We start from the raw sequence: 144,179 nt of genomic DNA, 5'->3' as shown, positions 1-144,179 counted from the left end.
CTCTCTATTTCTCTCCCTCCCACAGTCTCTCTCTTCCTCGCTCTCTGTCTTTCTCCCACTTTTTCTTTCAGTTTTCTTTCCATTTGCTTATTTAATTACAAATAGCAATGATCTATTTACTCTGTCACTCATTTTACATGCATGAATATGATATTAATCAGTTTACTTCATTCAAGGGCTTTTGTGCCTCAATTCCAAGGCCACATTGCATACAGAGAAGCAACTTATTCATTTGAATCCTGCATTCTCCTGTCTGTCTTTCACAATGTTCTATTGGTGTATTCATGTTCAGGTGTCATGCACCATGTCCTATCAAGCATTCTTAACGGGCATTAGATACTGTACATGAAGTTAGATTAGCAGTCAAGCACTACCTGGAAGAGATGGGATTGAACTGATTCGATAAGACACATACATATTCATTTCAAAAGGAATGGATTCCTGCAAATCTCCATGTAAGTTACATTATCCTAAAGAAGGAGAAGATCAGTACTGCCTTCATCCTTCACTGCTGTGTAGACTGTACCTTCTCTTTGCATTTACTATTATTATTATTTATAAGGTGTTAGTGTTGATGGCGGGTTCTCATTGTTAAGATACAGGCAAAAGCACTCAAAACATGCTACACACACACACGCACACACACACACACACGCGCGCAGCTAGAGACAGGTTCATTATCCCTTCATGTATTCATTCTCAGGGTTTGAATTGAGCGGTCATTCTATTCCTCTGAATCTCTCAATGTGCTGTTCATTTCTTCCCCATTGTTAAATGGTACTTAAGAGCGGGGACTTATGGGACCCGGAGAGCAGCAGACATTTTAATACGTAGCATCTGTTTAGTCATTCAGAATAACCCCCAGCTAAAAACAATGTTTGTCTTAAAAATCAATATGGTTCTTCCATGTTTGGGGTCTTTGGCTCTATACCTATGCCGGTTTTGCCCACAAAGGCTGGAAAGACGCACAATAATAAAATCCCTCTGGCACATGCTTGGAAAATACGGATATCCATTGAAACCAGTGATTAAGACAATCAATCGCAAATTGAGCAGCTGTTGATTCATAATGTACTTGCTCTATGAGGACCAGCAAAAATATGCTGATGAGATGGGATTGGCCACCACTGATTTCATTACAATTCTATTGCATAAAAACACATTTGGCATTATCTCCCTTTTTTGTCATGCAATGTCACTGTTGTAGGTTAAAAAAACCATGGGGGAACTGACATACAGTTCGATACATAATGGTGTAGCTATAGGAACCCATATAATAATTCACATGTTTTTTCCTTAGCAAGAACAGTGTATTTCATGAATTAGAATTATGAATTAAAGAATCAGTGTGCTCGGTCTAAAAACTACAGTTCGGTTGCTGAATCCTCATAGAGCATCATAGAAAATAAAACATGAACAAAAACTGTGAATTAAACATGAAAGCATTGCTTTAGAAAGCAGCATTAACAGACAGGACTGGTTGTGCTCATGCACTCAGTGAAGACTATTCTACACAGCATCCCCACAATATGCTCCTCAAACAGACCCATGTCTCCCAAGTGATCTGGATCTGCCCTCCCAGGGTGCAGCACATCCATACGGGTCATTTCTTGGGGTTCTTTATGGCACCATAGAGGTGCAACCAAGTCATTTATAGAATCATTTTTGGAACCTGTTTCATTAAAAGATGATATTTGGAATCTTCTCATCAAAGAGGTGCTATTTGGAATCTTATTCCATGCAACGCCCCTGTTTAAAGTTGGGATGTCACATGAACATGAGCACAGATGTACTACAATTAGAATCAAGCAAAAAACAATATCACAGGTGTATTGGTTAGTAAGACATTGCAACATAAAGAACCGAAATTCACAATTCCCCATAATTCCCCAGCACACTTGCTTGTACATTGCTCCCTCCTGTTGCACGGGAATTGTGGGCAATTGTGAATTTCCATTCTTTGTTTTGCATTATCTCACAAACCGATGTACCAGTGATGTTGGTTATTGTATGATTCTAACTGTATTACATCTTTGACCATGCTTTGTTGGAGTGGTTGGTCTGGCACCCATTGGTTTGAAGTGTATATACCATTCACCTTTGAGGTATTGTGAAGTTTTTAACTTTGAGATATGTTGTGGTGTGCCAATGTGGAATTGCTACTCGTTAAATATAAACATCTACAAAACAGAACCATTAAAGGTTCCTTAGACTTTAAAATAGAACCATCTAAGGATCTTTAGACATAACAATGGGTTCTATAACATGACCCGTACAGTAAATGGCACCATACATGGTTCTATTCAGAAGTATTTAAGGAACCCCTTCTTTCATAAGAACCATTTAAAATGGCTCAATATAGAACTGTTAGGGGTGCCATATACGTATCAAAGCATATCACCTTTTTTTGTTCCATATAGAACTCTTAGTTCAGGGAGGATGGGGCGAAACTGTCTCTGGTAACAAACAGTAGACATACCACAGAAATATAGCAATACTATGTTCTTATAATACTGTGTGACAGACACCTAGTTTTGCACTCTAGCACATATTGGTTTGCATTAAAGTAGAACATGCTCTCTCCATTGTAGATTGTTTTATCCTGTATTTATGTTTAAGTGGATCTGCTTTCCATTTTCACTTCCATCTTTTACTTACCTTTGAAAAGTAGGGCATGTAAAAGTATGCTAGTTTGTAGCAGATATGTCAAGGGGTTTGAATAGTTTATGCAACAACAGGCACATTTTTTGTCATATCACTGAAATCTCTAGGCCATGAGGCTAGGCCAACCCCATGTGAAACTTTATAACAAAATAACAGTGCTGTGTGAAACCCATGTCCCCTCTTTCCCTGACTTTTCCTAAATCAGTGTTTTTAACATAATAGCGTTGTTACAATTTCAAAATCACACATGGGAGCATTTTCATGACTTTATCTCCAAGTCACGTCCTGAAGCGTGATTAACACCTGCCTCCAAAAGCGCAAGGTCCCTTTGCGCTGCCTCACCATAGCTTTATGAGATGCAATTACTAGATAAAGTAGGCTTTATGTTTCATGTGTCAATCATTTGAATGTACTTTACAGAATGCTTTTGTTTTAGTTATTCTATCTAAAACAGAAAAGCATTTATCATGGAAACAAGTGTTTGATGTCTGCTACCATATGTACTTCCAATACAGACATTGAGTCTGTATTGTAAGTACATATGGCGGCAGACATCAAACGCTCAAACAAGAAGTCTGCCAGGAACGATTAATTCCAGATGTTTGTTTACCTGTTTCCAGGGGGCTATTATTTATCGGTGGCCCAGTGTGTATTACGTAAATGCTGAAAAGATACAGTGAATACATTTTCAATCTGTTCTGACGAGGTGAATATTTCAACAGCTGAAAACTTTTACAAAACAACACCACACGTAAGACGAAGAACAGAAAAAAGGGAGTCATTCCACAATTCTCAAATGTCACAAAGGATGTCCCTGATCCGGCATTTGATACCAGTTAGGCATGTGAAGCTCTCACATGATTTAGGAGTTCGTTGAAAATGCCATGGTGGTGTTGACAGACAGTTTCCCCCAGTGGCCACTACTCTGTCCCCCTACTCTCACTGCCACAGCCTCACTGTCTATCATCACATGATGTCTGGTGCCGTCCTGTCACCACTGTCCTTAGAGGTAACCCAAACGGAGGGTCTACTTTGTAGCTCAGTTGACAGTGACGCAGTCTTGTGAATTAGACTCCTTTAAGAATTTCAATATCGCAACACTCACATGCTGAGTGGGTAATGGTGTTGAGTTGGAATGTTTTATGGTTAATATTTTGAATGGTTTCAAGTGTGCTTGATTTAGCTTGCTTTGCATGTTGCTCTTCTGAGAGTGTATGATGTCTTTCATTGTGCCTAACCAATTAATCTGGCACACCTCCAGTTTTTTATAATTTAAACAATTTTAAAAACTTTTGTCCAGGTCTGATGACGACAACAACTGTGTTTTTGTTTTTGCATGACATCCATATATTCACAAGAATACTACCTATAATGTTCATGATTTGGATGTACAGTAAAATATTCAAATCTACCAGTTAATAGGGTTAATAGTTCATTTTGGGCACAACAAGCAATGTTGGTAATTTGTTGTTGTCCACCTAAATATAATAATAACGACTGTACTCTATCAACTACTGTATGTCACAAGATAGTAAGTCTTCCAGTGAGATAGAAAGTTGTCCAAAAGAGATAAAGATAAAGGCAAAATGTGAGAAAATAGCATGATATGCAATGCATTGTTGTTTACTAAATCTGTTGAATAATTATTGTTCAAGGTACAACATAAATCATGCTTGTAGTAGTTGGGTATTTTTTGCTCTGTTCAGCACTATTTGCTTGAGAAAAACTAGATATAAACTGCACGTTCTGGTCCACACATGTTGCTGACAACATGAGGATTTACCATGTACTCTATTGGTCATACTCACCATCTCTTCCCCACTCTGCTCAGATCCTGCACATCAAGATAAAGCTATCACCACTGAACGATTGCATTGTCATTGCAAACCTCCCCCACTGACAAATAATCATGTCTCAGACAACTTCCTGAGCCCTGGTTGTCCATGGAAAACACCTGCACCCTTTAATAAACACAGTTTGTTCAGTCATTAGTAAGCCAAGGACCTTTTTGTACCTTATCTCCCCTCACACTGAACTGCCCATAGATTACTGGCAGAGAATGAACAAATATGTAATCTAGCCTGTCTGGTCTTGGTCCATAGCACACATCTCCAGCTCACTTAATCATCCATTATGATCCAATGACAGTGGGGCCCTCTCATCTGGCTCCCACACTCCACAAGACAACCCCTTGGTGTCAACGAATGCAGCCTGTGTCTCCCAGCTTTGGGCAGGTATGCCTGACCCACTGGCCCCATGAAATATGCATGATACAAGACAACTGAACTGGGGTGACGGGGTGACGGGGGGGGGGCTGCAGACGTGGGGCAAAGTGCCTTGTCAGGGATGTCATACCCCATCAGCAATTACACCGGTGCTCCGATGACCTTGCCATACTTCAGACCGCTGTCTGCGAAGCCACACAAGAAACCTGAAGCAAGAGGTTGCTACTCAACCTGTACACGGCTAGGCTCTAAAACTAAACGTTGCAGTTTGTCCAGTCAATCTCTGAATACAATCTAATGATTATGTCCTGGGCATTTGAATTGAAAGATACCATGTAGAGTAGTGGTGTATGAGTACATTGTCAATCAAAATATATTTGATAATGTTCAAACATACACTGACTTTTTCTATGTTTTACGGAAAATAACATGATATTTATGTCCGCAGCTTAAATACCTCCAACTGCTGTAGATATTTAACATGCAGCTGAGGTGTGGATCCTTTAATTAAACTCCATCTCACGGATGATCATTTAACCTTGAGACAATGCAGTGTGGACAGGATGGTCAATACTGACACAGGTAAACATTCGCAGATCAATTTCAATGAAGGATCTCCAATTACTGTTTAGGACAACTAGCTGGTGCATGGAGATACATTAATTATCACTATAAAAGTCTGGAAAGTGTAAACTCAATTGCAACATCAATTTGGCTGGGTCTAAAACAGCTTTGATTGCATAATAACTGCATACAATGAAAGCCCAAGCAAAAAAAAAAAAAAAAAAGAGTTCAAATATACTTAAGTATATTAAAGGATACTAAGATGACCCATCTTAAATTGTCTGTCTCAATAATGTCAGTTAACAGGAAAGTGCCCATTCTGATTCTCGCTTCCTCTTTTTCTGAAAAGAAAACACACAAGGCGCAATACAACATGTTGTTCCTTGCCCAATGCAAACTTGTTCTACTCGCTAACCCTAACCCAGCTGTCTGGACATCTATTGGACAAACACTGCATCATACTCAGGTTAACTAACCTCTGTCAACCAATCTATAATAGCAACATTTCAAGTGGCCCCTCTGATTTACTGCAGCTACAGTTACACCCCAGCATTTCCCTCATCTCTGGTGAGTCAGTCTCCATCCAAAGGGCCAATGTTGACTTGCTCAAAGAGAACAAAATATCATATGTTGATCCATTGGAAATTATATATATATATATATATATATTTTTTTTTTTTTTTTTTTTACCAGACCCTGTGGAAACCACTGACCCAAAAGACACAGATTGGATTTGACACTTACAAGTCCTTGAGCCAATCAAACTCACAGTTTGAATATTTATCGTGCGAGGCTGTAGGATCATACACACAAGAAGTAAAGGAGAAACCGATATTCCATCATATCTGTCATCGCTTCTCCTTGGGCCTCACTCATGCACTTTTCATTGCCTTTTGAGGTGAAGGAAATGATGGAAGCCTGCAATTTCCCAGCATGACAAATCAGCCTATAAATCATAATCCCTTAAATCACACTAACAGGCCAATCAGCTCTCATTAATGTGGAAATGTGGGAGTAGGACTGTGATGTAACACTGCTCCTCCTTGGTTACAAAGATCACAGAACTGAAGCATGGGTGACTGCCCTTAAATCCCGAATCACATCTAATCGCCATTCAGAGTACTCTGTATCCATCCAATGAGTGAAACCATACAGCCATTATGGAAATAAAACAAATCAGAATGAATTCTACATTATTATTTGTCTGGATGACGACATTTCAATTTGTGCATTCATTTCACGTCTCATCTCAGATTCATGTCAGTAAACATTCCTATTAGCCCTTCCTCACGTCGTTCTGTAATGTTTTTGAGTTCAGTGTGTGTGTGTGTGCGTGTGCGTGTGTGCGTGCGTGTGTTTCACTGACCTCTGCAATGGAGGTCTCTGAGATAACAACCCACACCACATACCTTTGATAGTTAGCTGCAGGCAGATCGTTTTGATAGTAATCTCATCTTGGAGTGAACAAAACTAGATGAGTTACCTATATTGTGCACCCTATTTTGAATGTGCCATAGCCCAACAACAATTGTGCCTCCAAGTAAGAAGTGGACTCAAGCAGAGGGCTACTTTTATGGCTAATTTGATTGCAGTAGTTACATAAAGAAAACGAGGCACAGCATTGACGGTTCAGTCTGAAGTGGACCCACGTCCATCTGCTTTATTGCTCCTGTGCCAGCATTCCATTTGCAAGTAAATTGGGGAAAACTTAATTAAAGGGCTTATCCCTGGCTGTCCCATCAGCCTGGAGATTTGGGCTGCCTTGGGGCAGAGACGGGGCCGATGTGGGGGAGATGATCGGCCGCGAGGGGTGAGGAGCAAGGAGCGGAGAGGGATTAACAAAGTATAATCAAGGACCTGTACACGCACCACATCACACACAGACTCACACACACTCTTGTTCAAATTAACTAAAACATCTTTTACAGCAAAGATGCAAAAATAGAAGCATTGGTTAGGGCTGTAGTGAAACTTCTGTTGGCCTTTTCTTTGCTCTGTGAAAGTTTATTTTGTTTTGCCAATTTAAAGGCCCACTAAAGTGACTTTGTTTCCCATACAGTACCTTCTCTCCCTATATGCAGATTGTGTGCTGTGCGTAAGGCATTTGAGCAAATGTGTTGGTTGTCTCTCAGAAACATACATTTGAGCAAATTCCCTATATATATATATATAGCGCATAGTCTGCATATAGGGAGAGAAGGTACTGTATGGAAAACAAAGTCACTTTAGTGGGCCTTTAAACTGGCAAAACAAAATAAACTTTCACAGACATCTGCCTCTTTTAAAAAACAACTTAACTTTTCTTTAGGCTTGCTTTTAATAAGCCATCCCTTTATCCTATAATTTGTATTTATTCATGTCAATTTATATTTTATAGGCCTACACAGTTTCCTATTATTCCTATGATGTATTTTTATTATTGCCATTTAATATTATTTATGTATAAATAACACTGTTTGCATGGTGGGTGGGTTTGAGGTGGGCTGGAGTTATGGTAGTGTTGGGAGGCCATAACATTTTTTGCTTAGGGCCCCATAACAGGTTGAGCCAACACTGTTTCCGTATAAAATAATTTCTGGGTAAACATTAGCTTACCGACTTTAATTGTTTACAATTTAAATGGTAAAAACAAACAAATAAACAAAAAGGCTTTTGTGCTTACCACAGTTATTCAAGCCAGCAGACTGACAGGACTGACTGGGCATGTGGCGCAGAGTGTAGCGTTGCTGGCTTGAACCCTGCTATCGAGTAATAAAGAACGGCATGTGTAATAATTTCACTTGTCATCAACAAAAGCAAGGGTGGGGGCATGCACATTATCAATCTTTTTTTTTCTCTCAATAGGCCTATAAATAAATACAAAATAAACAGAATACAAAATAAGGGGAGGTATGTCCACCCTACTTTGTAAAAAGACATAGACCGTGTACAAAAATTTGAACATTTCTCAAAGAGCTATCTTCTCAAGAGAAGCTATGATGATCCTTCTGGGTGACGTAGAAGAAAACAAAGCTCTTTTATTTTCTAAGGCCAAAGGTAGTCTGTCCAACTCAGCCAGAAAAAGATAAGTGGGCAGAAATAGCAAGCAGGATGAGTGCTTCCAGTGCCCATCCTAGAAGAGGACGTTGGAAAAGAAAATGTTCATAATTTTGCAAGCCAATCGAAGAAAAAGATGTGCAGAGCAGGAAAGGGCCAAAACTGGTGGAGGACCATCAACAGCCTCTGACCCCTGAGGAGGAACATCTTTGGCCATGCTGGGTCCACAGCACCTACATGTCATCACAACAGCACCTACATGGCATTCGCATAATATCTCACTCATTAATGAATGATCTCCTTGTGAAAAGTAGCCTGCATACAAAAACGTAACCTGGCGGACTGTAGGCCTCAAATGCCTCTCTATCAAGAGGAGCCACCTGTTTCTCCCTGTATACACAATAGGCTACCACTTATTTCACTAACATTCTTAATTTGGCAGTTGTGTAGCAGCCTGCTTGTATGTTTTAGGCAGAGTTGCAAGGATAAATACTAAAATGGAGAAGACATTTGATTCACTTGCATGGTGTTTGGCAGAATAGCTAATCAAGACTGAGGATATAGAGTAAGACTGAGACCTTATAATCAAGAACAACAGCATATGAGATTTGAAGTGACATAGGTTACTTTGATTGATAAGCCTCATAGTATTGCCACTGGATTTTGTATAAGCTGTGCTACCCTTCAGTTTGTATACTTAGTTGCATGCTATCCCATAACCATAACTTAAAATAATGAAGACCATGATAGGTTATGCTATTCAGTCACAAATGTAACATCCTGAAGCCCATCGGCCTTCTTTCTTTGAACTGCAGTGAACTGACGGCCAGAGTCACTGGGTTCCATGGCAACATGCCATGTCCCCCTAAACCTCAATGAGACTTCATGGATAAAAAGGACTATTGAATATTGAATATTTTAAAAAGCATAAATCCTCATGCATTTCTAAATGAAGTGTACTTTTAGTATACATAATATATGCCAATGGCCCATTATTAACACCCTTCTATTACTAAATACTAAAATGTGCCAGAAAATATCTGTTAATGCTACTTATAGTGTATTCGGAATATGATAGTGGCATGTTATTAGCACACTTCTATTATACTACAGTGCCCTGTGTAAGTAATGGGACAGTGAATACATTTTTTCTTCTTTTGGCTCTATACTCCAAAAATTGTATTTGAAATCAAACAATTACTATGAGGTTAAAGTACAGATTCACTTGCTTTTATTTGATGGTATTTGTGTACATATTGGTTTCACCATTTATAAATGACAACACTTTTTATATAGGTGTTTCTGGTTAGTCAGGTGTGTTCTGTCACATCATTTGTACAGGCATAAGAGAGCTATCACTGTCTAGTATTGATTCTAGGCTTTGTGTTTGCCTTTGGAGTCTGCAAATTGGTGTCTGTCAACATGAGGACCAAAGAGATGTCTATGAAAGGCAAGCAAGCCATTATGAGGCTGAAATAGCGGATACAATCAATCAGAAACATAGCCAAAACACACGCAAGTTGCAGGTTATATGCCCACAGCAAGTGGTAGAAGCCCAGAAATGTCCTGTATATTTTAGAAAAGCAAATTCAAGGGCATGGTCTTGGCAGGTGCACGCATAGCATCATAGGTAATGATTCAGCATGGTTATTTAGTGAAATTTTCAAGGGGGAAATGCTACATAGTACACCTTTAAATTGAACATCAAGGTTTGTTTACAAGGTTTGTGCACAAGTGGGAAGGAATCGGGGGAAACAAAGTGGAAGAGAATGTTTTTAATGACTTCTGTGTCCGTATTGCATTTACACTTGGTCCAGATGGGGACACAATGCGAGCTTGTCCACCTCTGGAGGTGGTTTCACAGATCAGATCACAAATCGATTTCGATGTCTTTTTTCTATGTACACCTGTCTTTACATGTGGACACAATCAGGATGCAGACAGTATCTGGATACAGGACACATTTTAATGTATTTATAATGGTGTAAATGGAGTCTTTCTTACTGTTGTATTCTGAACAGTTTGCTACATTTTACCACACGTCTCTTAATGGTCAGTTTCATGTCTCTATGATCTGTTATTTGTCACTGTGTGCACTGCTAGTGCTGGTTAAAATGAGAGGGAGGTAAAATCTAAATTATATTATTAGCTTATTTCAATAAGTTGTACTACCTAGAGCAAGCATCTTATTGAACTATTACATGAACAAGACACTGAAGCCTTTTAACACCCCTGTCAAAAACAGAGGATTGAGGGAGAGTACTGTAGACAAAGCTGTTTGGAAATAACATTTTAAAAAAATATTTTGGGTGATGCCAATATTTTTTTAAATCAAAACCCCACACGTAAAAGTAATGCAAATACCTATTTGAATTGACAAAACATAGGATTGGATACTGGATATGTGAGGTGGAAGAAAAAAAGTTTACATATTACAGTTGACACAATCATGAATATTATAAACCACTACAATTTGACAAGCCTACTATTCCCCAGTTTTTTGTGCTCTACCCAGGCTTATCTTTTCGATGTAGTCCTCTGAATCGATTCAATCTGAATTCTCACAGTGAGCTCTCTTAACAGGCCTTGGGACAGATGGATATTGATGGTAATATCCTTGCATTCTTCAGCAGTGAATCGCCTAATTTCCTCAGAGAGATACCACTGCTTTTTCCTCATCTAATCCTTTTGAAACGATCAGCTCTGGCATTTCACTCACTGGGGGCAGTTTTTCCTCTGCGGAGTTTTTGCTCTGTCGCATCACTGTCTGAGAACCTTTGGATCTTCACATGACCTGATCCCTCAGTGAGGTGGAAGTGATGGTTCTTTGTGATCGTCACCGCTTGCCTGAAGTAAGTGCTGAGGTACTTTGTCCAGTCATAGGTTGGAACAATGACCTTGTTGTTCTCTGTTCCGCACACGTGGGCTATGTTGACATGACTGTTCAACAGTGCTGACAATGTCACTGATACCACCTTTGTCCGCTTTTGTTTTTCTAAACAGGCATTTCACCAGGCCAAAGCACCAGTCACAGCTGAACTTTGTGTCTCCAGTCAGGAGGAAAGAAAGTGTGATGGTCTTGTGCCTTCCTCTTAGGAGTCGCCACATCGAGTACCACATCATGCAGGAGTTTTTATTTTGACCGCAGCAGTTGTCAGCATGCAAATGTACATGTGATTCTCCCGCTCCATGTTTCTCAAAGGGGAAGTAAAGCGTGGGTACATGTTCCTTTCCCTGTCTGACAGTGCTCTCCTCAAGCAGAAAGTTCACCTGTTTTGGGACAGCTTCACATGCTACCCCAAAGTAGTCACACTTCTGAGGACACTTTAACAATCTCATCTGCCCTATGTTTTTTTCCCCTCCAGGGAGTTTTTCCTATGTATTACTTATATTGATTGTATTGTTCTTGTTGTAAAGCACTCCGAAAACATTTATTTTGTTAAAAGCGCTATACAAATACGTTGTATGTATATATGTAATTGATTGATTGATTGATTGACATATATAGGTCCAGGCTGAAGGGATCAGAGGAGAAATGCACTTGCTGAGCAAAATCGAAACTGTATGCAACTTGCCATCAAAGCTGCAGGTGGGATGAGGCCTGATGTGTGTCTGATGTGAGCATTTCTTCTTTGGCAGCTCTACATACCTCCTGGTAGAGTGACCACTCCATTGTGGCTCTATCCAAGTGCTACTCCACCTCCTGCACAGCAGCACTCTTCTCTGCATCTGGGAGGTTTGCAGAACGGGCTAATTTGATCACCCATGACTGGCAATACCAGCAAAGATCTGTGGCAGGACACATGGTTGACACAAATGGCACTAACTGCTGCCATAGTTTGTGAAATGTTCTCAGAGAGACTTTTCCAGTACCAGAAACATTCACAGCTATACAGTGCTGCTTGTACAATACACCTTCCTTGCAGTGTCAAATTCCATGCAGTGTCAGTGTGCTGTGCTTTGTGCTCTGTCTGGTTTCATTTTATTTTTGTTGTTGTGGTAGCAGAGAGGTGCATGGATCGTTTGGACAACATTGCAATGTGCAGTTCTTCCTGTGACATGCTCAAGAACTGCAGGCGGACATCCAGGAGCTCATCCTTTGAAAATCTTGTGTGACAAGATTTCCATCATTCAGCTGACAGGAACAATGCCAGTCTGCTTCAGTGCTGCCCAACTCTCAATGGCCAGGAGGAACAATCCCATCTGCCAGGTTCTCAATGGTTGGATCTGTGCAAATAAAAATATCAGGTCAGGTTTCTGTCTGTTAGAATAACAGTATGAACATCTCAATGATTGTATTCATTTACAATACATACATGAATAAAAACAAGCATAACATAACTGCATTTGGTCGCATGACACAAAAATAAATCAATTAATTCATATATACAGGCTATACACACATCTCTTTATGTAAATTAATGCTTAATAAAGTCACTGTCAGTGATTTCTGAATACAACATAAACAATGGACCAAATGCATTTTAACATGCAAATACCACTTGATTTCAATTACATATCTGTTGTTGATCTTTGGTACATACATACTTGGTACTATGGAAACCAAAACATAAGCAATGGAGTTATAGGTCCTTATTGCTTTGGTTATGATGAGATATTTAGGTGTCTTATTCATCATACTCAAGGGGAAGGCCTACATATCATAATTTAAAAATACTGAAAAAAATTGCTTATTGACATTCCTTTGATTGTTCTTGGAAACGTATAAGTGAGTCCATTATACATTTAATGATGTGGCAAGAATGAAATATTTTTGCTTCTTTTAAAACTGATAAGCCAACTCAAAAAGTCCACTGTAACTACCTTGTTTTTCATCATCCTCATTCAAGATGATGCTTAAGTTGTCAGTTTCTTCACCTGAGATAGTCTCTTCACCTGAGATAGTCTCTTCACCTGAGGAACTCAAACAAGGTTTTTTGAGGAGCAGGAGGTATGTCACTCTCACTGCCTCTGGATACATCTCTGGTATAGTAATTTGGTCCATTTGTAAAGTTGTGAATTAATCCACGAGAAACATTTCCGATATTAATGCTATGCAAATCATTAAAACAATGACCTACGTGTCTGTCTCTGGAAGCTGCCATCCTAAATGGCAGCTGTCAGTCTGTTAGCTGTGTTGATGCTGATGAGAGAGCAGGTAGGGGAGGGGGGCCTTGTGCTTGGTTTTGATAACAGGCTGACATGATGACAGGTCTCCATTTTCGAACACGCTGTCAAATTCAACAGACGAATGATAAACCTGAATATTTCTTATGTATTTTGATTGTTATCCATGTCGTTTGGTTCAAATATATACTAAATAAGCAATCAGGATTGCCAGTAGGACTGTATAGGTGAAATTCAGCTGAATGAAATGGATTACATTACTTGTCAAAACAGGAAATAGCACTTTTCTGTAAAATTATAACCTGTTAGTCTCACGTAGCCATACTGTCAAATCATGTTGTTCTCACGCCTCCTTTGGAGGTCTCCTTCAATGTAGCAGGTTCAGAGGAAGCTTCTTCCCTGCGGCTGTCACCCTACTGAACTCCAACTCTGCACCTAGGTGACAACCTATTGATTACTGAACACTGTTGATTAATGATCTGTTCAGCCTTCATTAAATGATGAATCATTTTAAGATAACTCAATTGATTTAATATGAAATTATCTAACTAAATATTATATATTATAATAAAACACCTTCAAATCATAAATCATTAAGCCAAAGAAAAGCAGTCACAGTTTGTACTGAATACTTGATGAATTCAGATGGCGGCATATTGTTTTGAGTGTGCCGATTATATTCAATATGAGATGTAAATGTTTGCTGAGGACTAAACTAGTGTACATTAGCATCTCGCCTTTGAGTGTTTGGCTCCTGTTCCCTCCCTCCTTATCTCTCACTCTGTTTCTACTGTACTCTCACTCTTTCAGTACGGCCTCTCTTTTTTTCCATTTCACACTCTATGAACTAAAAAGGTTATATGTATTGATACATACACTGTAAGGCACCTGTACAAATTCTATATAGAACCATTTTTTCTTATTAAAGAACCATAGAGGGTTCCTCTTAAGCCGGACGGGCCAATAATTTGTTTTTATGCTTTAATTTGATTATTCATTTGATTATTGTTTACTTTATGTCCTTGTCATGTGTAGTATATTACCTATCAAATGGCATCCTGCTTTTGCATTTGATCATCATATTTATAAGTTTAGTTTGGGTCTGGTTTTTAGGCAAATAGGGCTTAAGAGGTTAAATGGTTCTAAATAGAACAATGTATGGTGCCATTCAGAAATCATGGTATAGAACCTTTTTAATGTCTAAAGATGGTTCTATTTGATAGTCTAAAGTAGTAGACTAGCTTCAGGAAGAGTCCATGCAATATCACATTGGCAAACCACAACATATCTCACAGTTAAAACCTTCACAATACCTCAAAGATGAATACCCTTACATGTTAATCATTATTGTCAGAAGTGGAGGGCTGCACCTATAGACTTGCACACATTTCACACCAATGGGTTCCAGACCAACCACCCCAACAAAACACATGCATGAACATGACCACAGATAATACAGTTAGATACAGTTAGAATAAAATAACGCAACACAAACAATGGAAATTCACAATTATCCACAATTCCCTACCAGGAGGGAGCAATGTAGTTTTCTGGGAAACTGAGAGGTTTAGTTCTTTATGTTGTAATATCTCACGAACCAATGTACCTGTAATGTAGGTTCTTGTTTGATTCTAACTGTGCTCATGTTCATGTGATATCCCAACTTCAAACAGAAGCATTGCGTGGAATGACATATGCAAAAAGCTTCCAAACAGAACTTCCTTAATAACCACTGTGTCTCTGTTTTCTTCAGCTCCAAGAGACGTCACCCCAAGAAGGCAAGACTCTCACAAAGTCTTCTCACAGTACCGAGGTTCCATCCACGCACGGATGGCTGTTCTCGACATCTCGTTCTGCGAGCTCTGCGTTCTGCTGGATACTGTGGTGCTCGAGCAGAGGTCAGGTATTTGTATGGCGTCCTTGCTGCAGGACACCTCATAGAGGGCAATCACTACAGCCCTCCTCTTGAGATGTCCCCCTAGACTCTACCTCCATCGCTGAGCCTGACTTAAGCCCCAGCTTGATGAGAGCTCGCGGGGAGTTTAATGAAGAGGAAAACAACGTGTTTCGCGAACGTGTAATTGGAATCACGGTGGATTAAGTACACCATGGTTAGTGTAGTAAAGCATAGTAAGTAAGGTATTGTTATTTTGTATATTGTCATTTAACTTGACTTGATCATTCTTGACAGCAAAGGACATAGCTAAAATGAATGAAATAGGTTCATTTGTCCATGGCATGGTGTAGTCTATTTCTACATGACTATTCCCACTGGTTAGACACACTGCCGAGTCTGGGTTAGGGGACACAACGATGGATGATTGTACTTGCTATTGTGGTAGTTTTCCCCAGAAGCGTGACACACATCAACCACAGATGTTGAGGGCGTATCAGGTTTTTTCCTTCTCTGTGGGAGGTTAGATGAAATGGCACACTTGCTGCGTCCCTTCATTGGGATGGGTGATGGGCGGAGCTATCTCTCGCAAGCATCACCAGCCTGTACCAGGTGTTATCGAATAGTGGTCTTCAGTGAAAGGTACACAAGAGTGTGTCTCCCGTAGTGAGGGGTCGAACCGAGTCAACTGAAAGAGAACCCCTAAGAACCTTTTTCACGCTCCCTCTTTCCCTTCCCTCCTCTGTCTATGACTCCATAATTGTTCATCCCTTTATACTGCCAGCTCTCTTTCTGCATCTGTCTGTCTTCTCATGTTTGTTTTCCACTTCTCTCACAGCCATCTCTTTTCTCTCTACCCCCTCCACTCCTCCACTCCTCCTCTCCTCCTCTCCATCTCGTTTACACAGCACTGTAATTCCTAGCTATTTGTGCTGCCTCTCCACCAATCAATCATCGCTTGTTTCCATGTGTGTGAGAGGAATGAACAACCATCCCTTGAGAGACTCAGAGAGAGACTCAGTTTCTACCTCAGTCACACAGCTCGTACGACTGTCCTCCTCCTCTCATTGGTATTCTCACTCTCAGCTCCCGTACAGAACATCAAAACAGAAACCTAAGGTTTCAGATGCAAGAACATTATTACCCTAAAATAAAAAATCTGTTCGGACCCTGCTAAATGTATCACTAGTACATACAACATGTTGACCAGAGGGAGAAATGACAATGCATGTTTCTCTGCCCCTTGGTGGATATAGAGACCCATGGTAATACAGACAGATGCAGAGCTTCCACTCTGACTGATATGAGGAGCTGGAGATCACTGGTTGAACTGATTCACTGCACCAAACCCCTGTTAGACCTCAAGCCTGCACTGGCGCTGCCCCTGACATGCTGATTTGCTCTCTGCGTCAACTCGACTGGGCACTTAGGTCATGTGAGAGATAGGTCATTTGTAGGTGAAGCGAAGACACAGCTTGACACAACATACTTATTTATTTACTGCATGAGGCTGGGGTGGCTTAGAAATGATAAGTGTGTGTTTGTGTGTGTGTGCTTGTGTGTGTGTGTGCGTGTGTGCATGTGTGCATGTGTGGGGGAAGGATAATTCTGTACCTTGTAGGAGTTGATGAGTATACACTCTTAGAAAAAAAGGTTCTTAGCTTCTTTATGGCACCATTGAGGTGCAACAAAGTCATTTATAGAACCATTTCAACAAGGCTGTGCTTTTTGGAACCTGTTTCACCAAAAACTAGTTATTTATTATTTGGAACCTTCTCATCAATGAGGTGCTATTTGGAACCTTTTTGCATATCTCATTCCACACAATGGCAGTTTGAAGTTGGGATGTCACATGAACATGAGCACAGATGTAATACAATTAGGATCAAACAAGAACCAACATCACAGGTACGCGAAGATGATGATTATGATGTGCTATTCACTGACCAAGTATCGATTGATGGGCATTATAATGGTCTACGGTATACTTCTAATGTATTAGTAATTGGCATATTGGCAACACTGTTGATTAGAAGAATAAATTCCATAGTCCACCCCTCCAGTACATACATTTATCCACCCCATAACATGGCTGTGCTCTGGTTGCTAGCGGTTTGAGTTTCATGTCTGTGTCCCCTGCTCAGTCCAGCCCAGCTGCTCCCGAGGCCAGGGGGGTGCGTGCTTCTTTGTGACCATCATGAGATGAAGGGCTTGCCATTTGGCAGTGAAGGGGCTCTAATCGCTTTGCACACACTCAGGGCTCTACCTGATGCTGAAAGCCCTCCACCCCTCCCCCACCTCGCTGCAGGGAGTGGTGCTGCATCTTATCAGGTCCCCCTCTCCCTACATGCTCACCACCTGGGGGCTTGTTCACTAAAACGCACCAGCGCACGCTCCGCTCCACTTTGATCTTGTTGCCAGCTTTACACTTTAACAAGGCTCCCATTTGCTCTCTGGCCGTGAAAAGGGCACCGGTCTCAACAGACTTGTTAGCAGAGGGCTAGCTGAAGCTAGCTGCTTGAGCATGGAAACCACCAAATCCCTCCACATTTGTGTGCGAGCACTCGGCAGACTCAAGCCAAGTTGTGATTTAATTTGCATAATTGTTCTCCCTGTATTAAACACCTATGTTTAACCAGTGTGGCGTAAAATCCAAATACCTTAGAGGGACCATTTTGTTTGTTACATGTTTAATGTTGGATTTGCTGTGCTGTGGCCCTCATGCAATGTTTCCGTAGGATACTGTTCGCTTCATATGAAATATTCAGAAGTGTAGACTAAGTCTTGTTTTAATTATTTGTTTGTGCCCCGTGTTTGGGTTTGGCGGGGGTTGGGGCCTGGCTTTCTTCAAAATAATTGTGTTCTTAAATCTAAATGGTGTGCTAGGGAGAAAGTCAACCTTATGTTGAAACAATTCTCTCTTTTCTCCCTGTTTTTCTATTTCAAAATGAGTGTCTTCCTCCCTGCTTGTGAGTGTGAACGACTGCATATCTGTTTGTTTGCAGGAGTGTGAGCATGTATGTGTGCATTTAAGCATGTCCTTGTAGGCTCATGCTAGTATGTATTTTTCCTTTTTTTCTTTTTCATGTTTTTTCAGGCTCCTTTATTTGATCTTCAAGGACAGAGTGAAAAGGGGGATTCTACAGTAGAATTTGATAAAAAAAAATTGCCCACACAGTTTGGCAAAGGTATTTTCTTTTAACTGACTGTGATAAAGGAATGCTATCTTTCTGGTTTCAGAGTGACTCATAGTACATGTTCCTGTGCAGAACCATAGGAATTCAAGCGAGCATTGCTGCAGTATGAAAGCGTTGTTTGTGTTTTGTTTGCTCAGATATTTATGTTGTCAGAAACTGACTGATTTATTTGACACAGTGTCCTCTTTAATTCATGAATATAATTACAGTACCTAGCACAACATGTTGGGAAGGTGAAGTGATGGGTGAACATGTTGTGCCCCAAGTGGTGAGGCAGAGAAATGCAGCTAGAGTTCAATAGGGAAGTGTTTGAATGGTTAGAAAGTTGGAGATGGTGGACATAACAAAAGGTTAGCGGTTCAAACCAACGCATGGTTTTTGTTTTTTAACCTTACCCAAATCACTAAACCGTTTTCAGACTTCTTGTTTAAACTGAACCGTTTTCAGACTTCTTGCCTGAATGTTTTCTAACCTTTGAAAATGCTCACTGAGATTGTGAAACATTCACATAGAGCCTAATATTGGAGTTTGATCTAGGCCATGCTACTGCGCCAATAACCCCCAATGAAAGCAGTATGCCGTAGGAAAATCTGATAACTCTGCGCAAATGACCCCTTGGCATTTTACAAACGCTTGATGTTGCTACAAAAAAACATGCTACTTGTTTATATGACCAATGGACCCTCGGCAGCAACATTATGATTATGTGCAGGAATAACTAGTGCTTGTGTTGCTTTACTGAAATTCAGCATTACCTATCTGTATGTTTAGTATCTGATTTGCTTAAATTATACATTTTGCAGTATCTTCTGTTTACCCCCTTGGAACAGCAAAACCACCCCCTAACATTTTCTCATGGGGCCACAACAAAACAATTGGATTAGGATCAAACACTGTTGGAATGCCAAAAAACATTTGGCTATGAGATTGTGCTGCAATTTCACATTGATAGAACTTCAAGATGCAAAAGTCTCATTCAATTTAATTCTCAGATGTAAAGCAGTGATGCTGCCTCTGGCAGCTCAATGTCTGTCAAAATATTTTCGATTTAACTTCCAGAAATGTGATCCACAGAACTCCAACTTATTCAACCACTAATTCATCCACTGACATTTCAATCCAACTGAACCCAGTCATGCAGTGTACCGACTCACGATTTTTGTTTTTTTGGACTAAAATTATGCAAATACTGCAGTATTGAGTAATGGTTCAGTCATCATAAGATCAACATCTAGTCACTCAAAAATCCTCAAAAACGACATAATGCTAGACTGTTTCAGAACTGTGTGGACTCTTCAGAGGAATATTCTGGTTTATGTGCACATGGCAACTTCATTTGTGATTCATTAATGGTGAGTATAGCCTCAAGGGGCCCTCACCCTCAATTTGTCTTGTTAAACAAGCCTAATAACGTTTTGAGATTCTAATAATGGTGTATTAGAAAAATACCTCATTCTCCATCTTTAAACATAATCTTACTCTCCCAAAAAACAACACAATTTTATACACATGCATGCGTGCGCGCACACACACACCTGGAGCCCCTAGTCTGAATCAATAATGGAGATTTAATTAAAGCTGTGGGATCATACCTTGGCACCGTTATCACCAGGAAGTCAAGCAGGCCTCTGTCTGGAATGAGAATGTGGACGTTCCCTTCCCTCTCACATCACCCCCCTCCCTTTATAGTGCTTTAGTGGGCCACAGCAAACAGATACATGTTCCTCATATACAATACAACACAGAGGCCAGCTCTGTGGATGTGAATTACAGGGCGAGAACAGTGTGTAATTGAAATTCTGTGAAGAGATAGGAAAGCCTGGCTAAAACAAAATGGAGTGAAATTGAGAAATGATATCAGAGTCTAAAACAAAAGAAATTTAATGAAGACATGCTGTCAGAGATACAGGAACCAGCTGTGCAAAGAACAGCTATGCTATATGTTATAGATGTAGTAGTATATTGCTATGTGTACAGTGGTACGTCATTTGTGACATGCTGTCATGTTGCTGCTGGCTCATGTGCCAAAAGTGATTGCCACTCAGGAATGAATTGTTTTTTTAGTTTTTTTTAAAAATTAAATTGAATTAAATTGAACATGAACCATTTGTCCTCTGGAAGATGACAGCTGATGCTTGGGGCTATATATGTTAGCAGTGATGATATAGATTTCTGGGCCCATATCCAGGAAACATATCCGAGAAGGAGTGCTGTAGGATCAGTTTTGCCATAAAGAAAAATATGATATGGACTGATGAGGACCTGATCCTAGATATGCACTCTACTCTAGGCTTTGTGAACACAGGCCCTTGAGCCACTTGATAATATTTACATCTTGAATGGTTAAGAAATCCCAAAGCATACAGTAGGTCTGAAACACTGGAATGTGAAGTGGGCCTGCAATAGACATCATTCCAATGACCCCTGTTTTGCAACTCGCTTTGTTACATTTTTTGTCTTCCATCAACATTTTCCAGGTGGGACATTTTTCTTATTCCCGACACGGCTCTCTTCACCTCTTTCACATGGACTATAGGCCTCCTCCTGGTGCAGCCACTTTAATCCTCTCCCAGATTCTTCCACAAGTCGCAGGGTCATTTTTTTACTGGTGTCCTGTGCATTCACTGTACACAAGAAAACTGCTGATGGGAGCCAAATCCTGAGACTGTCTCGAGACCGCTGCTCCAAAATTGCATCTCCTGCAACTACCGTCTTTGAAACGAGACACTAATTGCTACACTTTAATAGCTCTCCAAGGACTCTTGGGCCTCACCTTCACATTATAATCTCCAGGGGCGATGATATTTCCAAATGATTGCCGTAATGGAGGCACAAGGGTTCTTTTGCTGACTAGCATATATTCAAACAATTTGAGGGGATGTGTGGTGGCCACCATGCTAATACGAAATTAGAATTCATGCTCTGGATTTGTTGTGCACATCCTCAGCGCAATGGTGATGGAATGCACACAAAGGGGTCAATTGAAAAAAGACTATAGAGATACCCAGATGAGAAACAGGAGGGAGCACGGGTGAGTTTGTCTAGAGGCTTATCAAACACAATCAGGAATGCATTATGTCATAATAAACCATGGCGGGCGAAGGGTGATCAGTACCATCTATAGAATGGTAAATAAATACCTTTCTCCATGGCTCTATAATACCTATTCCCTGGCTTTATTTAGCTGCTTTCCCATGCAGTCTCGCTCCTCTCATTCCACAGTGGGATAATACGACATTTTTATTAGACAAGCATCCTTCTCAGAGCTGCGCCTCAACCATGCTAATGTGGGTCATGTTCAATTATTCCTTGTGAAGAACAAGGTGATGCAGTTCACTACATGCGTGTCCTGTTGTATAGTGCACATGATTGTCAATGTGCATATCTTGGAAATGCAGGAGCCTACATCATGTAAAATACATGATCCTGTTTTGACTCAGCGAATAAATGCTGGTTATGCATGAATAAGAAGACACTAGAAGCACTTGTGTTGTCTCCATGGCTATCTGACCTAAAGAATTTCATCCCCAAGGACAGCATCATCTTTCCCTCAACCTCATAGTCATTGCACATTGGAGTGCATAACCCAACTCCTAATGCTATTCAACATGATCCTTCAAGAAAACATTATGCTTTCTAAAAATGTCAGGAATTGAGCTGTGCCTAGTACCCGTTATATTCATGTGATTTCACCCGGTGGCTGTCTAATGAAATACACATGTACTGCAGATCGACATGAACATGTCATTGTTTCATGTTGACAGTATCTTTTAAGATCAATGTCGCAACTGTTGTTGAGAAGATGGATAGTTCACACCCACACCGTAAGGGGAAACTAACATAAAATGTATGCTTCTGTTTGCATGTGTGAATGGTGCTATCATATTCCTTGTTGTTGTTATGCAGTGCTTCTCTCAGACCTTAAACATTATTTGTAAAATGGTTGACGCTGTATCGCAATGTTTATTGTTTATATGTGATTACTGTAGATATTAGGGATTAATATCTCAATTAATTAATGACGACACACAGGAAATTACAACATTTTTCCCCAACGTCGGCACTAATGCAATTCCACAAAACACACAACATGCACAGCATCAAATTAGCAAAAGAGATAATAGCACATTATCCAAACAGATTTTTCGCATGAAAGCCTTTAGCCTACCATATTTACTTCACACAAAGTCGCCATTCAAAGCACATGCATAGTTGACACTGCCAGGCTGCCCACATGACCCAAATGCAATTATTTGTCATTGTGAATCTTCAGTCACAAATGTGATAGACCTATGCACAATGCACCACACAGGAATCTCTGCCACAGACAGTCTGTCTGTCTGCTAACAATTCAGAATAGAGGCATGAGAGGGGAACTTATATCTTCTCCTGTCCTACAGCCTTTTCCTATCAGTCCCAAATCCCACAGAAACCCAAAATCCTGACACTGTATCGCACAAAAATGATTAACTTTCTTCTGTAAACCACAAGTTGCATTATCAAAGCACGCCTATTCATATCGAAACACCACTAGAACATTTTCCCCGCTTCTCTGTGCTGTCTCGTACTTGCTGCCCATATGAGAGCTTATGAGAGAATGCGTGATGACTATAACAAAGGGTATGAGAGCAGATATGGATATTTTTAAATCAGAGTTGGTCCTCGTTAAGATACCTTGATATGTAAACAATTTCCAGTCCTTGTCTCCCTGTTATTCTGAGCTTATCTGCTACCTGTGTGATCATCTTCTCCATTATATCAAACACTGTGTGAGAGCTATTCTGTCATTCGTTGAAGGAGAGAATTCTCTCTAGGCAGCAAGCTCAGCAACTTTGGTATTTTCTATTGTGTTTGACTGCCGTTACAAGGTTAAAATGGCTCGACAACACTACTCAGAGTGTGCTCTGTGCGTCCTGATATGCTCTGTGTCGAGATAGCCTACTGCTAACACGCACTAAATTAACTGAGGAACATGATGATGCCCGGAGTTAATGAAATGACTGGATGAATTTCTCAATTCACAACAATGTGATTGGTGATCAAAGATAGTTACTGTATTATTACTAAATATCCATTTAATTTGCTCTGAAATGTTTACATAGTGGAGCAGCCAAGTCAATATGGTGGCGCAGGACATTTGTATATTATTTGGGGAGAACCCTGCCATAATAGTGACCATTCTTTGAGTTTAAACCCTATAAATGAACACTTACAATGTTTGTGGTATTTCCTGGGACTCTCCGAATAAATATGAACTATTGCCGGTGTTGATTGGTAGATCAATATGAATCCCTAGTAGATATGAAGAGCACATGATTTTGACAAAGGCATTTTGTGTATTTCCTGACACTTCGATAAACACTGAATCATTGCAATTATCAGTTGGAAGTTCTTTATGAATTCTCTGGTGGTTTTAAATGTGTTACTCATGCCATTTTACTTGAATATGAATTGTGTACTATGGCTTTTTTCTATCTTCATATTTCTTGCCAAAATTCTTTTCACTGATGGTTTGAGCAAAGGACCAGATTTTTCACATAAGGTGGCACATATGCTAATGCCTTCCCCTGACAATTTACCCTTACATTAACCATTCAGTGTTAATGCCTAATACTGCCTAACCGCCACACAATTCAAGGTTAATAAACATTAACTTATTACTTATTTTACGCAAATTCACATAACCCTCACGTAGCTTAGACGAGGCGCAGACAGTCCAAATTACTTTAATTATTCTACTATATATTAATATACACATATTACATAATATACACATATATTAATTATACTATATATTAATATAGTAAGAAATCTGCCTGTTCTGAATATTGGGTTGGATATGCCCCCCCCCCATCCCTGTGCCAATTTGCCTATGAGTAGTTATAAGATTATGCGGCTCTTGTACAGTATTTCAGAATTTCTTGAGTAACAACATTGCATCAACTTGTCTTTACATGATCATTTAGTAATTGCTTTGTTTTACTTCACTTTTTTTTTAATGACGCAATTTATTGCAACGTAAATACAAATCAGTTAGTTAATTACTATGTACCATCAATCTATGTTAATATATGTTGTTACTGGAGTAATGCATCATTGCTCACGTGCATGAGAGCAACTTGATGTCACTGAGGAACACACCACTGTGGATACCAGGCACACTGAATGAGTGTTTTGCTGTTCCAGTATATCCATTCCTACTAACACTGTGTTGTGTGAGTCGCGTCCGCATCCATCTCACAACCTCTCTCAGAAAAATGTTTTGAGCCATCACCTGTTTGTTCCCTGTAAGAGAATAAACTCTCTATCTTCTCTCTCGCTGTCCATCCCTGTTGACCTAGATTCAATCGAGCCGCAGTCCTCTGCAGTCCCATCCTCCTCCGAGGGTAGTCACAGACACACATTGTATACATGATTTATTTATCACATGGATAATTAATGACTGGATGGACCTTATCACCACCTGGGGTACGCACTGCACTTCAGATCAGAGGTCTCCATTCAGTCGCTCTGAGGTTTTTCTGCATTTGTGAACATATTAAGCACAACCAAAACTATCTTGACATTTGTAATGGTCACATTACATATTTCGCTTTTTTTCTTGGTGTGAATAACACATTAAATAACGTTTGTGGCTTAAAGGGGCAATCTGGGATTGCCACATACATGTTTTGACTTTTAAATGTATGATATATAGCCATTGAATATAACTTGTGCTTCATGAGCTTAGTTCAATTATATTAGAACCCAAAAATATAGGGTTGTTTTATTCTAGTGTTTGTAAACAACACAATTTTAAACAAACACTGTATAGCTTTAAAACATGGTTAAACTATTTTGATCCCATGGACGTTCAGTCCTTGCATCCTTTAGATCAGTCTATGAATTTGAGAGTGGTTACATTTCTCCAGCCCAATCCCTCAGCTGTTTACCAAAAAAAGTGACGGGGAGACTGCTTTGTTGTTCTTTGAATCCCAGATTGCCCCTTTAACATTGAATCATTGCATAAAAGCATTATCTTACACTATGGGTATGATGTGCAATATAATAGCTGTTTTAGAATGTTTGTGCAGAATGTATGCATTGAAGACTGAGCAGTTCAGATCAAAATGACCAGATGACAGAAGATTCTTGCACCTGTGACAGAATATTGTTTATGTCACCTGTCACTCAAAAAGTTTTTAATTAAGATTTGACCAAATTACTCTTGGAGATGAGACATTTTAAAACTGGGTAGTTAATATAAATAAAACTGCCTCAATGGTACCTAAATTCACATGTTTGAAATGTCATGCTTGAATCATCTCAAAGTCATTTAAATCATCATTGTAAATTCATCGCCTGAGAAACATAGTCTTTGGTCTATTGTAGACTTCTGCAAGAACGAGTGATTATTCCCCAGTGGAAAAAAGGTTATCTGTTACTTATTCAGTCATGAAATTAAATGGAAATAAGCCGGCAATTTAGTGAGTTATTTAGCAATGACATGGGGAAAAGTCCAGTTTTTGTGACTAAGTCAGTAATAAAACAGGAAAGAAGAGTCCCTTTTTACATGAGACATTTTTCATACTAGCTCTGCTCAGGTCAAGTCAAGGACATTATCATCTATGACATATGTAAAAGATAATAGCATTTTTATTACTCCTCATAATCCTCACCTCACAGGTCTATACGTGTAACACCCTTAAGATGAAGATGCCACTAAAAGAGTGATCACTGACTAAAGTCAACATATCCTTTTTTTCTGAAGGCTGAGGGATGGAGTTGTTAGAGGACTGAAGGAAATGTCCAGTTAAGAAAATTGGACCACTAAAAAGCACACCAGCCTGAGGCTACAGTCCACCTACAAGAGGGAAAGGGATGAAACCTTGGCAGGTGAGAGCCTCTGGGCTCAGTGCAGGACAGCCAGGCCACCCATATCAGATCAGCAGGTTTTGGCAGAAGTGGGAATCCCTGTGGCGGGCAGCATGTCTGCCAGCACAGAGGAGGAGGCTATGCTTGCATAGGTGTGATATACAGTGTGCTGACAGGGTTCTGTCCACATTGTTTTAAGATTCTTCTTGTGTAAACCCTGTCATGAGTCCATGGGTACCACCTAAGTCCTCATTACTTGAGTCTGTAGGTGTCCACCGAAGCCTCTGTCATCCCTGCCAGAGAAAGGATCAGGTACGGCAGGTGGTCAGCTGTCGGAGTCCAAGAGTAGCCAACATAACAAGCAAACAATGAAAGGAAATGGAACAAAGGGAAATGTGCAGCTTTACTTTTGCAGTTTGAAGTACAGGGGTTGTGCGTTGTGAATAGTAGCATTGAGACAAAGTTTATCTAGTAACATCAAAGGGCCATGTTTAGATAATGCATGGAGAATATTAAGTTTGACAGCTAGGAATGGCATTACTATTTCTTGTGCATTTCAATCTTCTAAAATCTTCACCCCCATCAATCTTCTAAAACCCCGTAAGCGGAAGAAAACATGACATGACCACAAAAAAATATTTGATTATAACTTGTATCAGTCACCATGCATTGGCTAAATGGGATTAAAGTCAATCACATACTGTATCAGGAGCAGATAATCTTTCTTTTAAAATCATTTCAAATATCTAGCTCAGGGATATTAGCAGTTTTACAACTGATTACATGCTGCTGTAAACTGGGGCAGATCGACACTGCCAGGGTGCTCCCTCTATTCAATTAAATACTAATCAATGGAAATTATTTGAGACAGCAGAACATTGTTGCTTGCTGTAGAATTGAGATACCATTCAATTCTTTTTTCATGTCTGTACCATTGCATTTGTTGGACCCACCTGGCTGATATCTTTCGTGGCAAAACCATTGATGTTATATAAATACTTAACTGGAAGCGAACTGCTGACCACCCAATGGATTCCTAAATTCCCGGATGTTACTGTTCAATTTCAGTAGAGATACAGTAATACAGTAACTTTTTACATTTACTATATTTTTTAACTACCTCACATCAGTCAGACAGCAACATACCAAAGACGGTAGACCTAGTTGAACCAACTACACTGCTAGACCATACAGCAGAGGAACCATCAATGAAAAGCAGTTAGCCTGACCCGGAGCAGGTTAGAGATTCAGGATAACCTGGCTTTAGGGTGAGCCAACTTCGTAACATGGGTTATCCTGAGTTTGGAGCAAAATTTGGCTGGCTAACTCCTTTAGCTCCAGTAAATTACTGTTAATGTACATCAAAACGTTATACAGTGTGTCTATGCAAAAAATGTACATATAGAAGTACATATAGAAACCAAAATCGCAGTTCAAAACAGTCTTATTTGGCCAGATGGATTGCAAAGTTTAACATAGGTTTCAATGGAGAAACATGCTTTTTGGCACCAGCCACTGCAGTGTCCTGCATTTCTTCTCATGGACACAGGGTATAGCCAGCTTCAAAGTCTCTCTACAGCCATTTTGCAAGGACTGTGTTTTAGCTACTTTCATTCTGTCCTATTCTTGATAAGCAAGCATATAGCTTTGTAGCTAGCTTCACAAGCATTGGCACTGCACATTTGACCACATTTATTTTTACAATATGTAGGCTACAGTTACACCAATTATGTCCGTCAATATGTTATATTAAGCTCTTTAAAATGCAACGTGATATTCTAATTATTATTTAGTTCTGACTAAACACAACCAGTGCATTATCTTTTGCATGGTAGTGGTCTCATTCAACGATTACACCCTCAAAGGTCTCCAGACCTCACTCTGGGTACTTTGGTTAGTAATGAGGGCCTTGGACTTACAGTAAAGTGTTAACACCATCTAAACGAGAACCTGCATGGACCGTCAATTAATAAAACATGATGGCTGAACACATTGAAGTTATTTCTGGTGGCACGTTGCAAAATCTGTGCATAATTTCACCTGACCCAATCCTGATTAATCTTTCATATACTGTAGGTAAATGGAACGTATCCTCGCTCCACATCCTGTTAGTAGGAGGACTGCAGTGTGCATTTTCTTTACTCTGCAAATCTGTTGGATCTGATAACGAGTAATAGAGCATTCACATTAGTAATTGAGGTTCACCTTCAGGGAAAATACATCCAATAAAATATTGAGACATTGCAGCATACTGTACAAGTTCAGAGCCTCATAAATAATGACAGCCTTTTCTCCTTAATTGCCCTGGATCTGTTGCATAAATCTGATGGTGTAATCAAACCTTTTTAAAACCTTTTTATAGCCAGCATGGAGGTATTTTATGATAATCTGTTTGTTTTACTGTTGTGTTGCGGTTGCACCTGCAATTTGCGGAAATTAGGCCATGTTTTACCAAGTTCATTCTGTGTTGTTGGCTGACAGCAACAACATCCACACCATGAAAGGAAGTTTAACTTACTCGAGCAGATGTGGAATATGCCAGGGAAGGATAGTGGAGGTAGAAATCGGAGGACAGTCTCATTGTCATGCATGGAATGAAATGAGGAATGGCATCAAATACACGTGAGCCCATCCTCAGATTTTTACCTCCACCAGCCTCCACTGGAGTATTCAGTACTTGTATGAAATTGTCCTTCCAGCCATCTAACATGTCTGTGTGATTTCAGAGCTGTAGGTCCATACCACGGCCAAGTCTTTGAGGAGTTGTGATTCCAGACTTGTGGCGGAATCGAGAAAAATAACATTGAAGCACATGCAGAGGCGAGGAACTTTAGAGATTAATAAAATGATAACACATTTTTTTTCTTCAACTGATTGCCACCAAATATCTGATTTGGCCCTTGTTGCCTTATTTTAATTCCTTTTAAAAGTTATTTTAACAGTTGTTTTGTTGACCTCACCTCATAGAGTCATTTGTCCCATGTACAACATAGGTATTGTCACAAATGACATTATCTATGTTACAGTGCACACTTTGTCCTTGTTTATCAATATGAAGTTGGTCTATGGTGATGCATTGATAGGCCACAGCCAGATCACATTGGCTTGGAATGACAGGGAATGAGCCTACCCTCATATCCTCAACAAGCTGTGATCTCTGTGAATTTGACAGAACATTGCTTCTCCTCACATATCAGGCAGTGTATTAAGTAAAGAGTACAGCAGAACTGTCATGATCAGTAAACTATCTCACACAGAGACACCATGCAGTCTTTCATCCTTCCCACCTCCTGCCTACCCTACTGTTTCCTTTCATGGCTCATGAAATTGAGATTCTGTTTTTCACATGAATGCAAAATGTACACCGCCAAATTGGCTTGCTTAATAATTCAACATTCATATGAAGAAGGGAATCTGAATGTGTTTGTGTGAGAAAAGCTGTTTGGATAAGGATGTAATGGGCCCTAAAAAGCCTTTTCGCACTTGCGAAGTCAATTTGCAGAATGAGAAGTAGTAGTAATGTAATTAACTGCACTGGATTGGCCAGACCATGACCTGAATTAGTCTCAAGTCAAAAACAATGGGTCTGAGAGGCTTAAACAGAGCTACTGGCTAATGTTTGCAGCAGTAGGCTACAGGGTTCTATCTCTAAACATTCAATACACAGCCCTTCTCTAGCAATACCAATAAAACATTTAGTTTTTTGCTGAAAATGAATACTCTAATGATTTATCATTACTTTTGCTGCTCTTTTAATTCAATTCACAATACTGCCTCAGCAATCTTTATTAAAGGTGCAATATGTATATTTTATATATGTATATTTGCCCTTGAAAATCTCACTAAATAACCATGTTGAATCATTACTTATGATTCATTGGCAGTCTGTGCGTGCACCTGCCTAGACTGCCCTTCGGACTGAATTTGCTTTTCCAAAACGTTTGGGACGTATCTGGGCATCTACCACTACCGACTTGCATGTGTCATTGGCTGGCTATTGGCTTCCTAGAAGCCACAATAATTTTTCAGTGCTGGAAGACCTAAGCAAAGAAAGCCTTTGTGTCCAGTTAAGTTTGTAACATGTATTCTAATGATTTTTCTAGTAAACGTTCTGCTTGACATTACAGCCTTGTCTGAGTTTTGTTTGGGGAATGTGGAGATAATTTTCGTGTTCATGTTTCCGTGAACATTTCCAAACTAAATAAAGACTGCACTCCTCAACCATGCAGGTCCTTTGCAAGTTTCAAGGTCATGTAACTAAGACATTCACTGGATAAAAACTTGAAAATGATTGACTAATTAATTGGAGAAGTTTGTACTGTGTAGCCAATCACGCAACCGAGTAGCGTGCATCAGTAGTGTAGGGGCAACGTCACAGGGGTCACTGCAGCTCAAATTGGCTATGCTAACAGCTGTCAAGATCTCAACTAAAAAGACTTGTCATGCCTCATTCGCCCCCCTGAGAACTGCCATACCTCATAGAGTAGTGTTTGTACTGTAGGCCATACTTCCTTCCCCTCCCACGCACCAACCCCATAACATTAACATTTCATACAACTTTGGAGAATCAAAACTAACAGAGATGGCACATGCACACATACGCATGCGCGCACGCGTGCACACACACACACACACACACACACACACACACATAGACTCAGATTAATTATTTTTTACGCTTTGTTTCAACAGGGGTTCCTGAATGTTTAAAATCCTTGAGTATACTGAAAAAATCTTCGGGGAGGGGAGAATCCATGGAGGCATGCAGACAGTATTGGCCAACTGGACCAATTTCTGGACAGACTAAGGTCTGTGTACTGATGTCAGTCTATGTTTGTGCCGGTTGATATCCCTGCCCAGGGGCAACCCGTGACTCTATCTCCAGATCACATTGAATTGTAAATGATGGACCTGACGTAGCAATGCCTCCATAACTTGTCATACGTCTGCTAGCAGCGCATCACTGTCATGTTTTAAATGGGCTGGTGGTGGAGGTAGTAGGGGTGGGGGGTATGTTGCTGTGCTTCCATTGTTTAGCCAGCAAATGGCCTGCATGGTATGGTCTATGTCTAACTCTGTTTGATTGTTACCCTAGGGAATACTCCCAACTGCAGTGTAACAGTGAAATGTCCCTCTAGGGAGGAATCTGACTCTACAAAAAAAAAAAGCCATGTTTCCAGCCTGGCTCCATTCGAGGAACAGAGAAACTCTCGGGTACTGAGGAAAGCCTTGGTCGCTCAAAGCAGAAACTCCCATTGCTTCCTCACACTCTCTCCCTGCTGCAGAGACAGGACGAAGAAAAATGAAAAGATAAATCAGGGCTGTGCATTTCTACCACTTGATTCCTCGTGCGAGGCGAACCGTACGGCTGGCGGTACCACACCAGTTCTTCCTGATAAGTAGTCTGGCAGATAAGATCAGTACACAAGCAAGCCCTATAGGTTGAATTAATCATGAGCTGAAATGTAACCGCTCAGCAGCCTGGGGGCGGTGAAGGGAACATGGTCCATTATGAAAACTGTGGAGAAGAGACAGAACAGTGGGGTGTGTTTTAAGTGTCCTCTGCCCAAATTTTGTTGAAAAGAGTTGGAGGAGGATAGTAGGTAATGGGGTACTGACAATGTCAGTATAAGCTCCCAGAACATAGTTAATGTATTGAAGTGAGTACAGCAGATTTGGCTGACTACAAAACCACCTTGAACCATCACTCCCTCCCCTTCGACAAGTATATTCAAAATTGGGTAGCACTTTACATTACAGCAAGGAGTTAGTGGGTATTAACTACCGGAACAAGAAACAAGACAAGAAAGAAGTATTAAAAGGCTTGTTATTAAAAGGTAAGGTGGACTGTAGTTCCCCTGTAATTATTTTGCATGAGAGATGCTTATTTTTCACATTATTGTTGCACTGTTTCCACCCACAATTTTACATTACAGCTATTAAAACAATTTGCAATGTTCTATCAAAGACAAATAGTGTGGGTTACTGATAAGTGGTCATGGCTTTTCAGATCAGGGCAGCCGATAATGACAACCAGCTGGCGATGCTCTTTAGAGCGTCCCAAATTGAATAATATTGTTTTGTAGTGATGATGTGACGCAGTGTTTAATCTGCAGGTCAAACTTAATAAGGGTTAGATTTTGGTACTTCCACTTCCTCCATCGCTATAAAGGTTAAATGTCTGTAATGAACAGTAGTCAATGAACAACGGTCGCTGTGTGAATGAATGTGCATTACAGGAAAGTTGACCTATAAGGTAATTTAAACACGATGGACCTTTACTTCGCAATATTATACGCATCCTACTAAGCAACAAGCTTTTGATTAGGTAAAAAAAAAGTACCATGTTGACTAGTTGCACAGAACCCTGAAAAAATAAATCATTTATCTGTATATGGCACTGCTGTCTCTAGAGTTAACAATCACATTTCTTAGTCAGCTAAGCATACGCCATTCACCGTTCATGCTGTCAGATGGATCTCTTCTGAAAAGAGACAGAGTGTACAATGTCCCTGTTCAGAAACACATGTCAGAGACATGGGTGAAACAGCCAGCCAATGAGGCCTGGGAACATTTTGCTGCAGAGAAGAAGAAAAGAAGAAGAAATCATTGGCCAAAGAAATACAACACAAACAGAGAGAAGAGTACATTTTTTTGCAGTTCGCTGTTGCATAACAACAGAGCCCACATGCTGACATACAGCCCTATAAATACTTCCTGGCAGCAGTAGCCTTGCATCGCGGGCCAGTGTTTTCCCTTCAACCCACTCAGCTTTGTTCTGTCCAAGTGTCTTCCTCTTTCTCTCTGCCTCGGCTCTGTCTTGACATTGGCCGGGGGAGAACCTGGCAGCTCACAGTGAGTTCCAGGGGGTTGCTGTACCCACATCCCCCTTCTCTTCCATTCAGTGCAGCTGAGTGGGTTCCAGTGGGTGCTGTAGAGTAGCATCTCAACCATTTCCATTCCGAGGTCCGCAGAGGTGCGTTCAACATATCAGATGACCCCCTAGATATTACATTTTTAGGAGTAAACAATGCCTGCAAAGAGTTGTTTTACATTGAATGTGATGTGAGATGTTTTGACATTATATTCTCTTTGCTAGTTTTCCCCTGGTTTTTTGGGGACCTTCTGAAAGCTTTGTGAAGCCCCCCTGTGGTCCTATAAGAGCCCTGATTATAGACTCCCTGCTGTAGAAGCTGCTAAGCTCTGTCTTCTGTGAATCCATTGCAATATCTCCATCTTATGGTCATTTCGTCAAGGCTTCTTGGATCTAGACCCGTCTCCAGTGTCTTCTGTGCATCCTCCATAGCATTAGAGAGAACACAGTACTAATAGCTGTTGATGCTCTTGTATAGGGAGGAGCACAGGAAGCTTTCTCATCATGTTGTTTGGTCTCACATCATTATTACAGATAAGCTTTTCCTGGCTGGGATTTGATGTGCAGTCATACACACATCACAAATGCACACGCACACACACACACACACACACACATACATACATACACACACACACACACACAAACACACACACACACACACACACACTATACTGTGCTTTATCATAAAACATAAAGGAAATGTCAGGATGTATAAGGACTGGGATATATTTTTCCCATGATAGGTATGGGTCATTAATGTACCTTATGCATTGTAGGACATTGATAACATGGAGTAATATGAGCTTAATAGTTAATACTTGTATACTGTTGTAGAATTTGTGTCTTGTGTAAGTATGTTATTTTGAAACCCTTCCAAACGCAGGCGTATTGGCAATGTGTCTGCGGTAACGGGTGAAATTACCAAAGCACCGTCTCGCCTGGGCTCAGGTGGGTGGAGTAGCGGTAATAAAGGCCCGTTCATGACAATGAGCAGGCCAAGTGCCATCAGTAGCACTGAAGAATTCTGGCCTTGAAAATAGCACTTATATTTCAGACACACCCTTTAGCGCCACCGCCAGTGCCCCTGCCGGCGCCCCTGCCAGCAGTGTCCCTAAGACCGTTTTTTTTATGCTGTAAAAATATAGGCCACAATCTCTTCAAGTTCACTTCTCACAAAATAAGTCTATGGTTGTCAAAGGTTAATTTTGTTCAACTTGTTTGAGAAAACCATTCCACTGTTAATGTCCAAACCTTTCGATTCTGTCTGACCAGCCAATGCTAATGAAGTGTGCCTCAGCCCAACCAGTACTCTTCCCATATGCATTAACAGGAGAACTGGAGAAGGGAGACCCTATCCTAGAGAAGAACATTTGTGAAAATTATACACAAGAATTACCTCAGTGCATAGGCCCCACCCAGGGCCGCTGGTGGTAATAATCAGCCAATATCAGAGCCCTAACGGTAAAATTATGGCATCTATCATGGCTTTATGCCACTATTAGCTCAACATCATACCACTAATGACAGTTGCTATGTGAATGGTGGACCAATGTAGGCGTGCCAATGATGGCCGCCGGTTAGGATGCAAATGACAGCCAACAGTTCGCCTGCAAAAGGTAGACCGCCATCAGCATGCCAATAGACCAACGATCTACAAACCATTGTGCAAAGACGTCAGTGTGCAAATGGTAGACTGATGGCTGGCATGCCAGTGGTAGACTGACCAGTCAAACACATAACCCTGGTATGTTAAGACCCATGCTTCAGCCATTTGAGCTAAATATAAAGCTTGGTAAGGAAGTGGAAAGATTGTGACAGGAAAAGTGAAGATAGTGGCAGAGGAATGGGTAGAGGATGGCAGGGAAATGGGAAGATGGTGACAGGGGAGTGGGAAGAGGGTGACAAGGGAGAGATAAGAGGGTGGTAAGGGAGCAGGGAGAGGATGGCACGCCAACAGCGAGAGCAGTGTGCCACCAGTGGAATGACTCAGGACCAGTTGCAGGTGTTGGCTTGCCAATGGTGGTCCTCTCTTTGACCAGTATACTGTATATACTCGGTGGCAGTGTGACAATGAACCACTGTTTGTGGTGTCGGCATGGCAATCGAAAAGTTGATTCTGCCATGCCGACAGCTTTTACCAATAGAGGGCCTCTGACTCCAACAACGGGCCACTCATGTGCCACCACAATCTTTCTAGCTGGGGCTTATCTAATATGTTAGATAATACAAGTGAATGAGCACTAATACAAGTGAATGAGCAACCCCCCCTCCCCCCTCCCCCTCCACCACCCCTGGGCCCACGTATGCAGCTTCAGGAAGCGCTTGCTCACACTTCAACTTTCATCTTTGAGACGTGGGTGAGAGGATTCATGAGGTGCAAATGCTGTTTCTCTTCATAGCTTCACTGAGTCCTACTCGGGAGAAGGAGCAGGAGGAGGAGGAGGAGGAGGGGGAAGAGGATGAGGAAGAGGGAGACTACAGGTGTGCAAAGGGGTCCTCAGACTGACACGTGAGGTGAGAAACAGCTAGTTACTTAGAGAACTGATTGTGAAACAAATGTCTATAATTGAAGGGCAATTCATTCTACTTTTGTATCACAATATGTGCGGTCCCATCTCTTAACATATTGTTAGTCATGGCCTTTATTTGCTTTCAGATCTGGGGTTGGATGAAGAGGACTAATTAACACTGGGCACGGTGTGAGCAGAAGGAACGAGGAAAAAGAAAGACACAGAATGCTGAAAGGGCGTGACCGGAGGGTGAGATGACCCCTGGAGGTATTTATCGTTGCAGGACAGTGCCTCGTTATTAACAATGTGGGAGCAATGTATTTATATCTTTGCCATTCTTTGTTTTGGCCCAAAGGGGTCAGCTTCGTGTCCCAGAGATGATGAGAGTAAGCAATCATATAGGGCTCATCCCCGATTACAGCACAGAGCTAAACACAGCTGCTCTTTAAAGCTCTCCGTTCCTTGTGTTTTTCTCATCTTTTTTAGCACTAAACTATGTGAAGGCCTGGCTTGGTCTGTGATACAGAAGCCAATGAAGGTCTGCTTGTCTGCTCAAAAGGTTGAGTCAGTGTTTGTTTTTCGTATCTCACCTGTGAGCACTCTCTGGGTAGGGATCAGAAGACACAAATGTACACCATTTATCATACAGAGAAGGCTGTGTGACAGTGCTTCCAGAAATTCTAGGCAGCCACACACAGTCAAAATTCAACACACTCACACACACACACACACACATATAGCAATAAGCAATTAGGAGTACATCACACCTCCTAATTGCTTTGGCACCATCATAGGGAGCAGCAAACATCACCGAATTCTATATTTTATCGTGAGGACAGCCTCATTGAAATCAAGATGCTTTCAATGCAAAGAGCTAAGTCGCCATATATATTTTACAGCCGACAGTCGGTTTTCCCTGCAAAGCCAGGCAGTTTTAGTATTGTGTTTTTGTGTCATGCTTTGCTGCATTAGCATTGTGGAAGTACTGCATTTTGATTTTCCCTTAAAAAGATGATGAGTATGCAACGACTGTATTTCAAGGGTCTTAGTATCTGTAGAATATGTTCTCAGCATGAAATTGCCATCTGGTGCCAATGTTATTTTTTTTCATTGTATACTATTAGATTAGTATTGTAGTGATGATCATTTTCTTTCTTATGCTAATTAAATGTTCTACTGTACTTTGGAAATACTCTGTGTCCAGAGGATATGTACAGAATTAATGTATGTTGTATAATATGTTATGAATAATGTTGTCTATAATTCTCTGTCTCTGTTGACTATAATTGGCTCTGACCCTAAGACAAATAACTTCTTTTGTGTATCACAGCATTTGCAATGCAGGGGAAAACAAATAAATTTGTCTCGCCCTCCTTAACTTTTGAATTGCATTTCCTTTTGTAAGCCGAATACATGTCTTGCTCCCGGCATTCACTTGATCAAATCAACACAGGATTGTCTATTGTCTATCTTTGCCACTGAACTGAGCAAAGTTTGTTTTCCTATTTTAAAAGGCTTTCATTTTCCACTGGGTGCTGCTTGTACCTCAGTCACCGTTCAATTATGGCCGAGGATTAAAAAGGCAGAGGCTTAATCACGTAAATCAGCAGAACTGCTTTTCTCTGGTATATTCTTTGTCGAATTAGAGGATTTGGGTTGCAATTATACTCTGGATGAGAGAGAGTGTTTGTGGTTTGGGGGGAGCTCAAGTAATCCCATTAAATCAGAATTGCAGAGGAGCAAAAAAAGAAAACATGCTTAATTTTCCTATTAACCCCTTCAGGACATTCATGAAGATAGGCATGCAAACTGACCCTGTCTGTGATCAGATATTGTTATATTGCTATATACAGCATATTACAAGTAGTATACAAGGTAAAAAAGGTTCTTAGGTTCTTTATGGCACCATTGAGGTGCAATGGAGTCATTTATAGAGCCATTTCATGAAGGCGGTGCTTTTTTGAACCTGTTTCAACAAAGAGGTGCTATTTGGAACCATGGAATCTCATTCCATGCACCTTGTTTGAATATGGGATGTTACTAGACATGAGCACAGATCTAATACAATTAGAATAAAAAAACAACATCACAGGCAGATTGGTTAATGAGGCAACACAACATAAAGAAACAAAATGCACAATTACCCACAATTGCCCCGCATACTTGCCACATTTGTGGGTAATTGTGAATTTACATTCTTTGTGTTGCATTATCTCACTAACCGGTGTACCTATGATGTTGGTTTGTGTTTGATAATAACTGTATTACATCTGTGCTCATGTTCACACATTTGTTTTGTTGAGGTGGTTGGTTTGGCACCCATTGCCATGAAGTGTGTGCAAGTCTATCGGTTCAGCCCTCCACTTGGTACAATACAAATGGTTGTGCAAGGCCATTCATCTTTGAAGTATCTTGAATGTGCTCCCTCTCCATAAAGATGGTGACCCCTCCGACCTAGATAACTAAAGCCCAATATCCAAGCTATCGTGCCCTTTCAAAGTATTAGAGTCCCTGGTCAACTCCCAGGTAAGAACCTTTTTATCTTCTCATTCTATTCTATATTGTGGTTTTACATGATGTATTGATTTTTGGACTGAACTGTGTTTTATTTTGTAGTTGTTTTGTTTTGTAATGTAAATATTGTGGACAGGGTGCACCTGCAAAAGAGGCCTTGCTCTCGGTGTGTTTCTCCTGTATAAATAAAAGTTAAATCAAATGAACTCTTCCTGAAGCTGGGCTGCTAGTTAAAAAGGACTTCTGCTAGTGCCTTATCTGTAGTAATACATAGAACCTTTTTTGGTTCCATATAGAATAGTGTGTATGTTATTTGATAAGTAATCACATTGACATTGCAACTCAATCTCAGCCACTCTACATGGTCCTGGAAGGTTTAGTATTGGTCAAGGTGCTGACTCACCATAAAGTCCCCCGTTAATTTAGTAATGTAACTCCTAATCAATTTTACGGACAAACAACCTCAATTGAAAAACAAATCTGTCCTTTATACATAAACATTGAATAGGAGCCCCTGAAATGTAATCAGATAGTTATGAAAAACCAGGAACAGGCTTTTATGCAAAAATATGTTGAGATAGAAAATCAAACAATAGTGCTGTATGGACTTTTTTGTTCTTTTCAGATTTCCCCTCTTGTATTACGGGCAGCATAATTTTAAGGCCACAGTAATCTATATTGTACAAAGACAACACTAACATTAAAAACTAAGCCTCCCCCAAAATCTATTTCCTATTATCTTGTCCTCAACAGTTGTGCCATGACGATTACTTCCAAAAAATCCTATTTCGCTCAGACAGCTTCAGCCAAGAAATAAAAGGATATTTTACAGAGACATGGCCTAGATTAGGATCCATCAGAAAATCCTTCTCAGACCGACAGAAAAAGCCTTTGGGATATTTCAACAACTGGCATGAGTGTCCTTGCATGGCACATATTTGAACAATTAATAGCTTTGTTCCAAGTGGTCCAAAATCCATGTAGATTAATGTACAATTTCACACTTCTGAACTGAGTAGTCCTATAAATGTCTTATTTTGTGTTTGTACTTATCTTGCAAACTTTGTCTTATCTGGTCACTGACATGTACTACAGACAACTTCGTCTTTACTACCCTCTTGTCTCCCTCAAATGGAGTGGGTCCTGCGGGACTATAGTTAACCATCAGAGAGGCAAGTTTGACAGACCTTGCTGCCCCTGAAACAACCCAACAAGGTCATCAGTGGAGTGGCAGCCGTTTGTCAGGGTGGCAGCCATTCGTCAGGGTGGCAGCCATTTGTCAGGATGACAGCGGCAATCAGAGACATGAGGGTGCAAGTCAGGACACTGCTACTTAGCTTTTTTTCACAGAAGACCCTTTCAAGTGTGAAAAACTCTTGAATCAAACTCTTTATAATCAGTGACACATATGCACTCATTGGAGCAGACCTGCAGAACACCACAGAACTGCACTCACGTAATCTGTGAAGTATGCAGTGGCCAAGTGTGTTAGAGAGAGAGGATCTTCTTACAGTGTCAATGGATTATGTGCTACAGTGTCAGGGCCAGGGTTCAACAACAGCACAGAACAAATGCACACCTCAGTACTTCCCTCCAACAGTTTAAAGTGGCCGAGAACATTTTTAACAAAATGCCTTTGAGGAGGACGAAGTGGTTCTGGGCAATATAGAAACCAGCAAAAAGCAAGGACATTCCATTATTCATGTTGATCTGCCAGAGTCGACACTGCCCTTGGCCCAGCTGCGATGGTTTCAAAATGCCACGGCAGGGGCATAGGCCTCTCTACACATATCTTATCAGGGAAGTTAAGACTTCAGTGCTAGACACGTCAGTCAGCCTGCCAAAATCTTCCATCCCTTTTCCACTGGGAACCTGTGAGACGTCACCTATCAATTATTTATCCAAGCCAACCACTTTGTTTGTCATTTGGAATTCATATCAGCAGGCCAAGAGGAGGAGGTTTGATATTGTGCAGGGAAGACGTCACAATGCTCACCCAGCTCTCAGTGTTTTGATGAAGCGCAAACTGTTTTTTGGCATATTTATATAAAGAAACTCCCCTGGCAATGTTTTTTTTTTTTTTATATATTTTTATTTCCCATCGCTACCCTTTTCATCTGAATAACCCTTTTCTATTGTAAATTATTATTCTCTTTGTTCTACCTAGGGCCTCACACTGTAAAAATAAAGACATTTGGGTATTTTCCTACAGAAAATGCTAATCACTGGAGTACTTTCTCCCCCCATTTTTTGCCATCAATGTGACCCTACCTACCTTCCCCTTCTCTCCTCCCTCATATTTCCCTATCCTACCTCCCTCACTCCCTTACTCCCAATCCCATTCCCCCAATTCCCATCCAACAATCTTCACTCCCCAAAACCCATCCACCCCCCCCACCCCTTTTCCCCTCCTCAGAGGAAAGCACCTTTCTTTCTAAGAGTGTACTCATGGGGTTCTCTCATTAGCCAAACACACCAAATCCAGTGACACACAGTCAGTTTATCACAGTAATCTAAGGCGGCCTGTTAAACTCCCCCGGGAGTTGTGTGAGAAGTGCCACAAAGCGAGTAATAGCTTTCGCCATTCTTTTAGACCATTAATGGGTTTTCTGTCACTGCCAGACTGGAGTGGGGAGAGGTAGAGAGAGAAGGAACGGATGCATGCTCCATAATTAGGTCTGAAGTACCACATTTCAAACTTCTTTCAATTATCTGGCTGTCAAGCAAGGTGCAAGGTGCTATTACCTTAACACATTTACATGCATTATGTACAGAGTCTGAGGTGGCCCTCTCATCTCTGCTTCGTCAATAGACGTGTTTGCTCCACCAGGACTGGGAGGCTATGAGTTACAGTTGTGACATGGTATTCCCTCTCTTGTCCTTTCTCAGATCCCACCTCAAAGGCTGCTCATTTTCATCCAAAAAAGGGAAGGGAACTGCACTAATACTAGTGTCACCTGTCATTGCTTGAGGCGTGTGTGTGTTCCCGTCTGCTTGCACATTTAGAAAAAAAGGTTCTTAGGGAGATCTTTATGGTACCATTGATGTGCAACAAAGTCATTGAGAACCATTTCATCAAGGTGGTCCTTTTTGGAAGCTGTTTCACAAAACAAGTGATATTTGGAACCTTTTTGCATTTCTCATTCCACACAATGCCCCTGTTTGAAGTTGGGATCACACACGAACATGAGCACAGATATAATACACAAGAACCAACATCACAGGTACTTTGGTTAGTGAGATATTGCCCTAAGTCTCACCCTAACACAATTAATGGAAATTCAGAATTCCTCACCATTCCCTAGCATTAGCAATGTAACAAGTGTGCTGGGGAATTGTGGGAAATTGTTAATTTTGGTTATTTATGTTGTAATATGGTTATTGGTTCTTGTTTGAATCTAACTGTATCTGTGGTGATGTTCATGCGTGTGTTTTGTTGGGGTGGTTGGTCCGGCACCCATTTGTGTGAAGCCCTCCTCTTCTTACAATTACAATTATTGCACAAGGTATCTTACAGTTTTTAACTTTGACATATGTTGTGGTATACCAATGTGAAATTGCTACAAGGTAAAAAATAAACATCTACAAAATAGAACCATTTATGCTTTACTCATAATTTAGACTTTCAAATATAACCGTCTACGATTCTTTAGACATAAAAAAGATTCTGCACCATGAATAATACATGGCACCATACAGTACATTGCTCTATTTAGAACCAATCAAGGAACCCCGTATTGTACTTTCATAGGAACCATTTAAAATACTTCTATATAGCACCTTTAGGAGTGTCTTATTATGTATCGAAGCATAGAACATTTATTGATTCCATATAGAACTCTTAGTTCTAAGAGTGTATGGTGTGTGTGTCCAAAATCCCTTGACAATACTCAAGAAATCCAGAATACAATCAAGAAAGAAAAAACAAGATAAAATAAAAAAAAAGTGTGTTCATCCCCACTCCCAAAAGAAAATAATATTCATGATTTTGTGTCCAGAAAATTGTGATTCAGGTTTGCTCCAGAACCTGTTTGCCAGAGTGCTGTGTTAATCCAGTCTAGCATGATAAGTACCGCGCGTCCCTGCCAGGTACCTGGGCTCCGCTATCTACATCAATTTTCTGGATGACTGCATCTCAATGGAGGCATCTATCGCTGTGAGTTAGACTGTAGCTAAGGGCCAGTGGTCTGGTTGGTACTGTGCTATACAACATGTGCTGCTGAAGCACCGGAGGGATTGTGTAGGCATTGTTAACCATGTAACATCTGACCTACATCACATGCAGTACAAGGAGACTGGTGGAGGTAGAAATTGGAGGATGGGCTCATTGTATTGCATGGAACGGAATGAGGGATGGTATCAAACCTACCTCTATACCTGCCTCCACTGATGCAGAACCACTCTAAGCTCAAGTGATAGTTTGATATGACACACACCACTGGTTACTTGCACACTGTTGAATGATGAGTGAAGTTGAGGTAAGTTTGCTAACATAACTTAGGTTACAGAGGTTCCATTAGCTTGTACTATACTGGGGGAGCCGGAGAAGAGTGAGTGACAGGTACTGTAAAACATGTGCAGTAACACAATGTTACCCACGGAGGTCATAGTAGTTCAAACTAAGCATCTTACAATAGGATCGCTCTAGACACACAATATTAAAAACAGTGATTGTTGTGCCCTCTCAATGGAGGAAGAGATGCTGGATATCACAGGAGTATACTGTGTTCATAGTATTTGCATGGTTTGACAAAAGTGACAGTGGCCATTTCAAGTTTCAAGTTCAAGGTCAAGTTTACCAATAATGCAACTAGATTCATAGTGAGGGATTGCAAATTAGTGGCAAACATGTTATACAGTCAAAACAACTGACTGTATAACAATTGTATTATTTTTATTTGCTGTACAATTGACGGGTGCCAAAACATCAATCAAGGCTCAATGAATACACTTGTTCCCTGCAAATGTGCTGCCACGAAGACTTTGTATTGTCTGTGAATACCATGAATAGGTTGAATGAATTTGCTGTCTGTATGGCTATTCTTTTCATACAGCATTTCTCATGGATACTAATAGTGACTTACAAGATTACAAGATTGAAAAGCACAGCAGTATGTACACATTATAAATCCCATTGGCTATGCATCAGGGCTGAGAGTCTGTAATTCTCTTTGACTGAGTTACTCCGATATGTCCACATTTTTTATTGACTAACTGTAATTTATCTACTTTATTTCCTTAATGAGGATATGGGTGCACATATCTGAGGATGATACATTAATCATGCGTTTAACCCTATCAAAGCTTTGCTGCCTCTCTGCAAACACTCAGCTTATTGCCTGGCCCATCAGTCGTGCAGATAGCTGGTTGAACCACTCAATTTGAAGCTCAACTGCATCGCAAAATGAGTGTGTGAGCAAGGGTCAGCAACAGCAGGCTATTCTGCTCCAATTAGTGGCCATCACAGCGGCGATAGAACCAGCCATCACTCTGAGGAGAGTCCATCTAGATTAGAGATGTGTTCAGATGTAGCTATAGATACACTGTACACACTGTTGTGTTCAGCATTTGTAGGCAGAATCCTTGTTTTTCAGTAATTCAAGATAAATGCCTTGTAGTACTGTGTGTCCTAACGCCTACATGACCAGTCAGTCATTCACAGGGTCTCTGGAAAGCACAAGCATATGCAAGAAAAGAGCAGGTGACCTCCTCTGTTGCTCTTGGAAACACTTCATGTAAATATAGTGTCTGACTGCAGCCTTTTGGTCTCTGTAACAACAGGCTTGAGTTGGCTTGCAAAGTGTATACTTGTGTTGTACTATGTTTCCTAGTATTTTTGTGACATGCAACTGCTGTTGAACTGCAGTTTAGTGACTGACAGCAATAGTCATTTATTTATTTATAAGGTTATGAGGAATTAGAAAGGCTGTGTCACGGTTTAGAGTGCACCCTCTAACCCGAACCCAATGCAGGATTTAGATTTCACAACCCAAGCACAGAAGACCCAGACAGGTAAGTCATGAACAATAAATACTTTATTGCACCAGTTCATGAATTACAAACACTGGACCACACTCCTCTCGCCACCACCCCCCACCACAGCACTGAACCCCTCAATATAAGGCCTGCTGTGAGCTTAAGGGGGAGGGTGATAGACAGACAAGACAACATGAAGTAAAAAGGATGAGGATAGGTTCTCAATGTACAGGGCACGGCGAGAACAACTGTACGTCCAAAAGAAAATAGTCTCTGGTCTGGCTCAGCACACTCCGGCCTGACCCTCCCAGACCCAGACCTGGTCAGGTGGAACGACTGCTCCCTTCAGCGCTGCCACAGGGTGACGTCAATGATGGCCCTGCCTCCAACGCCGACCTCGAGACCCATGTCGACAATGGTAGCTTACAGGCTCTGTGTAGTATGTTGATCAGGCTCTCTGTCTCCTCTGCCCATTGGTACACGATTGTGCCTTGCCTGGGTTATGCTTTGATACATACAAGGCACCCCTAAAAGTTATATTTAGAACCATTTTAAATGGTGGTCATGAAAGAACCATAGAGAGTTCCTTAAATGGTTCTAAATAGAACCACGTATGGTGCAATATAGCAGTGTTTTTCAACCTTTTTTGAGCCACGGCACATTTTTTACTTTGGAAGAATCTTGCGGCACACCACCAACCAAAAATGTTACAAAATGACACTGTAGCCTGATACAGTATATATAATTACAATATTATATACATTTCCTCTCCTGTTGTTTTTTCTGGCAGTGCCTTGCAAAATAGGAAGTTTTCTCTAATGGCATCTCCATCCACAAAACGCACATTGGCCAAGAGCTGAGAATGTCCACTAATATCCGTAGACTCATCAAGTTGCAACGCAAATTTCCTACTGATGCGTATCTTTCCCAAAACATGACTTTCGATGTCTGTACACATGTCATCAATACGCCTGGCAATTGTGTTATCTGAGAGCGGGACTTTAACCGCGTCAGGGCCGAGCATCTCGTTGACAACGGCTTTGCAGGCAGGTAGTATTAATGTCTCTGCCACAGAGTGGGACTTTTTGGATTTAGCTACGAGTTCAGCAACTAGGCAACTAGCTTTGAGGGCTTTCTCATTTACCTTTGTGGTTTTTCTCATAAAAGTTTCTCTGTGTTTTCACGCAGGCGAACAAAATAGTCCATCGGCTTGTTTTGAAGTGACGGGTGTTTCGTTTGGAGATGGCGTTTAAGCTTGCTTGGCACCATGGCGCTGTTGGAAGATAGCTTTCGCTGTATTGCCTCGAGCTCACCGTCTTTGCTTTCTTTTTACCACCACTCATACTAGGGCCTGCTACTTCACCTGGGTCAGAATCTTGTCCAGGGCCCAATTCGGAGTTTACATTTTTCCTTTTTAAAAACTTCTCCATCACTGTCACCACGACCTGTCGCATGCGACTCTTGTCTCTAAGAAGGAACGAGGCAATTAGCTACCTGCTGCCACCCGGACGAATATTACATTACTCTGCCAGTCACTATATTACAGCACAGACACTCGACAATGGCATTTTATTTGCAGATATTAATTAATAAATGTTAATTTTAAAAAAAGTGAAATTGGATAATTTCTCACGGCACACCCAACGATCTCTCACGGCACACTAGTGTGCCGCGGCACAGCGGTTGGGAAACGCTGCAATATAGAACCTTTTTGTGTCTAAAGAACCGTAGATGGTTCTATTAAAGTCTAAGGAACCTTAAATTGTTTTATTTTGTAGATATTTTATTTTGAACGAGTAGAAGAAGTAGCCTAGCTAGCTTCATAAAGAATCCAGGCAATTTCACATTGGCAGACCACAGCATACTGTATCTCAAAGTTAAAAACGTCATGATACCTCAAAGGTGAATGGCCTTGTCCAATAATCTTAGTTGTAAGAAGTGGAGGGCCAATAGATTTGCACACACTTCACACCAATGGGTAACCAACCACCCCAAAAAAACACATGCATGAACATAACCACAGATGTAATACATTTGGAATCAAACAAGAACCAACATCACAGGTGCATTGGTTAGTGAGATAATGGGCTTGTTTGACTTCAAAATGTAACCTGACTAGAATACAGGCGAGGCTAGGCAGGTGGGGGCTGTGTATCTGTAGAGTTTCAAGTTAGATAATGAATTGCAATTCTGACTGCACGGCTTGAAAACATGGTGGTGACAACATGACAGATATTAAAATCCTCAATAAAACGTCATATTAATTATCTTTGAATAATCACCACATAACACAACCATCAACTCAACATATACACTCACTGAACACTTTATTAAGAACACTATACTAATACTGGGTAGGGCCTCCCTTTGCTCTCAAAACAGCCTCAATTCTTCGTGGCATTGATTCCACAAGATGTTGGAAACATTCCTTTGAGATTCTGGTCCATGATGAGATGATTGCATCACGCAATTCCTGCAGATTTTTCAGGTGCACTTTCAAGCTGTGAATCTCCCGTTCTACCACATCCCAAAGGTGTTCTATTGGATTCAGATCCGGTGACTGGGAAGGCCACTGAAGAACACTGAACTCATTGTCATGTTCATGAAACCAGTTTGAGATGACTTTTGCTTTGTGACATGGTGCATTATCATGCTGGACGTAGCCATTAGAAGATGTGTAAATTGTGGCCATGAAGAGATGCACATAGTCAGCAACAATACTCAAATAGGCTGTGGCATTCAAGTGATGATTGATTGGTATTAATGGGCCCAAAATGTGCCAAGAGAACATTCCCCACACTGTGGTCATTGTCATGTGACATCCCAACTTCAAACAGGGGCATTGTGTGGAATGAAATATCCTTTTTGGTGAAACAGGTTCTAAAAAGCACCATCTTGATGGTGACTGTTGCACCTCAATGGTGCCATACAAAACCTCTAAGAACCTTTTTTTCCACCTGTGCACTAGAGGGATGGATACCTAGTCACACCTGGATATGATGGAGGCGGCACTGTCTTCTCCCTTCCAGATGCCAATCCATATCCAGGTAGTGCACCAAGGGCTCTATTTTAACACTATTTTAAAAACAGTCTTAGCGCAAATGTGGGCGATGGCAGTGGTGCTAGGGCTTTGTCTGAAATATTTGTGTTTTTTTTCAAGGCCAGAATTTTTCAGTGCACCTGATGGAACTTGACCTGCTCATTGTCATTACACGGCTATTACTGCTCCTCCACCCACCTGAGCGCAGGCGAGGCTGGGCTCCACCACTGTGGTAATTTCACCTGCCGACACAAATTGCCACTACGCCTGCGTTTGGACTTGCCTAATGCATACAGACAAACACCAAGATTAGATACAATAGAGTTTGAACTACATAGAGGGCAGGCCTGGACGGGCGATCAATGGAATGAAATGAAATGTACTGCCGATGATTTTGTTTTCTTCTTCTTCATAAGGAGGATGATGGAAACCCAGACTCAGTGGCAGTGCTCTTACTCATGTCTCTCAGTGTTGAAACAAGGGAGAGAAAAAAAAATAAAGAGTATGAATTCCTAATTATAGGAAATTGAAATTTAATGTAGACGAATAGTAGAATGGAGACAAATGCAGTAAATTATTCACTAACTATCAAGACTAAACTACATTGCATAATTATTTAATTAGTCGAGGCAATAAAAGAACAAGGCATACTGAAATATGGAGCAAGACTTGTGTGGTTAACATATGAGCCATGAGCCATGCTCAAGGTTATTCTCGATTCATAATGTTCTCCAAGAATACGTCCACACACAACACACCCTTGAAAAATACTTTGAGTGTTTCTGTGCTGGCTCTGATACATAAAAGAGAATATTAAGCATATAACTCTGTTCTCTATAACTCATTACACTATATTTTATATTAAGCATATAACTCTGTTTATAATGATTTTCCCTGTGGACAATTACCTCAGGAATACGTCCCAAAATGTGTATTACTGTACACTATGTAAAATGTGTATTGTTGTATTATTGTATTATTATTCAATGTTAGGTCATGCACATTTTCATATTTCAAGCAGATGACCACATTCCCTATAGCATCGATGAATTATACAACTTCAAACTTCTATAGGGAGAAGAAGTGGATAAGTCTGAGACACATTGTGCCATCAATTATTTTTCTTCTGTGTGTGTGTGTGTGTGTGTGTGTCTGCCTGCCTGCCTTGTCTCTGTTAAAGGCGGAAAGGGGGAGAGAGAGAAGGTGAGAGATGATGATCTATTCTCGTCTTTTCAACACATTGCTGATTAAATGAGACAGGAAGACGGGTGGGTGAGGGGTCTCCCTCCTCCACCTAACCTGCCTATACCCTGGGCCAGCTCAGCTGTACCCTGTGTGTGAGGGGCCTCCCTCCTCCACCTAACCTGCCTATACCCTGGGCCAGCTCAGCTGTACCCTGTGTGTGAGGGGTCTCCCTCCTCCACCTAACCTGCCTATACCCTGGGCCAGCTCAGCTGTACCCTGTGTGTGAGGGGTCTCCCTCCTCCACCTAACCTGCCTATACCCTGGGCCAGCTCAGCTGTACCCTGTGTGTGAGGGGCCTCCCTCCTCCACCTAGCCTGCCTATACCCTGGGCCAGCTCAGCTGTACCCTGTGTGTGACTTCTAGCCTTGATAGGCACTGCAAACGCTCATCACTGCAGAGACGCTCGTCCTCAATATCGCTTCATTCAGCCACTTTGACAACCCTGACGATGCAATTTGAAACGCATCATCTCAAAGAAAGGTTGCATTCAAAATGATGTCTTCACTTCTGAACACCCCCCACCCTCTAAAATGGTAGCTATTGACACAATGTTAAAGGACGTAACATTCAAGCTTTCTAAAAGCTTCCTACTGGTTGTAATGACTATGTTTAATTGTGAGTGATGAGGGAATGAGATCCCTCGAAAGATGTATGTACAAAAAGCACTTTCTGAAATGGAGTGTCCTACCTGACACCCAAACTTTGTATATAAACATGTTGTTAATGCCAGGGGTGTTCTAGGGGAGTGGACCGCCATCTCGAATCGTGTGAGCATGAAGAAACATTACAGCTAATGTCCGACACTGCAAGCCTATTCCGGGAGGGGGGGGTTATATCATTATTAGGGAAGAGGTTGTGCAAACTGAATTTTGCCGTGGTGGCCAGAGGTGGCAGATTTCCAACAAAAGCATGCCCTGCTCCACTAAACGGTCCTGCCTTGCCCTTCCCTCATTTCATGGGTGTTGAGTTGATATTGATGTTGTTGGGCCTTCTGCTTTGTTTGTTGTATAAAGGCTGTGGGATGGCATAGTTGGAGCAGCATCTGTTTTGCATCTGAATTGCATCTATTTTTACGCTAACTAAACTGTCAGACTTAGAATACAACATCTGGTATTATTTTGCGGCGCTCTGGATATTCCCACTTATTGACAGTCCCTTCAACATCCTGTTAAAGACATGCAACTTCAATTAGCACTGTGAATGCGATAAACAAACACATGCACAAACACACACACACACACACACACACACACACACACACACACACAATCGTGCACTTACGCACGTACACATACACAGACATGCTTATCCATTTCAATTAATGTTTACTTTTGTTTATATTATATTATTTATTATTTACTTTAGTTATAGTGGTAATAGACAGTGCAAAATAAGTGCAATAATATCTGTCCATAGTGCAATTTATTCAATAGACAGCAGCAGTAAGGTCCATATAAAAGTCAATAGTCCATATAAAAGTCAATAGTTCGTGAGTGTGTTTGTGTGAGAATCAGTGTCCCTCATCAGTCTTATGGTCATGGGGTAGAAGTTGCCACAGAACCTTTTGGTCCCGGTCTGGGCACCCCGGTACCGCCTGCCAGGCGGGAGCAGAGTGAACTGTCCGTGTCTGAGGTCTAATGATTTTGTTGGCCTTCCTCAGACACTTGTTAGTGTAGATGTCTTTTAAGGGCAGAGTGCGTGGCTCCAGTGATGTACTGAGCACTCTTCACCACCATCTGTAGAGCCTTACAGTCCTGAGTGTAATTGCCATATCAGGTGATGATGCAGACAGACATGATCCTCTCAGTGGTACACCACAAATACAAATACAAACAGATACTCTCGGGGTTCCACAAACAAATCACACACTATATCAAATCCCACACTTCACAACAAGAAACAATGGAGCCGCATTGCCATTGTGTTACAACTTTACATTTACATTTACATTTATGGCATTTAGCTTCATCCAAAGCGACTTACAACAAATACAGTTGTTTAAGTAAGTGAATCATCTATCCATCAGTCATCATAAGATAAAGTAATCGATGCTCGGACCATGGGCCATAGGCAGTCACAATGCTAGAAGAAAAAAGATGTAGCCTGAAGAGATGGGTCTTCAATCTACGGCGGAAGATTGGTAGTGATGACAGCAGTGGGAAGCTCGTTCCACCAGCTTTCTACTGCTTCACACTCACATTCATCATAGACGCTATCTACAGACGGTTCAGGAGAAGGCAAGCCCTGATGTTGTGTATGTTCCATCGCATGACAACTGTGGACTAGTTCCATGGAAGAGCAGTCAGGTAACACAATCACAACAAAAACAAAAAGGCCAAAACAAAAATACATATTCTTATGTAAATGAAGGGGCATAGGCCTACGTAACCATTTAGTAACTAACAACTGTCTGGGTCATCTGTATGAATTACCGGAGATGATTGGGTAGGAGCCGGAGGATTCTTGACAAATGACTCGCTAAATTTGGGTGGGTTACTTCTTGGTGTTGTCCGTAGTATTTTACCTTTAAGCGACACTGCTCACTGGTTCTATGAAATCCCCTGTCGCAACTATGTATCAGCATTTTTGTGTTTTCTCGAGCTGTTCTTTTATGAAGTCGTCTGCCCATATTTCCAAGAGGCATTTGACCTCTTCCTTGCTCCATGTGAGGCCCAGACAATTTTTTTTTTACAGCTTTTTATCTTTTTTTCTAGCTTTCGTTTCGCAGCTGTCTGCTACCAAATTGTGGTCACACTAGTAAAGAACCGCACCACGGTTCAAATGGAAGGGGACCGACACCACCCTTTGTTGGTGAACTACGGTCCGATTGTTTGGTGCACACCCAAGTTCAGATGTAGTGTTCACACCTGTCCAAATGATCCGAACTGAGCAAAAAATGTGCTATGTCTGCACCAACTTGATAACTGAGTCAATGTGTAGGGACCAGTTCAGTTTGTCTGTGATGTGTACTCCGAGGAACACGAAGCCACTGACCCTCTCCACCTCAGCTCCCTCAATGTGAATTGGGGCTTGTACACACTCTAATGTAATTGTCCAAAGTTGTCCCAAGACCCATGTCCCAATGGAGCTTCTCCAATTAAAACTATTCTCTGTCAGAAATAACTAACGTAACCAAGATGAATGTACTTTCCCCGCTGCATTCATGTGTCTACCGGTGATTACACAGACAGTGGTTTTATGACATTGGCGGATGATGACAGTTAGGGACTGAAGAAAAAGACGCGGAAGCCCAAAAAGGAAATAAAATCCTCCGTGATCCCATTTACACGTTAATCTCGCCACAAAAACAGAGATGCAAGCAACTAATGTGATTAAGAGGCACTTTGATTAAAATTGGCAGCCGGCGAATTACTTTCAACACGCTCCACACCTCTGAAGGAGGGCTGTTTATGAAGCTAAAGAGAATCCAATTACTCTGCACGTAGTCTGCCGACGACAAACTTAGAGGACAGTGAATTAACCCTGTCTAGACTAACAATAGTTTTTCCCTCAGCAGTTTGTTTCTGCAATGTTCAGCATGGGGGTCATTTTTTATGTCGGTGCACAGAGAGAAAGAGAAAGAGCGAGTGCATGTGTGTGTGTGTGTGTGTGTGTGTGTGACAGAAAGAGTGCATGAGCATGGGAGTGGGAGAGAGCGTGAGAGAGAGCGAGGACAGACGAGAGACTGAGCAAGCCCCGTGTGCTCTTTCATTGGTCAAAACATTGTGAAAGAGAAAAATGACACATACTTTTCATCCTTCTGAAATCCACTGCTATCCAAACAAACCACAGTCTAAATCATTCTCCACTGGAAATAGCCTGCAAATCCAAGCCTATGGCTTTGGCACTGGCACTGGCAATATAGCAACAAGAAATATAGAGGGAGCATTAGGATGTAACTGTCGTTACTTAGATCTTGGCTATTACACTTCTGTGTTATTTGTAGCCACCGACAGGTAAGGGGGGGCTGTACTAACAGAGTAATGATGGGGATTTACAGTGTACGGGTGCCCAGCTGGAGAATGCCCTGGACGTCTCCCACCTCTGTCTCTCTCCTGTTCCCATTAAGGCTGCATGCTGGAGAAATAGCCAGAGGAGTGGGCCGGGGTCGTGACCTGTTGTTTGAAGCTCCTCGCAAGGGGGAGAGGGGGGAGTGGGATAGAGGGTGAGTGGGTGGGTGCAGGTAGGGGGCGGGGGGCTTTACCCAGGGTTTAGATTACGATACAGTAGGTCGGAATTTGAGTGTTTACATATGGATGGTAGGCATCATTATTGGGATACCGGAATGGTTAGAATTTTGAAACAGCTGGAAAAGGAGGAAAATGTAAGATCATAGACAGATCTATGGATGCCAAGACTGACCATCCATGATGTTGAGAAGCTATATAGTGTTTGATTGTAATTACATTGTTTACAAACAATGAACTGACCAAACTTTTATTTTTTTTGCCGAAGTTCCCATTTGGTTAGGAAATACACGTTACATAAATAGACAACATTTTAAAAACATATTTTTCAACTGGGAGACAGTCTGATGTTGACCTTCAACTGCCAATGTTAAGAACATTTTCATTTTCATAAATAGACAACTGTCTTTCTTGTGCCCCCACCCTTCCAGGGACCTAGTCCCTCGTCTCCACGGCCCCCACCCTTCCACGGACCTAGTCCCCCGTCTCCACGGCCCCCACCCTTCCAGGGACCTAGTCCCTCGTCTCCACGGCCCCCACCCTTCCACGGACCTAGTCCCCCGTCTCCACGGCCCCCACCCTTCCAGGGACCTAGCCCCTCGTCTCCATGGCCCCCACCCTTCCAGGGACCTAGTCCCTCGTCTCCAAGGCCCCCACCCTTCCACAGACCTAGCCCGTCTCCACGGCCCCCACCCTTCCAGGGACCTAGCCCCTCGTCTCCACGGCCCCCACCCTTCCACAGACCTAGCCCCTCGTCTCCACGGCCCCCACCCTTCCACAGACCTAGTCCCCCGTCTCCACGGCCCCCACCCTTCCACGGACCTAGCCCCTCGTCTCCACGGCCCCCACCCTTCCACGGACCTAGCCCCTCGTCTCCACGGCCCCCACCCTTCCACGGACCTAGCCCGTCTCCACGGCCCCCACCCTTCCACGGACCTAGCCCCTCGTCTCCACGGCCCCCACCCTTCCACGGACCTAGCCCCTCGTCTCCACGGCCCCCACCCTTCCACGGACCTAGTCCCCCGTCTCCACGGCCCCCACCCTTCCACGGACCTAGCCCCTCGTCTCCACGGCCCCCACCCTTCCACGGACCTAGCCCCTCGTCTCCACGGCCCCCACCCTTCCACAGACCTAGCCCCTCATCTCCACGGCCCCCACCCTTCCACAGACCTAGCCCCTCATCTCCACGGCTCCTCTCCCTCCCCGTGTCCTGGGCCTCCCTCCTATCGACCCTGGACCGGCCCTCGACCATTCTCTTTCGGATTACGGATTACCTTACCTTGGTTATTATTATTCATTACTATTCCTTTTATTAAATACGCCCACTGCGCTAAACATTCCTACGCCTCTTGTGCCCTCTTTGGTTCCACCAGTCGTTCATTGCGTAACAGATAGTATCAACATCCACCTTTTTTCTTACATGGCATTCAGTGTGTGTTGTGTGTGTGTTGTCCATCTGTCTACCCCCCCCCCCCCCCCCCCTACCCCCCCATGAAAATTGCACTCTGCACCTCTCTGCTACCTTTAAACCCTCCACTTTAATATCTGCCAATTACCATGATGTATTGCTTTTCATTGACAGCTTGCGGAAATGGCACTTTTTGAAAGAAATGTGAACAGGGCATTGGAGCATTGCTCTCACCCCTGCCCACAATGTTGGATAAGTGGAAGGGGTGGCGTAACCGAATCAAAAGAGGCAGAGGGCGAAGAAGATTGAATGTCCTCATATCAAATGCAGTGTACTCAGACTTCAAAGGGAACGCTGTGTGCTGTAAACCTCGGGGACAGAGGCAGAGGATCAAAACCACACCACTCAATCAGCCTTTCAAACAATATAGAGAGGTCTATTTCACTCGACAAAGCATATTATTATTGATGGCTTAATTTGACGGAGTTGTAAAATATAAAGAAAATTGGTCCCTATTTTCCAGACTTTACTGTGCTTATAATTATTCAATGTCTGTGAGATACTACAGTACAGTGTGTGGACCTTTCATGTGATATAGAGGATAGTGCGGTTGTTCCTAGGACCAAATATGTCTTTCTTGTGCCGTTTCCCAGAGCAACGAGTGTGTACAGGGGGTGATTTGACACCGGGGATGGTGGGGATTTCCCACCTTCTGCTTTTCTTAACAGTATCTTTTATGTGTGGTGGGGACACAGTACACTCCCACTTCTTATATGTGTTTCTACATTAATTCCCAGAACAGATCCTACACTCTTAGAACTAACAGTACTAATGGAACCAAAAAAGGTTCCATGCTTTGATACATAAAAGGCACCCATGAATGTGCTATATAGAACCATTTTTTTCATCTTTGGAAATCTCAAACTGCCACAGGAAAGTGGAGCTCAAGCCTCCTCGTTGAGGAGATACCCCCATCGGCATTTTATATTGTGTCACAGTTGTACAACAGTCAAAAACTTACCAAAATGAAATTGTACAATGGTGAGACTATTGTTTATAACATCAACATGCTAACACTGGAGCTCTGTAGCTTTTGCAATGTTGAAATGACATTGTGTTTGACATTGATGTTGATTACTCACATGTTGGAATTAACAGTTTATTAGACGTTTTTTTGTGATGCTTATTTTTCCAGGTTGACTTTAGGTTGCAATGTCATGCTACATGATTGCACATAGGATGAAAATGAAAGTGTTCTTAACATTGGCAGTTGAAGGTGAACATCAGACCATCTCCCAGTTGAAAAATATGTTTTTAAAATGTTGTCTATTTATGTAAATACAACATTAAAAGTCTAATATTGATGTAACGTGTATTTCCTAACCAAATGGGAACTTAGGCAAAAAAAAAAAAAAGTTTGGTCAGTTCTAGTTCCCTTGTATTTAATTTATCTGAGCAATGATGTCATTGATATGATGCCATCTTTTACAATCAGTACTGTATTACATTTTACATTTGAATTCCCTGTACTCACTTTTTGGTTTTACCACATTCTACTGTAACGTTTGGTTGTCACATGTTCTCACAGTTATTTTCCATCGTCTCTATGGTTGGCACAAGACAGTGAAACAACATCCTTTCACATTCGTTTATACAATGTTTAGATTTAGACATTGCTGCACTGTACCATTTTCCATCATGATTGATGGACAACGATACAACCCAAAAACAATGTTAATACAACGTTGCTTTTTTGAAAATGGCCATGTGGCAGCTCATTCATACATGGTTTCAATGTCTAAGTGACACATCTTTCCTCTTGCTTTCCTTTGTGTGTGTGCTGCTGCATGCAAATTAGACACGGCTAGACAGCTAACATGTTGAAAATCAAAGCTGCATTGCGCCGATCAGAATGATTCTCCCACATGAGTTAAAAATATTTATACAAAACAAAGATTCTGAAAATTCCTGATTCCAGTCATATAAAATTAGTGTCGAATTGCATGAAATGCGTTTCCGGGAGAGGCTTCCTGGAACCACCTGCTCTAATTATTATTCCCTGAGCCCCGAATGTGTGAATCCTAGAACTGCTCCTGGCTTAAGCAAGCCAGTTACAAAGTTCTTATATAAATTTCTGGGATTACAATATATTTTTTTTTTTTTCACAAATCACACTGTGTGTGTGTATAGACTTGAGGAGGAGGCTAGGGAGGCTAGGACAGAGACAAATAAAATACATATTTTTTTAAGCCATTGTAACAGCTTTTTACGATCAAATGACCGCACAAAATTACTTCAGTGGTATGAAAAACCCAAAGGAAAAGTTGCTAATCCATAACATTTTGGTGTGAATTGAGTTTTTGTCTTGCCTTCCCTCAGATGACCTGTCTGAAAAATAGCATTTGATCTCTGTTTTTGTAAATAAGCACCCGAGAGGCATCACAAATATGGAAACTCTGTCAAGCGGCTTCCTTTGAAAGAGGCTTTGGTTCAGCATTGTTTTGCTCAAGCAGAGCAACATGTATCCCCATAATCACCATTAAAGCTATCTCTACAACATTCTCCTCTCTGGGTGCTCTGGTGTAACAATGGTTCCCAGAAGTGCACCCCTTTCCAAACCCACAAGCAATAGATTCAAAAGATTTGGTGCATTGTTTTCTGAGGTAAGAAATGTATTTAAATGGTAATCATGTATTCATATATTAACCATACCATTTGTATTGCTGTATTTCTGAAATAGCAACAAAACTTCTGACTGTAACATTTCATTACTGTATAACCTATGTGGAAAACAATAGCCCTGAATATTGTAATTGCATTAATATTTGGACTTCTCTCAATTGAAAACCAGGAAACCAAATGTGTCACTGGCAAGGTAGTACAGTACATCAATGCAGTTATATCAGTAGGAAACAGTCTATTTCCTTAAGTGTACTGCCCTTTCTTTGTAGTAAGCGCCCAACAAGAAGTCAACAGTGGATGCAGCAACCAGATAATTGACAGCATGGTCAGCCATCCGCTCCAAAGGATCCAGGGCAGGTAGTGTTCCTCCTGGCTGTCAATCTGCCAATTAGACTCATAGACAGGCACCCTGGTAGATGAGGGCTGCGACAACTAATGGCATGAAAATATCCTGGAGTAAAGGGGGAGTAAACACAATCTCTTTCATGTAAGGAGCTGGCCACACTTAACAACAACCAAAACCCGTTCTACCACATCCCAAAGGTGTTCTATTGGATTCAGATCTGACTGAGAAGGCCACTGAAGAACACTGAACTCATTGTCATGTTCATGAAACCAGTTTGAAATGACTTTTGCTTTGTGACATGGTGCATTATCATGCTGGAAGTAGCCATTAGAAGATGGGTAAATTGTGGCCATGAAGGGATGCACATGGTCAGCAACAATATGCAAATAGGCTGTGGCATTCAAGCGATGATTGATTGGTATTAACGGGCCCAAAGTGTGCCAAGAAAACATTCCCCACACCATTACACCACCTCCACCATGAGAAGGTGTACAGGTGTTCCTAATAAAGTGTTTGGTGGGTGTATCTATTCTGTTTCTTGCCTGGATCAGGAGGTATATTAAAGCTGATGTCCTCTTATGACCTACTGATAAGATAATGCACAGTGTCCGCCATTTTATTGACTCAAAATGCACCTAGCACTTCTTTCTTCACTGTTTAATGCATCAATCAGTTCTGTTTTTCAGGAAGCTCTCCACCATTAGAATATATTGCCCATGAGCAGAGCATATATATCATTATTTACAGGGGATTTCAAAGGGAAGGGAATGCCGCACAAATGTACACGTTTACTTAACTTAAAATGGCAATATGATATTGGTACATGTCCCAGATTGCCCCTTTAAAATAAGTAAATATACATTTACAGACTTTTAAATTAATGATATAGTATATAGCCATTGATTATTTAAGAATATAATTGATACATGCCTCATGAGCTTAGTTCAACTGTCTTACCCCATCATAACCCCAAAATATAAACATGTTTGAATCCATTGTTTACAAACAATGTAACTGTAAACAAACATTGTATTGCTTCAAAACATGGTTAGAACTATTATTTTGATCGCTTTTTGTTTGGTCGATGAATTTAAGAGTGTTTACATTTCTCCAGCCCCATCCCTTAGCTGTTGTGGGCGGGATGACCACTGTGTTGTTGTTTGAATCTCAGATTGCTACGTTAAATGGTGATTCACCGAACAGAACGGATCAGAACGGGTATCACTTCTGATATCCTAATGTCAAATAGAGCCTTACAACATATTATAGTAAATCAAGTGTTTGTTGAATTGAGTGCATCCTTCCTTAGAAATATACTATGATCCTGGCAAACCAGAGTGACTCAAAAACATTTCTGTTAAGCAGACATCAAAACAAAACATAAAGTAATAAAACATAATCTTGTTAGCTGTTGCAGCTGCAATGAAGCCATTAGGTTGATAATAGACCTTTACTCATTCCAATCTGTTAAATCTATTGTTGAATCAAAGACATAATTCCCAAAACTGGTTCCAACTGGCAGGAATAGAAAGTCAGAGATGTTTTTATTTGTGTGAAAAATGACTTCCTGCCAGCTATGCTAATCTGGTAGGGAAATATCCAGTCCAATGATAACAGAGTTATTAGCCTAATCACGCGGGAAAATAGCATGCTGCAAAGGCTAACACTTGGGGCTATTTTCTTTCAGGAGACGGCTGGATGTGAAGGGGAATCCATGTTTCTCTGTGCCATGGTTGGAAGCCATGTTAGTGATATGATACACTGCATCCCGCTGACTGTTCCATTGAGTTAGCTACAGTAGCATTAGCCTGCAGGGATGGAGCAGTGCCAGAAAGTCCTATCCTGGGTAATTGAGGCCAATATCTGCTAATGCACACTATAATTGAGAGTACAAATTATCCATCCTTCTTATTTTTACTCCATAGTCTTTAGATGGAATTCAAAACAAATGAAATAGAAAATTACTGTCACAGATTTGTGTTATGAATATACTGTAAAACTATGTCTTTTAACAGGAAGAAAGTTCATAACTTTGTTTTTGGAGTGGCAAACTGCCCATTAAAAAATACAATCAAAGTTCCGTTTGGCAAGTCTACTTGAGTTGTGACAGACAAAATATTGGCCAAATATGGACAGTTTCATGTAAAAGGATCCATAAGGGACAAAATTTAATGCTTGAATATGTTGTATTAGATAAGATTTCCATGCTTGTGGCTTCTTTTAATTGACAGGACTTAATCAGCTTTGCTCGACAGATGGAACTGGTATGATGTCAATACAGGAACATTGATGTGTGACAGCATCAAGAGAATAACAAGCATGCCTCCAAAGGCTCCTCAATAATTGAATATTCCCCAGCACCACAAATACCTCAACAGAGCTGTGGTAATGTATGTTGCCTATTTACACATCAGCCAGGCTAATTATCCAAGATCCTAATTACTTGGATGAGTCATGATAGCAGCACTGTGCTGGTATACAGATATTGTGGTGAACAGGGGATATAACACACAACTCTAGCTGACACTGAACCTGGGCCTCCCTCCTAATGCGAATGCACTAGGGTACCACAGTGTAATAGTAGAAGTACACTCACTTAGGGTAGCATTGCTCGTAACACATTGGCTAGAATGAAAAAAGTTTTTTTAATTCAAGTTTACTTAAAGGTTTTAAAACATAAGCGGAAGATGATAATGAAAACACTCAATATTCATGCAAAGAAATCTGCTCTGTGTATGTTGTTTAGTAGACCAACACACTGTACTGTAGTAGGAGTCAAAGCTGAGTGTGCTGGAAAACCTTGTTAGTGCATAGGACAGATTTCTGGGGCTCAATTGAATTTCCTGTATCGTTTGGCTATAAAAGCTTTTTTGGCTATAGTGTAGCCTTGGGTGAAATATATACAGATGAATAGCATAAATATAGTAAAGCAGCACTGATGGAAGTGGGTGTCAGTATGTGTACAGTATGTGTGTGTGTAAGCGGTGTGCAAGGGTGAGTGCAAATTGTGGTATGAAACATGCTTTGCCTTTAGGAGTTAATGTTAAAGAAGCAGGGTGTAAGCTTGTTGGAAATCTGCTGCCCATTAGAGTAACAACATGCAAACTGAGTGTCATGTTTTCTGGACCAAAACAGTGTTCGTAAATGCAATATTTCTTTCAAGGAATCTCATTCCCTGATTGCTACTGAAACATAGTCATTACAACCATTAGGAAGCTTTTAGACAGCTTGAATGTTACATACTGGATTTTTTAAGGCATTTTCATTGGGCTAAATACCTAGATACCTAGGCTAATCTCCCTAGATTACAGAGTAAAACATTTATGGTTCTTATTTCCAAATAGATTTTTTTCTTCGGGAAGTGAAGATGTGAGAACCGGGGGAAGAAGAGCAAACGAGAGGCGAAGCAAGTTCAGTAAAAGTTTAAACTTCATCTTCAGAGTCTGACCTCAGGGAGGCCATGCCTGGCCTATCATCCAGGAGATGCCTATCTGTGAAGACAGATTAGTTCAGACCCTCCATGGCAGTACAGAAGTTAGATTGAGACGTGAGTGCCTGTGGCCAGAGCCGTCCCAGACGCTTGTCTCTTATCAGTTACTTATCTGTTATTGAGCAGATGGCTGGATGTCTATGTGCTTTCTCTGCTCTATCCACAGCCTCAGCATCAGGTGTACCCTTCATCCAACTGTCTGCCACTTCACTTTGCCTTTTTCCAGTTTCTTATGATCTTCTTTCCCATGCTGTTGTGCTGTATCCCTTGGGGTTAACACTTTACTAGAGCATGCAGTAATAATACGTCCATAGAGCATTATGAGAGTTGTCGTAAGCGTGTATTTTTATGACTGCAATAAAATCAATTGAACCTGCACACTCAAACGCTCCACCATGTTCCTAGACAGACAACGTTTTGATCCGGCAAGGATCTTCTTCAGTTCGAATCATTTCCCTTATGAATGGTGGAGGGCAGTGTTTTATTCAAAAGCCTGTAAATGTACACGAAATGTAAGAGGGAATGCTTAAATATGCCTGTGATAAAAAGGCATAACTCAATCAATTCAAATCACAGGTTGTCTGGATTTCAGGAGGGACCTTCCTTCAGGTTATCTTGGTAATCACATTTGAATTAATCACAGCACACAGTAAAAAAGATTCATGATAAATACATTTTTTAAATATTTAATGTTCGTTTTTTTTTAAACATTGACAACATACATAGAATCCGTGCTTTGATTGAAATGCAAATCAGATCATTATTCTATGCCAGCTCACCTGAATAAATAGTTCACTGAGCATTGATACTGTATGAGTTCAGTCTGAGTGCTGATGTTACTTATTTTTCAATCCGATCACGTTTATCCAACCACAGGGAGAACTGCCTGTCTTTGTTCAGCATCCCATCTGGGTGCCTTTGCTATGGTGAGTTGGTGATCACAAACACATATGTGCTGTCACTCATGGTTCTTTCATTTCCGAACATTAGGAATTATGCTCTTTGTATATTTTACGAGTTCAAAGATGCTATTGTAAATGAAAGCCATTCACAGGACATCCTTGTTCTCTTTCAGTTGACTCGGTTCGGCACCTCACTATGGGATATGTTCCCTTGCATACCCTATTCACTGAAACCCTATTAATTTACACCTGGAACAGGCCGGAGGCACTTTGCATGGCTGACCCCACCCCAGCCTAGCCTATAAAAGCTACTGCAATGCGCACCCATTTCATTCTTTTTACTATTCACAAGCCTGGCTTATTCACAAGCCTGTCTGCAGTATTCGAATATACTTGGATTTTGGGATTTTTTAACCATATCTTACCAGCAGTGCTGTCGATCGATGGGTACTATTTTGGAACCTGTCTGTGCTGTTATTCATGTGGAGTGCCTTCACCAGATAGCATTTTCCTAACGAGCCACAATGCTACTGCAATTAGCAGTAGTAGTAAGTACCTACTACAAGTCCTCCCCAGCCTTTGTACTGAGAGGGGGCCAGCTGTCTTGGGTTGAATGAAAATTGTCTGATATCCAATACAGGCAAAATGTATGATAAAGTTAAGCTTTTCAAGTCAGATTAAACTATTTAGACTACTGATGCTATGATATCCAAAATGCAGTATACAGGGCAGATGCAGATACAATCAAATTCTAGTTTTGGGGCTAGTTGCTGGCTCTCGATGTCAGTTGAGTCTTGAGTAACCATCAACTTTGAGACTTTGTCTTATAAGACGGCTTTGTTGCTAGCCTTGACCATGGTCAACTGGGTACAGTTCCATGTTCCCACTTAGTTTTTCTGTATGGGCTTTCGCAATTGGGGCACTGTGCTAATGTCACATAGTGAAATGTTGAACCAAGTCGACTGAAAGAGTTGACTGAAATAGCCATACAATGTGCTCCTGACCTGTTCCAGGTGTGATTGAATAGGGTTTCAGTGAATAATGTATCTCATTAACCAATGTAACTGTGATGTTGGATCTTCTTTGATTTTAACTATTACCTCTGTGCTCATGTTCATGTGACATACATTTGGAATTGAGTGGTGAAGCCTGTTCTCCAGTCTAAGTTAATTTAATCTTGTTTAAAGTCAGTGGTAGTTTTGACAGCAAAGCTGGTAGTTTTGCTATATTTTGCTGTGGCTATCCTGCCTTAAGCTCTGTGACCTAGTTTCTGTTGAAAGCTATCTGTTTGAAGCCAATTGCTGTCAATCACCAGTGGGAGGGTCTGAAACTATTCAGCAAGGTATTTAACTCTGCTCACCTTGGACCAGGACTAATACATCTGGAATTGAGTGGTGAAACCTGTCTGGTCGTTAATTGATCGTTAGGTGGGAGGGGCTGCTACCCTGCTAGTCATCAGCAATTACAGAATCTGCATTTCTATCTTGAGCGACAGCCTCTGCGACAGGCTCCTGACACAAAGACGAAGGAGTCAATCTGTGGAGACCATCGAGGAAGGCCTGAGAGGAAGGCCAAACTACTAAGTATTTTTTTTCACTACTCTGAGTGTATTGAGCGCTACCTACATCTTGTATTGCCCACAAACCCTCTATCTCTATACCGGCAAATATCACAATGTGCTTTCTTCCCATTCCTGTTATTTCATCCCTCAGGAGGACACATTGATGCTACACCACCCCTCGCAACCATTCCAATCTAATCTACCCACCGTGCTCAACTGACCATGACCTCACTGTCGCGGGAGGACTTTGGAACTGCCAGTCAGCGGTCCAGAAAGCAGAGGCTATCGCAGCTTACGCCTGGTTCATGTCCCTCCACTTCCTTGCCCTCTCTGATGCCTACTCCTTTACTCATTCCCCTAGACTCTCTGGTCGAGGGGGAGGCACAGGACTCCTCATCTCACCTAAGTGGTCACATAATATCCTTCCTGTCACACCTGTCCATATCCACCTTCGAGTTCAATCTGCTGTTTCTGTCATCTCCCCTGTCAAACTTCACATTTTCGTAATCTATCGTCCACCGGGTCAGCTTGGCCACTTCTTAAATGAGATGGATGTCCTTCTCAGCTTCTTCCCTAAGGGCGGTACACCATTCTCACTACTTGATGACTTCAACATTCAGTCAGAGAAGCTTCACTCATCTGGAGTACTTGACCTCCTTCGGCCTTACCTTGTCCCACTCTACGCTGACTCATAAGGCGGGCAATCAGCTCGACCTTGTCTTCACCAGATCCTCCCACACCTCCAACCCTACTGTTACCCTCTTCCAGTTTCTGATCATCATTTTGCATTATTCTCCCTTCCCCTCAGATCCATCCCCTCCCAGTCAGTCTCTACCCACACTGTATCCTCTTGTCGCAATCTGCGTACCCTCTCCCTTACCGCTCTCTCTTCCTCTGTCTTATCCTCTTATCCAACTTCAAACGAGGGCGCAGATCCAATACATTTACATTTATGGCATTTAGCAGACGCCTTTATCGGACCAATGCATGGACCAGTGGCCATAGGCAGTCACAATGCTAGAAGAAGAAAAAAAACTTTTTTTTCCTTTCTTTTTTTTTCAACAGGAGAGAAACTTGTACATCTGCCAATTGGAGATTCCTGAAGCTAAGCTACTACTACTGGTTAGACAAATCTACAAAACAGAACCATTTAAGGTTCTTTAGATATAAAAAGGTTATATAGCATTGTTCAGAAAATACCCTCTATTTAGAACCATTTAGAGAACTCCAAATGGTTCTTTCAGAAGAACCATGTAAAATGGTTCTACATAGCACTTTTAGGGGTGCCTTATATGTTTCAAAGCATGGAACATGTTTCGGTTCCATATAGAACTGTTAGTTCTGAAAGTGTATCGACTGAGGAGCAGCAGCTATCTTCACTACTCAAGCCTACCTTGAATTAGCGGCAGGTGTTGAATCATGACGCGCGTTTGTGACATCTAGGAGGCCTGAACCTGAACTTGACGATAACTCAAACCTGCTAACGTTGGATAATCCTGAATATGTATAGCTCATTTCGTAGTATGCACCTCTGGTGTAAAGACATTTTTAAGGAAAGTAAGAGAAATGGGGTGGTGGAAAAACTAACAGCAAGGCATGTTCCCTCCAAATCATTGTTTGTTTCTCTTTTTTACTATTTTTTTTTAAGCAAGATTTCAAACACAAACATTAAAATGGGAGAAGCAACTCATTGATTTACAAACCACCGGTGGCTCTCTATTCGTTCAGATGAACTCATATTCTATGAGACAAGGAACGTGATAGAGGAACCATGACAACAACCTGTCAGATACTATCATATTTGACAGGTAAATGGTGATGTCATAGTTACAAATTTACAGGATACTTAATAACACCTAATTAACAAAAAATCTCTTTTCACTGGCAGTAGGCAATATATATCACCATAATAAGCAGTTTAACATTTTTTAGAAGATTGATGGCTGATCAATTCTTGTGCAGAACTTCACATTCAGACTAATTAAACTCCCTCGCTTTTTAAGCTGCATCGCTATCGCTGGAGGCTATGCCAGAGCTTTTCTTTTTATGGGCAAACTTATCCAATAAAAATTAAACAATAAATCATTGTTGCAAATTTCACACCTTCAATACGTTTTCCAAACTCACCCCACTCCACTCCCACTCAGAGCTTCAAAATAATTATTAACAAACTGGATGGATACTGTAGTAAAAAAGTCCCTGCAGAGCTATGATTTTGAGGTCCAGCACCGAGCAGGGCGCCTGCACAGCAACGCAGATACCCTCTCCCGACGTCCCTGCGAGGACTGCAGACACTGTCGGTGCCCAGAGGAGCGAGATGGAGCGACTCTCCAAGTGGCCACCACACCACCACAGCCGAGCCGAGTTCTGTCGGTTTGGTGTGCCTGAGGAACTACACAGCGATCGGGGCAGAACTTCGAGGCGCAGGTGTTCGCTGAGGTGTGCCAACGCATGGGGGTGAGGAAAACCAGGATGACGCCCCTCCACCCCCAAAGCGACGGACTGGTGGAGAGGTTCAATCGGACACTCGCAACGCAACTCACTATCGTCACCTCACGACACCAGCGGGACTGGGACCGCTACCTACCCCTGGTCCTGTGGGCGTACCTGTCGGCAGTGCAAGAGAGTACTGGGTGCACACCGGCCTCTCTCATGTTCGGGAGAGAGCTGCGGACATAGCCTTTGGCACACCCCCGTCTGGCTGAGGCACACGATTTGGCCCGGCAGCGCCAGGAACAGGCGGGGGCATGGCAAAAGTATGACACTCGTTGTCAGGACTGCTCGTTTGCTGTTTGAGAGAAGGTCTGGGTCTACAACCCAACTCAAAAGAGGGGAGTCTCACCCAAACTTAACAGCCAGTGGGTGGGGCCCTGTGAGGTGTTGGAGCATCTTTCGGGTGTCGTGTACCGACATCCGAAAGCTGTGAAGCTGTGTGTCCGGGGATGGGTGATGGTTTTGCATCAGGACCGCTTGGCACCTTACGGCCCCTTGGCTGACAGATCTGCAGACCAATCCAGTTCACCCAGCACGATTCCACCAACACCCATGAACCTTCCCAATCAAACGGACAGTGGGGAACAGGGACCTGCGACCCCACGGGTTCGTAGGCGGCGGGGACGGCTTCCCCGTCACGATAGGGACTTTGTTGTCGGCTGAGGACAGGCGACATGCTGGTGAGAGCAGTGTAGTGACGGGGCTACGCAGTTAGCATTTGACCTTCCTGTTTCCCAGCGTGCATCGTGTTCAGACTTATGTTAAGTACTGAAAACATGGGTGACATTGCTGTTCGGTTTGATGACCCCAGTGTTAAGTTTCATGTTAAATAAGTCTTTGTTTCTCAGCTTGCTACTAGTCAATAAAGAGACTGTGAAAACTAATTTATATATATATATATATATACACAGCATCTTCATTGTTGACGGTTCAATGTTCTACCTTAATGATGCTGCAGAAACAGAAGGCTAACCATCTGTGGAAGCTTTTATGATTAAAAGCAACCCCAGAAAAAAAGAGGTTTCTCCATTTTAATCATTCTGTGAAATCCCAGCAAGACCTTGAATTATGATCAAAAGAATATCTCAACATATTTTGGTGTTGTATGCAATATTTTTTTGTTGTTGCAAGAAGTCAAATAAGATTATATAAGAACTATTTGTTTAATGCCCCAACACTTAAAGAGAAACATAAAGAAGAATGTTTTTTTTTTATTTTTTTAAATGAAGTTATGCAATAAATTGGTGATGCCATCGGGGAATAAAACAGTTTATTTGAAGGCAACATTTTTTAAATTTGTTTGTGCATTTCATGTAATCATGTTTTTACAACATCAATGAATATCAACAACATTTCAAACTTGTGTCAGGTTCTGTCCCATTTATTCATAATGTTGTACTTATTTTTGGCAACTAAAGGGCTGATTAATGGACCGAACATGTTACATTCAGGTTACCATTCATTCATAAAGCAAGTAGAGCAGTGGCGATCTCAAACAATTGTTTCCTTTAACATGTGATACAATACTTCAGATTAGAGCGGTTTGGTTTGCTATTGCTATACTTCTTCAGACCATGTTTCCCATCATGCGTTCAGACCATAGTTGAAGACCCTTTACTTCTCTTCTTTCTCTTCCTATGTTAATATGCTTGTGGAACACGGAGAAGATTCTAAATGGAACCCAAAACAGTTGTACATGGAACCCATAAGGGTTTCTCTCACATGGACAGCTGAAGAACCCTTTTAGAACCCTTTTTTCTAAGAGTGTAGAAGCCTACCCTCATGGCTCCTCAGCCTTAGACAAGCTGCTATCTTAACCCGTTTTCACACTACAGCTGTGCTATGCTGGAACGGATGTGAAAGGAACATGTTAGAGCCAGCACAGTATGGCTTAGTTTGGCCCCTGGAGTGTGTAGTCCCCAGTGGACTTCGGAGACGTCTTCATAGTATCATGGGATCCAGAGATGAAACGATAATACATGCTACCATCAGGTCTTCCATATCGTTGTACTGCCCCTTGGGACGGTGGTGGAGGGTTTTCTGAATCGGGAGTCCTCAGCACAGATTTTTCACATTTTCAGTGGCTAATGAGCCAACTAATGTCTAGGGCAGTTGGGCAGCCAGGATGAAGTGACTGTGATGATGCTCTGGATTGGCAACATAGGTAGTGTTAGTGCGGTAACCTCCTCTAATCATAGGGACATCCTGTGCCATGCAGGGAATCATAGCCAGGGTCCACGGGGGAATTCACTTACATCCCAGCTCCGGTTGGCATAGCAACCAGTGTGCAGGTTTTGGGCTTACTTTCTCCATTACTCTCCGCCATTGACCATGATGAATAATGTACTAAATATATTACAGTTGTATAGAAGTTCAACTAAAGCACTATTTTAAGTATATTACATTGTCCTAAATTGGGACACTTCTTTTGGACTTTAACTATACTTAGTGCACTAATTGAAGAGGTGATGTGTAGGTCACAATTGAATTATGATTACATATTTAAAAGCTATTTTCAGGTAGTATTCTGTATAATAGAAGTGTGTTTATAATATGCCACAATCATATTTCAAATACACTTTAAGTACCATTTAAGTGATGCTACGTTATAAGTTGTATAATTTCAGCCTACATTTCTAAACGTAGCGCTAATAAGCAGAAATGGGTGATATCACGTGCCCACAGTGGATTCCATGCAGCCCAATACCACCGGCAGCCTATACAAAGTTAAAGTGAAACTTCACAGTACTGCCGCTTTAAAAGTTGGCGCTGATAAACTAGGGATTCCATGGCTGAATGAGGTAAGACAGTGATTCATTTCAATAGGTTATATTTGTATGAACTATACATTGAGAATCTGGACCGAAAATGAGAGATTTGAAAAAATAGTCAAGTTTCTGTTGAATTCAATTGCACTGACAGCTAATTGCTAGCATGTCCCAAAACCCATAACTCAATGGACCTAAGTTAGCATATTTGAAATGTTATACTCAAATCATCTCAATGTCATTTAAATTCAGTAATTGAGTCTCTTCAGAGAATTTGAGATGATTTCGGCATGAAATGTCAAACATCCATTGACTTGCATCGGGTTATGGTTTACCTGCTAACAATTAGCTTTTATTTACAGAGCCCAAATAAACAGAGCCAAAGTGTTAACACAAGTTTGTCCTTGTCCATGGACTCATGTCAGGGTAAGGAAACAAATATGTGATTTTGTAATTTGGAGGAACTTTCCCTGTAAGGGTTGTGGAGACTTGCCACCCCGATATTTTACTTCTTGCGTCCCCAGAATAGAATCGAGAGATGAGATTCTGGATTCTGAGATAAGATTAAATGTACAGTTAAATTAAAGTAAAGGAGTTAGTTCGGGGGGCCTAGTGCAATTCCTTGGTTTCAGATAAGGTTATTCATCACACATGCTGTTCCACCACCATTGTCCCACCACTGACCTCCTCATAACTGAAATACACCCCATTATTAACACCATTGTGACCAACTGGGGTTTTAACTTAGTCCTCCTTCATACAAAACCATGTTAACATGTAAAGATAAAACCCTGAAATTAGCTAAGGATGCTAGTGCTAGAGCATGACTTCACAACACCCCCACTTCACAGGAAACACTCCTGTTACAGCAATATGAAGACACAGTTGTGGCATATAGACAATTATATGAAAAACACCTGAATTAAAACTTTACAAAATATATGTCAAATATGTATGCTAACTTCATCCAGCTCATCATCCTCAAACCCAAAAAACTCCTCTCTGCTGTCGCTGTTGTGGTTCATCTAAAATTTGTTCAGCTTTGTAACATCGTAATAAAGGTGCAATATTTAGCTTTTTTGCCCTTGAAAATGTCATTAAATAACCATGCTGAATCATTGTTTTTCATGCATTGTAGCCCAAGGCCCTGTTCTTCTGCCTGAATTAGTTTTTCCAACATGTTCAGGACGTTTCTGGATGTTTACCGCTTTCTGTGGCTGTGTAACCTGCGACTTATGTACAGTATGTGCGGCTCATTGGCTACCTACTGCCAGGGAGCCGCACACATGTCTCAGTGCCGGAAGCCGCAACCAAAGCCTTAAGGAGACAAAATAGTCTTGTTTGACATTACAGCCTTGTCTGAGTTTTGTTTGGAATTGGATTTTTTTTTTTAAACTTTGGGTTTAGCGAATGAGAGTGTCTCCGCTGGCTGGCTTATTTCCGTGTTCATGTTTCCGCAAACATTTCTGAATTACTGTATAAGACTGCACTTTCAACCACACGGGTCCTTTCTAGTTTCAAGGTCATAAGACATTCGCTGAATAAAAACGTGAAAATGATTGGCAGATTCATTGTTTCAGTTAGAAGTAGTTTGTATTGAGCAAGGGGAGGAAGAGGAGACAATATTCAGAATTATCATTGCACTTCCCATTGCAGTCAAAAGAGCCCGTAATCCTGCATAGCGCACCTTGGAAACCATATGAAACATATATGACGTGACATATTAAACATACAAAATGTGGCTCATTTGAATATTTCCCAGCACTCTCTGATTTTATCATATTTGATATGTAAACTCTAATTAACATATAATTCAGACATATGATAAACATTCATGATAGTAAAATATGAATTGATATGGTATGACAAGGGAATATGATTATTGATTATTTATTATATGATTATTTAAAAATAGTTCCCTTTGTCAAAACATTTTTCTTGTAACATTTCTATACAAAAATACTTTAAGGCCTATACAGTAAGTATGCTTTTTAGTAGTTCTCTTTGTTGGAACATACACTTATCTTACAATAGCTAGAGTTGATTCATATACACCATATAAGTCGCCGCTATGTCATGCATTATTAGAATACAAATGCCAAACATGTACAAATGTTCATACATTTAATACACTTTACCATATGGGTTCGCCCTGCTGTGTATTGTGCTACTTATAGCAGAGCCTAAAAACAAGGGGAGCGACTCACTTTAAAATGCCCTTTACAAGATCCCATTCCCTCTCACACGCATGTACACACCCACACACACACGCACGCACACACACACACACACACCACCTCCACCAGCATCTAAAACCTCCCTCCTCAGTGTGTGTTGAAGGGGCATCTGCCTGTGTTGTTTGTGCTGCTTCGCCCTTGATGCGTCAGTAAGCCGCCGTGCTGCCTTCCACTTGGGATGTTTACATAACTCCCAGAGACACAATTAACTCCCAGAGCAATCTGCTCCTATCACGCGGCCGGATTAGCTCCTCTGCCCCCAACCCCTACACTCCTCCTGCTGGGTTATCTGGGGCGGGTTTGGGCCTGCTACCCCATGCAGGGGGAAGAAATGGAAGCCAGGAGGAGAGATTCGGCTCTGCCCGTCCCAGTGGTGGTGGATCTCAGTGATGTGCACCGACCGTGAAGGTTATGTTTTAAGGGATAATATGACCTCCCTCGTCCCCATGATCACCATAGATAATGCTCTCCTTTGTCTGTCTGCACAGGGGGCCCCCTGTGACCTGGGGTTTCCTTTCATAAGTTATTGTTTTGGTGTGTGTGTGTGTGTGTGTGTGTGTGTGTGTGTGTGTGTGTGCGTGTGAGCATGTGAAATGAGATCCATTCCTGCCACAGGCGAACTCGGGATTCAAACTCACATCACAACACCGCAATGTACTCGGCAAGTCCATGTCTCAAGGGAGGCAGCGAGACTGCACCCTATCTTTGTTGTCTGCTATATCTCCTCATATTACACATCCCAGATATGACTTTTCATACAACCAACAGAACATAAAAAGACACTGGTGATATCATTCTGTCTGAGCCTCATTGACAGGAACTTGGGGAATGGGTCCTTTTTCATTTCTTAGCCTCATCCATTAGAAAACACGCAAAATCCATTTAGTCCTGTACGCTCCCTTTAACAGCCATTCAGTGAGGAGCTGGTGCACACTAACCTCAGAGAAGACACAATTAACTTGGCATCACCCTGAACGCGGTCTATTGATTTCATAATGCAGCCTCTGAGATGGCGGTGCATTAGCTGCCCAGTCTATACCCTCCCGCGCCAAGGCCCCCGATGGCCCACGTGTGTGTAATCAAGGAAGTGCTCCTTACATTACTGCCCTGTTGAGGAGCAGATGATTCATATTCTATTGATGTCTGTGTGGTCCGGCGTTTGTTTGGTAATGGCATAGAGTGAAATGGAGCAGGCTCTTTGGCTGAGTGCTGTGTATCACACAGAGTCTAAAAGGACCTGGCGCTTGTCCTTTAAATGCGGTCCCTAATACAGGCAAAGAGAGAGTTAGAGAAGGTCAGTAGTCGCCCCATAGACAGACAGATGCCAATTTAACAGACAGCAAGTGCGCACACACACGCACTTTCACACACACACACACACACACACACACACACACACACACACACACACACACACACACACACACACACACACATACGTCCAGGGCAATATTTCAGACCACTGCCATTTCGATCCCTTAACACTAGAACCTCCGGGCCCTCATAACTAACCAAAGCCTCAGGAGAGATGTCTGGAGTCCATTGTTTGACATGAATGTTTTCAGTGTAACCGTTGAATTAGATCAATTCCACGCAAAAACAATGCGCTGCTTGTGTCAGAACTTAAAAATCATTAGAAGACCACATTTTGTAATTTAGAAAATAAAAGTTCATTCTTTTAAGTTGTGTCTCGTAACAGCGGGCAAGATATCATTGAATGAGCTGCTGTGACATTCTTTGAAATAAGTCATGCTTCTTTCCTGATATCAACTGGCCATTAATTTGCTTAGCATCTAACGATTTTTCTTGCAACTAGATATTTCAATATCCCTTGCGTGAGAAAGAGAACACTAGTGGCAACCAACTGGAAAAAATAGAAGAAAAAAAATGAATACGTTTGACTTTGAAGAGCTGGATTCTCTTTGAAGAGGGGAGCTCCACAACTCATTCAGGGCAGACAGCACTGAAGCCAGATTTGGGCACTCAGTAAAAAAAGAAGAGAAAACCCATTTTGTTAACTAAATGAATTTGATAATCAGGATTATGTGACTTTTCCTTTGAGCTTAGCATTTGACCCTCCCATTCCTTGTTGGATGTATGGGAAAATTAGAGCCCCCCATGAAATCAGTTTTTCTTTTTTTGCAAGATCACCTCTCTGTGCACATCTGTTTCAAGGTCAGCATTTCTCTAGTGGGGGAATATGTCTTCCATTACATGAAGAGGACTCCACAGGGTGTCCCTGAACTGCAGCTTAGAGGAAAAAACAGAAATAGAGAATTGGAAGCTATTTCCCTGATTCACCACGGTGTGTGTCCTGGTCCATGACCCAGAATGCTCAGAAATTACACTGTTTCCCCATCTTCCGCTCTCTCCCTTTCTCTATTAATCTCACCATCCTTGCCCTCCTCTTTCTCCATTCCTCTCTCTCTCTCTCTCTCTTTCTCTTTTCCCGGGCTGCTGTCCTTGCTCTCCTCTCTCTCCCCATTCCCTCGCCCGCCCTCCCTCCCGCCTCCATTTTGTCAGGGATAGTCAGCTGGGAGGTGGCCTGATAAACACAGCATCTATTTGCTTCCTCTGCACTGATGCAAACCTGACAAAAAAAATAGTCCAGCCAAAAGACAGATCAAAAGGCTCTCTCCTCCAGTTAGGTCTCCGAGGATGAATTTGTTCCCCCCATTCTCCCTCTCCCATACCCATCGCTGCTCACTGCTCTCTGATGTTATGCTCCATGGCTCAAGCTTGGCCAATCAGCGTGTGGTTCGTTGACATTGATAGTCATTTTGGTTGGCTCTGCCTCACTGACCGGCCATTGGCATGGAGGAGAAGAGAGAGAGAGAGAGAGAGAAAGTAGAAGAAAATAGGGCTTTATTTTTTTTTTCTCCTCCATGTCCTTTCTGTACCTCTGCAAGCTTGCCTCACACAGGTGGGATAGAGGGAGAGGGGGAGTGTGTGTGTGTGTATGTGTGTGTGTGTGTGTGTGGGGCTCCAGAATGAGGTCAAGCAGAGAGTGCTCACCACACTGCGAACAAAAGAGACATTCAAGTGAAAAGTCGTGCACAAGGCCTGCTTTATCACATTACAGAGACTCTCTGCATATTACAGACTTCAGATCCCCTGCGAGCTCCTCCTTCTCCTCCTCCAGCTCCCTCTTGAGGCGAAGCCCTAGCCTTCCTGCACAGGACACTTAGATTGATGGTAATTACTCATAAGTGTGTCTTTAAAACACTAATCAGACCAATTAAAGACACAGCTCTTTCCCTCAGATTACACTTGATGAGGCATAATCATTCAATCATTTTCTTTTCTTAAAATATAAGATTAGTTTTATTGCATTTTCGGGTTTGTCAGATGTTAAACTGAAAGGCTTCTGGCAACTGGGCCTTGACCTTGAGGTCTTACAACTTTATTTTTAAAAATTGAGTTGGAAGCTGAAAATACTGCACATCATTATTTTAGTTGGTACAATCATCCAAACATTCTTCTACAAGCCATCTAAGAGTCCTCAACAACTGGTCAATTTGTTTGAGAGTGTTTGAGAGTTTTGTCAAGGTTTTTAACATGGAGGTTAACTGCTTGGAAATGACATGGCCCAGTATATGACCCGTTCTATCCAGAACCAATCCAAAATCGGCTGAAAATCTACCCTCAAGGTCCAGCTTTATTGAGTTGATGTTGAAGGTACCCTGGAAATAACTCATTTTGACAAAGCTTCAGGGGGCTGCTAGTGAGCAGAGAATGCTCTGGCAAAGGTCAGTTTATTTTAACCACAATAAACTTCTAGCCTCTAGAATCTAGAGGATTCTAGAACTCATGGAACTAAACACTAAACAGATAGTGTGTAAGAGTGAGGGGGGGAAAAAAAGCTGTGTGTGTATGTGTGTGTGTGTCTGTGTGTGTGTGTGTTTGTGTGCGTGTCTGTGTGTGTGTGTGTGTGTGTGCGTGTCTGTGTGTGTGTGTGTTTGTGTGCGTGTATGTGTGTGTGTAAAAGCTACACAATCTAACTCAAACCTTTTTCCTACCGTGTACAGTATTTCAAATGGGCTTCAGCTCTCAAAGTGAATGAGGTTAGCATTTCTTTCCCGATGGTCAACCCACTACCTCTGCACACACGGTCGTTCCCCTGTGTTAATAACAGTGAGATTGTTCGATCTCCTGCCACAAGGAAATACTGATGATTACTCAATTTTATGATGTATGTAATAATGGTATTATGATGATTTAGCACAATGGCAAACAGTCATTACTCTCACTGTGCACATTTGGAGTGAGCCTTGAGGAGCGTACTGGGACAGCTAGCAACAGCCATAAAACCTCTGGCTTCAGCACCGTAAATAAATAAGCTATCTCACTCCCAACAAAACAACGCAACAAATACTTCTGATGGGGTTGATTCCGGTCTTTCAGATCCCATTCGCTGAGACAGTAGCTTTAAAAACCACCCCAGGGGGATTCAGTGTTAATAGTTGTGTGTAAATTCATGGCGGTTTCGGGGGGCAAAGACATTGAATGAAGTTCTGTGGAATTGGGTTTCTGGAATGAGGCCCTGCTGGGTGGTAGTAAGGCGGCCCTCTGCTGATGATGAATAGTATGGTGAGGGAGACAGGCCGTGGGACTGCGGTAATGAATATAGGGGCTGAGGTTGAAGCTGTGGGATGATGCAAACCTCATTTCCTTCTTACCCCTGGGAACCCTTTTTCCTCAAGTCATTTGGATCGGGTGCCATTGTGTTACAACCATGGGGTAACGCAGGTTATTAAGGTCACGCTGCCATGAGGCATACTGTATGGAGGGGAAGGTGGGAGAGGGGAATAAAAGGTTTGTACAAACGACAGCTGGTGATGAAAGGAAGGAGAGAATAGAAGAGGAGAGTGTGGTTGAAGCGACTGAAGATATATCTCTCACCACATAAACAGCCCTGTAGTCTCCACAGGAATCCACTTTTTTTTGTTTTTATTAGAAAACATTTCACACACCATAAAAATTACATGTACAAAACTATAAGATTTGGAATTGCGTTATATGTACAGAATACAAAAGATAAAGACAAAATAAAAAGTGACGGAGATAAACACAGAAGAGGGTGGATTCCCCCACCAACCCACCCCAGCTCTGATCGTCATCATCTTGAGTCTGTCTCTCTTGTTTTTATTCAGTTCTCACTGGGTCGGAACCAAAAAGGTGAGGAAACACAGCACAGGAGGAGGAGGGCGATTATGATGAAGATGATGATAACAACGAAGGTGGTAACGCACAGACATGCGATTTGCTTAGTCCCCCTGTGAGTTGGAGCTCCTAATCCTCTGTCCTTGTGTCCTTGGCAGCTGGATGGATGAAAAGATGGCTCGTACCTGCAGATAGAGGAAGGAAAAGTGAAATTAGCAGGGAATATGTTCAATCTTGAAATGACTCACTGTTGTGTATAGTACAAATAATCCAATTGATGATTATCACTGAAATGACAATCAGCTGCCCATCATTCTGACCCCTGCTGTATTATCAACTCATGAAGATCAGTCTGGTTCTGTAGGACCAGGTTTTTGAAGACTTGCGCCTCATTCAAATGTTTAACAAACGGCAACAACACACGTCCAAAATGTTTGGTTTCTCCATAATGGCAATACACCAAAATCCGTCCGCTCCATAACATGCTTGTCTCATACAGTACAAACACAGGTAGCCTCACGAACACTGGGCGAACGACCACAGAGCAAGGGCCAATAATGTCCGCTGTTGCCATCCGCACTGCGTTGCACTCTGTTGCTGTGAGTGCTGCTACCGATACAAATGCAAATGGCCTGGCAGCCTTCCCCCACACGCCCGCGTGGCCTTGAAAGAGAAACAGGATTATAAGACAACCTAGTGCCACAAAACAGCCATTGAAGTGACCAGATGCTTCTTGGAATACGGTGAGATTACACATGGGGGACTCCTCTGCCCCTAGTCTAGTCATCATCGGCAACGTCTCACACGCATCGTCCGCAGAACAGCGATACCAGGCTAAGCCGGCCAGCTCAGCCTCCGAAAGCCCCTCATGGTAGCCAGGCTAAGCCTTCCCTCAGGCGGTGGATATCATGGCCGTGGATGCATCACAGGTGGTGCGCCGAGCAGAATCCTGGCAGCCATTTTAAATGGATCCTTCTGTTGACATCTGCATATGGAACCTGGCATGTTGAAAAATGGCGCTAGCTGCCGATCTCTCATCCTCTGCCTCTTGTTGCATGAAAGAAAAACAGCATTTGGCCATCTGGACAGAGCTGGCACTGCAGGCAGCTTATATTGAAGGGACGGCGAGATGGACTACAACAGGTGCGAGAGACAAGAGGCAAGAGATGGATGTCATCACTAACATGTCATCCATTATGTCAGAGTGATGTTTTGGATGCTGAGAGCCTATATGTAGGGGCCTATCAAATGGAGGAGTTGAGAGGGTGGATGTTTGTGCTATTTCAGTGGAGCTGGTTGTAGGCTACTTGCTTGCTCTTTAGGTCAAAAGATCACAGTATGAAAGTAATGCAAACACTTTATGCTGCCTGCACCGGACAGTCATATTATTTTCAATTCAAAGTGAAAGAGACGAGAAGGGCAGCCCCTACCCCTATGTTCAAGAAAACAAATCAGTTGCTTTCAAATAAGATCACAACCTTAGTGTCACACACACACACACACACACACACACACACACACACACACACATACATACACACACACACAAATGGCCTGAAAAATGCATCCTTTCTTTTCATGATAGTTTGAATGGTAGTATGTTTTACTTGCGGGCCTTTGTGCCCACCGGGCGGTCTTAGCCTCTCCCTCACAGTGTGAGAATGAGGGCTGATAAATTGGACTGTTCGGAAGGTGTCTAAACTCTACGAAAGCTGCTCGGCTCCACAGATCTCTCTTTGTCCTGGCAAGGTTCCCAATAAGCTGAGACTCTCTGAGAGCACATCCACATTTCATGAAGAGTGTGGATTCTGCATAAGCGCTGTGGCAAGTAGCAGTAGCAAGTAGCAGTAGCAAGTAGCAGGCCAGTCACTTATAGGATACGTGCGCCTGCACATGATAGTAGTTCCCTGCTAAGCATGTGTGCATGCATGTATCAGGCAGAAGACTACAAAAGAAAATTGGTTTGCAAGTGGTAGGTTGGGCGTGGAGGAGGGCGTACAGTGTAACCAAGACTTGCAACCTGAACATCACAACCTCGAGTCGATATTGAGGCAATTTGGGCAAAAATGCTTTGTTTTTGTTTACTAATTAATGTTGGCTAATACCTTCCCCTGACAACTTACCCTAACCCTAACCACTCAAAGTTGATGCTGAACCCTTACCCCGATGCTAACCCTTACCTTAACCACTGGCTTATACGTACTTGCATTGCTAACATGGTGTTTCTTGTTTTATCTCTTTAGTTGTGTTTCGTAAAAACATGCAGATTCTACGTTGCAGTAACGTGCAGATGAGTTTGGCCTTGTGCTATCCTTACTGCATGCATGTTTTGCTAGCAGATTGTGTTGCAAGTATTTCCTATCTATCCCTATAGACTGTTAGGCCCTGTTGTCTTATTCGAATAACAAGGCTTTAAGACTGGTTAGGAGACTGATATGAAGGATGACGACCCATTTGTATACTGCAGATGAGAGCATGCTTTCAACCAAGGTGTGATTGAATCACATCTGGCACCTCCCTCTAAATCATGCATGGTTTGCAGAGCTTGTTCTATCTTTAGAAATATAGATATCAATTTATATTGTTGCAGGGATGTTACAAGAAAAGCATTATTTCACAGTGCAGTGCAAACAATGCTAGATCATACTATATATCATCATGATCTATGGTACATCCAGCTAATAGGGCTTGAACCTGCATGAGGACAACACCACTATTGGTGCAGAGCATTGTTTATATTGTCGGTGTTGTAAAGCACTTTGAGACAATCGTCGTTGTAAAAAAGTGCGAGACAAATACATTTGTTTGATTAATTAAGGTAAGGTCATCGTGGCTTGTGTCGTCTGGAATCGAGGGACACTGAGGATGTTCTGAGTACAAGGAGACAGTTCCAAGGGGAGTATTCCGAGGAGGGTCGGTAAAGATTCCCATTACCTTGTCAGGCTCTCTTTATACAGCCCTAATTATGATTCACATCATCACACCTTGTTTCTCATCAGCACTATTGATTGCGCAATTAAATCCGCCCTGACCAGCAGATATCAAGTATAGGAAGGCTGTATATGGATTATGCGACTGCCCCTGGGCAATCACAAAATGATGATCTGATGAATCACCTCAGCTCTTTAATAAACCAACCAGTGCTGCACAGACGCCCTCCTCCGACTACAATCCACCCTATCCTCCGCCACATTTAATTATTGCACCTTTTTCAAATGCGATGTTTGTGTGATGCTGGCGGGTGAGTGATGTGTGCTTGTTTTAGCAACAGTCAATAGTTTACTTTTCTTTGCCCTCAGGGAGATGCCATATGCTGTTTGCCATTTGATTTCATGGGTTATTTGTTTTTAAAGAGATCGTTACGCAATCTTTAATCTTTTAGTTGGTCATTGTCACCAGAAACTGAGATTTCTAAAAAGTCAGATGTTCTCTACATTTGCTTTGCATAGGCACTACATGGAGTACAGTACAATTCTGAAGTTGATAATTAAAGAAAATGGAGCCTAAAGCATCATACCTGCAGTACCCCATGTTGTAAGGGTCAAACACCATCCTATCTCAAATACAGTATGCGTTTTTCCCTCTCAAAAACTATAGAAAACGTATCAAAACCATGCAGGACAGCTTTCTAACTACATTATCTGGAACAGTCCCTAGTGCCAACCTACCAAACTGGAACACCAGATTGCTGTTAAATTCCAATGCTACAGACAACTCAGTGATCACAAAATAAATGACCTATTTATTGATGCCAAGGACCCAGCCTCCCACTGCTGCTGATGCAGAGAGTTAGTGGGTTTATCGCTGTGTCATCAGCATGGCGCAGAGATTAGCTATCTAACGATTCTTTAATTGCCTCAGAAATGAGGCTTCAGACTTGACAAAATGTAACGCTAGGCCTGAGAGGACGGGTGCCATCACACCAACCTATTTCGGGTGAAACGGAGAGGACAATCTAGAAATCCAAATTCATGAGAGCTCCGTTTTTTTTTTTTTTTTTTTTTTTTGTCATCTGAATCAGTACGCAGCACATCCCATACAACAAGAAAATACAACGTTTTATTAAGAAGTGAAAAAATGGTGTTCCTAACTCGATTACGTAACCTCGCTCGATACAAACATGAGGAAACAAGAATGGAATTGCGAGTTGGTACATGAACCATATTTTTCTCATCACAGATGAGGCTGTGTGACAAAGAATACAGAATTAATGTTTGTGCCACCGCTTAGAATTAGTGCTGAGTCTAAATTGAGCTGCAGAAGGCCCCGGGGACCAGTGTTTCACGGAGAGCAGAAAAAACGACTGCTCCGATCAAAGAAAACACTGTGCTATAAGAAAGCTGCATTAGCAAAAGAAAATCCTCCACTGACATTTAACAGCCTCTTGGTGGTAATTAATTACATTTGGACAGAGCGTCTGATATGGAAGCGTCATCCGTTTGCTTATGTGGTTTTGTAAGAGTGGGATCATTAGCTTGAGGGGCAGACTTGTGTTAGGTACAAAACAGAGTGAAAGTGAGAGAGTAATGGTGATCTTGTGTATGCATCACACACCATCACACGCATGCATGCACGCACGCACACACACACACACACGCACGCAGGCATTCTAAGGGTCCTTGATATCTGATATTCTGATTAGAAAACTAGCAGTCACAGAGGTTTACGCCTTTGCAAGGCTTTGCTGTGATCTTCCTTGCAATCCCAAAGTAATTTTCATAAAGATTAAATACAAGTCAATACAAGACTATACACGATCACACACATCTATCTTGGCCTCATCTCCTCTGTTTCAAGTCTAACTTTTAACTCGACTCGTTTCTCTTGGTGAGGCGTCTGTGATCAATAGTGTGATTTCATGGGCCAGGCTGAGGCCTCCATTTGTCCCCGTTGAATGGCAAGATCTTAGAACAATGGCTGTCTGATTGCACAGACAGCCATTGCCTTTGAACCCTGCCTTTGAACCCTCTCATGATCCAACGCAAAGAAAACAAGCCAATGTGGGTTGCTAATAATAAACGTCTGAAGTCTTTTAAAATCAGGGCAGATGATAATGACAACTAGCAATGATAGCTTCTTCAGAGTATCCCGATTTGAATGGTGTGTAGGCGTGCGTCAGTGTTTAATCTGCAGGTCAAACTTTACGAGGGTTTTTGCATTGCTTTCAATGGAGCACTTCCACTCCCTACCCTGTTAGAAAACTGTTTGTAAATGAACGGCACTCAATGGCCGCCGAGTGAATGATGTGTATGGCACTGTTTGCCAATGACACTTTGCAATTTAGACAGGCACTGAACGAGTTCCATGCTGATACAATCTACTAATGGTTGGTTAGTTTTTCTGCCATCAAAGTCTAAAGCCATCAAAGCGTGAGCAGATGTGGGGCTAGATTTTGTTTGGGCACACAGTGTACCCGTGTGCTTGAGCTTGTCCTTGTGTTCATTTCCCCACCTTGCCACGCTCCTGTGATCTAAGATCTGAACAGGCAAAAGCCTTTATGGGGGTGAGGGGGATTTACGACACAGTTTACGTCTGAGTCAAGAAATAGCTGCAATTATCAATTATTCATGCCCCTCTTGCTTTGGTTTCAGAAAGCTGATACAAAACAGCAGAGCTCTTTGCACTGTAACATCACTCCTCTGCGGCACACTCACGATAGGGCCTAGATCACCTTGTAATCACCTTGTTGTACAAATTGTAAACTGTGCCGTCAGCCGTGTCACAGCGACCCAAGGCTCTTTGAACAACACACACCCCAGAGCGAGGGTGTGAAATCAGCTGGAATGAGTTGGGGGATCAAACGTTAATGTGACAGATCTCACCGACCTGTGTTTGTGTTTTATGTGTCTTACCCATGACCACTTCACTGACCTACGGCAATATGCACTCAAGCCGTGGCAAGCTTTGCCTCATGCTTTGCCTCTGCCCCACTATATTGCTGGACTTTCTATTATGTTGGTGAATGCAGCGCTCCCCACCATGCTTGAAATGTATTCTACCCAACTAAGTTGGGTAGAAACAAAAGGATTTTCACTATACTCTCATGCACTTTACCAACCACTAAATGTGTAAGGCATATGTAACACTTTATCTGTACAATATATATATATATATATACATGTCGTTACTGTACTATTGTGTCTGTACTGTCTGTACTGTAGGTATTAAAACATATTCCTATCAACCACTATTCATACAGTACCACACATATTTAATTTAGTATTACCATAGAAAACTGTTCCAGTCAGTGATGGGTACAGTATGTATGACAATATCTCCCATTATGAATCATAGAAACTCACTTTGTGTGCAGACCTTCAACTAAAATGTACCAAGGATGAAAGCAGCCTGTCATATTGAGAGACAATATGATAGGCAAACAATCGAGGAAAGACATTTGAGATTCAGCTATCAACTGTCTGTTTGTGAACCCTCAATGGGGAGGACAACATTATTGAATGGAGTGGAGTGGAGAGAGTTGAGGCAGAGTAGGATTATTCTGCAAATGCCTACCCTTGAGATAGAGGGTTCCCTCCTGCTGTGGGCTTGCTCCATCAGTGTGCTCAGGACGTAATTGAGCTGATCGCTTACTGAATTTGACTCCTTAATTGCTTGTCTGCCCATAATTAGCCCACACACATTTTGCAGCAGCTCTTTCGTTAAGCCCGGGAGCAGTGGGGAGGGAGGAGACATGAGATGTCCCTGGGAGGAAAGAAACGAATATTGGCTTGGAGTGTTTCCCTTCGTCACGAGGAACCCCCATTTACCATCTCTAGTTCCCATCTGATCCTGTCTGCAGCCACAAGCCAATCACACAGCTGTCTGAGGCCACAAGCCAACCAAACTGGGGCATGTCTGGGTCTTGAGAAGCGCGTGTCTCTCCATGAGCAATGCAGAAAACTGTCTTAGGCACTTAATTCTATTTTGACTCGACCTGGGTCGAACTGCAATTCTAACTGGAATTTTTTCAAATACTTTGAGCGTTTGCTTGAGTCTGTCTGAAGTGCCAGATTGTTGGGACTGTCCCATTGGCTCAATCAAGCACAGCAAAAGCCATTTTACATGATTTCAAAATATTATTTGAGATTCATCTTTCACTACTCTCCTTAATCTTTATTGAAAGCATATACCATGGCTGACTTGGTGGACACTGTACATTATGCAGACAGGTACACAATTGTGTATTATAATGTCTCCTGTGTACACTCACCTTTGACTAGGTGTCCATCCTGAGAGTGAGGATAGTCAGGTATATCAAGTACAGGCCTGTCCAGGTACAGTAGTGCTGTGGTACTGACAGCGAGCAAAACACACAGACAGTCTGAACCACACAGTCTGGTTAAAAGGCAATACGTTCCAAAAAGCCAGTGGTGGCGAAGCAGACGGCCATTTAGCTCCACTTGTACAGATTGTGACGGTGTGTTGAGTCCTTATTAAATCCATCACGGTGAAAACCCAAATGGGGGGCAGCTAGGGGGTCTGTGGTGGGTCCGTAGATGCAGTGTGAAAGGTGAAAACTTGGGGGGGAAGCGAGGAGAAAGTCAGCAGGAGCCTCAAAATGGTCCTGATTTAATCCACTCTCCTTGTTTTCAGTAATCCTGTAATGTTCTGGAGATTAAAAAAAAAAAATGACACAAGTCCTTGGTTAATGATTGAATGCATACTTTCTAACAATCACATAACGGAATGTCTGGAAAAAATATATAAGAGTCTCAATTGTAGTTTGTTTTCTAATAATTATTACAACTGGAAAAGAATATTAAAGAAGACTAGTATGCTTGTTTGTGCTACTTCAGTAGACTGAAGAAGACTTAGTGTAGACTTAAGAAGACTAGTATGCTTGTTTGTGCTACTTCAGTAGACTGAAGAAGACTTTGTGTAGACTTAAGAAGACTAGTATGCTTGTTAGTGTAGACTTAAGAAGACTAGTATGCTTGTTTGTGCTACTTCAGTAGACTGAAGAATCATTGTAGACTTAAGAAGACTAGTATGTGTGTTAGTGTAGACTTAAGAATACCAGTATGTGTGTTCGTGTAGACAACAGAAGACTAGTATGTGTGTTAGTGTAGACAAAAGAAGAGTACTATGTGTACTATTACTACTAATATTAGTATGCATGTTAGTGCTACTACAGTAGACTACAAACAAACTAGTACAGTATGCTTGTTGGTGCTTCTACAGTACACAAAGACTAGTATGCTTGTTGGTGCTGTTGAATGTTTATTTGGCTGTTATTTCCAACTCAGCAAATTTCTCAATTTTCTCTTGATCCTGAAAAACTCCCCAGCCCCTGTCAGTTAAAAGCATAACCATAACATGATGCAGCTACCACTATTCTTCGCATGGGACATTGTGTGAAAATTTATTTTTTTGCTCTATTACTTGAATTAACTGTTGCAAACCAATTCGACTATAGACTTTCTACAGGCATTGTATACTATACTTATATAGTGTACTACACTATGCAAATGTAAGTACACTGAAAGTCACATTTTGACATAAAATAAAATGCCTGGATGCCTGCTGTGATCACAAGGGCAGCTCAGAGTGTTTTAAGGGGGCAAGGCCTGTAATTAGTCGCGCCCAAAGTGCCATATGTACAGGGCTGGACAAAGGTCCTTGGCAGCAACATAGCCGGCAATATATCAGCTCTGACTAAGTGACACTTTCTCAGACATGGTCATCTCTCCATCTCAATCTGTATCTATTCACCACTAAGGCCTACTCTCTTATCTTCTCTCCTGTTTTTCTCCTCTTTCCTTGTACCGAGCAGATGAATGGATAGGAATAGGGAAAGAAGGGCACCATTACTCTTGGAGGTTGACTGCTGCCTCTCTCTCTCTCTCTCTCTCTTGCCGAGCGAGCAGCAGAAGGAGTCATCAAATTTTAAAATCGCTCCAGTCTCGGTGAGCCCTCTTGTCATCGCCGGCCGCGGGCGCTTGCGTGTCTGTGGGGAGAGACAAATAGAGGTGAGGGATGAGTCTGAGAGAGTTAGTGACAGGCCCGGCCACGGCTCTCTCGTCCCTCAACCTCCCGTCTCAGGGACACAACACTCTCCGGAGGGGAGGGACGACAGGCCTGCGGACACGGCCGTGGGACAGTGATTCATAGCCCGGTGTCAGCTGCCCCAGAATGGCTCCGTTTTGTCTCATGCTGGGGCAGCTACACAGGTATCTGGCAAAAAATCAGATTTGGGATACAGCAAAGCGGCTCAAAACATATTACACACTTTGCACTTGTGTAGTTCTCTGCGATTATACTGTGGTTAACTGCCTTAAAATAAAGACATTACTACTAGTAATATATCACAGAATGACCATTTGCTGCAGCATTTTTTTTGGGAATCAATTATACAGTATCTGCATTGCAGTATAAATGGGGCTTTACGCAGCATCAGCTTTGGGAATAACAATAAATATATCCTTTGGTCATTACGATGCTTCTTTGGCCAGGTGTAAGGGGCAGCCAAATCTGATCCTGAGTAGCAGAGAATCGTTTTATTTTCATTGACAAATTATCTGCAGTGAAAGTTGGTCATTTTATTTCATTATGTCCCTTAATTTCCACCAAAATCAATTTCCCCAGATGCACCTTGATGATTGGCAGTATCGAGAGAGGCAACCTAAGCTCTCCCTGATCCTGATTCAATTCATTCTATTGATTTACTTATTTACAGGCGCAGCGATCTTGAAATCCATGGCCATTCATTCAGAAAGTGCAATTATTTGATTGGAACAACGTATCCCAAGTTCCCTCGCTCTGGAGAGACCTTTTGAAGATATACTTGGCTGTGGTCAATTGAGCCTGTTGAATGGCCTCTTCTCTTCACAAATACAATGTGAGGTGCACTGAGTTGCGCTAGTATGTGCTCGCAAAACAATTGGCACACACTCAGCGATATGGCTATAGTTGCCAATACCTTCTGTATATAGCTCAAAGATGGAATAAAATTTAAATACAAGGGAGTTGTTTTCAGACATGCAAGAGATAGGAAATAGCAGATGAAGACAAATTGGGTCATATTCTGTTTCCCTCTCCCTCCATCTGTCTATGTTTGTGGTTTGTCTATCTAGCTCGGTGTCTTCCTCTCTCTCTCTCTCTCTCTCTCTCTGTATATATATATATACTGTATATATATACGCTCACCTAACATTTTATTAGGAACACTATACTAACACTGGGTAGGGTTAGGGTTAGGGTTAGGGTTAGGGTTAGGGTTATTCCACAAAATGGAAACATTCCTTTGAGATTTTGGTCCATGATGACATGATTACATCACGTAATTCCTGCAGATTTTTAGGTGCACTTTCAAGCTATGAATCTCCCGTTCTACCACATCCCAAAGGTGTTCTATTGGATTCAGATCTGGTGACTGGGAAGGCCACTGAAGAACACTGAACTCATTGTCATGTTCATGAAACCAGTTTGAGATGACTTTTGCTTTGTGACATGGTGCATTATCATGCTGGAAGTAGCCATTAGAAGATGGGTAAATTGTGGCCATGAAGGGATGCACATGGTCAGCAACAATACTCAAAAAGGCTGTGGCATTCAAACGATGATTGATTGGTATTAACAGGCCCAAAGTGTGCCAAGAAAACATTGCTCACACCATTACACCACCTCCCCCATGAGAAGGTGTACAGGTGTTCCTAATAAAGTGTTCAGTGAGTGTAGATATATGTTTATATTCATATATATAATAACTTTCTCTCTCTCCACTTACTTCCTCCCACATCCACGCTATCGGACTCTTTGGGTATCAGGGAGGCTCTCCTCTTCATCTCGATGGCAGTCCTGGACAGGCGCATCTTGGTGGGCGATAGGAGGTCCTCTGCAGTCACGTCTGATGACATCTGCACACCCCTCTCACAGTCAACCACCAAGGCCATGGTATTGGAGTCCTTTATGGTGGCATTTGGTGATGCTGCTCCACTCACACCACCGAACCCTGTCCCCTGTGGACCCACCCCCAACCCAGCGAAGGCATGGGCCTGCTCCTCCTGGCTCTCGGTGACCTTTGACCCTGACCGGGACACCTGTCCCCCAGCCTGGCCCCCGTTGGTCTGAGAGCGGAGATTAGCCAGGGTGCCAGTCTTGCCTGTGTCCGTTATCGCCCCCTGTTGGCTGTAGACCTTGTAGCGGATCATGAGGATGATGATGAAGACGAGGACGGAGGCCACGATGATGCCGCCGATGATGATGATCATGGTGCCGCCCAGGAACTGGCTGTGCAGCGACTGGCACTGGCTATACTCGGTCTCTGTGACAAACTGAATGCAGCCCACCTGCCGTGTGGCTGTCAGGGAGGTGACACCATCATCGTAGACCGCCAGCACGCACAGGTCGTAGTCCCGCCCCGACACCAGGTCACGAACCAGGAAATCCTGGCTGGTGGAGGGGATCATTCTGCCAATCAGAGAGAGAGAGAGAGAGGGGGGGAGTGTTTTAGGGTTTAACTGCTTTGTTTTGGGTTTGATCGCTTGTATTATTCACTTATAGGGAAAATAAAAGTTGTCTAAAAATGGGAAGAAGGTTACATTGTTTAAAACCAAAGGTTACGGTATTTTCCCCAAAATAAATAATAATAATAATAATAAACTTTATTTACAGTATATAGCACCTTTTATTTAACAGTCCTACAAAGTGCTTTACAAATAGATAAAATGGATATGCAAATAAAAACTAAATCTAAGTAGAAACAGTAAAACACAACACATTAAAAAGAATAAGGGCAGCATCAATTAAAGGCTCTATAAAAAGGAGTTTTAAGAAGAGATTTAAAAGAAAATACAGAATTTGCTAGACTAATATCCTCAGGCAGGTCGTTCCAGAGTTTAGGGGCCCCAATGGCAAAGGCACGGTCACCTTTTGTCTTCAGTCTAGACTCCAGAACGGCCAGAAGGGCTCTGACTCAGGATCTTAGGCTGCGTCGAGGCTCATAGGGGTGCCAGACCCAGCAGAGCCTTAAAAGTTATCAGTAAAACTAAGAGATAACCAATGTAGGGAGGCTAAAATTGGGGTGATGTGGTCTCTTTTCCCAGTTCTGGTTAAGAGCTGCTGCATTTTGAACTATCTGTAACTGTGAGAGATACTTTTTACTCAGGGAAGAATAGAGGGAGTTGCAATAATCTAAACAAGATAAGATGAATGCATGGACGACTTTCTGGATCGGGCAAATGACAAGAAATGCTGTATTTTGGAAATCTTTCTCAACTGATAAAAACATGACTGTACAACTGTTTTGATTTGTTTCTCAAAATTGAGGTCAGCATCAAAAATCACCCCTAGGTTTCGAGCTGAAGATTTCACGTTGTCAGACAGACAGCCAAGACTGTTCTGTGTTGCTACCGTGGAGCTAGGAGGGCCAAATATGACTACCTCAGATTCAATTCAGTCCAAAGTTCTGGGACTATGATGTAGGATTCTGAACGCTGACTTATGGTTCAAATAAAAGGTTATCTTAGACAAAACTCCTATTTAAGACATTTCTTTCTTATATACTATATTTCACAGTGTTACGGTAGACCCTTAGGGGTCCCCCGCTGTCTTTTATAGAAGCACGCGTCAATATGACAAATATCCCAGTCGATACCAGAGAGCCATAGAAATAGATGTACCTGAAATTTATAACGTGAAATAAATGCGGTGAGAAGTAAAGTGTGTGTGGGTCCCTTGTGTGTTTTCCCGAAGCCAATGAGTTACACCCACACTGAATCACAGAATCCAGTTCCAATTACTTTGTAGAGAAAGAACACTTTGAGATCAATGTGATCAATGGAAAAGCCTTCAGCACGCTCCAGCAGTAGGGATTAAATCCACCAAGAGACACAGGGCCTTGTGTTGAGCTCATATATACAGTGAGGAACGTCTAAACATTTCAAGATATGTTGCTCCATTGCTCCACACTCCTAAAGTGTAATGATTTGAAAAGATTGTGCTCAATTTGTTGGGTAATACGTCAGCGTTGCTGTACTCTCCTAAATTACGTCAATTTTCTTGCCCCATTTTAGCAGCTGCTGAGGAAGAAAATAAATGAGCAGGCCAGCTTAAAAAACAGAATTTCAACCTGACATGAATGCTATGGAGTCAGTGATACTCGTCAACATCTTTTTAGACATGGGTTACTGTATATTACTAGTATGTGTCCTTCAGTGTAAAGCTTACACAAGCATGCTAGTGCATAGTTTTGAAGCGAACCAATTTAATGTCAGGACCCGCCCATAATAACAACAATTAGAAGACTTTTAGTTGTATAGCTCTTTTCTAACAAGGTTACAAAGTGGTACTAAACAAGAAAAGAGAACATAGAAATTGAAACAGAAGGAAAGCAACATTCAAATGAAAAAAAAAAATATTATTGAGAATCAGTTTTATTACTTTTTCTGTGTTTTAATGGGTGCCACAGTATCAAGAGTAGCCAAACACATACCATTGAAACAATTTACTATTATTTATTGTATTTATATGAGTTCAATATACTAATTCTTCTGTTTGATGAATTGAAACAGAGTCAGCTCAAGAAGATGGGAAGACATTAGCAAAATGACTTGCAGTGGTAGAGTTAATGAGGTGAGAGCGAATGCAATTAGACAGGTTGTTGGTAGGAGTAGAACACAGCACATTAAAAACAACACCAAGATGGTCTGAAACACCCATCCTTTGTCTCCAGGCTGTTTAATGTCAGGCCCTATGACATCACAAGGCCAAGAGAATGGCTGTGTAGACCCTGTGACAGATTGTACAAGAACAAAGGATTCTATTAGATTCACAAATTCAAGACCTAAAGTATATCCACATACGCAGCATGTGTGGATGTTCAGATCTCCAAGAATTGTCACCTTGTCGTATTTAGCCATTGTCACTGATAGGAGAATTATTTGATCAAATCACTACTCGGTTTAGGAGGGTGATATATTAATACACGAAGGATAGTGTGCTGCTTGTTTAAAGCAAACATTAGAGATTCAAGTGACACAGGGCCACAACTGACATTTTCTCCATGAATGACAGCCACACCACCACCACGACCAGTGTGTATAGGTTTCTGAAAACCAGAAAGAGAAACCAGATGAGTGGCTTTATTCAAGGGGACACTTCCACTTTCAACCAGGTGTCTGTCAGCATGAGAAGGTTTAAACAATTTGATGTAATGAAATCAGTACATATGAAGGACTTTTTATTTAAACACCTAGGCTAATTTTAAAGAGACCAAATTTGTCATTTCCGATACTAACATTCAAAGAAGGGACTATATTAACACATTTTGGGAAGAATGTTGGAGTAGGATTGGAATTTAAACTACATTTGAAGCTGTATAAATGGGGCTGGGAGTTTTTTTAAGTCTAGTCAGTCAGTCGAGGAAAATGGTGGTAGGGTGTAATGCCCTCTCTGGTTGGGGTGTGCTGGGTGCAGAAGGGTGGGGTATGGATGGGGGTACTGCCCTCCCTGGATGGCGACCAATGGTGTGGCAAGGCATTGTCACACCATTGGCATGTGATGGATCTCTTTGGGGTCACTTGGTGGGGGGAGGGTCTGCAGTCTTCAGTGACGTAGCTCACCCTACCAGGCTGTGGCTCCTGCAGAGGTGGGGCTGCTAAGAGGGTTGAAGGCCTAGTCTGGGGAGGTCTGAAGCTGGGCTGGGGATGCCTGTGCTGGGCTGGTGGTTAGGGGATGTTGGGGCTAGCTGTGGCTGTGGCTGTGGCTGTGGCAGGATTGTAGTGTCTGGGCGGCCTTGGAGGGGTTTCGGCTGGTGCGCTGCTCCTGAATGAGATGGAGGGCCTGCAGTTGAGGGCAGCAGCGTGTTTTAAATGTTTGATCATTACTGAGTAGTTAGACTAGTAGTTAACTCTGGTATTTTTTTCTTATTTATTTTTCAATAAATTGAAGATTTTGTTCCGGAGCTCTGGATCAAGTCCACCCTCTGTCTGAACATTCTGGAACTCCCATCACACACCACACACCATCACCTTCGGAACCATCACCACACCACAGAACCATCACTACACATGCATACACACACACACCAACCAAGTGAATATGTTCTGGGGGATTGTTTCTGCAGACCAAAGAATATGTTCTATGTGAACGTGTTATCTAGCTATACTGGCAGGTAAATACGAGGAGGTCGGTGGGGTGGTGGAGGCATGAACCGCCCTGCTTGCAACCCAAATGTTGCTGGTTCGAATCATGCTTTGGACACTACTTTTTTTTGTGTGATAATTATTGCTAATTCTTGTTATTTGCTAATGCCCCAGAATGTATTCCGCACACGCACACACACACACACACATGCACACACACACACACACACACACACAGACAAACACATGCAGACACACAGGTTCAGATACACACGTGCAGACACACACACACACACACACGCACATACTGACACACGCACACACACACACGCACATACTGACACACGCACACACAATCATTTGCATAGATTTATTGTGATGGAGCACTTAGTGGTTCTATGAAGTATGTGGTCAATTATGTGGATTCTGAAGCGCAGATAAGCAGCAGATCTGCTGTGTTTTTCAGCGAAATGCCTTGTTAGTGATGGAGGAGAGTATGCCAGTCATTAAAAGTGATGTGCCAAAGAATTCTTGGGTACAATCACTGAACGCTGTGTTTAAATGTCAATCTGTCTTCACTCACAAACTCACAAACACTTCCAAATCTCCCATTTCAGTACGTATATCATTGCCAGGCTAACAAGTCTTGACATTTAAATTCCATCAACAGTTTAAAAAGCTGATGGACTGCCTGAGAATCATTTAGTAAACATTGCCCAGTGCCATCTCATTAAGACAGCTCGCTCGGTTCCTCAGCTAAGAGCAGAACACACTGATAATCTTTGGTAAAAAAAAAAACTCTCCAGGACCCGGCATAAAATATCATTATCACAAACTGATTTGTTGTTTTAATAATTTAACAGAACATTTATTTCGAGGACGTAGAGACAGAGGACAAGGAGATGGAAAATGGGAAATGGGTGGCTTAGGACCTCACTTTAAACTGTTACTTCTGAGCTGTCTGCCCCCACATTTTCTTCCCACTGGGAAACAGCGAGTGGACCAGAGAATTTGCATCACTCAGTAGTGTTAAATACCCTGGAGCCTGTAGCTCTCTCTCAGAGTCATTATCAACCCCGGCTCCTTATATGCTAAAAACCTGTCTATAACTTTTCTTTCGGAAAGTTTGACATTTACATTGAAAGTAAAGTATAAATCATATTTACAGTATACTAAGGAAAATGTCAGACATATTTGTGTGCAAACCACACATGCTGAACTCAATGTAGAAGAGTATTCTGCATTCCTACAAAATACAAGTGCAGACAGTCTCGGACATTGAATGAACTCACTCTAATCAAGGGATATAATGAACGACATGGGAACAATGACATGAAATTTACCACAGGACATCCTGTCAAGAATGCTACAGTACTACTCCGATCAAGAGCCCACTATATTACTGCCTTGCCTCTCTTTTGAATAAATCAGCATTTCGGCACCCAGTGTGTTTGTCACAAATACTACTAGACCTACTATACACAGTATACATGCATATCTATCTATATCTATATATATATACAGTACCAGTCAAAAGTTTGGACACACCTTGCCAAGAGTGTGCAAAGCTGTCATCAAAGCAAAAGGTGGCTACTTTGAAGAATCTAAAATCTAAAATAAAATTCTGGTTTGTTTAACACTTTTTTGTTTACTACATAATTCCATTTGTGTTCCTTCATGGTTTTGATGTCTTCAATATTAATCTACAATGTAGAAAAATAATAAAAATAAAGAAAAACCATTGAATGAGAAGGTGTGTCCAAACTTCTGACTGGTACTGTATATATGTATGCCATTTAGCAGATGCTTGCAGTAATTACATACATTTTTAGTATATATGGTCCCAGCGGGAATTGCACCCCCAAACTAAGTGTAGAATTGTACATATTAGATCGGATGACATTTTTACAGGTGCAGTTTGACCTACTGTTGTGTGCACAAACACTGTAGCTCTCACAAAAACCTTTACCAGAATATTTCCAAACATCTCTATTAACAGTGTCCATTGAAATGACTAGTACTTTGGCAGAGGACTCAATAGCATGACTCAGGACACAGGCGTGATCCAAAATAATAGCATTTACTAGCAAAAGGTTTGGTACACAGGTGGGCAGTCAATAGGTAGCGTATATCCAGAAAGGGGTAGGCAAAACAGAGTATGGTACACAGGTAGTCAATCCAAGGTCAAGGCAGATAGTCCAACAGGGAGAAGGCAAAAGGGTGAAGTTAAAAAACACTCAAAGATCAAAAACCATGAAAACTAGACACTAGGGAAATTGCTGGGATGTATTGACACAGAGGCACAATAAACAAACTGGGAATGAGACACACAGACTAAATACACAGGGAATGATGGTAAGGAACAGGGGAAATCAATCGGGGAATGGGTAGACAATTACACAAGCGGGAAAATGCACAAGGGCAGATAACAAAGTGACAGAAATGAAAAAACAACGTGAGAAAACCAGGAAAATTAATAACAAACAACAAACAAAGACAAACAACACTAATGCACAGGACGGGATGTCCATGATAATTTGTCAATATTTATGCGCAAATCAGCATGAAAAATGCAATGCAAGCTTTGCTATCTCTCTATAGTTTTCCAAACATGTGTCTGTATATGTGAATGAACTGCACGCCCCTTCTATTGAAATGTTTTGGTTACCATTTTGGGCAAGAAAACAAAAAATGGGGGCCATTTTGTCTTCAACATGTCTGAATGCCTTTGTTTTAGGAATAGAAATAGGGGTCAACTCTGCATAGCAAACCTCGATTCATCTCCATATCCTCCTTGTAAACAATACCCTCACCCCCTGGATTGGCAATGGTTTAATGAGTGTATTCTCTCCTGCTCTCTCTCTCACTCTCTTGCTCACTCTCTCCGTCCATGGCTTTAATAGTGAGACTTTATTGTCAGATTGTACCTGTAGGGGGACAAGTAGAGGATGAGTCTGCCTGCAGATGTGTGGAACTGACAGATCTCAGTCCTGGATCCTATTATGCCGCAGCAGGGGGACGGCAGGGGGAGGTGCTCTTCTGTCTAACCACTTTAAAGCAGCTTTGAAGTCCCTCTCATTTGCCTCACCTTTGCCTGTTAATTTGACTGGGAACCCCAGAGTGTCTCTCTCTCCGATCCCTCTCTCAGTCTTCCCCTATCTGGACGACATCCATTCAGTCTTGTTCGCCGCGACTTATTGCGGCACAATGGCGGGAACAAAGGGGCCTTGATCTGTGCAGTGCGGAGGAACCTTTATCCGCTTTTCTCTGTGCATTTGGTTACATTACTGAATTTATCGGGGCAGAGGTTGCTCTGGAGTGGGGCTTACTGACATGAGAGACGATAGGGTGTTGTCTGCGAGATAAAAACGCAAGATAAGTGGTCACAAAGAAAATGAGTGAAGACAAGGTTTTTGTCACGATTCGGAGAGACTGATTCATGAAACACACTCACGGCAGATAGTCTAAATTAAATTACCCACACAATGAAGCACAGGCCTGATTGTGAATAGGGAACCAAATTATTCTCTTTCTGACAAATTGATTGAATGCAGGGAAATGAAACTGCTGGATTTTGTTTGTTTGATTCCTAAACACTGGGCTGATTGAAACCTCTAATGAAGATCCTAGTGAGATGAGCAGAGCCTAAAATAGACTGTAAATGAAATGTGTTTTGCTAGATAAATCGGCTTTGGTCTATCCCAAAGTGCATCCAAGGGTACCTAATACTAATTTGTTTATTGGGGGCGATGTAACTGAGGTATTAAATCGAAAACTGTAGCTATAATGATAAACTAGCAACACATTATGCACCACCATCCATGACACATTAAACCAAAACAGTGGGCCTGGAGACTGGGCAATCTTTGGGCCCAGTCTATTGATGAAATAGTGATCATAGTGTCATATTGACATTGATAACTGAAATTGTTGGAGGGGTGTGAAAACAAACTCTATTTGCATTCATTCCACCTGAACCTCTGTTACAAATGATCAAATAACATCCTGCTAGTGGCCCTCAAATCCATCTCCATTTCCCTCCAGAGGAACAAGAGCTGTACGTCCACAGAAAAAAATATACCCATCATGGTCAATACTCACGATTTCCTCCCCACATAATCCCAGCAGTATGACTGCACCGTATAATTTCCTGAATGATTGGCGTGCAGTGTAGTGGAGAAACACAGCCTTAAAGATAACGCAAATGCGAGAGGCATTTGCATGGTGGATGGCGTCGGCGGTGTCTCAGGGAAGCTGGATTACAGGCGTCTAGCTGGTGAGGCCTGTACGTTTACCCATCGCTCTTATTTATTCATACAATTATCAGAGCTGTAGTCACAAGCGGACCTGACTCAGCTGCTAACGAGGTACTGCAGGAGGAGGGAGGAGGGGCAATATGTTTTGGAGGACACACACACACACGCAGGCAGGCAGGCAGGCAGACACACACACACGCACGCATGCACGCGCACACACACACACACACACACATACACATGCACATACACACACACACACACACACATACACATACACATACACATACACACACATGCACCCACTCGGGCACACACACACACACACACACACACACACACACTGATGCAAATTGCAAAAGCTTATTTTGCCACTATCTTGTTCTTTTTTTTCAAAGCTTTTACGAAAGGAGATTAGGTATGTGACAGTTATTCACTCCTGTGTTGGCTAATTCATAACCAGAATGAAATTCCAACTAGACAATATCTCATGGTCTTTGTAAAATAACTGGATGACAGAACTAATTATACTAGGTTGGGAGAATAGACATGCCATGAGTGAATTAAATTAGAAACTGACAAGTTTCTTAATAAAAAAACTAAATTCTATCGAAAGTAATGAATTAAAGGGATGACTCAGCCTTTGTTCATGTTTAGGTGAAATTAGGTGACATCTTACCCTGAGTAGTGAACGCTTCTCCCGTTTTCCACTCTCTACTCTGCTACCGCAGCCCTTTCCAATCGACTAGATTCCAATGGCACCTAAGTTAGCATTGTTGAAATGAAACGCCAAAATCTCCTCAGAGAAACCTCAAATAAAGATTTGTAGCGGCTATAGACCAGGCGAACCTGTACATGCTTTTGCCAACTGTTAGCCTTTGCTGCTGTAGCAGAGTGGAGAAGGGAGAACGAGAGAAGCTTTCACTACTGGCCTATGAGGACAACTTAGGGTAAGATGATATTTCACCTAAACATGAAAATAGGCTGAACCATCCCTTTTAGCAAAGTTACAGGTTGAGGATTTATCTTCCCTCTTGAGACAAAACACATTTCTTTCTGGTCTTTCTGTCTTCACCCTAGGGTCACTGAGCACGGGTCAGTTTCCTGAAAGCTTCTTAGCTAAAGTGGTAGCTTTATCTCTTTTGACAGGCCCTCTCCTCTTCTAGACCAGCGAAGTTTCTTCATTTCACAAATTGTGTTCTTTCACACACAAGATTGCCCTGCAAACATAGACTTTGCAATTGTTTCTCTCGCACGGCTGGGTTGTTGGGAGAAATTAAGTACTACTAAGCTACGAAGCTTTCTAGAAACTCACCCCAGGTCTCTTTTGGGCCAGGACCAACGCACAAACACTAATCCCTTCTTACATCTGCATTCTCCACATAAGAATAATATTATTATTAATATTATTATTATTATTATTAATAATAATAATAATAATAATAATTCAAACCTAGTTACAGACATCCATTGTGTACAGTTGAGAAGATACAACAATATTAATTGATAAAAAGGGGAATAATGAAATGTCTACGGTAACGCTGCATAGATAGCCTTGCTCCGCCATTTACAAACACGTCTACACACACACGCACATGCACACGCACACACACACTGTTGTGCCACCTCCTACCTTCAAACCAGCACCTCTCCAGGGCATGAGAGTGGCATCACTGTAGCCGGCAGGGGCTGGTGGGCAGAGAGGCGGCATCATGCCATGCGCCACATTACTCATTCCCCTTGCAGCGTCAGGCAACTGCAGCCCCAGGGCCAATCACACAGACAGTAGGCGGATCGGCCCATGTTTGTCAGAGTCTCTACCCTGCTCTCCCTCTCCCTGCCTCACCTGACAACTAGAACTGTGTCTTATCGGACAAAAAGATTTGCCTTGGTACCACTGCATACTGTAGATACCCCTGCCTCACTATTTACAAACACACAAGTATGCACGCACACACACATACACAAACACAAGCGTATACACACACACACACACACACACACACACACACACACACACACACACAGGTGACTAGGCCTCCACCTCCTGTTTTAAATTTTAGGAGAAGAAAGTAAATGATTTCAGCAGCGAGTGTGTTCATATGGCTCATAAAGAATCAGGTCATGCATAGAGGTTCTGCCAGGGCCATCCAGCACCCACTCTCCCATCTGCCCAGCCCTTCACCAGGAGGCAAGCGCAGAGCAAGGGGGCCTGGTGTATTATTGATGTTGGATGGCCTCCACTGTTGAGGAGGGCCAGGGAGGGGAGGGGAGGGAGAGAGTTAGCAAGCACATGCCCAAGGCCCCCTGCCTGTCTGCCTCAGCCAGCACCAGAGCCAAGCTCCAGCTCCAGCCAAGGGAGAGAAGAGCAGGCGTGACCAGCCTTTCAAAACAGACTCCCATTATTTCATCATTTATTCATGCGCTCACCTCGGTGCCCTCTACCTGGCAGAGAGGAAGTGAAGAGGAAAAGGTGGGCTGGCTCTGACTATAGGCGTGTCCCCCGTTAAGCTGATCTGAGTAGCACAATGTGTGTGTGTGTGTGTGTGTGTTTGTGTGTGCATGTGTGTGTGTTTGTGTGCGTGCGTGTGTGTGTTTGTGTGTGTGTGTATTGTGAGTGAAATTCTGGAAAACAAATTCTGTTGAATAATTGATATGACACAGTTCCATGTTTATCGTTGCCCTCAGGGCTTACAGTAATGGCCCCATATTCAAATACAGTCGGCATTACAACCTGGTTCTGTCTGTGTGGTTTGAAGCAGTGTGTGAGGGTCCTCTGGCCTGAGGTTAGGTGTGCTAGGAACCTTTACAGTAAGTCATCGCAGGCTGTTTACACATTGAACTGTCGCCTCTGCTCTTCCTACATAATCGTCACTTCTCATGAAAAACATATCTATCATCTACGAAGGCCCCCCTTCTTTGTACATTGTGCAGCATGAGACACACACACAGAGATCGAATGTGAGACCTGTCCACCAGCCTTTTGATCAATCACTGTCACAACGCCACAATGCGACGAACCAACCAACCAACCAACAAACCAACTGTTGATAAACCTTAGAGACCAGTTAAAACGGCAATGGCCTTGAGATTTCCAGGATCTCCACCATTAACAGGAAGACGCCTCTATTTACTTGGCAGCCTCCACGCTATCATTCCAATCATTTCATCCCGAGATAAGAGGAGCCTGTCATCTCTCACGACGAAAAATAAACCGCCGACGCGCGGCTAAAAGCAACAGTTGGGGATCCCGCAAAATGACACAACGTTCCAAATCAAAGGTATAGGGGGATGAGTGAGTTTTTTTCGCGGCGTTTCAGTGGCGCTCAGCATTTGCTGCTATTTATAGCCCGGACATGGCCTGCATTCTCTCACATTCCTGTGCGGGGTATAGTTGGGTTCCATCCCCTTTTCTTAAAGAGGATGGTATAGGAGATAATAAGGCCCCCTGTGGCGAACAGAGGATCCTTTTAGCTGCAGGTTAACAGCGCAGTATTCGTCTCTGAGCGCTAGGCCCCCATATCTTCACACGGGCAGCAGGGTAATTTTAAGGGAATTAAAAAGCTCCCTCAGAGAGAGAGAGAGAGAAAAAGAAAGAGAGAGAGAGAGAGAGAGAGAGAGAGAGAGAGGAATGAACAGAACAGCAGAGCGACAGGATATGGCTATTGGCTGATTGGAGTTGCAATTACAATGGAACACAACGTTGGAACACAAAGGAGCATCTCAGACGTCCCAGTACAAGGGGACCGCTACTACAGAGGGACAGACATTAGGCTTGTGCCCAGTCTTGAGCGGAGGAGTAGGTGGGGTGTGTGTGTGTGTGTGTGTGTGTGTGTGTTGGGGGGGGTCTGGTTTGGGAGATGTGTGGCCTGCAGAAACACTACACTATCTCTTCCCTTCGATGCTTCGGAATCATTCTGTGGGCTATTATATGATAGTATAACAATGCCATTTGCCAGATGGTTTTCTCCAAAGCGACATTACTGGACAGTGAGTGCATACATGTCCTTGGTATATATGGTCCCAGCGGGAATCTAACGCACAATGTCTATTCTCTACCAGCTGAGCAACACACAGGCCAATGTTGTGTTCATATTGCTGTTAGTGGTCCGGCAGGGCTTCAGCCCACGCTGAAATTTGTGGGGTTTTTTACATGTCTGTTGTTTCTGAAATTGAGGCCGGTGTGCGCATGAAATGCCAAACAGTATCTTACACTAACCTCACATAGACATTTAGTCAATATCCTTGAATGAACAATGTAGCACTGTGTCCTAGACTTCAACATATCAGGTCGTCTGGTCAGAAGCAAGATGTCTGATGTGAGTGCATACATGTCCTTGGTATATATGGTCCCAGCGGGAATCTAACACACAATGTCTATTCTCTACCAGCTGAGCAACACACAGGCCAATGCTGTGTTCACATTGCTGTTAGTGGTCCGGCAGGGCTTCAGCCCACGCTGGTAAGAGTCGACTCCACTCCCACGCTAATGCGGCGTGACGCAGGCTCTCCTGAGTGTGGCAAGGAAAGCTGGGACTACGACGCACGTCACTGACCACAGACAGACAGGTAAGTGAAACAGAGGGGGGGAATCATCGTGTGGTATATACATACATATATATATATATATATATACACACTGTACCACAGCTCGGTGGATACAAGAAGTATGGTCAATTCCATTGTTATCATCAGCATCATCTGACTAATAGGGGCCATTATTATATGTGATCATACAATGGTGTCATTATGGTCATCATCGGCATTATAGCTTATAGCTTGATTGTAGAGATCTGTATTTTTCTTATCCTCTTGGATTATTGCATCATCTTCATCATCTTCATCGCTTCCACTGCCACTATCAATATCATCATCACCATCACCACCACAATCAAGATTCATCACTATATCGTCATTATAATCATTAATCATCAACATTATCGTCGACATCTTCATGATCATCATCATGATGATCATCATTCCAGGCAACTTGCTGTCACATCCATCAAAACCTATAAGACACCCCAGTGTAAAGTAAATCCCCTGTCGCGGATGCGCCTGCACTGGAAAAGCTAAATAATAATGATCTCCCATTTCCATGAAAAAACTAACAACAAATGACACCTTTTGTAAAGCAGTTAATGCACCATTGTTTTTTATTCCTAATGCATTTCATGGCACTGTGGAGACCAGAGATGGTGGCTGATGAATGCATTTCTCTCTGGCTTTTACCCGGCTGGAAGAGAACGTTTGTGTTGCTGCTAATTGTGAGATTGATAAAACAGAGAGTAATTACTGGAGGGATAAACAAGATTATGAATAAAGACAGCATAAAAGTAGTCTTATTCCTTTCTGCCATCATTCTAGACGGTAATGCTAAGACTGCATATTTATGCAATTCTATCTGTGTGTGTGTGTGTGTGTGTGTGTGTGTGTGTGTGTGTGTGTGTGTGTACAGTAGTATGTGTGTGTGTGTGTGTGTACAGTAGTATGTGTGTGTGTGTGTGTGTGTGTGTGTGTGTACAGTAGTATGTGTGCAGTATGTATACGTAAGAAGACTTGCTGACACTGCATTTAGTTATCCTACTGTCACACTGTCATAAGACAGCAGGATGAATGTACACGCCTTTTTGACAACACATCATGTTCTGAATGTGTGCGTGAGAGAGAAGGAGTGTGTGCGTGTGCGTGTGTGTGTGTGTGTGTGTGCATTCTAATTCACAACCAGATTTAAACATATCATAAAACATATACCTTAATGATTATCCAATAAGCCACTGTATATCACATCAATGAACTACTTAACAATATATGTTCATTTTCTACTTTTTTGCTCTCTACTCTTTGTGGCTGTGTGCTGTTTTGTAAACTACAACAGTGTCCATCCACTGGCCCTCGTTGAAGTCGGCCATTTGCAGTGTCCGGGACAGTTAAGTGAGTCTGGCAGCGCTGGCAGCTACTGTACTCTACTTGTTCACATCCCACAGTGTTTGGTGTGTGACACAGATATGTCCACACGTGCACACACACTTCCTTAAGGGCCGCTCCCCGATCGCCACATGACATGGGCTGGTGGAAGGTGGGGAGCGGCCTCTCCCAAAGTGGACCGGACGAAATTGGAAGTGAAGCCAACACGTTATCAACATTCAAACAAAAACCAGAATCAGCACCATGCTCCACAAGGGTCAACCTTCCACGTGGTCCCGTAATAAACAGACTCAGGGACTTGATTGACAGTAGTGGGAAACACACTCCATGTGAGCTGAGACCCTTGATAAACTGCAAGCCATATAGGTGCTTATACAGTATACTTGCTCAATGAGGCACATTGAAAGAGTTAATTACTGACTCTGCTCTCTCAAAGTGAAATATGCACCGTTAATTCACACAGGATAACAGAAGTTTTCCTGGTGTTATGGTTCGGTAGTAAGCAAACTGCTAATTATAAATGTTACTCAAAACTATGTAGAACTGAATGAAATTCAGAACGCCCAGACCCTCTGTCCAAATTCTAATTATGCATTTTAGCTCCAATGACAGGCTGAAATGTTGCCATTGAGGGGGCATGCGCTATTGAAGAGATCTACGGGACTTTGACAAGGTCCATCCAACCTTTTGATAAAATATGCAATGATGAGTATTAAAACTATCTCCTGTGATAAAGCGAAGGGCGCTATGGTACAGTAGATGGCATCCAAAGGTTTAAGAGTAGTGGCTGCTGCATTTTAGTAGATGATATCACCATAATCACCAGGGTGCTCGTGTTCAATATCAGAGAAGGCGCAACAAATTTGTGGGTTTTTTTACGTCGTTGTTTCTTAAATTGAGGCCGGTGTGCGCATGAAATGGCAGACAGTATCTTCCACTAACCTCACATAGACATTTAGTCAATATCCTTGACTGAAAAATGTAGCACTGTGTCCTAGACTTCAACATATCAGGTCGTCTGGTCAGAAGCAAGATGTCTGATGTGAATGTTAACCTGTCTGACAACCATCTGGCCCAAACAGCTCCCTCCAACACCCAAACCAAACCTTTTCAATCCGATCATCTCAAACCACCCAGACATGCAAGTGCAAAGCTGGTCCAACCACACAGAGCGAGTAGCGATGAAAAAGCACAGCTACAGCACAGCATAAGGCGTGCAGGCGCTTCGTACACAATGCCAGCATAAATCTCTCTGTGGATGCACTGCGGATCGATACATTCGATAAATGGGGTAAAAATATGGCTCGGCGAGTCACTTCCTCAAATCTGTTCCGATTACATGAAGTGCTGAGGAGTTTAAAGAGGTTCTGAGGAGAGCAGTGTGGGGCTCAGAACACCTTAATGCGTTCCAGTGAAATCCTAGCCATCCAGGACCACTAAGGGGCTTAGCAAGAGGCTTAGAGGAGGAGTTCCCCCAGAGCAGACTTACTCTTCTCTCAGTGGGCCTTTCACTGCAAGCATGTTTAGACATCCAGATAACTGTTATTGAATTAGATTCCAGCGATTTAAAGTCAAGGTGGGAAAAACGCTTTTACGTCTGTCTGTGTGTTTTGGGGGAAGGACCTGTGATGAAGCGGAGCTAAACGTGGGTAAAAAAAACGACATTTACACACCTTTTTACTGAAAAGCGTTTATCCACTATTCAAGAAAACCCATTTGAAGGTTTTTGCTACCTCGACATCCAGTATGGAAGTTAATAACATTGTTTCTCTTCAGAGGGTCAGACATGGCCTCTAATGCAGTGAGGGATGGCATCAAACTGTTCCTGTGATGGATTTAGATTGTAAAAAAAGATCAGGGGCATTTTATTTTGCTAATCCTTCTAATAATAATGTTCCTGCCAGGAAAATGTATCTAATGGTCCATTAAGTCTTAGAAGTAGAGCAACATGGTAGGGAGATTACTGCCAATATTATTGTATGTAAACAGAGTACAACTCACAACTGTGTAACCATGATCCGTAAACAAAAAACACGAAGCACAAATATAATTAACCACCCACACACACAAGCACCTATTGATTTGTATTTGTAAACCATTGTTTTAACACATGCAAAAGCACTGCAACACTGCAGCATTAGAATCAGAATTGTGGTACTAACATTCTGCGTGTTTATGACATCTGGCCTGCAGAGTTTTTCAAAACAAAGTAGGGCCTCCTATTGGATGCACCATGAGCAATGACATCCAATAGCTAGTAGTATTGATCTATGAAACAAAGTGCACTGTTTGAAATGAAATAAATGTGCTTCCATGCATGCATAGGTGTGGACATGTAAAAATTCTGTTCAAAAGATCCAGAGCGGAAAGTCTCTGTCATATTACCAAACTATGTGATGAAAAACGAGTCCCCTTTTCCATTATCATTTTGGTAGCATCAATACGGTACCGTCAATACTCAATCCATCCTCAATCCATCATGCCAATGATGTAGCCACCTCCCTTATAAGATCCATCAAAAGTTAACTCTTCAGTATCTGTCTAACATTCTGCTGCATCCCCTCGTTTATAACGAGAGAGACTTGTCGGCCGAACATTCAAATCACCAACTGGAGGCCTATGCTTCCCTCGTTACCGCGGCGACTGTCACGTGTCCGCTTAATGAATATACACACTCTCAGGGACTAATGAGGAGGAGGGGGGCGTGTCAACACCCATAATTAAAAATTGATTTGGGGGCACAGGAGGAATGATGAAAACTCAAAGCAAGACGCCAAGCAGGAGAGGATCGTGGGGTAAGGTCGGCGGTGCCGGGCCTTTCGCTGAGCTCGGCTGTATTTGATTCGGGGAGAGGAAAAGTACTGAGCAGCAGCAACAACAGCAGCATCAACGCCCATGCAACTACAGCCAAGTGTGTCTTTTTGACCCTCAGCACTTGATTTCATTCATTATTTTTCATGGTTGAGTTTAATTGGCAATCATTAAAGCAGGTATTTGCCACTCGGCTTAGAATGGCCAGTTGTCATCAAGGGGCAGTAATCCAATTAGTTTATATTAGTGAATCATCGAATTAGGGAGGACAAAGACGGTAATGTCTAACAAAGCATTTAATGTCGTGTGTGTACAGCAGGGAATTACAGAGAATGTATATAATGAGGTTCAACAGTAGTCATGATGAACAATATACTAGCAAGACTCAGTAAACAAAACACATTATATACCATATGAGAACATTCACATAATATGCTAACACGGTGATGTTGCAGTGCTGTTGTGTTGTGATGTTACTATGTTGTATTAAGTGATTTATAAGCTGTGTTTCTTTTGTCATTCTGTAACAATGGGTTAATGGCTGTGAACCTCATTTTTACTCTCTGAGGACAATAAAGTATCCATCTACAATGAAAAGTAGCAGAACACAAAAGTAACTGTGTCGACTGTCACTTCAGGATGGAATTGGAATCATTCCAGATATGAAACTGGAATACTAGCGTGCGGCTTTGAAAGTGAGGCCCATATCTCACTAAGGGGTTATATACAGGGTCATACACGTGCTACAGCCTTCCAGCAACGAGATGTCCTCTCTGAGAGCCAGATGTCCTGTCTGATCAGTCATTCATGACGGGCGGTGGCGGCAGGGCCTGGAGGGGAGAGCCTCTCTCTGTCTCTTGCTCCTCACTGACACAAGGTTGGCTGGGACAGCCTTGCTATGCTAGCTCCCAGTTGACAGATGAACCATCTGCCAATCGCTGCTGATTGAGGGCAGCATCCAGCACGTATACGGGGGCTGATGGCTTATGGTGATGATGATGACATACTTTGTCCTTGCCATGCCTGGTCTTGATTAAGCTACGATGGCACGGGATATGGGGTGTTGGTTCAACTGGAAATATCCTTCATTGCCAAGGACAGTAGTCAAAGGGGAAAGGGGTCCCTTTTTATGTTTCCAACTTCTTTCATGCACATTTAATCAAACGACTTGACCCCTCAGTAGCCTCTAATCAACTGTGTAAGATCTATTGCTTATGTGTTGGTACAGGCAGTCACGTGTAATTGGGACGAACGAATGTATATGCAACAGGGGTTTAAATGCAGAGGAAGAGGATGAGGACCATCTACATTCTATGAGCTCAGGTCATAGATGAGACACACAGAGAGATTTGTGTCTGTGGCTGCTGGTAGGGCATGAAGCCAATCGGCCCCTGCTTGCCCTTTCCAGCAGAGGCGTACGTGAGGAGAATAGACGGAGTTAGATCAACGCGGAAAAAAGGGAACATGACTGGATTCGAAGAGGCCAGTCATAATGTGAGCAATGACAAAGAAAAGGGGGAGAGACTTGAAAGAAAAACCTAATCTCAGATCTTGAGAATCAAACCGCTTCTAGTGTGTGTGTGTGTGTGTGTGTGTGTCTGTGTGTGCAAATACTGTACTGTGCGTGCGTGCATGCGTGCGTGTGTGTGTGTATGCATTTCCACTTATGTCCCTTGTCACTGTGAGTGTACACAGTATCTGAGTGTGTGGGCGCCTACTGTATTGTATGTGTGATTTGACAGAGCACACAAATGAGATCTCACACGTGATGACAACCTTTCATTTCATTAACCTTTAGTACTGCAAATGACTTAAATACCATCCTGGCACATGCATGACCTGGAAACAAGCTAAACCATAGCAGACAAGGGGGTACGCAAGGGGAGGAGGCTGAACAGGTTGTGCTAACCATCTGTCTCTCCCTTGAGACTCTGTCACATCAGCCTGTTTCCACGCCTGCCATTATTTGTATTGGCATTGCATTGTATTGGTTTTAAAACAAACATCAATATTCCCTAATAGAGATTCCAGTAAGCCGTTTGTTTCACCAGTTCATTAGGCAACATATGGATGATTCCCCTCTTCAAATGACCTCAAAGGACCTGATAAAGAGCTTTTACCTAAATTATGACAGCCTAGGATGAAAGCCCAGCGTTTCGCGGATCCTACACTAACAATATCTGTCACAGACAGCACTTATATCAAATGATTTTAATCAATAAACGGAATGTCATGCTTTTAGAGGAAAAATACATTGATGGAAAAATATTTTTCACAGTGTTTGTAATGAATTCGTCGTCTGATAAAATAGCGCTGTAACGCCTCGGCCATTAAGGAAGGCAATACCTCCTTCACATAGAGTAACATTACCATTACCCATTACCTAATGGGTGAACAAGAACAGTTCTGCTTTCTTTTTTGAGTAATGTAAAAACAAAAAAACGTTTTTTTCACAGTGTCTGTAATAGATGAATCATCTGTAACGCCTCTGCCAGTTAGGAAGGCAGTAGCTATTTCACACAGAGTAGCACTGGGATCCGTTACCTAATGGTTGCGTGGAACAAGAATGGTTACATGAGGTATCTCAATATTTTTTGTGTATATATATATATATAATATATATATAATTATATGTTCTCTTTAATCCCATTTCCCTTGCGCAGGCTTGTTGCCGAATCGGGATAGGGAACAGTGAGACAGCTACAGTAGCAGCGCTGATATGCAGAGTGCTCAGGGCCAGTCACAGCAATGTTATAATAGAGTCTTATTCTATTCTATTTTCACTTCTCACAAGGCACAGCTGAGAACATAATCATTCTGGCCTCTTTGGAGGGGGGCCCTTCAAGTACGCCATCAAAAGGAAATTGCCTGTCAGGTTTGAAAATAGGATAGTGCTGGTTGGCAACGGTGTCTTATCAAAACAATTATTCTCTGTATTCACAGACTGTATACAGTATACAACTGCTCCATTTCGCATCACCCATCACACATATGTTGCCAATATGTTGTTTAGAGGTAAACCCTGATGTTAAGTGTTTTGACATTTCTACTAACTGATATATAGTATAGATATACTTTAGATAGATGGACATATGTTGCGATGTAGTGCTTTGGATATATATGTAAAATATTTACATGGCGATGGAGTAGTAAAAAAAATTATATGTCACCATGTTTATAGAAGTGAGTAAGAAAGCCAGAGCCGTCGTCCCTGAGATGTGCTTCCCCCCCCCCCAATATAAAATGACAACTTAACCTTCCATCCCTTGCATTAATAAGACTACTTAGCTGACATGATGTCACAGGGTGACAATACATTATCTCTCTCTCTCTCTCTCTCTCTCTCTCTCTCTCTCTCTCTCGTGCTATTTCCACTCTCTCTAATAGAGCCTCATGCGGAGGTGATTTGAAAAGCAGAGAGTGAAAGAGTGTGCGTGTCCAACGGTGCCATTTTCCCTCTATTCACCAGAGCCCTACCGCAGAGAGAGAAGCATCTCAGAGAGAGGGAGGAGAGGGGCGGGGGGGTGTTCAGGGAGTTCAGAGGAGTGTCCTGTCAATAGTCCTGTAAAGTAGCGAAGTTAAGTTGAGTGCCTAGGTCCAGCTGGGCACCATCGATTCCCTGGCGGAGCCCCGTGTGGTGAGACCGTCAATGCCATCGATGGCACTGCCCTGAGGGACGATGGCACCCCAACGGTCCCGACAGCATAACCCCGGGAGGTTCGAACTTAATCTGTCTCGTATGGACGCATGGATCAACTACATCAAAGGAATAGTGTGGGATATTCTCAGAAGCCTTTTCCTTTCATAGTTTCCACCTTTATGATCACTACAGGGTACAGTTGGTTAAAGAAATGCGTTGTTTTTCATCGTATTCCATGCATCTGTCAGTTCAGTGATTGCGTGGGAAAAGATACAAAGAATTTGACGGGGACATTTGGAGGGGAAATACTCCTTTGGAGAGGCTAATAATCAAGGACGCACAGGGTGGGAGGTGGACAAGACCATAAGACCAATAACATTGCATCGCATTCGTCATGGTCCAAAAATCAGCAGCAGAGCACCGGCAGCCATTCCCATATAGCATAAAGCGCAACGAGCTGGCAGGCCGGACCCCTTTCATTTGGTCGACCCAGTTCCTGTGCGCATTACACTGATTCGCTCTTCATCATTTTTGGGCTGCAGCGTGTTGTGCTGTGCGCCGGGACCTGGCTGGCAGTGGCTGTTCCGCCGATCCACAGCACAGCTTTATAAAATTGTCGACAAATTACAGCTTTGGGGTGTTGTTGTTCGTATGGGCGTCTGGCCTCCAAAACACGTCCCTTATGCACACTTTGCTCCTCTTCCAAATCAATATGGAAGACAGAGGCAGGAGAAGCAAGTGTTCCTGCCCTCAAGTCTTAACAAAACCTCTGATTCATCCAAAACAAAGCATGTTTCTTTTTTGCTCTAACAGTATGTTGAGTTGTAAGAAATGCACTGCGGTTTGTTTGACGAAATGTGTGGGTGCCAATGTGTACTATTGGTGTGAATGTACTCAGTGCCGTGGTGCAATATCCTCCGAACCTTAAGTGGGTGTTTAGACGAGTGCAAGGGTACATTATATGGATGTGTAAAGGTTTACATAACAGAGTATGTGTGTGTGTGTGTGTGTGTGTGAGTGAGTCTGTGTCTGTGTCTGCGTAAGTCTATGTATGTGTTCACTGCTGGCCCAGACCAATTAAACAAATCAGACAGCTAGTCAATGAGGAACAGGGATCAGGGAGCCAGGTTTAAGTCATTAGTAGCAGATGAATTCACCTAGTCTGAAAATCTCTCCTGCTGTGTCACTGTGAGTTCATTACTGCAGCGTTCATTAGTTGAAGCTCCCTACAATAATCTGCTGAGAGAAGGGAAGCATCAATGCTCAACAGAAGAAGTCTAGGCCTTTTACCTGCACTCTGAATCAAACCCCAAATGTAAATGCTGTCTGTGTACAACAGTAAATCCACACATGCTCAGAATTCTGAATCCTTCCCAGAAAGGAAAAATGTAATCAAAGAAAATACAGTTGTCTCTCTCGTTGCGACTGTGCATTTTCCACTGCAGACCAGAACCGAGCCTTCATTAAAATGTAGCTACCACCTCTGGGCGTGGACGACATCAGCGAGATCCCAAATCAATCTGCTCCCATGGAGAGAGAAGCCATTGATCAGTGGGGGAAACTAAACAAGCCACTGGCATCAAGCCCTGGGAAGAGGCTGTGAGACAACTTGAGGAGAGTTTAATGAAAAGGAATGCAATTTTTGATTGACTAATAGCAATTAGCGGGAATAATTAAGGAGAAACAGCATGGTTTGTAGGACACAAAGTTCTCAAATTTACATCATATTGGACCTAGCAAAACAAACCACAACAAAACTAATTCCCTGTGTCAATATAAACCTTACGCAAGAATGTTTCTTTTTTTGAAAAGAAACATTTCTGTCTTCGACCATGACAAATTTGCAGTTATTATCTCTTCAGGGTTTCGCAAATTGACTCCCAATTATAACATCAGGTTGTACTTAAAGGGACATTTCACACTAATTGTGTTACTTTTGCAATGGTTTACATACCGTCCAAGTGCCCTGTAGTTGGCCTGTGTGCAGGTATTGCACGGAACATCCATCAAAACAAAACTCCCTTTTTTACAATAGAATGGGAAAGACATGCACCACTTAAGTTCCATTCAGTTAGTAATACATGTTTCTCAAAATCTGCACAGCTGTCCGTTTATGTACATTAAGGTAAGGTTATACAGTAAGCAAACAATACATGACATGAATTTGTCCATTCAAACTCGGTATTTCAGTCAAATTATATGATATCATTATGTCATTACACTGAAAAACCGTGATTAGAATGGATAACTTGTATTGTTTGCTTTGTGTATCACCTTTTCGAATGAATATACACAAACAGACAACTGTGCAGACTTTGAGTAACATTTATTACTGACTGAATGGATCTTTCATGGTGCACGTCTTTCCCATTGTATTAATTTAAGACTAACTGTTTCTGATGTTATCTTTTATGATCATTGCAGATGTCACACAAAACTAAGGCATCTTGTAATTCATAAGATACTCATCTGTTACTGATCTAACAGCTTGAGTATCTCATTTATAAACAGACACTCATTAGACCATAAACAGACTCATTAGACCATCCTTAACCCAGTAATCAATCCTACTAAGTGATGTACTTAGATTTACCAAGATCCATATTAGGGATCCCTGATGAGATTCCTGTATGCCCTCACCTGTAGACAAGTGTGTCATCCACCGAGCTGTTGTACTGGACCTGGTACATCCTGATCCCAGGAACGTGGTTCTGAAACGGCCATTTTATCAGCGCTGAGGTGGCCGTCAGCTCCGCCAGCACCACCCTCCTCTCTTGGGCCCGAGTGTCATTGCTGCTGCCCGCAGCTGTGGCGGACTTCGCAGAAGTGAGGATGTCTGATGGTCCAGGGTCACCGGGCTCCCGTACCCGGTTGGTACTGTTGGCCAGGTGAGGAAGGGGATTGACCACCAGCTCCACCGTGCCCGTGGACTCCCCCGCTGCGTTGGAGGCTATGCAGGTGAAGATTCCAGAGTCCTTGAGTGACGTGATGTTGATATCCAGGCTGCCATTGCTGAAGGTAATTGTCCGCGAGGTGTTGGAGATCAGACGGCCCTCCGGTGCAATCCAGTGGATCTCGGGGTCAGGGTCTCCATTTGCCTTGCACTTGAGGCTGGTGGGCTGCCCCTCCATGGCAAAGGTCTTGGGGGACTTCCGGGTCATGACCGGCGGGTCACAGATGAACTCCTCCTCTGGGATGGTCCAGAAGTACTTGGCAGTGAGGTCCGGAGGAGAGGCACATGTCTCCAGGTCATCCTCCCGGGTCAGACGCCGCAGCCACAACAGCTCACAGTTACAGTGGAGTGGGTTACCACCAAAACTCAACACCAACGATGACAAAGGAGACCCTTTGGACTTTGTGACCACGGGGATCCTCAAAAACAACGGATCCGGTGGGATCTTTTTCAGCTTGTTGGATGTCATATCCAAGCGTGCCAGCTTGTGCAGGTTGGTGAAGATTCCCTGGGGAACGTACTCTATGAGGTTATGGTCCATGTTGAGGGTGTTCACATTGGTCAAACGTCCAATGGTCTCCCAGGGGATGTCCACCAGGTTGTTGTAGGACAAGTCCAGGTCCTCCAGGGTGCCCAAGAAGTCATCAAAGGCATGGGGGGAGATATCGTGCAGCTGGTTGTTAGCGAGGATCAGGTGCCTCAGGTTGGTCAGCCCCCTGAAGTGGTCGTCCCGGACCACAGTCAGACGGTTGCTGTCCAGATGCAGCGCCCGGAGCCGCTTGAGGTCCTCAAAGGTGTAAGGCATGATCTGGCTGATGGTGTTTCGCGACAGTGTCAGGTGGATGAGGCTAGTCATGTTAGCGAAGTCCCGCCTCCTCACGGCCGTGATGAAGTTCTCAGTCAGACGTAGCTCCACGGTGCGCCGGTCGATGACGGTGGGCACGAAGAGCAGGCCAGTCTTGGCACAGAGGATGGCCAGCGAGGGTGATAGGCTCTGGCACATGCAGCGCTTGGGGCACAGCTGCCCCCTGGTGGACACAGCCAGCACCAGCAGGGAGAAGATCAGCCGGTCCATCCTCCTCCGGCGCTCTGGAAAACTGCAAGGCAAAGGACAGAAACATTGGTCAGGAAATAGTCCTATCAGTGCTATCTGAGTGACAGGCTGGTTGGTACATGCACCCTTAAGGTGAGGCAGTGGTCAGGACATACTCTAGGTTTGATAAATGAGAATTTCCATTGTTTTGTTCATCGAACCTACTATTCTCTCATTGCAAAACAGCATTATTAGAGACTATTAGTTGTTTAAAACAACAATGTAATACAAAAACACATACCAAAGAGGACAACATGTGTTGTTAAAACAAACACATATGCACAATTGAGGTGTAAGACAAAGCTGATTTTTTAAGACAGAATTTTCTTAATTGAAACTTATTTTCCTCAGAGGAGGACGCTAAGAAATCATACACATGATGTGCTAACACTTGTGTGTTTAAATCTACCCAGTGAAGCAATAAAGAATGAAGAAAAGGTGTGTCTAATTATACATTTACATGTATGGCATTTAGCAGACGCCTTTATCCAAAGCGACTTACAACAAATACATTTGTTGTAAGTCATCATAAGATAAAGTAAAATAAAATGCTCAAACCAGGGGCCACAGGCAGTCACAATGCTAGAAGAAGGATTATTATTTTTATTTTTTTTATAGCACTAAGCAAATCATTTAGCAATTCAATGCAATCCCTGGACAAAATTAGATGGCTGCCACATCACAGTTTAAGGGTTTATCACAGCAGGCCTACCATCTGTGGATTCTCTTGTAGTCTGTCTGTATTCTTAAAATCTCCCTACGTCTTTAACAGGAGTTGGAAAATCAACACGTATTCATATAAAATGTGCCAACTGGCAATGCATTGACAATTGTAGCACAAACATGCAGTCATCATCTCATACTCCCACATACTAACACATTTACATTTCACCACACACACACGCACGCACGCACACACACATACACACGCACGCACGCACGCACGCACACACACACACTTTGTATCTATCCTGCTTCGAGGTATGTTGTGAGATATGGTATTTGTTCTGAAATAAATGTATAAATATAAAATATCTTCATGATATGAGGATTGAGACACAGACTGAGATGCTTGGAACCATGGCTCTCTAATATCCCCCCCCCCCCCCCCCCCGCATAACTACCCTTAAATCACTGTCCCATCTAAGATATGCACCTGCTGGATACTTTAGGAGAGAGTAGTTGCCTCTTGATCATTACCAGTGGAAACCTGTACTGCCAGGCTGTATCAGAAGAGTTTTGCTGTGGTAAACTGTTATCTCACTAACAATTAGCAAGCAACGACTAAAAAAACAGTCCTTCTAAATGTTGTGTCAACAGCGATTAGCAATTGTAAACAACTCTTTAGCTTCTGAGGAAGAAAGGGATGGGAAAAAGCAGAGACGAACAATCAACCACTTGTAATCGCGCTCCTCGCTTGATGTCAGCAGCTTTGAACTTGATGAAACAAATTCAAGTGAATGGTAGTGCAGTACTGTACAACACGGGGGAAGTTGAATTTCCTTCCTTCTTAATTAGTGAATGAGGTAAATATACCATGCCATGATGTACCATAGCCCTTTCTCTCTCTCTCTCTCTCTCTCTCTCTCTTTCTCAGTTGTTGTAAGATGGCACCGTCTACTGTACAGTCATCTAGATATGTGAAATCTGATAGCCTTAACTCCAGCCACCATCATGCAACTGAAGCCCCTCGTTCACCACAGGACGAGGGCCGTGGCGGGAAACATCATTATGTGGGCGCAACTCTCTGAGGCAGAGAGCTTGAAATGCCAAGTGGCTAACCATCAGCTCTCCGGGGGTGCGGCAGCTTGGAGACGGGAGACAGTCGACACCCCAGAGCTTATTTACGGGATGAGCCCACCCCCGACCTTGCTCTGATCTGCCTTGCCCAGCCAGAATCCCCAGGCGCGCCCGCTTCTCCCACAATGGAGATGGATTAGACTGCCTGCTACCAAGTGGAACGGCCTGCATCGCCCTGAGGGCAGCAAAGGAGGGCCCCGTCAATGAAAGCTGCCCTGTCCTCCGAGGATCCGGGCTAAGAGGCCAGAGAGAAGAAGGAGCTGGCCCGAGACAGCTCACTACACATAGGCAGGCTGGTGGAGGTAGAAATCGGAGGACGGACTTATTGTAATGCATGGAATGTAATGAGGAATGGTATCAAACACATGTACAAACAGTACAGTACTTGGACTGGACTCGTGAAAGCTTGTCTCTGTAATTCAAGTCAACCTGCAAACTGCTGACTTACTGCTGTCAGTAATCTGTTTTGCAATGAAAATATGACTGGGGCAACTTGCTTCTATATGATAAGATACAGGTCCTGAATGTACAAATACTAATACGTAAAACTTCATACAGCAGAGTATGTACCCACTGCATAGTCCTTATTTTAAAGGGGAATTTGACCTGAAATGAATTTTCATGTGTATTTCTAATCAATCCATGATGTATACCGTCTCGAACTATCATCATTTAGGCTATGGTGGCATCATAGGTAGCGAAACGCCAGGTTTGTGTTTACTTCCTAGAAGAGTGTCATTGCACGGGCAAGCTCTTGAGATTTTCAACAGAAAGTGGGACATTCAAATGATCTTCTGAATTGAGGGAGAAAGGAATCTTGGGAGTTGTAGGAACTCAAAATGGGTGATTTGGAACATCAGGACTGATCAGAACAAACAAGATATCTTGACATGATATTTTGTGAATGTGTCTTATATGGACTATTGAAAACAACAAAGCCTCTGGTTTACCAGGTAACATGCCGCGTTAATGTAGGAAATTAAAAACTATGACATGTCAGCGCATATACGCCCTTGTATGCAGGAAGACTACAGGACTAAGACAGAGTGATTCCTTTTCAGCCATAAAAGGACCTAATACAGAAACCGACTGTGAAGATATAGTACATGCAAATCAGCAAAATGTTCTGTTGTTTGTTGTCTCAGCTTGCTATCCATCTTTGTAGCAATTACTCCATATTGCGACGACAATTGCGTCGGAGCGTGGCATTAATCACATCCCATGAAATGATCGTTTATCACTGGTGTGTGGCATCCCAAGCTGCGTGTCTGTCTGACACGCTTTGACAGATTTACGGTCCTGTTTGTGTTTTTTTCCATAAGTAATGAGTAACAAATATCACTGGTTCATTTTTTGTATTATTTTTTATGTTCATTATGGTGGCAAGAAACAGCAGTTCTATTAATAACCAGGCCTTCCCTGACAAAGACTAGCCTTGTGTTTGATGGGTTTTTTTTGTTTTTTTTCTCTCTGGCTGGGGCTCTATAGGAGGGTCTGGAGGTTCTTCCATTAGGCCTTGGCGAAGAGGCTGTCTTCCACAGCCCATTACATACTGTATATCACCACTCCCCTCTTCTCCACTGATGGAAGGATGGAAAGGGGAGAGGAGAGAAAACAAAGTGCTTCAGCAGACCGGGACATTTATCAAGAACACGCAAGGAGCATGCCTCTCTGTTATTGGTTGGGGGGCGACCCTCTGAGCTCGCTCTGAGGGGCTGCGTCTCATAGCAACCGCAGATGAACGGGCAGCTGGAGAGAAGGCTGGGGGAGTGAGATTGGGTTTTGAATCCTGTAAATTGTAAATTCTGAGACTTGTGTTGTTTGTGCTCTCTCTGTCTGTGTGTGAGGGCTTAGAGACAGACTGCAGCCCTCAGGGCGGGAGTCCGCAGAGAATCAACGATTTAAACACCACCTCAGCAAACTGAGATCTACTGTATATCCACAAAGGTCTTTTAACACAAGGGCTTTACTAAGAGCCCTATACCAATATCTAAATGAAATTCACAAGGCGTGTTTTCACCACCTAATTTAGTCTATTATGTGCACTGAAGTATGAGGTATTTATAGTAAGAGAAAAAGGAAAATGATGCTCGGCGTCTGTTCCTGTCGGTGACAATTAATGACTTACCTATTGCATTGTATTCCACATTACAGTCGCTGTGCAATTCCCAAAGTCTGATGGCAGATATTTGGCTAGATATCAATAAAGTCCAGAAAACTACGCAGACGGTATATCTGCAGTTTTCAGTAGCATTCACTCACTACATTCCAGAGGTTTCATGACGACTTTACGAGATTACTGCGAGGCAAAACATCCTGAGGGTTTTGTACTTACTGTAGCATACCGTTCCTTAAGCCTTCAAAGACCCAGCTTTGACTGGAGCCTTGGAGATAAGATACTTTGCCGTGTCACCCTAAAATCAGCATTATACCTCAAAGAGCAAAAGACCCCTCACCGTACAGCCTCACATTGGCAATGGCACACCACAGAGCTCTGAGACGCACAGGCGACACAGTGCATCTAATGGGGTCACGGCCGTTAACACGTCATGTCGTGTGATTAAATGCCTATTTTGAAAAACACCTCTGCTATGTATACCCACTACATCTAGGGGTATGTTTTTATACTGTAACAGCCCTTTAAATGACCATATACATTAAGATTAATAACGTTAACACAACTGATGTGGGGGGGTTCATGCTCCTGCCGAGTCACTGCCCTCAGACCTGAATACATCGCAGCAAGGGTTTCTCATAACTCACAATGAACTTTGTATCAAAGCAGGAACAGAATGAATACTCTTTTAGCTGTGGACTTTATGCAGTGATACCCGTGAATCAGGTTTCCTTTGAAAGCCACTTTTAGCAGGGAGAGACAAGGCAGAGTCCCTACTTGGTAGTCGGCAGCGCCAACCGGGTTCCATTCATGATCACTGCATGCAGCTGTCCCTCTGGGCTCTTCCCTTTGAAGAGTTAAGACAAACTGTTTAAAGATATATGCTGCTTACAGAATATGCGCTTTCATGGTATTTGCGTCATTTGAATATTCTGTTTCTATATGAACAATGTTTACCTCTGCGTAGCAGCATCCTTCAGTATTCGCCTGGCAGCTTAGGATTGTTTCATTGCCTCATTTTAAGCTTTCTCAAATATTGGTTTTGTTTAGCATTGAATCCGATGTGGATATACTGTATATGCATCTCACAATCAGATTGAATCTTGCATAACTGGCATACTTTTCAGACTGCTCTTGTAAAAATTAGGAAATTAGAATTATATCTAGCAAAATTGTTCCTAATAATACTTTTTCATGTCTGCTACCCCAAAAATATGTTAGTTCGTACACAGTTTCAACTCTCAGATTACTATAGCTTCTATCGTTGATGAAAGGTGAGACAACATCAGAGGAGTTTGAAATGTCTATGATTTCACTTTTAAAGTCTAACTTGAATACTTTTTTTATGAGACATGTCTGATTGCCACTGAAACCAATCTTTCCAATAATCACAAGAGTCAGTCACCGACATAGGTATATATAGTGCATCATCATGCATGGGTTGGAGAGAAGCATCCTTTTTACTCCAGTTACTGTCATGGAAACTACAGGATACTAAATACAGTGGAGGTAAAACAACATGGTGGTGGAATGGTATTCATGCCAAATGTCAAATGTGACAGTGGCCATTTACAAGGTTAAGTTCACCAATATCTAACTAGCACCATAGTGATGGATAACAAATCAACAAAAATGTCATACAGTCAAAAATATTGTTCCACAATTCTCGGGTGCCAAACATTTTTTAAAAATGAGTTTCCATTGATACAAAATTCTTACTATGAATACATTTCGCTATGATCTACCAACACCCACCAAACATAACAACAAAAAGTGTATTCTTCACATATTGATTTAGAACCAAGTAAACAACAGTTCTATAAACAAACAACACATAATTTATATAGCAATGAGGTCTGACACCCACTCCCATAACGCACGTGAAGCCCGGGCCTTCATTACTAACCAAACAAGGAGACGGCCATTTGTTGACATTAGGGTAACAGTGTAATCACTAAATTAGATTAATACCATGCAAAAAAGAATGCACTGGTTGTGTTTAGTCAGGACTTTTGTATTTTAAAGAGCTTACATATTGAATAGTACATATTGATGGACATTATTGATGTAACTGTAGATTCTGTAAAAAAAAACACATCACAATTAATAAGAGTTAGCAACAAACAAAATAAACTGTCGTTTGAATAATAAACTGAAGTTTTAACCAGTGATGTTCAGGTTGCAACCCCACCAACTTCCTATGAGGCATTGTGCCTTTTGTATTTACCTGCCAGTATTAATGGTCCCTTTCACGTCCGCTTGGTCCCATCCGTGTCTTTTCAGACCAGGATTGTAAGATTTTGTATGAATTTGGTATTCTGCTTTTTTTTTGGTTGCTCATTGTTGTTGCTTATGCTAAAATGTTTTCCAACATGGGCAAACACTAGCATAAGCAACAAGGATTAGCAACAGACACATGCAACCCGAATGTTGTTGCTAATTCTTGTACCTGTGAGTGTGTGCATCAAACAAACAGCATGATTGAGTCTGATTTCAGAGGCACTCTCTCCTGTCACAACTCCCCAGAAAGGCCTTGAATAATCTCAGTCAGCTTCAGCAGACCTGCTCCATTTCACAGCAACTCTGAGTGAATTACCCAGAGACTCACTGCCTGGTCTGCCCATCTCCTTCAACTTATTCTCTCTCTCTCTCTCTCTCTCTCTCTCTCTCTCTCTCTCTCTCTCTCTCTCTCTCTCCTAGCACTGCCTCTGAATCCATCTTTACCATCCTCCTTCCTCTTGTCCCCCCATCTCTCTGACATTCTCCATCTCTTTTTTCTTACCTTTCCTATCCAGCCATCCATCACCATCCCTTCCAAAGCCTTCCAAACTTGTACACTCTCTCTTCAGGCATCTCTTCCGTCTTCCCACACTAGTCTTCCAGATTCTTGCAGATCTCGTTCTGCAGTATGCTCTGAGTATGCTCTCATTGCCCAACAGTCACATTGAAGGAAGGCTAACCTTATAATGCCACAGTGTTATAATGTTTGAATGGCATTCTGTGCGTGTGTGCATGTGTGCGTGCGTGCGTGCGTGCGTGCGTGCGTGAAGTAAAAACCCTAAACAGCTTCAATAATAATCCATCCCTCCATTTTAAATTCATATGAATATAAATGTTGATATTTTCATGCCAAACATTTCCAAAATGTAATTATTGCTTAGGGAAAAAATTACATTAATTAAGGTTTTCGTGAACTTTACTAAGATGCAAAAATATGAATTTATGCCCATTTATATGCAAACCATTAACATCACCACCTGCCCTGTATAACCTGTTGGTATTTCCACCGCAATGTTTTTCGTAAACCAGCAAACCTAATGACATGCAAATGTAGTGAGGTCACTTTGGGTACCATTACTTCTTTTAACAGAAATGTCAAGGTTTCAAGATAGCTGAGAAATGCTGCGCGTGTGACACATTTAATAACCGGCCCTTCTACATTACCGTCTACCGTCTCATCCTTATGTCTCAGCCCCTTTAACACGTATTTTCGCCGGCTAGTACAGTGATCGATACTCAGCCAAATGTGAGGAGAGCATTCATATTTCTGGCTTTTAGCTCACATCAAAAACAATGATCCCTGGCAACACAGAGGCAGCTTTTTAAAGTGCCTGTTTAGGGACAGTCAAAGCAACCCTGAGAGCAGTTGCCATTCCCTTCAACTTGACATGTAGTCGTTTGTACTTAATAGACTAGCAGACTTGTATTGTATGTATTGTGTTAGTGAGTTCTAGCGTGCTGTTAAAGATCCTGTCACTTAGTGTTAGGACATTGGTGACCAGTGGCACAACACAAGGCCAGGCCCTCCCAGAGGGATGGGCTCCTGCAGGTTCATGCACTTAGGGCTGTGACTATAACCTTTGACCTTTGACATGAAGACCCAGAGGCCCCCAGAGGGACTGTAAAGAAGGTGTGATTTACCGACTGTGACTGCCACCTGTGAACTTCAGTGTTGTTCAATGTAGAGCTCCACACCATGCTGGAAACTAATTGCACCAACCTCGGTTGTGTGGCTAACAAAGAGTTGTGTATCTTGTATGGGGAATAGCTACCTTTGGTGAGTAAAAGAGGATTGGCCACGTTGATTTTGCCTGACAGATTGGTTGAATTAAAGGTTTTGTAAAGACAAGTACAGCTCAGCTTAGAGGATTGAAATACCTCTATCATTTTGTTTCCCAAAATGCCAACTAGTGGTTTAGGAGTAGATGGGTTATTATATTTGTAGAGTTGGACATCATCATTATCAGCCTTAATTATCACTGAAATATCTCCTCTCTCTATTTGTGAGACAGATGGCCACCAGATCGGCTGTGTGAGGGAGCTGTCTCTTGTACGATGTGTGAATCTTCCCACTGCCTCTTTATGTCTCAAAACCAAGACCAAGACTGGCACAGCTGCCGGCTACCAAGTCACTGCCACACGGCAATATAAATGAAAAGTCTGGCCATTGTGATGAGGGCAAAAACATCTCAGCACTCCAGCACTGAGTCTCTTTATGATCGAGTCTCTTTATGATCGAGTCTCTTTATGATCGTGCGATACGACCTGGACTGGAACACAACTAGTTTTCTTTAAAATACTTTTTTGATCGTTTTGATTGGATTAACCTGCCTGGAGTGCTGAAGGGTGGGGCGTGCACTTTTGCACCTGTTGCAACGCTTACAATTGCCCCAGGAAAGCTCAATCAAGCACAGCTCAACAAATAGGATTTGAACCCAGGTCGGTGTTATGAGAGGATATACAGTATACTGTACCTCTATCTGGTGTGGTCTGGCTGGGTGAGGATCCTCATGAAGACTGTGTTGGCTGTGTTGAGCTAGCAGGGAAGCAAAGACATGGGCATCTACATGTGGTACTGGTGAGCAGGGGGTAAGGATGACTGCCCAATATCCATTGACCTGTGGGTGAGAGGGAGAGAAACAACATTAGAGGACACGGTAACACTTTTCTATGGGGCACAGACATATAACGCATTATAAGTCATTATAGGCATGTATCATGCCTTGTATAATGTCTTCATACATACAGCATCATAATATGTTATGTCTGTCTTTTAGACTTATTTTTTCAACTGAGAGAAAATGGCTGATAATCACTCATCCCCCCCCCCCCCCCCCCGCCACCACACACACACACTCACTCCGTTCTTGGCTGACCTCTCAGTGGGAGAGCTGTGAGAAGTTAAACTCTGCAGTGACTCCGAATCAGCCTAACTCCTCTGCCTCACACTCCGGCTTTGAACTTTTGCACATGTTGTCGAATATATGCCCCCAGGGAACCAACATTCATTTGCATAGCCAGAGCAGGAAAAAAAAAACTGTGCATAATAAATCACTGAAGCATTGTCAAGCCCTTGCTAACAAAGGGAAAAAAAGAACAAACACACACACACACATAGGGAGCACAGACAAAGAGACTAATAGCTAACTCTGGGTGTTGACCCGTTGTTCATTGCTTTCAAACTGAAACTCATTTTCAAACTGAAACAGTTTGAAAATGAGTTCCCCCCCCCCCCCCCCCCACACACACACACACACACACACACTCACTGCTCCCCACACTCTCCTTGTCTCCGACTCTCCTAATATGAACCTAATTAGACATCTAGAGTCACTCTCATTAGTGCCTGCATGGAAAAATACGTTTTTTTCATGAGTACCCCATATGCTATTATTGGTTTAATCAACAGCAAGGGGCTAGGTAGCATTTCCAATATGCTTCAGACTCAGGGCAACACAGATCTTAGCCTCCATTTACAGAAATAGACCTATATTGGGAAGGGATGAAAAGGCATACGTTATTATTTTCCGCCCCCATTTGAAATAATTACGGACATGCCGATTTCCTTATCCTCCATTTCCTGAATCTCAAATTCTAATTGATCAATTATTTCGAGGTAAAAAATGTCCAATGAGTTATCTCTTCTGATACAGTAGGTCAGTGTTTAAAGGGTTCATGCTGTCATCACAATGGTGGGCTACCTTAATGCCGCTGCTGCAGTGGACACCAGTTGTGTTTGAAGTGCTGCCGAAAGCTACCACAAGGTGGTGACAAGAGCTGTGAAGGATGTTTGAAAAGTCCCATCCTTCTGTCAGTATAATAGTATTTTGCATTATCAAAGCGATTACATGTGAATAGAAGCCCCCGCAGCGCACACTCAGCCTGTGAAGAACACACTTATTACATTTGTTTTATTCAAGCCATAATTTTGGTCTCTATTAGGACCACCATATTTTCTCCATCTGTGTGTGTATGTCGGCTACAGTAGCCTACAGGGATGTGTGTCAGATTGATAAGGTTGTGCTATCAACGCACAGGGAGACTGACAAATCTGCCCCGATTCTAGACATTTGGAACACTTTTGTGAATAACTCGATTGCTTGTTATAAGCCAGGAGACAACATTAATATTTGTTTTGAATGTGGTTTGCATAGTGGAGCATAACAGCCAACGGATTTGTCTGTGACTTTTACTTGGCGACACATTGGCGTAAAGTGCTTAGCCACTGAAAGATTGATTTTGTGTCCACTTTTACTTTTTTTTTACTTAAGCAAATGACTGGTGTACTGATCTTCTTGCAAATATGCATAATTATATTTCATTACATGTCATTATTGCTTCAGATATGTGTTCTTTCTTTTTTTGTTTCTTTTTCCATGTCTTTTTCCTTTTTCCATGTTTCCATGTCTTTTTTAGAATTCAGGCATTTTTCAGGTCTGGGCTCATAAAATGTCATAAGATGTTGGGCTTGGGCCTCACCTCAACGGGCCCAGGTAGGGTTTTAAACTCTACTCCCACTGCAACCCATCCTGCTCCAGTCCCTAGTAGAGTTCTCCCTCTAAGTACCCCCCGCTTCTCCTTCCAGCCAGTACAGGAGACCTGGACCCCTTCTTTCTGAAGCTGGTAGCCTACATACATATCACATGCCCCTTCAACCTCTCCTTACACACATGATTGGACAGCTGCTGCTGTCATACAACTCTTCAAAGGGGGCGATAAGTTGGACCCCAACTGTTATAGGCCGATCTAAATCTTGTCCTGCTTCAGAGCTGGCCATGGGTGTACCTCTGCAACACTGAAGGTTCATTGTATCTGCCTTTGTCAACAAGCAGTATTGTGTGGGTGTCTTTATTGACCTGGCTAAAGCCTTTTATTCTGTTAACCACTGCATCCTGCTTAACAGACTCAGTGACCTAGTTTTTTGTCTAGACTGGTTTGAAAACCACTTCTCTTGCCGTGTACAATGTGTCAAATCTGAGGGCCTGCTGTCTAAACCATTGGCATTGGCATTTGGGTTTGTTGAATCGCTCCATTGTTGGGTATACCCTATTGTCTGTGTTCATTAAGAATGTTGCGCATGCTGCTGGTGACTCACTCATCCACCTTTACGCCGACGACACCATCCTGTACACAGCAGGCCCCTCCCTGAACACCCTACAACATTTGATAACACCAGACGACACCATCCTGTACACAGCAGGCCCCTCCCTGAACACCCTACAACATTTGATAACACCAGCACGCTTTCTCCGACCTTCGCCTACTTTTCAATACCAAACAAAATGTTCCATGCTCTTCAACTGGAACATTCCTCAACCTGCCTGTCCTCCTAACATTCTCACCATGAATGGGTCAGAGCTAGAGTATGTCAACACCTATAAATACCTTGGATCCAGAATTTGTTTCTTGTACTGCAACAAAGCAAACTCTGGTAAAAATGACCATCCTGCCTATCTTTGTCTATGGCAACGTAGTTTACAGGCTTGGTCACAAAACCTTCCTCAATAAACTTGATGTAACTTACCACTGTCTGTCATTACACACAATATTTAAAATTATCAATGGGGAATGTTCACAGAAATATTTCTACAAAGCTCTGTTCATCACCCATTCAACCAGGGGCTGCTGCAGCACCTCCAGCACCCCTACTACTGACACTGAAAAGGTCCTGCACATACAGTATATTCCATGTGTGACATCATTTTATCAAGTGTCCATGAAGACATGATTTGTTCTAAAGGTTTATCCAAGGACATAATTAATTTAGATTTTTGACGGCCATACAATAATTTGTCCTTTTCCAAATTGAAACAACAACTCATAGGCTATTCCTCATGTAATTCATCCAGGCTGCTATTATGGTTAATTCAGAATGAAAAAAAAGAGATAGGAACTACTGTATTGTATAACAACAACAACAACAACAACAACAACAACAACACATAAGCCTATCCATTAGAATTGCTCGATGACCCCTATCTCTCTCTCTCTCTCTCTCTCTCTCTCTCTCTCTCTCACACACACACACACACACACACACACACACACAGACACAGAAACAGACTGCAATTGCTCACCTCAATTCAATCAATAAATCATCAAACCCTTGAGTAATTCATGTGTGTTGGTGCTGGTCTAGAACAAACATTAGCCAAAGCCTTCAGTGCGTGTCCTCCCTCATCTACAGATGGATAAAGAGGAGAGGTTAAGCTCTCTTACTTACATCTCATCTGAGTAGAAATAAACCCTGGCTGTGTTAGGTAAACAGATCGCCTAATACTCTGAATCACTCCTCTGGCCTTGTACTAGTGTGTGTGTGTGTGTGTGTGTGTGTGTGTGTGTGTGTCTGTCTGTCTATGTCTGTCTGTCTGTCTGTCTGTCTGTCTGTTTGTGCATGCACATGCTCTATTTGCATGCTTTGTATGTTCCAACGGACTTGCATGTCCCAACTCTGGAACATATCAAAATAAAAGGCTCAGACAATTCATCTGCCTCGACAAGCAGCAAGCGGTCGCTCTGCATATTTGAGTGATTGATCACTCATCGGTTGTGACCGTCATCTCACCACCTCTGTCAACCACCACCACAACAACAACAATGCCGGCAGGCTACTCTCATCAGATGACGCAGATGCTCATTTTCCAAAATAAAAAAAACCAGACATCTGACAGGAAAGTAGGCGACACTGGAAGGCATCATGAGTATAGGGTGGAGAGTATTTTCAAACTCGGCTCTCCCACGTGGAAGACACAAGTGTCTACCATTAAGCCAAGAGGACAACCTCGAGGATTGAGGGTGACACTTGAGTCTATATGTCTCAGTCAGGGCTACCTCAGAGCATGATTCCAAATCACCTTCGGCTGAACGTGCCTGTGGTCCATCTCAGGGGATACATTAGGCATGGCAGCAGCGCTAAACACATGGAGATGACTGCATTAAGCTAGGTTAATGAGTGTGGATGGATTGGTTCCTGACCGCTATTGTCTTAAGGTTGAGCTTTAGAAGCACCTCTGGGGTGTGGGCTGAGTCTCCTAAGAAGAGACTCTGCTATTGTATTCACAAACCCCTTCCATTACAGTCCTACTGCCTTTTAGCATGGGTCGATATAGCACAGTAGGGAAAGGAGTGTGTGTGTGTGTGTGTGTGTGTGTGTGTGTGTGTGTGTGTGTGTGCGCATCACACAGACACTTCACCAGTCCGGATGTGTTAATCAGTCTATAGGGACATGGACATACAGAACTGCATGAGGATAGACACGTTTGACAACAGTAATATAAAACCACAGACAGTTTCTGACCGGTCACAGCTGTTCACGCAGGAAGGATTACAGATTTAGATCCTCTATACAAGGGGAACCACTCATATAAATACACTGAAAACCAATTCCGGTGTCCACGCATAGAATGGGCTTAAGTACAAAAATAAACCATGTTCTACTGACAGTTGTGTGCCAGAGTGCACCAAGAAGACTCCCTACATAGATTGGAGAGGCCCACAGCTAGCGAGCTAGCCCCCAATGGCTATTCCAGAATAGCGAGGCCTAACTGACTGGCTGCATTGTGTGGGGAGATCAATTCGGAGATGTCTTTTCTGCAACACAAGGGGGCTTCATAATTGGATCTCAGTCTTGTGCATATTGTGAATCCAATCTCTTGTATAACTGAGCATTGTGACCACAGTCGCTCCTCCCCATGAACCTGAGGAGTGGGCCGCAGGGTAACTGATGGATTAGCATAGTGCTAGCCTCCCCCCTAATTCGAATGAGTCACTCTGAGAACACTTCCGAAACGCATCACATCAGATGCAGATGGGGTTCGCTCTTATCTTTCCTAGTCGTATTATTATTATTATATTTGTTTTTAGTCTGACACAGAGGCGACAGATGTATGTCAGTTGATAACTGACTGGCAGATGTGTTCCCTGGGCTAAAACCACCGAATGAAAATGTCTCCTGTATTATCGACCACAGATAAGAATCAGCTTTGCGAGCAAGGCGGAGGGGTTGGGGGCGAGGACAATTCAACCATATCCTCACAAGGTACCATGTTTATTTTCTCCTCATCATACATTGTTGAAACTTGACACACACAACTGTAATCCCCCCCAAAAATATAGCCGGTGGAGGTGTCATAAACCCTCAATGGACGTCTATTTCAGGGTGGATATTTCTGGGCAAGTTTTTTCTCCCACTCTTGGCTGTCATTGTGGTGACTGGTTTCTGACACCTCTTGGCTGTGTGGGCCTGTTTGCAAGACGAATAAGTGGAGCATCTCTTTCCACAGTCTTCCCTGTCCTTGTCCTTGTCTGCTGTGTGTGCGTGTGCGTGTGCGTGTGCGTGTGCGTGTGTGTGTGCGTGTGTGCGTGCGTGCGTGCGTGCGTATGCAGTGGCTGGAGCAAGACCCAGCTCTGCTCTCACTCAGCTCTCACTCTGCACCACTAATGATTTAGTCTATATATAGCTACCTGCCTTACTTCTCTGCCTGCCTTACTGCCTTACTGCCTCCCTACGTAAGTGCATCCTCTCCCTGCTCTAGCCCCAGATCCTAGCTCCTGAGCCCCCATTTCATTAAAACCCCACAGCAGGCAACAACAAAAAAAACAAACAAACCATTTATGCGTGGATAAAGGAGTGGGCTTAAAATAATGACAACATTTTTGTGGGATTAGTTTTGCTGGGATGAAAAGATTTGAGGTTTTGCCGGTGGTCACGTTTCACATATGTGCCAGAGATCAAAGGGGGGGACGACCAAATAATATGAGTGCGGTAGGAGGAAAAGTGTGTCGATGTTAAAAAAGAGAAATGCATGTCAGTCTCTGTTTACCCGGTGGGAAGATAGTGTGGAAGGCTCCGGGTTTTTTATTGCAGTCAACCTAGAATGTTCTGGCAGAGGCTGATATAATCTCCTCCTAAACACCCCAGTGTTCCTGTAACTCCCTTCCCGTCTCCAACAACAACCGCAAGTAGGAGCTTCCCCATTTTTTTTTCTTTCTTAAAACCTTTTTTCTGGATATCTACTGTATCTCAGAGGCACTTTGGAGCAAGGGACTATTTCTTCTTCATTGACTATTCTTCATTGACTTGTTTTGCCATGGACTAGCTGGGGAGGCTCTTTCCATAGTTTTTGTGTTCTTTTTTTCCACTAAATTGACTTGATACGATCAAATGGGGCTCCAGCCAGGGCTATATTTAAGAGAAAATCCCTCTGACCTTTTGACAGGTCGCTGCCTGCTTTTAGCCTCTACTCGCCTTTCTTCTCTCTTTCTCTCTTCTTTCTCTCTCTCTCTCTCTCTCTCTCCCTCAGAGACAGACTGAGTGCACCAGGGGTCGGAGACATAAGCCAAGCCATCCTTGTTGTAAAACAACAATCTTGTCTCTACTTTTCCCCCACGTTACAAACTTACCTCTCAACTCACCTCTGTCTGTCTCTGTCTGTCTGTCTGTCTGTCTGTCTGTCTGTCTGTCTGTCTCTCAGCTCTGTCTGTCTTTCTCTCCCCATCTGTTTTTCTCTCTCTCTCTCTCTCCCGCCCTGTCTGTCTTTCTTTCCCCATCTGTCTCTCTCTCTCTCTCTCCTCCTCCTCCTCACCCACCTCCACACCCCCACTTGGTTCCAGTCTCTCACGTCAGCAAACAGCTTGACCTTGAGCCGTCCCTGGCCCTCCCTCCTTGCCATGTCTCAGCCTCCCCTCCAGCGGCATCTGCACTCATTCATTTATCCATTTAGTTATTTGGCTACCAAGTGAGCCTCTATCCTCTCCGCCTGAGCGGCCATCATGGGGTAATGAAGTCGTCGCTTGATAAACACCCCTGAATCTCTAGCTCCTGCCTCTCTCTCGGTCTCCGCTCTCTGCTGCCATGTGCATAAAGCAGAATCAGTTCCACTAATAGGAACTCTGACGGGCAGAGAAATAGACACCCCGGTGAACCCCCCCCCCCCCATCATTACACACAGGCAACGTGAGAGGACAACTTAATGGTTTGCAGTGCTGAAAACATAAAACAACCCTTCCATTCCAGCACATGTACGATTTACATTCTCTATATCCCCTCATTAGGGAACATACAGTTCCACATTGAATGGTTCTCTACAGCCCTCCAACCCCCCTATATCTCAGCTTAAAGGCCCTTTATCAACAGCTAAAGTGCTTACATCCAGTATCGTCGCATTGAGCTGGGCAATTACCGTATACACACAAGCCTCTATTCTCATTTTCTGTGTTCGATGACATCGCACCACAAAAGAGGCTGAAAAGGAAGAAAAGGGTTAGGGTTAAATAGCAATTTAAGTTGAATTTTCGGTGCTTGAAATAAGTCCATGCGCAGAACATATGTTTCTTAAATGGCCAGGACATCCATCAGTGAGTTAACATGTACTGTACATGTGCAGTATATCATTTAGCATTGATATTTTGCTGGAGAGTTAGGCTCTGTGCTAGCTTTGCCCGAGGCAATGCTAATTGAGATACAGACCAGGTTCCTTATCAGATGTTAGCTCCCACAATAGGGAGCATGGCTGTGAAGGAAGCATGTGCAAATCAGGCCGCGTTATGCCTACAAGCTGCACCGGTAACCCACTGAATCAGATATGAAATCTTATCAAACAGCAGAGTAATGAGAGGCATTTATAGAGGGCCTTTCACCCCCTAGCTACCTTCAGGCAACACAAAATACTACCTGTACCTCTCCTCATGACCCCAACACATAGTAGGCTACAACAACTGTTCTAATCTATCATCACACGGATATACTCTTAGAAAAAAGGGTTCTTCATTGGTCCCTGTAGGGGGAACCCTTTTAGCAGAACTATTTGGGGTTCTAATTAACTAGAAAGAGTAACCATGTGTTTAATGACCCAGCAAAATTCAGCTGACTGCATGAAGTATAATGAACAGGGAGGACCTTTTTTTATTTGGCATCCGATCACATTGGCATGAGAGAAGCAATGTACCTGATGCGAATGATAGAGATATTTCTAGATCATAAAAACATAAAAACCCGACAGACAAAATGTTGTTTAAGAGGTGACGATGGTGATATTGTACTGAAGTCTGGAAAACAACAAGTTTGAAATATGTCACTTGCAGTAACTGCTCACCATCAGTGAGCTCCAGATGACAAGGAAAAAACGATCTATAAGACAAAAAAATCTATATTGTTGTTGAGAATGGACTGGGGTGACAGATTTTAGCTGACAGATATTAGCTAGCACAGTCTGTGCATTCAAGCAAGAGAGAAATACCACCTGTTTGGCCAATGATCCACATCCAGAAATCCCCTCTGGAGTTGGATAATGACTCTGCACATTACAGACACTGCTGCTTTCACCTTGAAAGGACTCAACCGTTGTTCTGAGGGGTGAGATGTAGCCTATTCCCATCTTTTCTTTCTTTTAGCACTTCATAGGGGATGATTCTTGACAAGCCCCACCGAGTTTCCCTAGTCAGATAACCTTTATATCTTCATTTTATCTTTCCTTTTTGTTATTGTGTGTGTGCACAAATCAATCAATCAAACACATAAATAAATACAATAATCAGTTGGGGTTTGGTGAGGCTGTCTGAGGCACTAGTTCTTCAAACAGCTGCTGTTTTTGACCCAAGGTGATGAGGTGGTGTTTGTAGGCTTTCTCAGGGGCCAGATACTGCACTGTACTGAACATACAGCTCCAACAGATGGGAACATAGCAAAAAAAAAGAAAAAGAAAGACAAAATGTTTCATCTCTTCATCTATCCTCAGATACAACTGTCCCCAACATACAGGGTGGAAGAGACAATATATTTTTATTATTTTCTATCCAAACCAACTGGGGTGAAAAAACATTTTTAAAACATGCAATCTTTGTAAACCCCGCCCTCCTGCCTCCTATTTCATCACTGCTCCAAAACTAAACAGCCCCACATTTTAAATGCCGCACCATTCTCTTTCAAAGATGCTGTGCAACAATACAGTAGTTCACCACATGTAGTTCACAAACATGTGTTGCTGTACACTGAAGCACAAGTGCACAGCATTGGACAACTCTTATAACCTTAGTTAAATAGTATCTATGGTTTGCACCTTTTTTCATTCCACATTCATCCAATTCGCACAATGTCAATGATATTGACTCAAGAAGCAACTGTGTGGTCGTCATACTCCTTGCCCCCCGGCGACGCAGTGCGGCCTACTCCCTATGCAGATCCCCACCATCAACGGGAGAGGTTTTTACATAAGAAGACACGAGACCAGAGGTGAGAACATACTTAAGAGGAAACTGGAGATCATTTGCTATTGCCAAAACGATAGATAATAAGAAAAAAAAAACAGCAGTCTCAACCTTTCATGAAACCGGCCCCAGTAACTGCAGCTCCTCTCCAGCTCCTACAGTGTTCAACCCAGGGAACGCTGGTGATGTCGCTCTTAAGGTTCCGTCTGTCAGTATCAGCCAGGGAGGGTCTCAGCGGCGCGGCGTAGAACCGAGTATCATTAATGTGCTGCTCGGGCCATCTCTCCTGGTTATCCTCTCTGGCAAAGCCCTGGCCCGCTGAATTATGTATTCCTCCCCTAAGCTTCCTGCCACTAAACATTTTTTTTCTCTCATTCTTTCTCTATTTTTTCTTAGGGGTGAAAGAACACAGGGAGAATGATGGAGGGAGGATGGAGTAGGGAGAGAGGACAAAGTAGGGGGGGAGGCAGGGAGAGAGGGGGCCAGATATAGAGATAAACCAGATGTAGTGAGAAGTGTTCCAGTCAAGTGATCTCCCACAATAGAGATTACCCATCCCTGTAACAGTCTCTCCAACTTGCAGAGAAAATTGGGTCAAGTAGATTGAATCATAGGCCTGTTGATTAACTCTTTCACCACCACCACCCCACACAGATCCAACTAGCCCGGCATTGTCTCACAAAGAATCAGGTGACAGGGGTGACGACTGTGCGGTCACTAAAGTGGGAATGGCCACGACCGGATATGGTGGGGGGATTATCGAGCCCAAAGTGATTTTACTTCCGCTGTCTTAACAAGAATTAAGCCTTGAACCAACAACACTGATGACCCAAAGGCTATATGCAGTAATTCCGGGAAAGAGGGTGTCAGATGTCCGCGTTTTATGGCTGTCAATACTTCCTTTTCTCTCTCCATAAACACAATTATTTAGCATGACCAGGAACTGATAACCAGAGAAACTCATGAGGTGCCCTGTGTCCATGTGAGCCCACAATACTGTAGGGGCTTTGATTATGATTAAAGATGTACACATCTGGTAATATGCTGAAAAAGATATATATATATATATATATATATATATTGTGATTTGTAACTATGTACTATACTGTATTACTGAGGTAGATTATTAAGTTTGTGAATTATCAGACTATTAATCATGCGTTTGATATCAACATGTTTCATAAATCATTACTCAGGTGACTTGAGGTATCACATCATTTTAAATCGTGTTATGTTCAATGAAAAAATATGAATCTGATCAAGGGTAATTGAACTGCACACCTGAACATTCCTACCTCTACTGTATAAACCGTACATCTGAAACAGAACGGACGAGCTGCAACACGAAACAAACTTTGACCACCTGAGTGGGATCACTAGAAATGACTCATTTACTTTTTCATCACCAGCCTTGGAACTGATGGCAAGTCTCCCCTATCTCAAGATCCCCAAGGGCTCCTCTATATCAAGTAATTAAAGGAAAAGATGCAGAATTAGGCTGCTGTTAAACATTCTGATTAGTTTCATATCAGCTATCCGAATAAAGGCCCCAAGCACAACATATCGCTCTTCATTTGTATTTTGGGACACTGAACACTGAACAACATTTTTGGTAACAGCTACGATCTTTGCCGAAGTCATGTCAGAGGAATAAACTGGAGAAAGAGTGAAGCCACTATCCATATCATGGTAAAGACTAGCATCATACTGAATCCTTCTATTGTTCAAAATATATGTTGGCACTCTGAATAAAGCAAACCTAACCGTCAGTCAGAATAAACAGTCTGCATTACTGCATTATTGACATATATACCCTACAAACTGCTGCTCTAACTTCAAAAAGAGTGCAGAGAAGACATAGATGTATGGAGGAAATGCTGAAGGAAAAAGAAGGCATGCATCCAGAAAAGTGGAGCAACTGCCTCCACCAAAATATTTTATTTAATAATCTGTTTAATTATTTATTTATTATAGATTTTGAGAGAGACTTAAAAATGTTTTGCAATCGTTTTCCTCGGGCCTTGAGATGACACCTGCATGAAAATAAAGTGTTGATTTTGTACACAGATTTTCACTCATCACTGAACTGATATTGACACACGCCCATGCTAAATTAGAAGCCTACAGCAAGAACCCATGAAACCATCTTTGTGACTACTGCTCAAGCCCCAGTCTATATATACATGCATGTCTTGTCATTTATTCTTTGTCTGATGAAGGTTGTGAGGCTGAAACAACATCTTTAAAGCTAAATAAAATCCTATATTTTTTCTATTGACAGAGTGTGGCGCCTCTTCGACGAACATACAACGATAAATTATTCAAGGCAGTACCATGACCCAGATATGCAGAAAACATCATTGCAATGGAATGTCAACGTTGGAAAAGTAAAATGTCTCCTTTGAGAGATGATTAAGAAGATAGCTACAGGACAGGTACATGTCTTGTGCATTGTGCAAGCACTTCAATCTTGCAATCATATTATACTAATCTAACATTACAAGGGCTCTATTTCATTCAGGACTTCATCCAGCTCACAACCCAATGGCTGCCATGCCCTGTGTCATCGCTTTAAGAACAAGGGGGGGAAAAAAAAAACCCACAGCTTCTTTTCCTTCCCTCTAGTTTACTTAATGCAGTCTTCAGAGCCTTACCGCACCTCTGAAATAAACCCTGGTGGGAGTCCCTCAATCCGCTGAGTGGAAACATATCACAAGAGACATCCATGACAGAGCTAAACTCAGACGGGAATACAGGAGTTCAAGTTCCTACTGTATGGGGCAATGCATCCCATTCCTTGGAGTTTTCTCCTCTATCGTCCTTGGCTGTTAGGCTTACTACTGTTTATCCTGTTGTAGATACAAATGGCTGCAGGCACCAACGTTTTCCCATTTCAAGTCTTACATTAACTTATTGATTGGAAATTCTCTCTTGCCTGACTCACACTCACTCCCCCATAGGGTGACCTGTTATGATCTGACAGCAGGGAGGCTGTGGAAAAGCGCCTTTCACTGCAATATGGTCAATAACCAAGTGTACACAATAGGTGCCAGGGTCTACCAGGGAACAATCAATCATTAACATGTAATGACGTCATCAATCATTGAGTACCACTTAACTGACACATTGCCCATAGCAACTTGCACTGTGACACCTGCGTTTCATGACGATCATACACCAGGTGGATGGATACCTAGAGGTGTGATGTGCAGTGTTTCCTTGGTTCAATGTTGCTAGGTCCGAGACTTGTGAGAGGAAGGTTGGGCATCACGTCAAAATATTGAAACTAAACAGATTACAAAATAGATTAAACACTTAGTAGTCTGCACTTGTTAGACTTAAACACTACAATACCCCCCCCCCCCACCCACCCCCCACACACACACACACACACACACACACACATATTGGCTGCTGTGTGACTAGAGGTTGCAGAGATAATCCATCCACCACTTGTCAACATTTTGGCAGAGGAGAAATGTGTGGCGTGTGTAGCAGATTTGGGAGACTATCTGTTGACTCCAGTCCAACTGGAACTTTTCAACATTGGCCCTCTTAATGCTCCACTCCACATGTCCTCTAAATACTTTAATCTGTGTTGTAAATGGACCAAAGCACCATAAGCGTGTCTGATTGATAATCCATTAGTAGATATGTAGTTATGTCAATAGTTATCCCACTGAATTTATCCTCAGGTACTATGCCCTCCTCTTTCAATACCAATCTGACCATGTCAATATGAATGAGCTGTGATTACGCTATTCATGTCATTATCATTCATATTATTTTCAACATAATCTCCAATGGAATGCGTCGCCTCGCTCTAAGAACTGTGCAAGCCTCGAATCTGACACATTTTATCCCCAGCATGCAACAGGTATTAAAAGGCGCTGATCAGTGCTGGTTGCCAACTGCTCAAAATTGATCCTCTGAAGCCCAGTAATTAATTTCGAGTGGTTAAGGTAAGGGTAAATTGTCTGGGGAAGGGATTAGCAAACATTAGCATAAGCAACAAGAATTAGCACAAAAAAAGTGTCCCAAGCGAACCAGTGACGTTTGGGTTCCAAGTCAGGCATTTTATAACTCCACCACCCCTATCTATAGACAATGGATCAATTATTCAAAGCAAGTGCTGGGCATCTTATGGGAGATTTTTAAATGCTTTTGCACCATCTAGGGAAAATGCATTGGTCTGTAGTGCATTGATAGATGAAAAGAGAGAGAGAAAGAGAGAGAGAGATGGGGGGAGAAGGGTGAGAGAGATGTTCAAAGGCGGTGGCTTCACATGTGATCTGAGAGTCATTAGTAAGACAGCGGGCCGATCACAACCCCCCTACTGAGCCTTTTCTCCTGTGTGTGTGTGTGTGTGTGTGTGTGTGTGTGTGTGTGAGTGTGTGTGTGTGTTTCATGTTTACTCATTGTGTCTTCACTGCAATGCAGCACACATCCTTGCTTGCCAAGGCTCCTCTCCTTCACCTCACACATGCCCTCCCCCTAACACTCCTCTCCCTCACCTCTGCCCTCCCCCTAACACTCCTCTCCCTCACCTCTGCCCTATCCCAACACACATTATTCTTAGACTTCTTAGACCTGGCCATCTCACACACACCAACTATCACACGCACGCACGTGCGCACACACACATGCCCACACACGCACGCACGTACGCACGCTCACACCACCACCTTCTCTCTTTCACCTCACACATAGTCTCTCAAGCCAGACGTCTTGCCTCCCACGAATTACATATGCTCCCGGCTAACGGCCTGCGCCATTATTGCCTTCCGTGTTCTAAAGACAGAACAGGACGGACATGCACATGCAGGAATCCGGCTCCATCGTTACCCTCCTCCTCTGATTCCTCCATTTCATTCTGAACCCCACCTACCCAAACTGGTGATTTGGCCGTTTTGATTTTTTTCTGCCCTGTGACACCACTCAAGAATGTGGTTTCACACTTGACCTCACCTGTGACGTCACCTCAATCACCCCTATCTCTGTCAGCTCACCCGACTTGCAACCCTCTGAAGCCTCACACCCAACTTCCCTCCCCTCCTAAGTCTCCTGCCCCCACACCTCGTCCCCCTGACGTACCCTTCTACAGACCCCCATCACCTCCCCTACAACATTACCCCACCTTCCTGCCAAAGGTTAAACGCAGCTTAGTTTGAAGTTGCTACTCAGGAGAAATACCGCTTTTCACTCAATATTGGACGGGGCCTCGCCATCTCTCCCTGAGCGCCATTCCACTTCTCTTCTCATGTCAGCATAATCAAGCAACGAGCGGGTACGTCGATGAACATCACATGGGATCTTGATCACTCTCTCCTTCTACCCTTTCACAGTTGTTTGATATGACAGCAGCTAGCATATACCGGGGGATATGAGGGATATTCTCCTGTGAATGACGTTTGGCCTTGTAGATATTAGCAGACTACATCTCTCTCCTCTCTGGGAGCGTTGGACTCCCTAAGGTGGAGGCCGGTGGAGGACGGTCTCATTGTAATGCACGGAACGGAATGAGGAATGGTATCCACTAGCCTTCACTGGTGTACACAATACACTGTGCTGTGAGCTCTGCAGCAGCTTAGCTACTCCCAGCTCTCATCCATCACCCAAAAGGAGCGTAATGTGCAAATGAAAGCTCTCACCTGCTCTTCCTCCAGCACCAGCTGCCTGATTGCTGGGACTGATCGACACAGTGACAGGTAATCTATTTGGGGGTACGGCCGTTGAATTACCACCAGGGTCTTGGAAGGTGATGAAAGGTGCTGACAATGGTAGGCCATTTGCATATCAAAAATCTATTTGAGTAGCCAAGCTTGAAAGACTCCAGTTACAGTATGCGTGCCCCTTTGTAGATGTAATGGGCAGATAATCAACATTTTAAGGGATGAGAGAAAGTGAATACTAGTTAAGTCCAGATGAATAAGCCCCATTGGGATTTCATTTCCAAAGAAAGTGACTGGAAAATCTTCTTCCCCTTAGCGTTGAAAGATAATCACCCTCGCTTCACAGAAATGAGCCCCAGATATATAGTATGAGCCCGACAGATGCCCTAAACGAAGAAAACAAGGGCGACCATTTTGTGTGGCAAGAGCTCTTTTTTATATTGCTTGCTCTAGCTCTGGGACTTGTTGGTGGAGGTGTGATTAATCAAATTGTGAAGTGTTTGATTGCTACCAAAGGTGTGGCGATGCAGCCAGCATCCAAGGCAAAACACACAATAACAAGGACGCACATCTCTCCATGCTGTCCTGGTTTCTCTTTGTAATTGATCAAGGCTTCTGTTTCCTGACTGAGAGGTGTGCCACCTCATTCTCCCGACTACTGGGCTGCATCCCCCTTTGAAGAGAGTTGTCTGTGTTTTCAGCAGCCATGAAAACCACTTGATTAAAATGACTTGCAAGATATCTCTAAAATTGAAATGATATCCACATAAAGTGTTTACCAGTCTCATGGAGACACAAATATGTAACGAGTATGTAATCACAAATACATTAGGCTATAGTTTGGTTTTCTCTTTTCTCGTTAGCTTCATGCTAATTCTCCCTGTTCATTCGATTGCATGCATTCTGATTTCAAAGATTATCATCTGATTCCCTGCACAGCACTTTGCAGCAGAGTCATTTTCTATTCCAGTGACTTCCAGCATACGCACACACACACACACACACACACACACACACGCACGCACACGCACACACACACACCGTATGCCCCACCCCAACTTAATGTACACAAACATACATTTAAAAATGAATGCACACAGATACATACTGTACACATGACTGCATGCACACACACACACACACACACACACACACACACACACACAAGTGCATGCTCAATTAGAGCTCAATGTTCTGTGTCACTGTACCATGTGGTGCCTTTTCAAGGGCCAAATCTGTCATGGCATGGCCTCCCATCGGAGAAGCAAGGTAGCAGTACACTCTTGTCCAACAACAAAAGAGGTTTGTGCTGTGCACTGAATATTTCAATACAGTCTCAAGGTTCACCCTGCTCTACAACAGTGTGTTGTTGGAAACACACTCCAGCACAAATACTGCAGAGAGACAATGCCTTCCTGGCTCTGAAGGAGTGCCATTACTGTAGGAAAAGGTTAATGGCATTGTGGATCTGGCAAGCAGTGGGAAGGAAGGTGGGGGAACACTGACAGAGAGATGTACACACACACAGAGTGCTTGTGGGCGACAAGGATCTTGAACATTAGACAGTGCCAATGAACAACGACAATGTTCTCTTTGAACACTGCAGCTGCTACACCTTATACCGGTGAGAATGAGGCGTCGGAGAGCAGACCTGGGGGAAAATATGCATTTTTAAATGGTTTCACATATTTGTCAGGCACAATGGAAGCAATGGAATAGCCTCGTGATCATGCTCGATTTAGCTAGACAATGCTGAATGCAAGGCTAGCTAAATCAAGCACACCACTTTTGCTCAGGACTGGTAAAGAGATAGAGTATACTATCAAAGTAGCCAAAAACAGAAGCCAAATCCAATGCTATCTATGATGGATACTTGTTAGCTTTTGTATGCCAGAAAAATGTTCACCATGTCTTTACCAGGCTCTATCATTGTGTCAAGAGTAAAGGAAACTGCCATGTTGTTGTTTCCCTTCTCCGTGCGATACCAATTGAGTAACAAATAATGGCAGAGCTAACATCAGTGGGTGAAATCTTACACATGCTGGTTGCAATTCCTGGTTGTGTGTGTGTGTGTGTGTGTGTGTGTGTGTGTGTGTGTGTGTGTGTGTGTGTGTGTGTGTGTGTGTGTGTGTGTGTGAGAGAGAGAGAGAGAGAGAGAGAGTGTGTGTGTGTGTGTGTCTGTGTGTGTGTGTGTGTGTGTGTGTGTTAGCAGCATGTACACTACACTATACTAACATGTTGCTGACGGATGGATTAACTCCTTGCCATGAAGAGGTTGGTGCTGTAAATTGAAAGAAATGTTATGACCACAAACAACGGTGGTGTTACTACTGAAGCCATGGAGGCTCAAAATGCAAATGTAGCAGACGTGATTTGGAATCCCGCTCTCGTAATGAGGCAGCCTGAGACATGTAAACTCATGTCTTGTGTGCCCTCAGACTTTGACCTTGTCATGTTGGCCTAATGGTAGACACTTACAGTATGTCTTCCACGTGGGAGACCCAGGTTTGAACCTACCTGTCACACAAACAAACACCACCACCGAGCTGAACACCACCGGTGCTACGGTCTATACTTTGGCATCTGGACCTGTCAGCAAGGCTCCGTTGGACCAAACAACCCAAGGCGAGTCAACTAACTGGTATGCTAGATGCTAGTTGTTTGTGCTTGAGAATGGGCTTGTCGTGCAATCTTCTCCACCTACACTGCACTGTGAGCTAGCATACTGCTGGCACATCAAAGCTATGAAGAAAAAAAAAGTGCTTCTCATTGCGTTCCAGCTCACACTCTCCTCCCGGTGGAGACGGGACGGGAAGACGCCGCGGTGTCTCACTTCCGCCACTTCCTGTGCCCCTCGGGGAGGATAAAGTCACATATTTCAATTATCGCACGTCTCATTTGAATATTTTGTCACACAAGTACTGCAGGCCAACCTCTGTATGCCATGCCTCAATGGGCCGTCGCGGGTGTAATGAGAGAGTTTCGGCACATAACGCAGGAGTCTGTCTCCCCCTTCAAAAAAAGGACCTGCTCCTTTATTCCCCCGCTGTCCCTGAGGTCATCTAATCAGCAGTCAGAGAGTTTCCTTCCTCAGAACAGGATTTTTTTTCACTTACATCAACAGTCCGCCCCCCACAGCTGGAAAAATATCCTCTCCATATTGCTTTCATCGTGAGTGGGGGGGGGGGGGGGGGGGGGGGGGTTGGTTGCGCACTGAGTCGCGATGCAACTGTACTAGCCACAGATTTCCCACCGTGTAATTGTGTTCCGCCTTGTCTGCGTTTATTTTTTCCCCGTCTCTTCGGTGTAAAAACCGGACAGAGCGACAGCAGCTCGCCGTCCTTGGCGGTGAAGCACCAGACACACACGTAAAGCAGAGCAGCTGGGGCTGCCTTTATGCAAGCTTCAGCTATATAGAAACTTGTTAAAGCCTTGTAATGCTATCTATTGCCGCAGAATAGCTTTCCATGTCGACACAGCTGCTGAAGGCCTTTTCTATCCTCCCAGCATTACAGGTTCCGAGAGGGGCATTTGAATGTGAGTGGTGGATGCTAAGAGAACTGACTAAGCCTAGAGATGTATAAACAGTGTCTGAATCTGCACAGATCATAGACGTAACATTGTACACAACATAAACAATCGCAAAATAAAAAAGAAACAACAGGGGAACATCATGGGTAAATTTCCTATACATTTTGGCTGAGCTCGGCCTGCCTACTGTACGTAGATGAAAGGTCTAGAGGCACAGCCACATATCAACACAACTCTCTGGCAACATGTCACCTGCACTGGCTAACATGTGGCACACACACATGAAACTTTACAGTAGAGTAGGATGGAAGCAGATGACAGTTATCCAGTTTGCCAGAGTCAGGGAATGAACAGATCAAACAGGAGAGATTGTCAGGCTGTTGAGGAGGTGCAAGAGAACCGTAAAGGAAGTGTGTTGCCCCAATTGTACTACATAACGCCCTCGGAGGCTAAGAGGTAGCAATCTAAGACCTGTGATCTAGGAACAGGTGAGCTCCTAACCGACGTCCTGTCACCGCCGCACCCCCCTCCCCTTTGATCAGCCTGCAGATATGAGTGTGTGCGTGTGTGTGTGTGTCCCTCCCTTACGTCCCCCATTCCAACCTCCAACACACGAGACCTCTTTGAAATCAGGCGGTGACAACGGCAGTGAGCGTTGTTTGAAATCAGGCGGTGACAACGGCAGTGAGCGTTGTTGGCACAATGTGACAGTGAGAAACGTAACAACTCTTCAAAGTTAGCAGTGTGAAAAAAGAGAGAGAGTGAAAGAGAGACTGTGTTTGCCGTGTGTAGACATTGTAGAGAAGCCAATGGTATTTGAAGCTTTTCTTAGCACCTTTCACCTGTCACTCGGTGATGCCCATTAACTGCAAAAAAGATGAGGGGATTGCTTTCAAGTTTCAGAGATCAATAAAGATACAGTGCCTTCGGAAAGTATTCAGACCCCTTCACTTTTTCTCACATTTTGTTGTGTTATAGACTCAATTTAAAATGGATTAAATAAAAATAATTTGCCATCAATCCACACACAATACCCTAGAATGACAAAGCGAAAAACACGTTTTTAGAAATTTCAGTAAATTTATTAAAACTGAAATACAGAAATACCTCATGTGTATAAGTATTCAGACCCTTGCTATGACAATCTTAAAACTAGCTAAAATGCAAAAATGTCATCAACAAATCACTCAATAACTTGAATTGAGTCCATCTTAATGCAGGGATAATAGTTAATGTAATTTTGCAATTAATATCTTTGTTTTTATAGGGTCTCTGATTTGCATAGGAATCAATTACACACTGTGTAGATTAGGATGTCACTACCAACTCAGCAATTTTTCTCTTGATCCTGACCCAAACTCCCCAGTCCCTGCCAGTGACAAACATACCCATAACGTGATGCAGCTACCACTATTGTTCATACGAGATATGGTGCAGAAACTGCATTGCATGTGCTGGATTTGCATTAAACTTAATGCTTTGTAGTAAAAACCAAATAAACACATTTCCAGCCACTTTCTTTGCTGTATCACTTGAATTCACTGTTGCAAACACAATTATGGATATGAGAGAGATTATTTTCCATTAAGGCCACTTGGTTATAGACCAGTTTTGTGGAGTGACTGAGATGATGGTGTCCCATCGACTTTGCTTTTTCCTCTCCACCATTCAACTTTGTAGATTTTTGTAAGTCTCCCCAGGCCTCAGGATCGCATTACTGAGCAGTTTTGTTCCTCTCCATTTGCTCAGTTTGTAATGACAACCTGTGTCATAGCAAAGGGTCTGAATACTTATGTATATGAGGTATTTCTGTATTTCAACTTTAATAAATTTACAGAAATTTCTAAAAACCTGTTATCGCTTTGTCATTCTGGGGTATTTTGTGTGGATTGATATCAAATTCTTTTAATTTAATCCATTTTAAATTGAGTCTATAACACAACAAAATGTGGAACAAGTGAAGGGGTCTGAATACATTCCGAAGGCACTGTATGTTACATTGATCAGTGGAGATGCATCGTGAAGTGGTGCACTTTTTCTTTTTTTACTCGTGAATAACTTCCACATTTGATGTAGAGCCCATTTGCTAGAACATGCTCCTTGATATGGTGCTGAGGGTCTAGACTTTGGCACCCTTTTAGGTAACACTTTACTACTATAATTTGTCAGTTGCACATTATACGACTTGTTATAAGCGAGTTGGAAAAAAATGTCCTCGATAGATATAGATAGACAGATATTAACATATAGTATGGAGACATTAAAAGGCATCATACATGCCTATAATTATTATAGGCATATATGCCTAATGCATTATATTGTGTGTGTCTCAGAAAGTGTTACCATAGTTTTCCTTTTCATGTGAACTTGTACCATCACAGAACTAATGAAGGGGACTGTGACAGAGCTTTTCCTGCAGTACTATGATTAATTCACGGATTTACTTTAATATCGGGACGCACGTCTTATGTACATTCGGTCTGCAAAAATGTTGTGTTCAGCGCCCATTAATAGTCAGACATCTTTTGGAAATTATTATTTATTACTATTTTTCAACAAAGGAAAACAAAAGCTTCTGCCTTTGAATTGCCCTCAGCCAGCATTCCACAGCTGTCGTCGTCGTCGTCAACAAAATATTCAACGTCCGATCATAACAAAATGATATCTGACACACAAATAAGATGGATCTCATACTGTTGATGGCGTTCAATAAGGACATGGGTTACTTTGTGGATACCGTGTGGCAAATCCTAACCAATGCTGTAATATGAATGACCATATCAGTTGTTAGAATGATAGATAGGGCATAGCCAATTGGTTATTCATACTATTATTAATAATGAGCATGAAAAACATTCAACCAATTAATTTGAATGTTTCATATATCAATGTATTCATATTCTTTAATACATCTGCATAAATTAATGACAATTACCTGAGAATGGCAGCTACTAATAATAACCTTTGAGTTGCTGTATCCCTGCTCTGTACACTCATTAAATAATACATTTAACTGCAATAATGCATTATCTAGGTCGCTGCTTTAGAGTCTGAGATCAAACCGTCAACTGAAAAACACACAGTTGACTGTCAACACTGCCTACTCCTTCTCTCTCTGTCTCATCTCTATGAAGCTATTCCAACAGACCACTTTTAGGACTCAATTTAATTTCTTGGAAAATTAAACAGAATAGTCAAATGTGGGGGTTGATATTCAAAAACAGAAATATCTCTCTTTTTTCTTTTTTTTTTTTTCTTTTTTTTTTTAAAAAATTGGCCAGTCTCTCACCATGGCCTTGAACACTCTCTCAGTTGGGGAGCTAAGCAAACAGATGTCTTGCTCCAAAACAAGTCACATCTCTGCTCATCCGTAGTCATAGTAGCAGCCAGAACCAGAAGTGTAATGTGACCACTCCACAAACACTCAGGTCAGCTGAGTTAGACCCTAGGCCATTTGAGAGAGGGGACAGCATCATCAGCATCATCATCAACATCATCATCATCATCATCATCTCTCTCTCTCTCTCTCTCTCTCTCTCATACACACACACACACACACACACACACAACAGGGTTTCTGTTAGCTGGTAATAGCTAACGTTTGGCCAATACAAATAATGAAACAGGATAAATGGCGCAAAATGTGCTTCTCCATCTCCATCACGTTGCTCTCTCTCTCTCTCGTTATTTGATATAGGCTCCTGACAACTGTTTGTGCTGCCTCCGTGATCAGAGCTCTTTATCGGATCCAGGCATGAAGACACAATGGGCAGGCTACAATGTTTTGCTTTTGAATCAAACATGTCGTGTTGACGTAAGAACATTGTCCGACTTTATTGTATTACAACTTTACAGGCTAATTTATATTCTGTGTAGATGAATTAACATAATCTAAAGGCCATTTTGAGCATTGTGGGTAGTTCCCCGAACATGTTACGCACCAATGCATACTGTACGTCCGGTAAATGATGTTGACAGTCACGTTGTCTGGTGGCAAAAGACACAGAAACCCTGACACACACACGCAAGCACGCAAGCACACCCGTACACACACGCACGCACACACACACACACACACACACACACACACACACACACACACAGACACTTACATAACTGCAGCTGCGTTCACATCCTCTATAATGACAGCTGGAACTACAGTATATGTACAGTGACATGACTAGCTCAACCACTTGGAATTAAGCCCATGAAACACATCGTCAGAGATGAAGGAAGAACAAGGAAAATGAAGGAAAAAAACACAGGGGGGGGGTGAAAATGATCAGTCAGTCTTGAGCTACATATAGACCACAGTCAAATGGCTGTGTGTGTGTCTGTGGCACATTTCAGTTTGTTTGGAGCAGCTCTTAAGACATGTGTCAACATGTGTCAACAGAGGGGGTCCTCTAAGTCTGCAGTGTTCACAGCAGGCGGCCATTAGGCCTGTTTCTAAGCCGTGGTAAGGCAGTGAGCCTGCGTTGTTGTTTAACTACTTTATTCCTTGGTAAACAAAGTATATGGGTTAGGACGATGGAGGAGTGCACTCCTACATGCTCAGGGCCCAAGCATAACTCAGGGTGCCCTATAAATGAAACAGCCATCTTATTAAATATGAAACAGTGTATCCATTAACATATATTACAGTTGGCAGACAATGACCCAGAGGTAGTGAGGACCTTTTAAATGCGGGAGGTTGGGAGGATTCAACTGCAGAGTCCTTTCCAATAGAGTGCACTTGGGTGTACCCATTTAAATGTACCGTCAACATTATCACAGATGATGGGAGCCGAGGGAACAAAAATGAAAAGTGAACGTGTGAAATGCTGTCCTTACGTAATAGGTACTTCCCGTT

The 144,179-nt window shown here is 42.5% G+C and overlaps 1 protein-coding gene and 1 long non-coding RNA gene across 2 annotated transcripts; both read right to left on the bottom strand.

Moving 5' to 3' along the window:
* Positions 1–75,868: 75,868 nt before the first annotated feature.
* LOC310801985 lies at positions 75,869–84,810 on the bottom strand. The gene is made up of 3 exons (XR_014554131.1): positions 84,766–84,810; positions 83,171–83,568; positions 75,869–76,145 (listed from the first exon to the last, which is right to left on the bottom strand). It is a non-coding gene; the product is annotated as an uncharacterized lncRNA (long non-coding RNA).
* A 29-nt stretch (positions 84,811–84,839) lies between these two features.
* Positions 84,840–120,462, bottom strand: LOC310802316 (leucine-rich repeat and fibronectin type III domain-containing protein 1-like protein; the record flags this gene model as incomplete). The annotated part of the gene is made up of 4 exons (XM_083666601.1): positions 120,395–120,462; positions 110,319–111,728; positions 86,687–87,369; positions 84,840–84,907 (listed from the first exon to the last, which is right to left on the bottom strand). The coding sequence occupies exons 2-4, from the start codon at positions 111,704–111,706 to the stop codon at positions 84,840–84,842; spliced, it is 2,139 nt and encodes a 712-aa protein (XP_083522727.1). The 5' UTR covers positions 111,707–111,728; positions 120,395–120,462.
* Positions 120,463–144,179: the final 23,717 nt, after the last annotated feature.

Source organism: Argentina silus, assembly GCF_951799395.1.
Source record: "Argentina silus genome assembly, chromosome: 3".
In the NCBI taxonomy this organism is placed as follows: Eukaryota; Metazoa; Chordata; class Actinopteri; order Argentiniformes; family Argentinidae; genus Argentina; species Argentina silus.
This window is presented reverse-complemented; position numbering and strand designations above follow the sequence as displayed.